The 144,179-nt window shown below is 42.7% G+C and overlaps 1 protein-coding gene across 2 annotated transcripts; it reads left to right on the top strand.

Moving 5' to 3' along the window:
• The first annotated feature begins 26,375 nt into the window (after positions 1–26,375).
• On the top strand, positions 26,376–72,297 carry LOC137429409 (BMP-binding endothelial regulator protein-like). Of its 2 annotated transcripts, none has more exons than XM_078780025.1 (15): positions 26,376–26,693; positions 30,169–30,254; positions 32,466–32,565; positions 32,931–33,016; positions 41,667–41,784; positions 42,524–42,606; positions 43,755–43,854; positions 51,814–51,923; positions 55,131–55,265; positions 56,811–56,915; positions 60,388–60,439; positions 67,827–68,153; positions 69,757–70,093; positions 70,203–70,333; positions 70,451–72,297. In XM_078780025.1, exons 1-15 carry the CDS (start codon positions 26,570–26,572, stop codon positions 70,459–70,461), a joined length of 1,905 nt encoding a protein of 634 aa, XP_078636151.1. In that variant the 5' UTR covers positions 26,376–26,569; the 3' UTR covers positions 70,462–72,297. The 2 variants fall into 2 exon arrangements, with proteins under 2 accessions (XP_078636151.1, XP_078636152.1); XM_078780026.1 differs by having other exon boundaries at positions 41,667–41,757.
• Positions 72,298–144,179: the final 71,882 nt, after the last annotated feature.

Here is a 144,179-nt window from a genome sequence, read left to right on the forward strand (position 1 = left end):
ACCCGAGAACACTCGAGGCTGGATTCGCTGCCAAATGTGCTTGAACTAAGTACTGAATTAAGGGTCTGAATACTTATGTCAATGTGATATTTCAGTTTTTTCTTTTTAATAAATTTGCAAAACTTTCTAAAATCCTGTTTTCTCTTTGTCATTATGGGGTATTGAGTGTAGATTGATGAGGGAAAAAATGAATTTAAACGATTTCATCATCAGGCTGCAACATAACAAAATGTGAAAAAGTGAAGGGGTCTGAATACTTTCTGAATGCACTGTATCTATAATAATAAAGGCAGTGTCCGTCCATCTGTCTCCTCCATAACTCCAAAACCATGAAATCTAAAGGCCCCAAACTTTCCTTGCATACACCTGGACCTCCAACAGATTGCAAAGATGAAAACTGGGTGTTTGGATGTATTATAACATCCTCTTTGAAGATAATTAACGAAGTGCTCATAAGAAAAGAACCCAAAAAAGCCTTACCAATATTGCGACCCACTATCTTTGTCAGCCCACTGCCACTCACTTGGTTCTTAAGCCGCCATTTTGTTTCAGCCTACTCAAACGTGCCTTGGCTTGGAAACACGATTGATTAATCATTGCATTAATTGAAGCATATCATAAAAATCTGTATTTAGATATGAGGATGGATGCTGTAAATTAAATAAATGTCTAAATCTGGAGTGAAATGTGACGAAATTTACCATATCTAGCGATTTTTATATCTAAGTGTATATATTCATTTATTTAACCGAGGCTGCCATTCTCCTTCTGGGGTTAGTTTTTTATTTAACTTGATAATAATTTTGACTTAATTCATACTTCCATGGGATAGGGTGTCACTCCACTGTACCTGCGATCTGTTTTAAAAATTCCTCGGCCATTTCAACCAGAATCAATCAGCTTGCTATCTCTTGCCAAGCTAGCCGTTCCTTATCATACATTTCGTTGGAGTGCTTGCTGGAGTGCTTAAGCTGCTTGGCGAGGGCTCTGCAAAATAAGTCAGAAATACCTGTGTACTTAATTAACTAGTCACAAGACCGGGGAAGTTTTGGTGTGTTATAACAACCTTTTTGAATATGATTAACCACCACATGGTGAACGCTATTCAGGCTGCTTTTGCAAGCCATGGCGTTACAGTAGACAGAGCTCCCTTTTTGCTTTTATTCAGGCTACTTTTGCAAGCCATGGCGTTACAGTAGACAGAGTCCCCTTTTTGTTTTATTGGCTAACATTTTTGTGTGATAAACTAACCCCCTCCCCTCCCCCCCTCCCCTTTCTATTTCACCTTCCACAGCTGTTGCTCGTTTTCCCGCACACGTGGAATCACAGGTTCCCAGGGTCTCTGTTGGTTCGTGTTGTGTTTGTGTGCTGCTTTCCCTTTCTTCCTGTTCTTTCTCTCTCCCTATCGTCTTGTCCTATATATTGAGAGAGAAAGAGAAAGAAGCATTCGGCAGTTTTGGGTACATTGTTGTTTTCCGCTCTGTGCGGCACCCCTATCGATCGATATACCGTTGTGCATAATTAGTTTATCGTGTTTATTTTTATGCCTCCACCTACGAAGCAGGAGGTTGCACACAAGTACAACAGTAGAGAACAGCAGCATCGGGAGATCTGTGGGAGGGAGAGGGCTTGGGGGGGGGGGGGAGGAGGCTTGGGAAGGGGGCGGGTGTGAGAGGTATAAAACACATGGACACTGCTCGGACTTTCAGGAAAGAAGTTGGTATTTAAAAAAAGTGGATCTGGGGTGAATTAACGGGGGTAGAAAAGAAACTGTAATGTGAAACGGTAATGTGAACTGTGTAAAGTAATCTGTAATCTCACCTTTTCATTTTAAAGGTGCACTTGTACCATTTTATTTTTAATCTTTTACCTTCCTTTTATGATTGTTGTTTCTTAGCTAAGTCAAACTGTTTTTTCTAAACTTGTTTAAATAAAGGTATACAAAAGTCAAAGTCTCTCTCTCTCCTCTCTTTCCCCTTCCCTTCCCCTCCCCTTCCCTTCCCCTCCCCTTCCCTTCCCTTCCCCCCCACCTCTCCTACCCCCCTCTTCATATTCCCATCTGGAAGCGACTCATTGTTACCCAGTAACACCAGGTACTTTTGCTTGTTAATACTATAACAAAGTACCGTGTTAAATCACGATTGTATTGAGATATTATCAAACCAGCCCATTATCGTCATCTGTTCACTTCCAGATTTGGGGCAGGTTCATATCGAGTCAATTTCAAAATCATAATTTAATTGAGGAATTTATGAAACCTCCTACCTACCTTACAACATCTGCTGGGACCCCAAAACGTTCCACAGAAGGTTTAGCGGGGCTAGCTCCAAAACTGAGGGAGTAGTTTGGGGACGGACGGACAGACAGACAGACAGATACTGCTGTTTTATAACAAATATATGTATATATATATATGAGGATTTTATAATTATATGAGATTTTCATAACATTGCGAATCTAACTCCGAATCGGATCAAATGCCTCAGCAAGGATTGTAAAGAATCAAATTGAGAAACTAAATGCTCGTTTTCAGTATTTATAAACATGTTCAATTTAATTATCGACTATCGGTAGTCATACTTTGGTAGTACAGTCATGTTATTTAAGGTTACATCAATAAGTGTGCTCTCCGAACAGCTTTGGCCTCTAATGCGGACTTTCCCTTGGTCTGCCGGTTTCGTTCCCGGGCCTGTCTCCAGACTACTTTGAAATCCGCACGGATGAGTTGGGTGCCAGAAATACGGGTCCGTGTGGTTAAAGGATTTTCAATGAAAATATAGCCGGTATGTCGGTGAGTGTCTGCGTATGGCGATTTGCCTTTGATATGATCCCTCATCTGAACATGATATCAAGTGATTGATTACACGAGACTACAAGAGCGATGGGGAATCGCTCAATTTGTTGGGAGTTATAAATACTGTAAGTAATACTTCCTCAATGTCAGTCGATTTCATTCATCGTATTAAACAACTTTCTGCATAGTTATAAAATTGATTAACGTGTAAATGTTATTGTACATTATACATGTTGTTTGGTTGATGTTAAGCTATATATTATTAACCCTCTGAAACGATTCATTTCTAATTACATCAGTTGAACTCGATTTTGAATTATAATAATTGATCTTCCTTGAAAATATGTTTCTTCAAAATATCTTAAAATTGAAAATGTGTGCAGTGGGAGAATCTAGCACGACATGACAGGGATCATTACCTCCACCACCTAAGTTATGGACGGCTTCGGACTAAATTTGGTGGAGAGCATACCTCTGCCAGACTCGACTGTTTACGTTTTGGTATCCGACTGATAGACAGGATCCGCATCCAGAACTTCACCAAAATCTAATCAATTGGTCCTTGTCATATACCCAACCTGTCCACCAAGTTTCGTCTGAATCCATCCATAACTTTTTAAGATAACGTGTTATATATCGTTTTTGGTCCTATCTCTCAATGGATGAAGAATCACTTAAAATATTCTTGTATTCAAAGTTGGATCCGGATCATCACCGAAATCTATTCAATTCGTGCTTTTCACACACCATTTTCATTCATTTTCATATTTCAAAGGCTTAAGATCTTCGGGTCCTGAGTTTGAGCTCCTATAATTCCGTTAACATAACTTTTTTTTTCCTTTTTTTATATACAAGATCGAGGCTCGTGTAAGAGCTAACATTGATCACAAAAAGACAAACTGACATAAAACATATGATAAAGGGAGCGGGAGACAAGATGGATAGCAGGGACATCAGGAGATCTGTGGGAGGGAGAGGGCTTGGGGGAGGAGGCATGGGAATGGGGGGGGAGAAATTATGGGTAATTGTGGGTCGACTCAGTTTATCATTTTTCTGAAGTTGGTAAAATGAGTGCCAGCTTATGGCGAATGAGCCGTTTGAGTGTCCTGCATCGGAGTGTTGATCCACCCAGGAAGATGACCCCAAGCCAAGTAAAAACTGCCTCAGCAGTCCGAAGTGTCTGAAGACATGAAAGGAGTGGTGCTTCTTCGAAAGTCCATGGAGGAGCTTGTACATAAATCACATGTGGGACAAAGACATTACTAAGCATGAATGTACTATTTTTACATTAATCTACAGTATACTATAAGAATTAAGAAAGAGGTCTGTCTGTGTGTGTGTGTGTCTGTGTGTGTGTGTTGCCATTTTTCGCAGAGATACCCAAACGGATCTTCGTCAAACTTCAGAGTTTCCTCAGTGAGTGCCAGGGAGTGTTTTAGGCAAAAGAAAAACCGTTTTGAAATTTTTGAAAGAAAGTTTCATTTATTTTGGGTTTTATAAATTGCTCTATAATGCCTAAACCTTTGTAGCGAATATTAAATGATCCCTACTCCATTCCTTAGTGGGTGTAGGGAAGTGTTGAGGCCCCTACAAAAAAAAATTGATTTTTTTTTTTTATTTCTTCAAATTGCCAACAGGATTGGAACAGTACAGGGCAACGCTAGGGTACCCACCCCTGCGAGTTACCAATAAATTAGTAGACACTAAATAAACACACATAGCATAAGATAATAGCTTTGAACACAGGTAATACCTGCGCCACGAGCCCATGGAGTTATGAATAAATTAGTACAACAACATGCATTTTAAGGCCATTTTCCCTGCTAGAGCGGGGGTTAGCCTTGCGGTCCCCATGACGATCTTCTCCATTTTGCCCTATTTTCTGCATCTCTCCTTGTTAACCCCCTTGCCTGCATTTCTTCTTCCACCATCTTTAGCCAAGTCTTTCTCGGTCTTCCCCGTCCTCTACTTCCTTCTACATTAACTTCCATCACTCTTCTCAACCAGTCACTTTCATCCTTCCTCAACACATGACCAAACCATCTCAACCTGTTCCTCTTCACAGCATCAATCACAGGCAATATTCCCAGCATCTTTCACAATTCATCATTTGTCTTTCTCTCTCTCAACGATACTCCGCACATCCATCGAACCATTCGCATTTCCACCCTTTCCAGCCTTCGTTGCTGCTCTACGTTCATTACCCATGTCTCGCTCCCATAAATCATAACACTTCTCACACATGCAGCATACACCTTTCCCTTCAGCTTCAGTGACACTCTCCTCCTCATCAGCATGCCACTCAGGTCCCGAAACTTCTTCCATGCACATCTCACTCGAGCAACCGTTGCCGAGTCTGATCCACCTTCTCCATTCAGCATGTCTCCGAGGTAGCAAAATGTTTTCACACCTTCCAGCTTCACGCCGTCTCCAAGATCCAACTCAACATTTCCTCCATCTGCAGCTCCCTCTGTGCACACCATACATTTGAATGTAGCTGCCACACTGGTAAATGACCCTCTCAGACCACTACATTTTTGATGAACCCACTCAGCGCACATTGTACATTGAATGGAGTTCACTCCGACACCCTTCCTGCACACAGCACATGACCACTTCCCAGTTCTTTCCACCTCACCACATGCTTTACCACTTGCCATCACCTTCGTCTTTCCGATATTCACCTTCAGACCTTTTGTCTCCATACATTCCTTCCACCTGTTCATCTTTTCCTTCAGTCCATCCATACTTTCCGCAATCAACACCAGATCATCTGCATACAATAACTTCCCCCGGTAAACCCTCCTTTACGTTCTGAGCCAGCACCTCCATCACAGCTACAAATAGTAGTGGACTTAGTACCGACCCCTGATGCACTCCCACCTTCACCTCAAACTCACCACTGTTCCCGTCCTTCGTCCTTACAGCTGTGCGCGCTCTTTTGTACATTGCCATCACTACTCTGATCAACCATTCCTCCACTCCTAACTTCCTACGAATAAATTAGTACATGCTAAATAAACACACATGCTATGGTATAGGTGATTTGAACACGGGTAATACCTGCCCATGAGCCCGGGGTTCAGATGGGAACACGAGCAGATCTTGACAAGTCGATCAGTCAGATGAGATGATTCGTTCTCCATCGTTCAATACAGAGTTTCACATCCATGGCTGTGACTTCCATGAAATGGACTTGGGATTATCAATGAATATCCTTTTCAACAAAATACTGCACATCATCAAATAATCGGAAGATGAATGACTATCTCATCAAAGGAGTAGGAAGAAGGGATGAAGGAAAGAGTCTAAAGAAACAAACATGGAGCTATTCCCAGAGTAGAACTCAAGTTTTCCTTCGATTTAAACCCACCATGTGTTGAACCATCGGCTATGACGTCACCGGTGTAAGACATTGTTTCTTGTTTGTTTTTCATTGTTTTTGTTTTTGGGTCATTGTATTTAGGTCTTTGTATGTACCCTTGTACGTTTTTCTTTCCTTTGTTACCTTCGGTGGATGGAGGTTATGTTATCACCCTTGTGTGTCTGTTTTACGAAGATTTGTTTTAAAAGTCGAAGATTTTTCAAGCATATTGGTTGGTCTTGTGCGTTGTTCTCTGTCTGTCTGTCTGTCTGTCTGTCCTTCACCTGCAGGTCACAATTTGAAACCGATCTTCACGAAACTTCACCAGATGGTGGAGTTGGACATAAGGAAGAAACCCATTGATTGTGAGGTCAAAAGGTCAAAGGTCAACTCAAGGCAAACTTCTAAAATCATCAATTTTCATCTGATTGACTTGAAAATTAAAAAGCAATGTCAGTGCCTCAATGAAATGGGAAGTGAAATATATTTAAGGCAACAGGTCAAATGTCAACTCAAGGTCAATCTTCTAAAATCATCAATTTTCATCTGAAAAATCATCAATTTTATCAGATTAACCTGAAAAAGAGCAGTTGCGTTGTACGTCACAGCAATCAAAAACCAACTATTTTGGGGGTCAAAAGGTCAAAGGTCAACTCAAGGTCAAACTGCTAAAAAACAATTTTCGTGTGAAAATTTGTCCATTTTCTTACCTATTAACTTGACAATTAAACAGCAATTTCCTAGTTCATCACTGAATTGGGAAACCAACATTTTTTGAGATTAAAAGCTTAAAGGTCAATTGAAGGTCAAACTTCTAATATCAATTTTCATGTGAAATTTTCATTTTCAATTTTAAGCTGATTGACCCGAGCTTTGATTAAAAAAAAATATATATATATTGATTTTTGAAATTGAAATTGATTTTGATATTGAAATAAAATTGATTTTGAATTTGAAATTGAAATTGAAATTTGAATTGTTTTGAAATTTGAATTTTTGAAATTTTGAATTTTTTTTTTGAAATTGAAGAAGAAATTGAAGAAGAAGAAGAAATTGAAGAAAAAAAATTTTGAAAATTTGAAATTTGAAAATTGAAATTGAAAAAAATTGAAAAAAAATGAAAATAAAAAAAAAATATTGAAAAAAAAAAAATTTGATTAAGATCTTCAATTTCATTCTTAATGAAATGGACAATTTGATGTATCCATGGCAACTTTATATTTTAGGGAGGGGTGGATTAATGCAAGTCTCGAGCTCTCTTCTTGCTTGTTACATGCTGGAAAGATTCCGGCAAGTATGTTGGTTGGTTGGTTTGTCTGTCTGTTTGTCTGTTTGTGTGCAGTACTATGTCTACATCGTTGCACATAGCATCGCCATACTTTACACACATATTTGCCTTGCCCTGGAATAGACTGTGCCCAATTTTTAACTCTCTAGGCCCAAGGTCAAGCTCAAGGTCACCCAAAATGTGAAATCAGGGGGGGTCGAGTTTTCATTTAAAATATATTTCAAACCACTATAATTCTAAAAGTATAAGAGATATGCATACACTTACTGTTACTGACATATAGGAAGTCACATACGACATTTCATTTGGCACCATGACCTTTGACCTTGAGTGGCCTTGAAAGGTCAAACTCAAGGTCGAAAATGTTTTTTTTTACTAATAACTCTGTCAAACTTCCCCCATCCAAAACCTTGATCTTTTCTACCCCCGCTAATTTCACCCCAAATCCACTTTTTTGAAATACCAACTTCTTTCCTGGAAGTCCTTGGTGTCCTTGTGTTTTATACTTCTCCCACCCCCCTCCCCTTCCCATGCCTCCTCCCCCCAAGCCCTCTCCCTCCCACACATCTCCCGATGTCCCTGCTCTCAAATGTTGTGTTTGTGTGCTTCCCCTTCTCTCCCCATCTTGTCTACCGCTCCCTCTTTTTATATATTTTGTTTGTCTGTTTGATTTTTTTTCCTTTTGTGATAAATGTTAGCTCTTTCACGAGCGTCGTTTCTGTATACAAAAAAAAAAAAAAAAATTCTCCGATTCCCTTCTAACCAACACCACTGAAAAAAAGTACATTCTGGCAAGTCCTCGGTCTCTGACCGATTTCTAGTTTTTTGTCTGTCTGTCTGTTTGTTAACAAGATATCTCAAAAAGTTGTGGACGGATTCAGACAAACTTTTGTGTAGCGGTTGGGTAATATGACAAGGATGAAATGATTAGATTTTGGTGAAGATCCGGATCTGTATCCGAAATTTTTTAATTGATTCATCATCATTGAGAAATACGGGCAAAACCGATATGTAGCACGATATCTCAAAAAGTTGTGAACGGATTCGGACGAAACGAATGGTGGATTAGTTGGTCAGGCAACCAGAACAAGCAATTCGATTTTGGTTCATGTCCGAATCCAGATCGTAACTTAAACTGTTCAGCCTGGCGGAGGTTTGCTCTCCACAGAGTGCCATTCTTGTTCTTTCTGTTGCATGGAATAAAGGATCAGATCTGGATCAGATTAACAGTTATATCGTTTTTAATCTGCTCTTTTGTTCATTATCTATACTCAGGATTATTATTATCGAAAGCTCATCGATTGCTAAATTGTGCCGTTTTCTTAGCCTTGATTAACTTAGGCTATCGTTCGCTTTCTACGTCTTTGTTACGTTAATACTACGCGTGTCCTTTCTGTTGTGGGTAATTATAATGAGAAGAATCAGCAACTGTGTTAAAATGGTCTCTGGAAGCTCATTGACTTCATGATTTTAAAACATGTAGTTTATTCATGTTCCCGGGAGGACGCCACTTAACGACATCCGTTATAATTTGACATTAAATAAGGAAATCCAGACTAGAACAAGTGAATTTCTGAGATGTTCTGCAGGATAAAAGAAGGTTGACGTTGGAGGTGCGACCCCAAAACACACACACACACACACACACACACACACACACACACACACACACACACACACACACACACACACACACACACACACACACACACACACACACACACATATATCTGTGCAGTGTCTGTCCTGTGTTGTGTTGTCTTGTCTTGTCACTGAACTGCTCTCTCAAACTTTTGTGAAATCGTACCAAACTTCTGGTATGCACAAATCTCTCCCGTCGGTATGTCCTAAGGGTATTTTTTAGAAAAAATTTCCAATTTTGTTTTTTTTTGGGGGGGGGGGGAATTTTTGGGGGAAATAATTTTTTTTCAACTTCAATTGTTTATAAAATGTGACATCACTTATATTACAAATACATTTGTGCAAAATAATTCTTTGAATTATGATTGGTTTAAACCATGACAAAACGGCACCTCGGCTACAGTCATTTATCTATATATCTACACATCTGGGCAGTGTCTGTGTTGTCACTTAATGACTCCCTCAAACTTTTGTTTCCGTGGTTGTGAAGGGTTTTTAATAACGTTGTGGTGGTTTTGAATCACGTGGTGGTGAGGTATTTTGAATTACGTGGTGGTGAGGTGTTTTTAAATGACGTGGTGATGAGGTGTTTTTAATTATGTGGTGGTGAGGTGTTTTGAATTAGTTGGTGATGTGTTTTGAATTACGTGGTGGTGAGGTGTTTTGAATTACCTGGTGGTGAGGTGTTTTTAAATGACGTGGTGGTGAGGTGTTTTTAATTTCATGGCTGTGAGGTGTTTTTATTATGTGTTTTATGGCTGTGAGGTGTTTTTAATTTTGTGGTGGTGAGGTGTTTTTATTACGTGTTTTATGGCTGTGAGGCGTTTTAAATTACTTGGTGGTGAGGTGTTTTGAATTACTTGGTGGTGAGGTGTTTTTATTACGTGGTGGTGAGGTGTTTTTATTACGTGTTTTATGGCTGTGAGGTGTTTTAAATTACTTGGTGGTGAGGTGTTTTGAATTACGTGGTGGTGAGGTGTTTTAAATTACTTGGTGGTGAGGTGTTTTGAATTACTTGGTGGTGAGGTGTTTTGAATTACGTGGTGGTGAGGTGTTTTGAATTACGTGGTGGTGAGGTATTTTGAATTATGTGGTGGTGAGGTGTTTTAAATTACTTGGTGGTGAGGTGTTTTGAATTTCTTGGTGGTGAGGTGTTTTGAATTACGTGGTGGTGCGGTGTTTTGAATTACGTGGTGGTGAGGTGTTTTGAATTACTTGGTGGTGAGGTGTTTTGAATTATGTGGTGGTGAGGTGTTTTGAATTACTTGGTGGTGAGGTGTTTTGAATTACTTGGTGGTGAGGTGTTTTGAATTACGTGGTGGTGAGGTGTTTTGAATTACATGGTGGTGAGGTATTTTGAATTACGTGGTGGTGAGGTATTTTGAATTACGTGGTGGTGAGGTATTTTGAATTACGTGGTGGTGAGGTATTTTGAATTACATGGTGGTGAGGTATTTTGAATTACGTGGTGGTGAGGTATTTTGAATTACGTGGTGGTGAGGTATTTTGAATTACATGGTGGTGAGGTATTTTGAATTACGTGGTGGTGAGGTATTTTGAATTACATGGTGGTGAGGTATTTTGAATTACGTGGTGGTGAGGTATTTTGAATTACATGGTGGTGAGGTATTTTGAATTACGTGGTGGTGAGGTATTTTGAATTACATGGTGGTGAGGTATTTTGAATTACGTGGTGGTGAGGTATTTTGAATTACATGGTGGTGAGGTATTTTGAATTACGTGGTGGTGAGGTATTTTGAATTACGTGGTGGTGAGGTATTTTGAATTACGTGGTGGTGAGGTGTTTTGAATTACGTGGTGGTGAGGTATTTTGAATTACGTGGTGGTGAGGTGTTTTAAATTACTTGGTGGTGAGGTGTTTTGAATTACTTGGTGGTGAGGTGTTTTGAATTACTTGGTGGTGCGGTGTTTTTAATTACGTGGTGGTGAGGTGTTTTGAATTGGTGGTGAGGTGTTTTGAATTACTTGGTGGTGAGGTGTTTTGAATTACGTGGTGGTGAGGTGTTTTGAATTACTTGGTGGTGAGGTGTTTTGAATTACGTGGTGGTGCGGTGTTTTGAATTACTTGGTGGTGCGGTGTTTTGAATTACGTGGTGGTGAGGCGTTTTGAATTACTTGGTGGTGCGGTGTTTTGAATTACTTGGTGGTGAGGTGTTTTGAATTACTTGGTGGTGCGGTGTTTTGAATTACTTGGTGGTGCGGTGTTTTGAATTACTTGGTGGTGCGGTGTTTTGAATTACTTGGTGGTGCGGTGTTTTGAATTACTTGGTGGTGAGGTGTTTTGAATTACTTGGTGGTGCGGTGTTTTGAATTACTTGGTGGTGCGGTGTTTTGAATTACGTGGTGGTGAGGTGTTTTGAATTACTTGGTGGTGCGGTGTTTTGAATTACGTGGTGGTGAGGTGTTTTGAATTACTTGGTGGTGCGGTGTTTTGAATTACTTGGTGGTGCGGTGTTTTGAATTACTTGGTGGTGCGGTGTTTTGAATTACTTGTGGTGAGGTGTTTTGAATTACGTGGTGGTGCGGTGTTTTGAATTACGTGGTGGTGAGGTGTAATCGTCCCAAACTTCGTCTGCACCTACCCCTCCCCTATGTATGTGCTGAGGGGTTCTTGCTTGAAAAAAAAAAAAAACATTCAACCTAAATCTTCAACCTAAATTGCCTATAAAAATGTAATATCACAAACACAACAAATACATTTGTGCAAAGTAATTGTTTGTATTATGATTGGTGTAATTCATGAAAACACAACAACTCAGGTACAGCCATTAGCCTCAGCTAAAATAAGCCCGTTCTTCAGTAACGACGCTTATATAGAAGCTAGCATATATATATATATATATATATATATATATATATATATATATATATATATATATACATACATACATACACACACACACACACACACACACACACACACACACACACACACACACACACACACACACACACACACACACACACACACACACACACACACACACACACACACACACACATACATACATACATACTGTTATGAATTTGGTAATGCAACATCTAGAGCTAGGTAGATCTGAATAGGTAGGTATTCGGCTGTCGTGACAGGGACTCTACATGTAATAAGTTATTGATGTTCAGGCGGTTGTCGGGGTAAGATGTATGAGTGTGGATCTACCTGGAGATTCGAGTGTTAAATAGTGAGGGATTAAAGGTAACGCCCCTGTGAGTATCACCTAGTAATCAAACCTTTGTCCTTTATGGCACTGCAAACCACATAAACATTAGTTAGGTCCTTAGTGCAACATTAAATAATTCCCTTTCCCTGACATTGACTTCGTAATAAATGGGCACCACCAGGCCAAGAACACCGCCACAATACACCGCCACCGTTTACACCTCCAAGGCCTACAAACCTCGCCTGCGCACCTCAAAGGCCTACAAACCTCGCCTGCGCACCTCAAAGGCCTACCAACCTCGCTGGCACGTGTTACACCAGGACCGCGGGGTCACGGACGGGAGATGTCAGGAGTCGCATGCCGCAGAGGGCGTGACCTGGGCGAGTTGGGAGGCTTTGATTGGCTGAGGAGTGCGCCAATGTGACGTCATCGGCCACCAATATAGGCGACGGTCGGACGCCATTTCAAAAAGACACGGACACACACGTCGATGAGCGATCAAGTCGGAAGTTCGAGTGGAGTCCAGAGTTGAGAGAGTTGAGTCGCAGAGTTCGTTGTTACAGTTCCGTACCAGAGTTCGTGGCAGTTGGCACAGGACACGGTTCGTTGCACAGTTCGTCGGAGTTGGCACAGGACACGGTTCGTTGAACATTCGTGACCACAGCTCGTTGCAGTTGGCAGTTGGCACTTGGTTTTGGTTGCTTCGTGCAGCCCTGCGGTGGACCGTTGGAGCAAAGGAGCTCGTGGTGTGTGTGGGCCGTTGGACCGACGAGGCCTGGTGGCGCTTGGAGGCGGACGCAGAGGGCCGTGGAACTTGGAGCGAGGTGTGCGATCGGGCCGAAAGGAGCGGTGTTGGACGGCAGCCACAAAGACGACGAAAGACCAGATAAGCCCGAATCCGCGTACATTTTGAACGACGTGACGTGTTCTTTTCGTAGTTACTCTCCCTCGTTTTGTGTTTGATATCAGTCGTGTGGGGACGTCCCGATTTAGTTATTAGTATTACCGGCGCGTGTTTTTTTCACTGTTATTACTTTTCAATAATAAATCCTTATATTATTTTCTGTACATATTTGAACGCAGTTTCCTGGGTGTTTCATTTTAATAGATAAGGCTGTGGAGCTCGTTGCGTCTGGCCTCCCGCGCGTTTAACTTTGTGTTGAGCTTGAATCCGCCATTGAGTTTTCGCCTCGGGAGTGTAAAGTCTCGCAATCGGTCATCCGTGTTACCCTACGGTGTTCACCAAGGGTAGTCACGCGACAAGTGGTGTCAGGAGTGTAGGATTTGAACCCGTCGGACAAATTTTTTTGTCCGCGGCGAGACATCGACACGGTCGGACAAATTTTTTTGTCCGCGGGGAGACATCGACACGGTCGGGCGTACATTGCGCCCGACGTTCGAACGCAAAATTTTTATAGTCGAGGCGGAGAAATTTAATAATCAATCGGGCAAACGGAGCGCGATATCGTGTCTTCGTCAAATTTAAATTGTTTCAGGAATTATTAAAATAAATACGCGCGCGGGAAACAATCTTCCGGAAAGCGGATGTCGGAAATTGATGAGATGGAAGTACGCAGCGAGGCCTCCGTCAGCGTCGGGAGTGAGCCGGAAATAGGGGAATTAGATGCAGAGGTGAGCCTTGGAACCTCCCTCGTCCCGAGCACCAACTTATCCCCCTCCCCCACCGGGGAGTCGGGAGTAGTAGGAACGGCCCCGACAACCGACCAGATGTTGGGTCAATTGCTTCGAAAAATGGAAGAAATGAAAAGTGGGATGGAAAATAAAATTGAAGGGATGGAAAATAAAATGGAGTCCCAGGGGAAGGAATGTAGGGAAGGAATGAAGGGAATGAGTGATCGATTGGAGGAACAAATGGGAGAAATGAAAAGTGGGTTGGAAAATAAAATGGAGTCCCAGGGGAAGGAATGGAGGAATGAAATAAAGGAAAGGAATGAACAATTGGAAGGAAAAATTGGGGAAATGGCACAGCAGCTGGGGGAACGAATTGATGGCATAGAAGGGAGAGTGCAAAACCAAATTACGGACAGACTGGGGAAATTTGAGGGTAAAGTAGAAACTCAAATGGGGGCACAGGAGAAGCCAAAGGTGGCAAAAATTGAATCGGAACGGGGGGAAGCTAAATTGGGAATGGGAGAGAGTACGGCCCATGCAGATGTGCACGGGGCTCAGGAGCCGGGAATGGCAAAATTGGGAATTGCACAGGGAATGGCAATTGAAGTAAATGGGGAGACCGCAGGTCCACAGGTGGATGGGGAATGTCCACAGGTGGATGGGGAATGTCCACAGGTGGATGGGGAATGTGTACAGGTAGAGGGGGAATGCCTGCAGGTAAACGTGGAGAGTCCACAGGTGAGCGGGGAAGGAAATTTGGAATGTGAGAGTTGTAATGGGGAATGTTTCCCACATTCTGGCCTGGTTGTTTATCGGGACCGTGTGGATGTCACAACACCCCAACCGGGGGATGAATTTGGAATTGTGCAGCACCAGGGCGGTGGTGCGGAGCAAGAGGGGGTAGAGTTTTTGGGGGTCCATGCGATAGAGCCGGACCGGGTATTTATTGGGGATATTGATCAAAGCCTGGCGGGGCCAGGAATGATTTCTAATGATGATGATGAGGATGATTTGATCCAGCGGCTGGAGACCTGTGACAGTCCCATGGAGGTAGAGCTTGTTCAGGCCCAAAGGAGTCTGGGGGAAGAGGTGAGTTGGTTCGAGGAGGTGGTTGGAATGACCGAGGGGACGCTCACTGTACACTGCTATTTGGAAACAGAGGCTCCAAAATTGGACAACCAGTTGGGGGAGTGTGTTGGCTCCGGGCTGGATTTGGATCTTGGAGGATCGGGAGATAGAGCTTCTGGAGATTTGGTCCCTGTAGGGAATTTGGATCAACTGCAGGGAGGGGCAGAACAACCGGTGGTAGAGGTTGTTCCCTGCAGCTGCGGGTTGGCAATGGGAATGAAAATTTGTAAAATAAAATGTAAAATAAAATTACAATGGGAAATTGATTTGGAGCAGCCATGGTGGGGATTGGTCCCCGGGCTGCGGGATTTGGACATGGAGAGGTCATGGGTCATGGCCTCGGGCAAAAGTTGCCCCTTTCAAAATTTGGGTATGCCAGCCAGCTGGGGGGCTGTGATGGCGAGATTTGGACGTGGGGTCCAGCCTTGGGTGTCGAGGTACGACCTGGGTCCCACGGGGGGTCTGGTGGAGTGTGGCGTCCCTTGTCCATCGGGGCGCCGTCCGAGCTGGTGGCTCGGGCCGGCAGGGTCACCGGACCCTGGTGGGGGTTAAGACCTCCAGGGAGGTCCGAGGTGGTTTCTCAAGCCTGGGATGGCAAATATTGAGGACCACTAGGGGGGGGTGTTGTGGGTCGCGCTTTGGTGGTGGCACCGCAGATGGCCAGCTTGGGCCTGATGTAGTGATCACCCGGGCATGCGACCTGACACCCTCTCCCTGAGACTCTGGGACAACCAGCATGTGGTGACCTGGCATGGTGGCTGGTCTATGGACGCGGGTCAAACCGAATGGACAGGGATGGAGATAGCCTGCCGGACAACCATTGGGGCATCTGTGGAACGTGATGGTGTGAGTGACCTTCCACAGATGCTCCGTTGTGATTTATGGACTCTCGGGTTGGGAAGAGAGCCATGGGGATGTGAATCGGGAGATGTGTAATGAGCCGAGCATATGGGCCATGCTCGGCTGGCATGTGTATGGCAAAGCATCCTTCTTTGGTGAGGTTAGTGAAATGTGATAAATGTTTAGCATGGGTAATCTGTGGGTTAGATGGAAATTTAAGGGTGGATTTTGAAATGCCATGGTGGACACTGTACAGTGACGCCATTATTGATCCAGGTGTGTAGACTAAAGTGTTGGAGGCTGTGATGAAATTAATAGGGTAGTAAGACACAGCTTTCAACTGGTTGCGGGGGCAACTGTGCTGATATTTGGGACGCGGGATCCTGGGGATGCAGTTGTGTAGCCTGAGGGTCAACGTGGTGCTGTGCATGTCCGAGGTGTGTGGACCATGTCTTCTGGGTGAGTCTCCTGGTGGAGCATGGCTGTTGACTGGACCTTGGTGTGGTCAAGTGTGGGTGAGCACTGGGGGGCTGCAGTTCTGTAGTCGGACTGGGGGATGATGGGGAGGTGCAGGGGACGTGGCTGTAGGGATGCCACGCACTGCGACCGTGCCCCCCAGGGCCGAGGTTGTGTGTGCGGTAGTGTGTGTTGTGGCAGCAAGTGCTCACCACATTGGCCAGCTGGGGCTGCTGCAGCTGTGTTCCTCGCAGGGGGGCTGAAGGATGGATGGTGGGTCGCACCCTTATGGACACTCATGGGCCATGTTGGCGTTTTGACTGCTCACCTTGTCCCGGTGACCCTTGCACGGTAGAGGTGCAGAGCTGTCGTGGCCACAGGTAGTTGTGTAGTGATGATCACCGTTGGATGCGGATCCACATACCTGCCAGTGTAGTGGGGACAAAAGAGAAATCTGGAAGGATTTGGTAGGCCCAATGTGAAATTTTGGGATTGTGAAGGGTGGATGACGCTCTTGGACCTGACCAACCTGCAACTACCTGCACTTGAGGTGAGTGTTTTGAGGAGTACTGTCCCAGGCTTCAGGACTTGCTTTGGAAATTGGGGACATGTAAATTGGAGTTGGGAGGCGGGTGAGAGTGATGACATGGCCGGTGAGGGGATGGAATGGGAGCCACAGTGTCTTGTGGGTGGCGTATGTTTTTGTATTGTGGTTATGTGTTTTGATGTGGTCGTGAGAGTGGAACCTGGAGAGTGTGTGATGATTATTGGAGATAATGAGGGGTGATAATTGTGCTTTTGGAAATGTGCTTTTGGGAAGATGTGATGGTTTAAATGTGAACTGGGGGAATTTCACATGTAGCAGGCCATGGCAAGCCTTGTAACACCTTTTACACCATCTATGGAATTGTACTGAATTGTGCTGAGTTGTGTGGAGAATTGAATGGCAGTGGGGGAGGAAGTGTGTTTTGGGGTCTTGTGGGTGGGGAAGGTGTGTGTGTCCGCAGGTACAGAGCAAGCTCTGAGGAGCGATGCCTGCGGGCCCCCCTCTGCGGCAATTACCCCTGGCAGCCGGTGGTAACTGGAAATTGGAGCTCGTCGGTGGAGGGTCTGGTTGGGCGCCGCGGGGTGAGAAAGTCCCCCGGTGACCCGTGTTGCTGCGCGAAAGCAGGAGGCAAAGGAGCCTGGTGTGTGTGGAGACCCTCACCGGCGAGGTAACGGCGGAAAGGGGCTGTTGGGCTGTCACGGGGCCAAGAGGTAAAGGGGGGGGGGGGGGCAATGAATTTGTAAGTCGGTTGACTTGTTTTTGGGACTGCGGGCACCACAGCCTGATGCGCCCCCACCATCTTTTTGTGCGGTACCTCCCCGCTGCCTAGTTGAGGAATGCACACACACGTGAATGACATCAATGCCATGGTCCTGCAGGGGGTGTATTGGGAATAAGTGCTTTGTTGATTTTTGCAATGCCTTGATGACCTATGGAATGAGAATGAGTGGTTAAGGGGTCTGTGTAGCATGAATGTGGGCGAAATCCACCGAGCCGTGTCACTCACCTGTAACATCTGGACAGGGCCCGAGGAAATTTAGGGGGATGCATTGGGGATGGCCCCGCAGGTAAGGTTGAGTCTTGTGGCATCCACCGGGGGACGCGGTCTGTAGACCGGGGTATGTACAAAGGTTAGAGTTTTGAGTTTTGGAAAGATGGTTAAGTTTTGTGGTTAAGTTAGTGTTGTGTGTTGTTGTTTCCTCCCTCCACAGGAACAACGAAGATGATGTACATACTTGCATGATGGTTAAGGGGTTCAGCATGTTAAGGAAGTGTAGGTAGGTAGTCCGACTCACTTCCCACAGCCCTTCCTGATTTATTTCATAGGTTAATTAAGTGTGTGACAGTAAGTGTTAAGGCTGGAATGGTAGCCCTGCGGTGAACCTTGCAGGAGCTACGGTTCCAGGGGGGGGGCTGTGTTATGAATTTGGTAATGCAACATCTAGAGCTAGGTAGATCTGAATAGGTAGGTATTCGGCTGTCGTGACAGGGACTCTACATGTAATAAGTTATTGATGTTCAGGCGGTTGTCGGGGTAAGATGTATGAGTGTGGATCTACCTGGAGATTCGAGTGTTAAATAGTGAGGGATTAAAGGTAACGCCCCTGTGAGTATCACCTAGTAATCAAACCTTTGTCCTTTATGGCACTGCAAACCACATAAACATTAGTTAGGTCCTTAGTGCAACATTAAATAATTCCCTTTCCCTGACATTGACTTCGTAATAAATGGGCACCACCAGGCCAAGAACACCGCCACAATACACCGCCACCGTTTACACCTCCAAGGCCTACAAACCTCGCCTGCGCACCTCAAAGGCCTACAAACCTCGCCTGCGCACCTCAAAGGCCTACCAACCTCGCTGGCACGTGTTACACCAGGACCGCGGGGTCACGGACGGGAGATGTCAGGAGTCGCATGCCGCAGAGGGCGTGACCTGGGCGAGTTGGGAGGCTTTGATTGGCTGAGGAGTGCGCCAATGTGACGTCATCGGCCACCAATATAGGCGACGGTCGGACGCCATTTCAAAAAGACACGGACACACACGTCGATGAGCGATCAAGTCGGAAGTTCGAGTGGAGTCCAGAGTTGAGAGAGTTGAGTCGCAGAGTTCGTTGTTACAGTTCCGTACCAGAGTTCGTGGCAGTTGGCACAGGACACGGTTCGTTGCACAGTTCGTCGGAGTTGGCACAGGACACGGTTCGTTGAACATTCGTGACCACAGCTCGTTGCAGTTGGCAGTTGGCACTTGGTTTTGGTTGCTTCGTGCAGCCCTGCGGTGGACCGTTGGAGCAAAGGAGCTCGTGGTGTGTGTGGGCCGTTGGACCGACGAGGCCTGGTGGCGCTTGGAGGCGGACGCAGAGGGCCGTGGAACTTGGAGCGAGGTGTGCGATCGGGCCGAAAGGAGCGGTGTTGGACGGCAGCCACAAAGACGACGAAAGACCAGATAAGCCCGAATCCGCGTACATTTTGAACGACGTGACGTGTTCTTTTCGTAGTTACTCTCCCTCGTTTTGTGTTTGATATCAGTCGTGTGGGGACGTCCCGATTTAGTTATTAGTATTACCGGCGCGTGTTTTTTTCACTGTTATTACTTTTCAATAATAAATCCTTATATTATTTTCTGTACATATTTGAACGCAGTTTCCTGGGTGTTTCATTTTAATAGATAAGGCTGTGGAGCTCGTTGCGTCTGGCCTCCCGCGCGTTTAACTTTGTGTTGAGCTTGAATCCGCCATTGAGTTTTCGCCTCGGGAGTGTAAAGTCTCGCAATCGGTCATCCGTGTTACCCTACGGTGTTCACCAAGGGTAGTCACGCGACAAGTGGTGTCAGGAGTGTAGGATTTGAACCCGTCGGACAAATTTTTTTGTCCGCGGCGAGACATCGACACGGTCGGACAAATTTTTTTGTCCGCGGGGAGACATCGACACGGTCGGGCGTACATTGCGCCCGACGTTCGAACGCAAAATTTTTATAGTCGAGGCGGAGAAATTTAATAATCAATCGGGCAAACGGAGCGCGATATCGTGTCTTCGTCAAATTTAAATTGTTTCAGGAATTATTAAAATAAATACGCGCGCGGGAAACAATCTTCCGGAAAGCGGATGTCGGAAATTGATGAGATGGAAGTACGCAGCGAGGCCTCCGTCAGCGTCGGGAGTGAGCCGGAAATAGGGGAATTAGATGCAGAGGTGAGCCTTGGAACCTCCCTCGTCCCGAGCACCAACTTATCCCCCTCCCCCACCGGGGAGTCGGGAGTAGTAGGAACGGCCCCGACAACCGACCAGATGTTGGGTCAATTGCTTCGAAAAATGGAAGAAATGAAAAGTGGGATGGAAAATAAAATTGAAGGGATGGAAAATAAAATGGAGTCCCAGGGGAAGGAATGTAGGGAAGGAATGAAGGGAATGAGTGATCGATTGGAGGAACAAATGGGAGAAATGAAAAGTGGGTTGGAAAATAAAATGGAGTCCCAGGGGAAGGAATGGAGGAATGAAATAAAGGAAAGGAATGAACAATTGGAAGGAAAAATTGGGGAAATGGCACAGCAGCTGGGGGAACGAATTGATGGCATAGAAGGGAGAGTGCAAAACCAAATTACGGACAGACTGGGGAAATTTGAGGGTAAAGTAGAAACTCAAATGGGGGCACAGGAGAAGCCAAAGGTGGCAAAAATTGAATCGGAACGGGGGGAAGCTAAATTGGGAATGGGAGAGAGTACGGCCCATGCAGATGTGCACGGGGCTCAGGAGCCGGGAATGGCAAAATTGGGAATTGCACAGGGAATGGCAATTGAAGTAAATGGGGAGACCGCAGGTCCACAGGTGGATGGGGAATGTCCACAGGTGGATGGGGAATGTCCACAGGTGGATGGGGAATGTGTACAGGTAGAGGGGGAATGCCTGCAGGTAAACGTGGAGAGTCCACAGGTGAGCGGGGAAGGAAATTTGGAATGTGAGAGTTGTAATGGGGAATGTTTCCCACATTCTGGCCTGGTTGTTTATCGGGACCGTGTGGATGTCACAACACCCCAACCGGGGGATGAATTTGGAATTGTGCAGCACCAGGGCGGTGGTGCGGAGCAAGAGGGGGTAGAGTTTTTGGGGGTCCATGCGATAGAGCCGGACCGGGTATTTATTGGGGATATTGATCAAAGCCTGGCGGGGCCAGGAATGATTTCTAATGATGATGATGAGGATGATTTGATCCAGCGGCTGGAGACCTGTGACAGTCCCATGGAGGTAGAGCTTGTTCAGGCCCAAAGGAGTCTGGGGGAAGAGGTGAGTTGGTTCGAGGAGGTGGTTGGAATGACCGAGGGGACGCTCACTGTACACTGCTATTTGGAAACAGAGGCTCCAAAATTGGACAACCAGTTGGGGGAGTGTGTTGGCTCCGGGCTGGATTTGGATCTTGGAGGATCGGGAGATAGAGCTTCTGGAGATTTGGTCCCTGTAGGGAATTTGGATCAACTGCAGGGAGGGGCAGAACAACCGGTGGTAGAGGTTGTTCCCTGCAGCTGCGGGTTGGCAATGGGAATGAAAATTTGTAAAATAAAATGTAAAATAAAATTACAATGGGAAATTGATTTGGAGCAGCCATGGTGGGGATTGGTCCCCGGGCTGCGGGATTTGGACATGGAGAGGTCATGGGTCATGGCCTCGGGCAAAAGTTGCCCCTTTCAAAATTTGGGTATGCCAGCCAGCTGGGGGGCTGTGATGGCGAGATTTGGACGTGGGGTCCAGCCTTGGGTGTCGAGGTACGACCTGGGTCCCACGGGGGGTCTGGTGGAGTGTGGCGTCCCTTGTCCATCGGGGCGCCGTCCGAGCTGGTGGCTCGGGCCGGCAGGGTCACCGGACCCTGGTGGGGGTTAAGACCTCCAGGGAGGTCCGAGGTGGTTTCTCAAGCCTGGGATGGCAAATATTGAGGACCACTAGGGGGGGGTGTTGTGGGTCGCGCTTTGGTGGTGGCACCGCAGATGGCCAGCTTGGGCCTGATGTAGTGATCACCCGGGCATGCGACCTGACACCCTCTCCCTGAGACTCTGGGACAACCAGCATGTGGTGACCTGGCATGGTGGCTGGTCTATGGACGCGGGTCAAACCGAATGGACAGGGATGGAGATAGCCTGCCGGACAACCATTGGGGCATCTGTGGAACGTGATGGTGTGAGTGACCTTCCACAGATGCTCCGTTGTGATTTATGGACTCTCGGGTTGGGAAGAGAGCCATGGGGATGTGAATCGGGAGATGTGTAATGAGCCGAGCATATGGGCCATGCTCGGCTGGCATGTGTATGGCAAAGCATCCTTCTTTGGTGAGGTTAGTGAAATGTGATAAATGTTTAGCATGGGTAATCTGTGGGTTAGATGGAAATTTAAGGGTGGATTTTGAAATGCCATGGTGGACACTGTACAGTGACGCCATTATTGATCCAGGTGTGTAGACTAAAGTGTTGGAGGCTGTGATGAAATTAATAGGGTAGTAAGACACAGCTTTCAACTGGTTGCGGGGGCAACTGTGCTGATATTTGGGACGCGGGATCCTGGGGATGCAGTTGTGTAGCCTGAGGGTCAACGTGGTGCTGTGCATGTCCGAGGTGTGTGGACCATGTCTTCTGGGTGAGTCTCCTGGTGGAGCATGGCTGTTGACTGGACCTTGGTGTGGTCAAGTGTGGGTGAGCACTGGGGGGCTGCAGTTCTGTAGTCGGACTGGGGGATGATGGGGAGGTGCAGGGGACGTGGCTGTAGGGATGCCACGCACTGCGACCGTGCCCCCCAGGGCCGAGGTTGTGTGTGCGGTAGTGTGTGTTGTGGCAGCAAGTGCTCACCACATTGGCCAGCTGGGGCTGCTGCAGCTGTGTTCCTCGCAGGGGGGCTGAAGGATGGATGGTGGGTCGCACCCTTATGGACACTCATGGGCCATGTTGGCGTTTTGACTGCTCACCTTGTCCCGGTGACCCTTGCACGGTAGAGGTGCAGAGCTGTCGTGGCCACAGGTAGTTGTGTAGTGATGATCACCGTTGGATGCGGATCCACATACCTGCCAGTGTAGTGGGGACAAAAGAGAAATCTGGAAGGATTTGGTAGGCCCAATGTGAAATTTTGGGATTGTGAAGGGTGGATGACGCTCTTGGACCTGACCAACCTGCAACTACCTGCACTTGAGGTGAGTGTTTTGAGGAGTACTGTCCCAGGCTTCAGGACTTGCTTTGGAAATTGGGGACATGTAAATTGGAGTTGGGAGGCGGGTGAGAGTGATGACATGGCCGGTGAGGGGATGGAATGGGAGCCACAGTGTCTTGTGGGTGGCGTATGTTTTTGTATTGTGGTTATGTGTTTTGATGTGGTCGTGAGAGTGGAACCTGGAGAGTGTGTGATGATTATTGGAGATAATGAGGGGTGATAATTGTGCTTTTGGAAATGTGCTTTTGGGAAGATGTGATGGTTTAAATGTGAACTGGGGGAATTTCACATGTAGCAGGCCATGGCAAGCCTTGTAACACCTTTTACACCATCTATGGAATTGTACTGAATTGTGCTGAGTTGTGTGGAGAATTGAATGGCAGTGGGGGAGGAAGTGTGTTTTGGGGTCTTGTGGGTGGGGAAGGTGTGTGTGTCCGCAGGTACAGAGCAAGCTCTGAGGAGCGATGCCTGCGGGCCCCCCTCTGCGGCAATTACCCCTGGCAGCCGGTGGTAACTGGAAATTGGAGCTCGTCGGTGGAGGGTCTGGTTGGGCGCCGCGGGGTGAGAAAGTCCCCCGGTGACCCGTGTTGCTGCGCGAAAGCAGGAGGCAAAGGAGCCTGGTGTGTGTGGAGACCCTCACCGGCGAGGTAACGGCGGAAAGGGGCTGTTGGGCTGTCACGGGGCCAAGAGGTAAAGGGGGGGGGGGGCAATGAATTTGTAAGTCGGTTGACTTGTTTTTGGGACTGCGGGCACCACAGCCTGATGCGCCCCCACCATCTTTTTGTGCGGTACCTCCCCGCTGCCTAGTTGAGGAATGCACACACACGTGAATGACATCAATGCCATGGTCCTGCAGGGGGTGTATTGGGAATAAGTGCTTTGTTGATTTTTGCAATGCCTTGATGACCTATGGAATGAGAATGAGTGGTTAAGGGGTCTGTGTAGCATGAATGTGGGCGAAATCCACCGAGCCGTGTCACTCACCTGTAACATCTGGACAGGGCCCGAGGAAATTTAGGGGGATGCATTGGGGATGGCCCCGCAGGTAAGGTTGAGTCTTGTGGCATCCACCGGGGGACGCGGTCTGTAGACCGGGGTATGTACAAAGGTTAGAGTTTTGAGTTTTGGAAAGATGGTTAAGTTTTGTGGTTAAGTTAGTGTTGTGTGTTGTTGTTTCCTCCCTCCACAGGAACAACGAAGATGATGTACATACTTGCATGATGGTTAAGGGGTTCAGCATGTTAAGGAAGTGTAGGTAGGTAGTCCGACTCACTTCCCACAGCCCTTCCTGATTTATTTCATAGGTTAATTAAGTGTGTGACAGTAAGTGTTAAGGCTGGAATGGTAGCCCTGCGGTGAACCTTGCAGGAGCTACGGTTCCAGGGGGGGGGCTGTGTTATGAATTTGGTAATGCAACATCTAGAGCTAGGTAGATCTGAATAGGTAGGTATTCGGCTGTCGTGACAGGGACTCTACATGTAATAAGTTATTGATGTTCAGGCGGTTGTCGGGGTAAGATGTATGAGTGTGGATCTACCTGGAGATTCGAGTGTTAAATAGTGAGGGATTAAAGGTAACGCCCCTGTGAGTATCACCTAGTAATCAAACCTTTGTCCTTTATGGCACTGCAAACCACATAAACATTAGTTAGGTCCTTAGTGCAACATTAAATAATTCCCTTTCCCTGACATTGACTTCGTAATAAATGGGCACCACCAGGCCAAGAACACCGCCACAATACACCGCCACCGTTTACACCTCCAAGGCCTACAAACCTCGCCTGCGCACCTCAAAGGCCTACAAACCTCGCCTGCGCACCTCAAAGGCCTACCAACCTCGCTGGCACGTGTTACACCAGGACCGCGGGGTCACGGACGGGAGATGTCAGGAGTCGCATGCCGCAGAGGGCGTGACCTGGGCGAGTTGGGAGGCTTTGATTGGCTGAGGAGTGCGCCAATGTGACGTCATCGGCCACCAATATAGGCGACGGTCGGACGCCATTTCAAAAAGACACGGACACACACGTCGATGAGCGATCAAGTCGGAAGTTCGAGTGGAGTCCAGAGTTGAGAGAGTTGAGTCGCAGAGTTCGTTGTTACAGTTCCGTACCAGAGTTCGTGGCAGTTGGCACAGGACACGGTTCGTTGCACAGTTCGTCGGAGTTGGCACAGGACACGGTTCGTTGAACATTCGTGACCACAGCTCGTTGCAGTTGGCAGTTGGCACTTGGTTTTGGTTGCTTCGTGCAGCCCTGCGGTGGACCGTTGGAGCAAAGGAGCTCGTGGTGTGTGTGGGCCGTTGGACCGACGAGGCCTGGTGGCGCTTGGAGGCGGACGCAGAGGGCCGTGGAACTTGGAGCGAGGTGTGCGATCGGGCCGAAAGGAGCGGTGTTGGACGGCAGCCACAAAGACGACGAAAGACCAGATAAGCCCGAATCCGCGTACATTTTGAACGACGTGACGTGTTCTTTTCGTAGTTACTCTCCCTCGTTTTGTGTTTGATATCAGTCGTGTGGGGACGTCCCGATTTAGTTATTAGTATTACCGGCGCGTGTTTTTTTCACTGTTATTACTTTTCAATAATAAATCCTTATATTATTTTCTGTACATATTTGAACGCAGTTTCCTGGGTGTTTCATTTTAATAGATAAGGCTGTGGAGCTCGTTGCGTCTGGCCTCCCGCGCGTTTAACTTTGTGTTGAGCTTGAATCCGCCATTGAGTTTTCGCCTCGGGAGTGTAAAGTCTCGCAATCGGTCATCCGTGTTACCCTACGGTGTTCACCAAGGGTAGTCACGCACGACGCTTATATAGAAGCTAGCATATATATATATATATATATATATATATATATATATATATATATATACATACACACACACACACACACACACACACACACACACACACACACACACACACACACACACATACATACATACATACATACATACATACATACATACATACATACACACACACATATACACACACACACACTTTCGTACTTTCAAGTAATTCTACACCGAACCATTCAGGATGTAACGAAGAGCCATTACAGGATGCCCCTACGGGACGACGTATGCTAATATCGGGGAACAGCGGGGGGAATCAAAATGGAGGGTTAGGGGTTGGGGGAAATACTTTGCCTCCGGGATAAATTCTCGGCACTCAGAGCCTTTGGCTCCCCGGAGTCGCTGGAATCCCCATCCCTCATCTTGGGCTCAAACTGGAAGCCAGCCCCTCGCTGTCGCATTAGCAAGCTTACGAAGGGGCGGGTTTGAATGGAGCTTTAAAACCGACATGACGATCTCCTCATCGCCAGTACAAGCGGCTTCAATCGCCATTATATCAATATACATGTAACGACTATAACCCGGCGGAGTGCGGGAACCATTACTGTTAATAAATCCGGGAGGTGTTCGAGCCGAAAGGTGCACTTGGAAATTTGGCAGCTCGTCGATTTATTACGTACGAACAGGTGCGCGTCATGAAACATGCGTAGCGCACGCCCGACATGAGACCCGAACTTTCCCTTCTCACTGGTGGACGGCCAAGGATGACGCTGATTACGGGGGATCTTCTCATTCTCTCCCTCTTCCAGCTTCTTCCAGCTCACGCCCTGGGATACATTTTAGCAGGTGTGTCTTAAAATGCGCGAATCTTCTTCATTCCGAACGTCGTACATCAAGTGAGTAATTGCGACGTGTTTTTTCGTCTCGTACTTTACTCTTCTTCTTCCCTATACCTTTTTGTGAAACAATTAGTACGATTCGGCAATTGTAGTTAATAATGATGATTATGGCAGAGATTATTGAATTGCGAAAAGTGAACTTGCCGAAATGACGTCATTAATGGGTGCAACGTAAGCGATGCATGCACGTGCACGAGGTCCGTTCAAAATGTTCTCAGAACGCGATACTCACGACAGTTATTATTCAATAAGTGAGCATTGTAATAACTACGGTATGTAGCTACATGTATACAGTACACCTATTGACAATTCCACAGGATGCGGCGGAGGTATCGCATTTACCTTTGAGCTTTCTGCTCTGGGTTCGATTCCCGACCCGACAAAACCGTCCCCATGGTGGACCTTAAACTGGGTGTCCCCGTTCTGCCATCATTAGTTTGTAGTCGTTAAATATCTCACGGTGTCTTTCTCCAAGACGAGTCGGCGAGTTATTACCGGTACCCTGAACAAATCGCGAATTCCCACTCAAATCGCCTTCAGCCGAACGACACACCTGGCCAGCCGGTTCATGGAATACTTGAGACAAAAAAAAATTCCCTGGCCGACCCCGCAATAAGTGGTGGATAATTAATTGGGGGCGTGAAGTAATCAGGGGCAGATCCAGGGGGGTTCACTTTGTGCACCGTGCCCGTTTATGCCCCCCACCCCCCACCCCCCACTCCCCCATCTGGATAGACAGAGGTTGTTTTCACCGCTGGCAGTTTGTTTGCGTGCAGGTGCAGGATATCTGAAAAAGTTATTGATGGATTTAGATGACATCTGGTGGGCAGGTTAAGTGTGTGACATGGACGAATTGATTTGAATTTTGTGAAAATCCGAGATACGAGAATTAGTAATTTTTAAAAAGTGATTCTTCACCATTATGAAATCGGGCAACAACGATATATAGAATGTTTCAATAAGTTGTGGATGAATTCGGACGAAACTTGGTGGACATGTTGGGTTTGTGACAAGGACAAATCGATTCGATTTTGGTGAAGATCCGGGTCAGGATCCAGACACGATAATTATTAAATTATATGATTGATTATTCACCATTGAGTGATTTATTTAAAAACGATACATAGCACGATATCTCAAAAAGTTGTGGACGTTTTATAACTAAACTTGGTGGACGAGTTGGTTGGGCGACAATAAGAAGCCGATTCGATTTTGGTTCAGGTCCGAATCCAGATCCGGGTTATCGGTGGAATAAAAATATAAACTGTTCTACCTGGCGGAGGTGTGCTCCCTTCTGAGTGCTGTTCTAGTCTGTCACATGATCGTTGTGCGAGATATCATTGGACAATGGACAATCGTCCGCATCCTTTTCTTTCAGGCAGGAATTCATCCAAGCCACGTTACTTTTCTCCTCTGGCTCTGTGTTAATTTCTGATACGCAGTGTTTAGATTTGATGTAAAATATTGACATTTTACATCTTTTAGCTAAATTTTGTCAAGTGAAAAAAATTTGAAGACGAATGCGTGGACTTGAATATGGCTTGGTGGAAGATTTTGCGATCTGTGAATATTTTAGCCTCAAGTGAATCCCCCATAAAAAAATTCTGGATCCGTCCCTGGTAATTGTAGTAGTAGTTCTGTGGTCGTATTGTAGTAATAATAGTAGTAGTATTGTAGTAGCAGTAATGGTAGTAGTAGTAGTAGTAGTAGTAGTAGTAGTAGTAGTAGTGATAGTACTGTCGTAGTATTGTAGTAATAGAAGTAGTAGTATTAGTACTGTAGTAGTATTGTAGTACTGTAGTAGTAGTAGTAGTAGTAGTAGTAGTAGTAGTAGTAATAGCATACTGTAGTAGTAGTAGTACTGTAGTAGTAGTAGTACTGTAGTAGTAGTAGTACTGTAGTAGTAGTAGTAGTAGTATACTGTAGTAGTATAATAGTAGTAGTAGTAGCAGTAGTAATAGTAGTAGTAATAGTAGTAGTAGTATACTGTAGTAGTATTGTAGTAGTAGTAGTGTAGTAGTAGTACTGTAGTAGTAGTAATAGTAGTATACTGTAGTAGTAGTAGTAGTAGTACTGTAGTAGTAGTAGTAGTAGTATACTGTAGTAGTAGTAGCAGTAGTAGTGATAGTACTGTCGTAGTATTGTAGTAATAGTAGTAGTAGTATTAGTACTGTAGTAGTATTGTAGTACTGTAGTAGTATTGTAGTACTGTAGTAGTATTGTAGTAGTAGTAGTAGTATTGTAGTAGTCGTAGTTGTAGTCGTACAACTAGTAATAGTAGCATACTGTAGTAGTAGTAGTACTGTTGTAGTAGTAGTATATTGTAGTATTATTGTAGTAGTAGTAGTAGTAGTAGTAGTGGTAGTAGCAGTACTAGTAGTAGACTGTAGTAGTATTGTAGTAGTGTAGTAGTAGTAATAGTAGTATACTGTAGTTGTAGTAGTAGTAGTAGTATACTGTAGTAGTATTGTAGTAGTAGTAGTGTAGTAGTAGTACTGTAGTAGTAGTAGTATACTGTAGTAGTAGTAGTATACTGTAGTAGTAGTAGTAGTGTATTAGTAGTACTGTATTAGTAGTGGTTGTACTGTAGTAGTACTGTAGTCGTACTGTAGTCGTACTGGAGTAGTACTGTAGTAGTTGTAGTAGTAGTTATAATACTGTAGTAGTAGTAGTAGTAGTAGTAGTAGTAGTACTAGTACTGTAGTAGTACTGTAGTAGTACTAGTACTAGTACTGTAGTAGTTGTAGTAGTAGTAGTAGTAGTAGTACTAGTACAGTAGTACTAGTACTGTAGTACTAGTACTGTAGTAGTAGTACTGTAGTAGTAGTACTGTAGTGGTAGTACTAGTACTGTAGTAGTAGTAGTAGTAGTAGTAGTACTGTAGTAGTAGTTGTTGTAGTAGTCGTAGTAGTAGTAGTAGTGTAGTTGTAGTAGTAGTAGTACTGTAGTAGTAGAATTAGTAGTACTGTAGTAGTAGTAGTAGTACTGTAGTTGTAGTTGTAGTAGTAGTAGTACTGTAGTAGTAGTATTATTAGTATTTTGTAGTAGTACTGTAGTAGTAGTAGTAGTACTGTAGTAGTACTGTAGTAGTATTACTGTAGTAGTAGTAATAGTAGTAGTATACTGTAGTAGTAGTAGTAGCATACTGTAGTAGTACTACTGTAGTTGTACTAGTAGTACTGTATTAGTACTGCAGTAGTAGTTGTAGTAGTATACTGTGGTTGTAGTAGTAGTAGTAGTACTGTCGTAGTAATCGTATAATTGTCGTAATATATGTGGAAATAGAATACAAAAAGTTTGAGTTTTCTGGATTTTCGTGAGTATCTCGTTCCGAGAACATTTTGAACCTCCCCCGTAATGGTGTTTTCAAAGCCATTCACAGCACTGTGAAAAATGTTTACCATCAAACTCGTCTCCTGCAGGTACTGTGGCGACTTGTGACAACGAGGGGGAGAAGGTAGACATTCCCTTCACTCTGGGAAATCCATGCCTGAATTGCGAATGCAAGGTAAACACACACACACACACACACACACACACACACACACACACACACACACACACACACACACACACACACACACACACCACACACACCACACACCACACACCACACACCACACACCACACACCACACACCACACACCACACACCACACACAGACACGCACACACACACAGTTTGATGGTTGGATTATTTATCACATAGTTCGTTATACATCATCGAGTGGGGTCGTCCATTCCTTACCATTATCGTTGTTAGAGAGACAGGTAAATATAAAGGTAGAACGAACTGCTCAAGGTATTCATGTTGGTAGTATCTTGAAGACACGATCAGATGTCACAAGTAATTTCTATCGATTGCTCCTTGAGTTAGTCGGTATCGGGCAATTTTATTCACTCCCGGTTAAGAGATAGCACACCTACCTCCTACCTACCTAAGTATTGCCTATCGATAGGCTGGGTTCAATTCCCAACCCTATTATAAACTGTCCGAATGCTGCTCCACGGGCACGGTGTTCCATCCCAAAGTGCAGACCGTCCCTCGGATGAACGTTAAGCCGGGTGTCCCATGTGCTGGCATGACTTGGTGGACGTTAAAGATCCCTCTGTGTCTTTTCCGAAGAGTGGGCGAGTTATCGCCGGCACCGTGAACAAATTACACAGTTCACACCCAAATCACCTCCTTTCGAACTCGACCAGCCGGTTCGTGAAAGACATGAGCCAAAAACGTACACAGTCCAACGCTACGAGACGGTGGGAATAAATGTGTCGTTAAAGAAATAGTGATGGATTCGTTACAGTAACGACTTCCCACAAGGATTCGGATCAATTGCTCCGAATCCTTGTGGGAATCGGAACCTTTACACAGCACCAGGTGGGATGTTCAAAGTCATCGGAACGAGATGCCCACAACATTCCAAGAAACGTCACACTTTTTTAAATTTCCCAATATATAATCACAAAAACATTACCTAAAATAATTTCCTTAATAATTCCTTTATTTTTTAACTTTGTTTAATTTCTGCTTCTTCCCAAGTTTTCCTTCCACTTTCTGTGATTGAGAGTTTGTGTATGTATCCACCCCCTGTGTCCTCCCATAGCCCTCATTCTTCCCATGTCCCTTATTTCTCCAAGTCTTCCTCTATTTTGTCCCTCTATTCCCATTTCTACTCTTACTTTCGTTACGTTACATCCTGGTCCGTTCTACATTCTAGCTCCTCCATGAGCCTCGACTCTGTCTCCAAAAAAAATGAAATAAAATTTTGAAATTTCTACGTATAGAAAAATCAATAAGGTGATAGTTGGTGTTTCTTCCACTACTTTGGGCATCTCGTTCCGATAACATTTTGAACACTCCTCATACCTGGGTTTATCATCACAGTGAACATAATTTTTATTTTTTAAATGACGTCATACGTCATTGAAGTTGATCGTGTTATTTTCCGTATTTTCGGTATATTCGGTATATTTTCGGTATATTCGGTATATTTTCGTTATATTCGGTATATTTTCGGTATATTCGGTATATTTTCGTTATATTCGGTATATTTTCGTTATATTCGGTATATTTTCGGTATATTCGGTATATTTTCGGTATATTCGGTATATTTTCGTTATATTCGGTATATTTTCGTTATATTCGGTATATTTTCGTTATATTCGGTATATTCGGTATATTTTCGGTATATTCGGCATATTTTCGGTATATTCAGTGTATTTTCGGTATATTTTCGGTATATTCGGCATATTTTCGGTATATTCAGTGTATTTTCGGTATATTTTCGGTATATTCGGCATATTTTCGGTATATTCGGTGTATTTTCGGTGTATTTTCGGTATATTTTCGGTATATATTCGGTGTATTTTCGGTGTATATTCGGTGTATTTTCGGTATATTTTCGGTATTTTAGCTTTTTAGTAGTCATACATATGCAAGGGTAGCGGCTCATGGGGGAATTAAAAGACGAAGGGGAGCAAGTTCACAAGCTACCAAAGGGTGGGGTACATAGGGGTGAGAATTGGGGGTTAGTGTCTAATGAAGTGGTTTTGATCATTTCCTGGTCGTTCAGGTTGAACCATTCGCCCTGGAGATTTGGGTCACGGCTTATCAAAGTGACGTCATTTATGTATGACCTAAGACCGTGTATATAAGGTCAGTAAATCCAATTAGGCTGTCAGTCACGTGACCGCCTGTTTTTCCTCTTCGCTCTTTCCAGAACAGGGAGGTGATTTGTATACAGAACAAATGTCCAGGCAAAATGAAGAACTGTGGACTGGTCGTGCGGAGTCCAGAAGAATGTTGCGGTCATTGCAGAGGTGCGGTGTCCATCTCACTATGTAATCAATTCAGAGATAGATTGATGAACCAGTATAATGACGAGCAAAATGATGTGAATATGAAAAGGTCCATTCTGGAATAGTTATTTACTATCCACCTCAACAGCATGATCCCCTACCCCCACCCAACCACTCAACCCTCCCCCCTCCCAAAAGTATATGCTGCCAGGAACCAACCATGGCCTCCTTATCGATAAATTTCCCTTAAACAGTCTCTGATATAAACTCATAGAATCATTACAGCAATATTTTACTTCCTCGTAGGGGTTAACGGTGAATCACATGATTTGAACGACGAGCATCATTCCCGTCACGTCTCTTTGATCCTGTGTTTTGTTCTTCAGAATGCCTTTTGGATGGAATCGTCTATCACACATCAACATCCAGCAATTCGATCAACTCATCCTCATGCACCTTGTACTCATGTCAGGTGAATCCACAGAAAATTTCCCATCGTTAGCTACGTCTGTTATATTTACGATCGATGATGCCATACGATGTTTGATAACTTCCCCAGATGGGTTAATATGTATATGTGCGCGCGCGCACACACACACACACACACACACACACACACACACACACACACACACACACACACACACACACACACACACACACACACACACTGGAGTGGGGGGAGGGGAAGAGGAAAGGGAGAGGAGGTGAATGGATATATATAGATATACCTTTCCTTTTCCTTTTCCTATCTATGACGATGATGTCGAGTCTCCTCGGGCAATGATTGCATTGCCCTTCTATGGCTGGTACACACAGGTAAGTGTGTGGTATAAACAGGGGGTCGCCACTCCTCTCCGTCTCTCTGCTGTCCGTTGGGGAATTCACCCTCTTTCGCCCGTGCTGTTGGAGTCGACTGGACTCTCATCCACCAGATGTGCAGAGCTATCTGCCACTTAAACCGCATGGCTGCGGACTGTTACCCTGGTAAAGAGGGCTGACAGGTACTATACCTTGCCCACAGGTGACCTTGGGTTACGCAAGGGAGGGGCATCCATCCCCCTGAGGTATCAGAAGACACCCACATACCCTGCATATATATATACCTTTTGCAATATACCTTTCAACCCTTTAGACTGCTGAGATCCCTTAGACCTTTGACGATCCTTAGACCCTTAAGACCACCAAGATCCTGAAAGACCACGAAGATCCAGAACTCCAAAAAGACCCCGAAGACCCAAAATACCCCGAAGACCCCGAAAGGCCCAAATACCAGAAGACCCCAAAAAACACACCAAAGACCCAAACGACCCCAAATACCCTTAAATACCAAAAAAGGACTACAAATATTCAAAAGACCATGATGGGCCAAAAGACAACAATGACCCTTAAAGACCCTGAAGACCCAAAAGACTCTGAAGATTCCAAAGACCCATTAGATCCCAAGATCCTGAAGACCCCCAAGACCCTTAAGACAACTTTTACCTTTCAGACCCTTTCAATACTTAAGACACCTTCAGACCCTTTTTTTTTCTTCTTTTTTTTGTATACAGGATCGAGGCTCGTGAAGGAGCGAACATTTATCACACAGAAAGACAAACCGACAAACCGACACATAACCGACAAACCGACACATAAAACAAAAAGCATCGGGAGCGGTAGACAAGATGGGGAGAGAGGGGGAAGGACACAAACACAACATTTGAGAGCAGGAACCGAGAGACATGGAGACATCGAGAGAACTGTGGGTGGGAGAGGGCTTTGGGGGGGGAGGCATGGGAAAGGGGGTGGGAGAGGCATAAAACATATGGACACTGCCAGGACTACCAGGAAAGAAGTTGGAATTACAAACAAGGTGGATCTGGGGTGAATTAGTGGGGGTAGAAAAGATCAAGGTTTTGGATGGGGGAAGATAAGAGATGGTGGTGAACAGCTGTTTTAAAGACCTGGAGGGAGGAGTGGGATTGAAGGGAGTGTGGGAGTTTGTTCCAAAGGCGGGAGAAAAGAGGAATGAAGGAGTGAAGGTGAGCAGAGAGCCGAGATTTTGGCAGTTTAACCATCAGAGGCTTGCTGGCAGATCTTGTGCGACCTGTAGGAATATTTGGGGGACAGAGCACAGAGAGAGCTGGGGGAGCAAGGCCGGAGAGGAGTCGGTAGAAGACAGAAAGACCACCTACCTGCCTGCGGTGAGTGAGTGAAAGGCCCTCAGAGATAGCTTCATCGCGGGAGATTCCAATGATTCTGAAAGCTTTGGTTTCAACAGCGTGAAGCCGAGCTAGGTGTGAGGCAGGAGCACCAGCCCATAGGGGAGAACAGTATTCCATTGAGCTGCGGATGAAAGCCTTGTATGTGGTGAGGAGCTCAGGTGTGCCTAGGAAGGACTTCGCACGACGGAGGATGCCCAGTCGGCGACTGGCTTTGCAGGCCAGCTTGGAAATGTGGTTTTCCCAAGAAAGATCATGGCAGATAGTGAGACCCAAAAGCTTGAGCGACAGAACTTCTTGGAGAGGATTGTTGAGAAAGTAGATGGGAGGGTTGTCCAGTCGATCTTTTCGGAGAGACATAGTAAGAGTGTGAGATTTGTCAGGATTGAAAGACATGTTCCACTTGTTTGACCAGTCTGTGATTTTGTCCAGGTCTTCAGAGAGTGAGGAGGCTGCAGACTGCCGATCTGAGGGAAGAGGAATGGAGCGGCAGAGAGTGGAGTCATCAGCAAAGAGATAGAGAGGATTTTCCAGAGAGTCAGGGAGATCATTGATAAAGACCAGAAAAAGCACAGGGCCCAGCACACTGCCTTGGGGAACTCCAGCCTGAACAGGAAGGGGAGATGAGAGAAATCCATTCAGGGCCACACGTTGACTACGACCAGAGAGGAAGTCCGCAAGCCATGCATGGAGATTTCCATGTATACCATAGGAGTAGAGTTTGGTGAGCAGAGCTGGGTGCCAGACCGTATAGAAGGCACGTGATATGTCGAGGGAGACAGCTCTGATTTCCTGTTTGGCATTGAGGACCTCCATCCATTGTTGAGACAGGAGAAGCAGCATGTCCAGAGTAGAGTGACCTGGTCTGAATCCAAATTGATGATCAGAGATCAAGACATTGGAGAAGAGGAAAGATTTCATATCCGAAGCAATGATGGATTCCATGACTTTGCTGATAATTGGGAGCAGGCTGATTGGTCTGTAGTTAAAAGGATCTGTTTTTGCACCTTTTTTGTGTAAAGCGGTAATGTTTGCTGATTTCCAGGATGCTGGCAGATGACCTTGAGCGAAAGATAGGGTGAAAAGAACAGAGAGAGGGTGAGACCCTTCTTCCGACCTTTTATAGGAGACCCTTCCGACCTTTTATACCCTTTAAGCCTTTACACCCCTTAAGTAACTTTTGACACCTTAGATCTTAACATCATTAAGACCACTTACACCCTTCAGACCAATTAGACAGCTTGGACCCTTGACCATTTAGAGTTTACAGCACTTGTACCTTTTTAGATTACAAATAAATTACAAATTACAAATAAATAATATCACCAATATTACAAATAAATAATATCACCAATATTACAAATAAAAATATCACAAATATTACAAATAAATAGTCACCAATATTTCAAAATAATATCACCAATATTACAAATAAATAATATCACCAATATTACAAATAAATAATATCACCAATATTACAAATAAATAATATCACCAATATTACAAATAAAAATATCACCAATATTACAAATAAAAATATCACCAATATTACAAATAAATAATATCACCAATATTACAAATAAATAATATCACCAATATTACAAATAAATAATATCACCAATATTACAAATAAATAATATCACCAATATTACAAATAAATAATATCAGCAATATTACAAATAAATAATATCACCAATATTACAAATAAATAATATCACCAATATTACAAATAAATAATATCACCAATATTACAAATAAATAATATCACCAATATTACAAATAAATAATATCACCAATATTACAAATAAATAATATCACCAATATTACAAATAAATAATATCACCAATATTACAAATAAATAATATCACCAATATTGCAAATAAATAATATCACCAATATTACAAATAAATAATATCACCAATATTACAAATAAATAATATCACCAATATTACAAATAAAAAATATCACCAATATTACAAATAAAAATATCACCAATATTACAAATAAAAAATATCACCAATATTACAAATAAATAATATCACCAATATTACAAATAAATAATATCACCAATATTACAAATAAATAATATCACCAATATTACAAATAAATAATATCACCAATATTACAAATAAATAATATCACCAATATTACAAATAAATAATATCACCAATATTACAAATAAATAATATCACCAATATTTCAAAGTAATATCACCAATATTACAAATAAATAATATCACCAACATTACAAATAAATAATATCACCAATATTACAAATAAAAACATCACCAATATTACAAATAAAAAATATCCCCAATATTACAAATAAATAATATCACCAATATTACAAATAAATAATATCACCAATATTACAAATAAATAATATCACCAATATTACAAATAAAAAATATCACCAATATTACAAATAAATAATATCACCAATATTACAAATAAATAATATCACCAATATTACAAATAAATAATATCACCAATATTACAAATAAATAATATCACCAATATTACAAATAAATAATATTACAAATATGTAATATCACCAAGATTACAAATAAATTATATCACCAATATTACAAATAAATAATATCACCAATATTACAAATAAATAATATCACCAATATTACAAATAAATAATATCACCAATATTACAAATTGCTGGGCCTGCCTTGGGGCCTACTCGTGGACCTGCCTACTCCTACCCTCTCGTGCTGGGTCTGCACTGGTGCCTGCCACAGGGCCTGCCCTGGGGCCTACTGCTGGGCCTGCCTTGGGGCCTACTCGTGGACTTGCCTAGACCTACCCTCTCGCGCTGGGCCTGCACTGGGGCCTACTGCTGGGCCTGCCTTGGTGGCCTACTCTTGGACCTGCCTACTCTTGGACCTGCCTACTCTTGGACCTGCCTACTCTTGGACCTGCCTACTCTTGGACCGGCCTACTCTTGGACTGGCCTACTCTGGTTTTTCCTTCTCTTCTCCCTTCTTTGTTTCATGTGTAGGAAGAGATTTTTCGTGTGATAATCCATAAATAAAGACAGTGTGATTGAAGGCTTGGCTTGGTGTGCTTCAGGCCGTAACATGTGGTATGGGCGCCATCTTGGAAAAACCGAAAAACTTTGCACCTCTATATCTCTGAAAGCCCTGTGTAGAAAAAATTGAAACATGGCTCATTGTAAAGAAATCTCCATGTGGAATAAAATATGTTAATGATGATGTCATATATGCCTCCATTATGACATCATAATTCGACAAGTACAAAACTTCATCTGATCAAGATGAAATTTATTGAGCGTCATCTATGGATAAATTGGTGGAGAAAAAAAAAAATGACGATGACGTCATCGGTCACGTGGTTAGGCAGCCATATTTATTTTTAACACAAAAGCCTTAAAAACTAGATGGTATTCGTAGAATACTTACACTGCGCAGTCAACTTGGTGTGAGCTAACTCTTCTGTTTTTGAACATTTCTTTTTTTTGATCCAATATGGCTACCAGACCACGTCAGTGATGACATCATAAATTTATATTCTCTAAATAATTGTTGCATAGATCATGCTCGATAAATTTCAAACTGGTCAGTCTAAGCGTTGTCCCTGTCGAATTATGACATCATAATTATGGCACCAATGACGTCATCGTTAACAACACCTATTCCCCATATAGAGTTATTTACAATGAGCCACATTTCAATTTTTCCATAGAGCGGTTTTGGAGATATAGAGGTGCAAATTTTTTCAGTTTTTCCAAGATGGCGCCTGTAACACATGACCAATGACATCGTGATTATCATTAAAATATTCTAAAGGAGGAGGCGCTCCTATGGTGAAAATGTTGTGTCCATCAGACCAACAGTTGCTGAAATTTTTAAAATAATGATCGGATGGATAAGTGTTGTATTTGTCGAATTATGATGTCATAACGAAGGCACCGATGACATCATCATTAACATATCTGATTCCCCATGGGGAGTCGGTGACAATGAGCCAGGTCTCAATTTTTTCCATGGAGTGGTTTCAGAGATACAGTCACGTGAAAAAGTAAGTACACCCCATGTAAAGTTTTGACTTTTTCAACATATTTCAACATATATATATTTGATCTTCATTTCAACAATATTGATAGATAAAGGTGATATAATATAACAAATATCATGAAACATTTTCATTTTGTAGTCCATTGTACAATTTAAATAGACATAAATGCAAATTTAGCATGTGGAAAAAGTAAGTACACCCCTACATTTATCACCACTTCAAATACCTAAAATTAGAATCAGGTGCACCAGCTCAGGTGCAAATGATTAGAACATCGTTAGAGAGGATCTTGAAGGAACCTGTCTTATTTAAACCTCAGACATTTAGTTTGGTTTGCTCTTTGTTGTTGAAGTGTGCGGCATCACCTTGCCTAGATCAAAAGAGCTCTCTGAGGCCTTCAGAAAGAAATTTTGTAGATGCCTACGGGTCTGGGAAGGGATTTTAAAAGATCTCCAAACAATTTGAAATCAATCATTCGACTGTCTGGAAGATCATCTACAAGTGGAGAAGATTCCAAACAACTGCCAACTTGTTCAGGCCAGGCCGCCCCAGCAAGTTCAGCCCGAGAGCAGACTGCAAGATGTTGAAAGAAGTCTCTAATAACCCCAGAATGTCATCACGGGACCTACAGGTAGCTCTTGCCACTGTTGATGTCAAAGTGCACGAGTCTACCATTAGAAAGAGGCTGCACAAATTTGATCTACATGGGAGATGTGCCAGGAGGAAACCTTTGCTGTCCAGAAAGCACATCAAGGCAAGACTAAAGTTTGCCAATGAACACCTCAGCAAAGACCAGCACTTCTGGAACAATGTGCTCTGGACAAATGAGTCAAAGGTAGAGCTATTTGGCCACAGTACCAGAAGATACGTTTGGCGAAAACCAAAGACATCATTTGACCACAAGAACCTGATACCAACTGTAAAGCATGGTGGTGGAAATATTATGGTTTGGGGCAGCTTTTCTGCATCAGGGCCTGGGCAGCTCACCATCATAGAATCCACTATGAATTCTTCATTGCACCAGAGGGTGCTTGAGGATAATGTGAGGCCATCTGTCGGAATGTTGAAGCTCAACCGAAGGTGGACCTTGCAACATGACAATGACCCTATACATACCAGTAAATCCACCAAGGAATGGCTGAAAAGAAAGAAATGGAGGGTTCTGGAATGGCCAAGTCAAAGCACGGATCTAAATCCCATCGAGATGTTGTGGGGGGATTTGAAACGAGCTGTGCATGCAAGAAACCCCTCAAACATCGCACAGCTGAAAGAATTCTGCATGGAGGAGTGGGCAAAAATTTCTCCCAGTCCATGTCAGAGACTGGTAGACAGTTATAAGAAACGCCTACTTGAGGTTGTTTCTGCCAAAGGGGGGCAATACCACCTATTAGAGCCAAGGGTGTACTTACTTTTTCCACATGCGAAATTTGCATTTATGTTTATTTAAATTATACAATGGACTACAAAATGTAAATGTTTCATGATATTTGTTATATGATATCACCTTTATCTATCAATATTGTTGAAATGAAGATCAAATAGCTGTATGTTGAAATATGTTGAAAAAGTCAAAACTTTACATGGGGTGTACTTACTTTTTCATGTGACTGTATCGAGGTGTGAAGTTTTTCCAAGATGGCGCCTGTACCACTGACCTGTGACGTCATAATAATCATTGAAAGATTCTACGGGAGGAGGCCCTCCTATGGTGAAAATTTCTTGTCAATCGGACCAAGAATTGCAGAGAAAAAAATTCATACTGATCGAATCAAGAGTTGTACTTGTCGAATTATTACGTCATAATTAAAGTACCGATGACATCATCATTAACATTTCTTATTCCCCAAGAGGAGTCCTTGACAATGAGCCATGTTTCAGTTTTTTCCCATGGAGCTGTTTCATAGATATAGAGGTGCAACCCTTTTTCGATTTTTCCAAGATGTCGCCTGTACCACGTGACCTATGACGTCATAATTATCGTTGTAAAACTTCCACGGTAGGAGCCGCTCATATTCTGAAAATTTCGTGCCAATCGGACTAACAGTTGCAGAGGAATTTTTTTTTTCATACTGATCAAATCAAGCGTTGTACTTGTCGAATTATGACGTCATAATTAAGGCACCGATGACATCATCATCAACATATCTTATTCCTCATGGTGATTACTTAACAATGAGCTATGTTTCCCTTTTTTCCATTGAGCGGTTTGGGAGATATAGAGGTGTAACCTTTTTTCCAAGATGGCGCCTGTACCACGTGACCTATGACGTCATAATATTCATTACAATATTCTACAGGAGGAGGCCCTCCTATGGTGAAAATTTTATGTCAAGCGGACCAACGGTTGCTGAGAAAATGAATTTTTAAAATGCAGACACACACGCACGTACGCACCCGAATGCTTAACCCTGAATTTCGTTTCGTGAGCGCAGGGTAACCACTAAAAACACGTCCTGGCGAGGGTCTGCAATCTCTGATTGCTCTTTCTTGTTTTCTTTGTTCTGTTTAAATTGAGACCAACCCAGAGCTTACAAATCGATGGCCGAGTTAAAATGTTATTGTTAAGTAGGGGAGACCGATCATGGACTGGAGCACTACTCATTATGGAGGATATGCAACAGTTATGTGAGTTTGCAAAAGTTTAAGGGGGGTGGGGGGGGGGGAGTGGGGAAGAGGAATTCTGCACGTGAATTGAATAAAGTCATTCTTAAAAAGAAAGTTCTTGGGGAATTAGTGCAAAATGCTTTTTTCATGAACATTCATTCATTGTGTGTATGTATGTGCAAAAAGATTCACATTGATTTGAAAGCAGAGTTTCCATTTAGGCAGTAAATTGCACTTACAGGTCGTGAGAAGTGTTTGTTTGTCGCAGGGTGATGTCCTTACGAAGTCTACACGGAGGTGTGTGGTACCTTGCACGAATCCTCTAAACGTGCAGGGCAGGTGCTGTCCACAGTGTCCCGGTACGTCAGCATCCAACATCAAATGTGGTGAACAATCACACCCAGAAGAGTGAAAGAACAAAACAGAAGACTGCTCCTGTTTAAACTCCCAAAATCCAGTGTGTGTGTCAATGTGTGTGTGTCACTGTGTGTGTCACTGTGTGTGTCACTGTGTGTGTGTCACTGTGTGTGTCACTGTGTGTGTTACTGTGTGTGTCACTGTGTGTGTGTGTGTGTGTGTGTGTGTGTGTGTGTGTGTGTGTGTGTGTGTGTGTGTGTGTGTGTGTGTGTGTGTGTGTGTGTGTGTGTGTCACTGTGTGGGTGTGTGTATGTGCCACTGTGTGTGTGAGTGCCACTGTGTGGGTGTGTCACTGTGTGTGTGTGTCACTGCATGAGTATGTGTCACTGTGTGTGTGTGTGTGTGTGTGTGTGTGTGTGTGTATGTGTGTGTGTGTGTGTGTGTGTGTGTGTGTGTGTGTGTGTGTGTGTGTGTGTGTCACTGTGTGTGTTGTGTGTGTGTGTGTGGGTGGGTGTGTCACTGTGTGTGTGTGTGTGTGTGTCTGTGTGTGTGTGTCACTGCATGAGTATGTCACTGTGTGTGTGTGTGTGTGTGTGTGTGTGTGTGTGTGTGTGTGTGTGTGTGTGTGTGTGTGTGTGTGTGTGTGTGTGTGTGTGTGTGAGACTTTGTTTCTTTAGAGTTTAGATAGTAATTATTGGCATTGTGAAAGTTTCGCCTTAACAGTAAAGAAATCATTTTTATTACCAACATGTTTTACTTTTTTTTTAGGATGTTCGTTCAATGGTCGGGAGTACAAGGATGGGCAACACTTCTCCCTACACAATGACCCTTGTATAAAGTGCCAATGTTCGGTAAGGTTTTGCGCTCGAACAACGACAACGAATAATCGATCATTTCTTATAACATCGATAAGAGTTCACTTTGGAAAGTATTTCTCAAAATGCTTATTTTATGGTCGGACATAGGTTTCTTAGGACGTTTTAATATATTTATTTGATCTCTCTTGTGTGTTCTGTCTGCATGGCAGGTTCAGAGATTGCGATCACACTGGATTGTTTGCCATTGCCTTTTCAGCAGTAGTCAGGGCAGGAATTTGTAATTTGTTCAGTGTCGGAGAGAACTGCCTTCTCTTTGCGAAAGACACCGTGAGATTTTTAACGTCCACCTAAGGGACGGACAGTACACGTTGTGATGCGAGTATCCTCGATAACAACCTATCAGGATTGTTTGAAGTGATAAGGAGACACCATTGGTAAATAATAAAAATTTGGGATTTATCTGTGGATAAAACGTTGATGAAAACAGCATTGCGCCTCTCCTCCTGCAAATTGCAGTCGCATGAAAATCAACTCCCCCCCCCCCCCTCCCCACCCCCAACCGCCCCCTCGATCCTCTGAAAGGTTTTTGAACATCGGTGCATTATGTCCTTCTGCATAGTCACCGATGAAGAGCGATCAGTGATCGATACTTCCAACCTGATCCTTTCCTTCAATTAGTTGCACCTACAATTAGCTGTAGCTTGTGATTATAACTACCGATACTAATTGGTGATTTATTCCGTTTCTAAGCTGTAACTAGTTTCATTATCTATTTAAGAGCTAGATTCATCTCGATGGGTGGTCAGGTGAGCACACTTCCCCATTTAATTACCTGGAGTCAATCTGTAATCACGTGATCCTTTAACCTACACGTGCAAAATCTTCAACATTTTCCTGCAGAAGCTGCAAACGTTCACCGAAGCTATTTTCGTGTAGTTTGTTCCACTTACGTTGTACTAACACTATCATTATCCAGGTTGTAGGTCTCACTAACAACAAAAATTCCAATCAAACAAGTTAATCTAGGCTCACGTTTTAAAATTTGTGTGATGTACCTGTGAATTAGAAGGTGTGTGCAGAACTCGTTTAAAATATCCAGTGAACATTTAATGAGGGATTGGAAGGAATATTATGATCGAATTATTATAGCACCTGATCGTTTGATTTATTTTCACTTACAGGACAGGATGGTGCAGTGTGAGCGAGACATGTGCCCATTACTGCCTTGTTTTCCGAATGCCACACACATACCTGTAGGAGAGTGCTGCCCACGCTGCAATGGTGAGAAACCACATTCGCAACGTCATTCGGTTCCTCCTTTGAGGACGGGCTGGAGCCCTGTGTCCCACGTTACACAGTGTAAATTTCTACATATTAGCACCATTACATCTTTTTTCTTTTTTTGTACACAACATCGAGGCTCGTGTAAGAGCTAACATCAATCACAAAAAAACAACAACAAACGGATACACAAAACATACAATAAAAGGAGCGGGAGACAAGATGGGGAGGGAGAGGGAAGCACACAAGCACAACAGCAGAGAACAGGGACATCGGGAGATCTGTGGGAGGGAGTGGGCTTGGGGGAGGAGGCATGGGAAGGGGGGAAAGGGAGGGTGGGAGAGGTATAAAACAAATGGACACTGCTAGGACTTCCAGGAAAGAAAGAAGTCGGTATTTCAAAAAAAGTGGATCTGGGGTGAAATAACGGGGGTAGAAAAGATCAAGGTTTTGGATGGGGGAAGATAAGAGATGGTGGTGAGCAGCTGTTTTAAAGACCTGGGGGGGGGGGGGGGGGGAGTGGGATTGAAGAGAGTGAGGGGGTTTGTTCCAACGGCGGGAGAAAAGAGGAATGAAGGAGTGAAGGTGAGTAGAGAAATTGGTGTGCTATGTTTGGTGCTATCTAGTGTGCTATCTATTTATTAGTGCTGTGTTTGGGCTCATGGACGAGCTAAATGATAGAGGGCATCAGATTCACAGACTGGCAGAGGATCGATTGCAAATGGAGATAAAGATGTCGCAGAGGAGTTGATGAGTGGCAGAAAGGAAAGGCAAGTAAAACTAGAAAGCATCTGAAAATGCAAAGCCCATCCACATCCGTTTGTATTTAGATGTCTTCTTTTTCTTCCTTATGCTCAAAATAACAAAAACATTTTTAAAATCACAAAATGAAAATGTTTGATTTTATGTAACCTTGATATTTGAGATTTTGATGTAAAAAACAACAACAACATTAGACACCTACCTTTTGATTTGAACCAATTCAGTGACTTGATATGCAAATTCTTCAAATTTCAGGTCAATCGGGTGAACATTGGTGATTTTACACATCCTTGACCTTTGACCCTTTGATCTAAAAAAAAAAAAACAATCACCTAGTAGCTTTTGATTGGTGAACCAATTCAGTGACCCAGTATGTAAATTCAAAAAATTAAGGTCAATTAGATGAAAATTTATGATTTTATGTGACACTGACATTTGACCTTTTGACCTTTTGACAAAATTATTAATGTCCTTTCTCCATATTCTCATAATAAAGCTTTGTTGAAAATTTGATAAAACCCGTAAAGCTAAATTTAAATTTCAGGACAAATGGATGAAAATTGATGATTTTATGTGACACTGACATTTGTCCTTTTCAGCTTTTGACCAAATTATTAATTTCCTTTCTCCATAGTCTCAAAATAAAGCTTTGTTGAAAATTTGATAAAACTCAAATGCTAAATTTAAATTCCAGGTCAAATGGATGAAAATTTATGATTTTAGGTGAGGCTGACCTTTAACCTTTTGACCTTTTGACAAAATTATTAATTTGTCTTCTTCGTATTATCATGATAAAACTTTGATGAAAATTTGAAGACAAAACTCAGATGGTAAAACAGTTACGGCCTGGACAGACACACACAGACAGACAGACACACAGACAGACAGACACACAGACACACAGAAGAGATTACAAAACCCTGTATCCTGCTGTGCAAGGGACGGGCTAACTTGTTGTTGTTCTTTCATATGCAGCCTGTTGCTGCTGGTTGCATCATTTCTCTGGAAGCGCGTTTGTGCCACTTGATGCAGTGCCCCAATTACCAGCAAGCTGGTACTCATTTTGCCGACCTCAGAAGGATGACAGGCTGAGTCAACCCCCCTGGCATCAATTCAATGATCGACCGGGATTATAACTCAGGATCCTAGGACCCCAAGCCGGCGCCCTAACCGCTAAGCCAACACCAGGCTCGACGGGCTAACTAAGAGATAGAAAAACCAGGACAATAAGGTGGTGGTGGACAGTGGACTTTAAATCCTTAAGGAATAATCACATCATCCACAAGTGGAACACACACACACTCACACCCCCAACCCCCCCCCCCCCCCCCCCACACACACAACACACACACACACACACACACACAGTTGTATGCTTGCACACACACACATATGCGTACAAATACACAACTCCATGCCACCTTGAGAGGAGCAAACATCCCAATCCTTGGGAGGAGCATGCTTGGGAAGCAATGTCGAGACCATTTATCCTTGCTACGTAAAAGACCCTACAACCCATGACTGCAGTAATTGGATTTTTTTGGAACATCGGCTGCATTTTCCATCCAATCAACAAGAAACTTTGTTAGAAAGAAATCTCCAAGGGTAGGCGCTTCTATATTGAAAGTTTCATGTCAATCCATCAAGAGTTGCGGAGAAAACAAATTTAAAAGCGAATAAAGGTGAAAAAGTGAGGGCCTTTGCCGAAGTTCCACTACATGGTCAAGGTTGGTTGTGGACACCTATTACTTGTTGGAACTTCTGTGTAATCAGAAACTTTTTTTGTTGTTGTTGTTGTTGTTGTTGTTGTTGTTGTATACTGAATCGAGGCTCGTGAAAGAGCTAACATTTACTTCACAAACAAATCAACCAGACAAACAAAATACCCCAAAAAGAGGGAGCGGAAGACAAGATGGGGAGAGAAGGGGAAGCACACAAACACAACATCCGAGAGCAGGGAGATGTGTGGAAGGGAGAGGGTCCGGGGGGAGGAGGCATGGGAAGGGGGAGGGGGGGGGGAGAAGTATAAAACACAAGGACACCAAGGACTTCCTGGACCGAAGTTGGTATTTCAAAAAAGTGGAATTGGGGTGAAATTAGCGGGGGTAGAAAAGATCAAGGTTTTGGATGGGGGAAGATAAGAGATGGTGGTGAACAGCTGTTTTAAAGACTTGGAGGGTGGAGAGGGATTGAAGAGAGTGAGGGAGTTTGTTCCAGAGGCGGGAGAAAAGAGGAATTAAGGAGTGAAGGTGACCAGAGAGTCTTGATTTTGGCAGTTTAACCATAAGAGGGTTGCAGGCAGATCTTGTTACCAATTGATAACAAGCTGTTACCAATTTACCAATTGATACGTTCCCAACATTCTCCAATGTTATTTATATATTTGACCAGATTTGATATCCCCTCCCCCACCCCCATTTCCCATCCCCCAGTACAAGCAAATTGCATACGTCATTGCTTGTTTTGAATTATATTGACTAGCTGAAATCTCTGCCTATGTTCTATGAAACGTCTATGTTCTATGTTCTATGTTCTATGAAACGTCTATGACATGGCCCTGTAAATACCATAAATATTCTCTTTCAGCTCATATTACCATATTCTGTGATAGTTGCATTATTTAATTAGTTTCAAAGTAAATTATTTTCTGTGCACATATATCTTCACAATTAAATTCCAGCTTCAATTTCCCCAAAAAAGTCATGCCCTCGTTTTAATTGAGCTTTTCGCGCGAGTGAAGCCACCAGAAATTTTCCGGTGGGCACCTTACCATGCCAATCTTCATGATGCAGTAAATTAAAGTTACAAAGCAACAGACGGATCATACCAGATCATACCAACAGACCAAACGCAAGTTATTTTTTCTGAAAACCATTGAAAATCATTAATAACGGTCTAATTTTAAAGGGGAAAAATTTGAAGGTAAATCTTTTGCCAATCAGTGTTGAAAATAGTCCTAGAGTGTTGATTTTCAATTTTGCCAGTGACGTCACACTATGAACTCACCCCATTCCATTTATTTTGAGCTTGAATTCCGATATTGATTCCACCATCATTAGCAACTCTGAAGAGGTTTCATTATGTTGAAACAGATCAGTGGGATTTTGAAGAAGCTATTGGAGGCAAAATTAGTGATGGAAATTCTTTCGGGGGAATTATGGAGCAGTATCGTTTCGAGCCTTATGCGAGCGATTCAGACGAAGATAATGTTCGTGAAGATGGTAGTGTTAGTAATGCAGATGAAAACGACGATCACATGTTCACTACAAATTGGTAGGTTTATGTTTTTCCATTCGATTGACCGCTTATCAGGGATTTTTTATTAATTGATAAACCAGTTATTTTACGCCAGAAGAAATACGGCACGGCACTGCATGGACATGACACAGGCACTGCAGAGACACAACATGGACATGATACGGGCACTGCATAGACACAACATGGACATGATACGAGCACTGCATAGACACAACATGGACATGATACGGGCACTGCATAGACACAACATGGACATGACATGGCACAGACACAGCACGGACACCACCCAGGCACACTTGTACACCGCCCCACCAAATGGGCAACAAATGCTTTGTCCCACTATAGCAGGCCGACCCGGTGTCCTGTATGTTACAGAATCGTCCCGTTTCATACTTTCTTGGGACACCATTTGTGTCTGTGGTCATGCTGTGTTGTGTCCGTGCCGTGTTCCACCATTGTGTCCATGTACATGCTGTGTCGTGCCCAGGGGTGTCGAAAAGATGGGTGGGGGGGGGGGGGGGGGGTGGGAGGGTTTGGGGGGGCCCTGGGTCCATTGAGGGGCCCGAGCTTCTGTAATTGTTTTTAAACAGTACAGTAAAACCCCTTCATCGGTTCGTCCTCATGGCTCATTTTTTCCAATCTTATTGAGAAAGTGAAAGGAGAATTTGTTCCATGCCCATATGCTGGTAGGGTGCGAATTGAATCGATCGGTCCAAACGTCCCGCTATCCTCTTTATTTTTGATCATACGGCTAAATAAAAGTGACCATTTGTTTTTCTCAGTGAAATATTCAGGTAAATGACACGATTAAATAATAATTTTGTCTTTGTGTGCATTTTATTACCTCCGCCACCAAAGGTGGATGGAGGTTATGTTTTCACCCCTGTCTGTCAGTTTGTCTGTCAGTTTGTCTGTGAACAAAATATCTCAAAAAGTTGTGGACGGATTCGGACGAAATTTGGCAGAGATGTAGCGTATGCTACAAGGACGAAAGGATTATATTTTGGTGAAGATCCGGATTCTGATCCGGCTACAATAATTTTTTAAGTGATTCTTCACCATTGGGAGATAGGGCCATAAATGATGCATAGCAGGATATCTCAAACAGTTGTGGACGGATTTGGACGAAACGTTGTGGACTGGTTGGGTGTCTGACAAGTAAGAATCGATTCGATTTTGGTGAAGATCTGAATATGGATTCGGATATGAGTATTATTTAATTTTCTGAGTGATTCTTTACCATTGGAAGATCGGGCTGAAAACGATACATAGCAGGATATCTCAAAAAGTTATGGATGGATTTGGACGAAACTTGTTGGACAGGTTGTGTGTGACAAGGAAGAATCGATTCCATTTTGGTGAAGATCCGGATCTGGATCCGGCTAGTAGAATTTTAAAGTGATTCTTCACCATTGAGTGATATGGAGCATTCTATGATGCTTTGGACAATTGGACTATACTGTATGTTCCGTAATCTGCAATACGTACGAGGTGCAACAACTTCAACTTGTATAATATATTTGTTAATACTTTATTCATTTACTTTTCAACACTTGTAGTGTGAGTTTAAAAGGTTGCTGCTGCGATTTTGCTTTATTTATGAGCTCGTTGCTACTCAAATTTAGGATCTTGATTAAAGAAAGTTCCTTAAAAAGTTATATAAGAGAGAAAGGGTGGGGTGTTGGCCCCAGGTTGTTTGTCTCGGGTCCTGTGCTGGCTCTCGACGCCCTGGTCGTTCCAAATCCGTGCTGTGTCATGTCCGTAATGTGTCGTGCTATGTTCGTGCTGTGTTGTTTCCCACCGTCCTGTCCGTGCCGTGTCGATGTCCCGCCCAAGTGGAGGGGGAAGGGAGGGGCGGTGGCGAGGTGAGATCAGTAACCAGCAGGCCAACCTGTTGTGCCCATATGCTGGTCATAACACGGCAGGTCAACCTGTTGTGCCCATATGCTGGTCATAACACGGCAGGCCAACCTGTTGTGCCCATATGCTGGTCATAACACGGCAGGCCATGCCCATATGCTGGTAGCTCGGTAGAGATGGTGTTGCAGTTTTGAGTGGCGGGTGTTTCTTCCACTTAATCGTGATGATGGCATCCTCTCTCAATCATAGCAGATAACCATAATATATATATAGCCATGTCTGTTGTTTCATAACAGTGCTCTGTAAAATGTTCTGAGCAGAAAAGTGAACATTTTGTAGGCCCGTTCCACACTTGGGTATTTCGGACAAAACTGGTCCGATTTCTGAAACTTGTCCAAAACTGGTCCTCGGATCTTTATTCCATTGGTGTAGCATGAAACCATCTCGGTTTGTATTACTACAACCATCAAGGATGCATTGACCCGGAATAGTTGAAGAAATTTGAAAATTATTCACCTATCAGTTAAATTGTACTGCAATATAACCCGTATAAAGTACGGATATGGCGGTCGCCTTCCTGGTGCGACATCAGGACTAATCATGAGGAAGAAGAAGATTTGGCCATTTATTTGCAAAATTACCCACTTTATAAATCGACAATTGGAAAAAGACACATCATATCTATTTTGTAGGCTATCAAGGGATAGGTTAGCATTGAGGTGGTCTGAGTGTTTGGGTTCCCTTTTAAAGTTAAAAAAAGCAACAGACGGTTGTACAGAGACGGAGAGGATTAGAGGATAAAAGAGGAGTCAATGCAAAGTTTGGTTGCACTGGTTCCTGCAGGGTCAAAATGCATCAACCAACAAACAAACACACAAACAAACTTTCTTCTTTATATATTAGATGATAGTGTTCGTAGTTTTCACAAACCATGGCTTGTACCATTACACAAAGGATGCATGTCTGATCTCCATGGCTTCTACAACAAGAAATAGAGCAATCAGAGATTTCAAACCCTCGCCAGGATGTATTTTCAGTGGTTTTTGAGGCTTTTATGTTGAAATAAATATGACGGTGGAATCACGTAACCAATGACGTCATCATTATTTTTTCCCTCCACTAATTTAGTCCTAGATTATGCTCCAGAAATTTCATCTTGATCGGATGACGTTTTGTACTTGTCAAATGATGACGTCAAATGGAGGCACCTATGACATAATCAATAACATATTTTATTCCTCATGGAGAGTTCTTTACAATGAGCCATGTCATAATTATCATTAAAAAATTATACCAGTGGAGTTGCACCTATGGTGAAAATTTCCTGTCAATCGGACCAACGTTTGCAGAGAAAATCATATTTATTCTGTGCGGACAAACAGACAAATAAAAAATCGGTCAGAGCCCATATGCTCTGACCGATTCCGGCAAGTCCGGAAAGTACATTCCGGACTTGCCGGAATGTACTTTTTTATCGGCCATTTTGGACAAATATGGCGGTTGAACCACGTGACCGATGACGTCATCATTAACATATTTTATTCCTCATGGAGAGTTCTTTACAATGAGCCATGTCTCAATTTTTTCTATTCAGCACTTTCAGAGATATAGAGGTGCAAAGTTTTTCGGTTTTTCCAAGATGGCGACCGAACCACGAGACTGATGACGACATCATTAACATATTTTATTCCACATGGAGAGTTCTTTACAATAAGCCATGTCTCAATTTTTTGTATTCAGCACTTTGGGAGATATCGAGGTGCAAAGTTTTTCCAAGATGGCGGCCGAACCACGTGACCGATGACGTCATCAATTGGGCACAGTATATTAGAGGGCAAGACAAATATGTGTGCAAAGTTTGGCGATTCTACGTGCAACGGTGTAGACGTAGTGCCGCAGACAGACAAACAAACAGATCAACATACTTGCCGGAATCTTTTCTGGCAAGTAACAAACCGACTCAAATGCAATACCCTCTCCTCATGTGAGGGTAACTAGATAAAGTATGCATAACTGATCTCCATGGCATATACCATTACATCAAGTACACATATCTGATCTCCATGCTTGTATCATCAGATCAAGTACACATATCTGACCTGCAAGATGGAACCTGTTTGCTGCACAACAAGGTTTACAGAGATGGTGAAAGTATCAACATTGACAACTGTACTTCCTGTATTTGCAAGGTGAGATGGTTCACTCCTTGAATCTATCTGTAATAATTTATGGGCAAGGTATCCAGAACCAACTTGTGAAACTGGAATCGTTGTCCTGCCTTATATGATCTTTAAATAAGGGCAAATACATTCATTACATATGCACAGAGGACGAAATGAGGGAATTAAAATTAGAAAAGCAGGAAAAGATAGGATGATGGGATTAGGGTTGTGTCGTTGGTTGTTGTCTCCATATGCGGGTTTCAGAAAGTGGAACAGATTCCTCCCGGGTCTCGAAGTATCCACCGCTGTTTCACTAAGGGATCATGATTCATGGGTCAATTTGTAAAGTTTTCTTATTCTCAAAGTTTTCTTGCGGAGGTTTTTTTGAGGATCGTCACTGAGCCTCGGCCAGCTTCCAACTGCAGTTTCTTTGTCATAATATTCCCAGTGATGTTTTTTTAAAGATATCTGTGAGGTTCCTTTTTATCATTCCCATTGCTCCAATAATCACTAGTACAATTTCGGCACTCTTCAGAAACCACGATCTTTGTACTTCATTTTTGAGGTCCTGATATTTGGTAATTTTCTTGATTTCTGCGTTGTTTCGACCAAAATCGCTGGATACTGCCATCTCAATTAGAAATACCTTCTTTTCTTTTTTGTGCCTCAGTACTATATCCATTCGCAATGCTTTGTTTTCTATGTTCACGATTGATGGGATCATTTCGTCATATGTGAAAATTACTTCCTTGTTTTCAGTGATTGCTTTTGGTTCATGTTTCCATGAGTTTTCTGGAACTGGGATATTGAGACTTTTGCAGGTGTGCCAGTGGATTACTCAACATACTTTGTTGTGCCTTTGGGTGCACAGCTGCTCTAACATGAGTTTTTTACATCCCGATAGGAGGTAGCTCATACTTTGTTTCTACCTTGCAGAACCTACACTTGTCCGATTGACTCAGTCACACCATTTTCTTAAAGCCATTGGTGTAGTGTCCTTGGTTTTGTACATTTATAATGATTCATTCCCTATCCCAGTTTAGTTGACCTCATCTTAGCCATTCCAAAGAGCCTTCTTTGTCTACTTCCAATCTGTCCAACTCTTTTTTTTTTTTTTACCATCCTGCCGTTTTATTAATTTTGCAGTTGCCGGTGTATATCTTTTGATATTTCATTTTATACATTATTTTGTTTTAGATTTCTGTGTGTGTGTGTGTGTGTGTGTGTGTTTGTGTGTGAGTGTCGTTGGTTGTTGTTGTTGTTGTGTGTGTGTGTGTGTGTGTGTGTGTGTGTGTGTGTGTGTGTGTGTGTGTGTGTGTGTGTGTGTGCAGGCATGCGTGCGTGCATGCGCGCGCATGCAATTTGCGGTTTTTGGCTGCTATCTCCACACATGGGTGGGTGTCAGGAGATGGAACGGAGACCTACCAGTTCTCAAAGTATCCACCTCTGTGTGTGGGTGTGTGTGTGTGTGTGTGTGTGTGTGTGTGTGTGTGTGTGTGTGTGTGTGTGTGTGTGTGTGTGTGTGTGTGTGTGTGTGTGTGTGATTTAATAGAGGAGAAAGAAGTTTGAAAGAAGACAGGAGTGTAGGGATGGAAGAGAATGGGCATGTAATCTGCAAACATGGATGAGGGATCAAAAATCACACTAAATTTGCTTAAATAATAAATATTTGCTCCCCAGAAGAGAAATTGAATTTTCCTTCTAAGTGTGGAGATATGAACTTAACGAGACTTTAATTTCTAGTGATGGAAATATCGATATACAAAAGAAGCATCTCAAGGGTACTGGGGAGGATGATTTCAGTGTATCAAAGTATTGCTTAATATACTCTAACCAAGTTCCTCAAATAATTTGTTCTGCTGGCCTGGAGACAATCCTCTGTGGATGAAATTGCGATGGAAAAGCACAAATTATACAATTGGCTTTTCACGTATAAGCATTTCTCAAACAGAGTGGCTGCAGATGTGTCCATGCATGTTTTCTATTAAGTCTCCATTCTTGCCTAGATTTGTGTTGTCTGTAATTTACAAGAGTTCCAATAATGATGGACATTTCATGGTTAATCAAGTAATGAATGGGCTGATGACTTTGTCTATTTCTCTCATCAATTCCTTTTTAAAACTTATCTTGTCAATTTCAATTTAGTATCCACTTCAGGTATGGAATAGAGCCGGTAGGATGGCCTAGAGGTGTTCTCACTCTCCTCTTGAGTGGTCTAGCCTGGGTTGTATGCCCAGGCGTATGTGCCATCCATCGAAGGCCTGGCCAGCCAGTTCATGAACGGCTTTGGCGAAAAAGTTGGGATTACCCCAGAAAAAAATGGCAATAATTGGGGCCATTTGTACAGCTTACAAATGATACTGGGTGCCTGGTTAACGAACTACCTAATGCCATGAGTGACAGAGATGAATGGAAGAAACGTGTCATGGAATGCCGAGCAAGCTCGACGCAGTAAGTAGTAAGTAAGTAGTAAGTAAGTAGTAGTAGTAGTAGTAGTAGTAGTAGTAGTAGTAGTAGTAGTAGTAGTAGTAGTAGTAGTAGTAATAATAACAATCAGGTACCAAACCTCACAGTAATATAGTTACCTGAAGGGTTAAAATATGTGGATAAGCCAGACACAACCTTTTGCAATAGAGCTCTTGATTTGATCGAACGAGCTGCACACAAAATCCAGGAAGATGATTTTCTTGGAAAACTTGGAACACAATGGATCTTTATCCTGAAAAACCTCCATCTTGTCGACACCTGAAAATGTCAAATTCTCAGGCCTTTTGGTAACAAAAGAGACATTTATAGAGCATAAACTCTGAGGTGGGAACATGAAGAAAATTGTTTCCAAACCCCGAGTTAAAAGTGATTAATATTTGGGTCAGACCCGACATTTTAAATCAACCATTTCCTCAGTTGTAACTATCTGCCATTTCATGGGTTCTGGTTTTTGGAAAATCCTGACTGGTGGTTTGGCAACGAGTAAAGGTCACGGCCTTGGTTTAAATCTTTAATTAGATTTGGTATTGTTTTTGCAAAAAATATGGACTATAGGCATCTCCTGTTTTATTTTTCCCCAACTCACAGTTTGTATAAACAGGAAAATAAAAGTTTGCAATATTGAGTTGGAAGTTAAAGTTCTATCAAATACTTCGCTCCTTACTCTCACTTGCAACAAATGCACCGTTCCAGGGAAATTATAGGCCATTAATAGTTCCAATAAAGGTTGTACAATTTATTTTCCAGGGATCTACGATGGTGTGCTTCCAGCACTGCCGGAAGACCGGGCCTTGTCGTGCTCCAGAGAATTGCTGCCACATGTGTGTGTCCTACGTGCAGCCCCTGGAAACTCACTGCCGGGTTAACAATTCCATATACCAGGTACATGGATCCCTGGCTAGATGATGAACAGGAATTTGAAAAGGTGTATTCCTTTGACCATTTGGAAATGTAATCCACAGATGGAGATAGACAGACAGAAAAAAAGGATTTTTGAATTGTTCTAATTCTACTCCAGTAAATTAATTTTTGTAAACCTCTTTGCATTTCCCAACCGATACACAGTTCCACAACTACTTCTCTAAAGGCCCAATTATTCCCTCCTTCCTGTGTGTTTGGCAGTGAAACGTTATTACTTCCACGACCGAAGGTGGGAGGATTTTATGTCTTCACCCCTGTCTGTTTGTTTTTTGTTTGTCTCTGAACCGGATATCTCAAAAAATTGTGCACGGGTTCGGACAAAATTTGGTGGACTGGTTGGGTGTGTAAAAAGGACAAAATTTGGTGGACTGGTTGGGTGTGTAAAAAGGACAAAATTTGGTGGACTGGTTGGGTGTGTAAAAAGGACAAAATTTGGTGGACTGGTTGGGTGTGTAAAAAGGACAAAATTTGGTGGACTGGTTGGGTGTGTAAAAAGGACAAAATTTGGTGGACTGGTTGGGTGTGTAAAAAGGACAAAATTATTAGATTTCGGTGAATCCGGATACAATAATTTCGAAGTGATTCTTCATTATTGAGAGATTGGGCCGAAACTGATAAATAACACGATATCTCAAAAAGTTATGGCCGGATTTGGACAAAACTTGGTGGACACATGAGTGTGACAAGGACGAAATGATTCGATTTTGGTGATCCGAATACTGATCTGGATACGGGAATTGTATTTCATTTCTTCAGTGATTATTCACCATAGGGTCAAAATGATATTTCAAAAAGTTTAATATTTGATATATAACGATGATATTTCATTAACAATGATAATTAAAGATGATTAACAATTATTTAAAGATAATGATATTTAATTTAACAATATTTCAAAAAGTTGTGGATGGATTATGACTAAACCAGGTGGATGAGTTGGTTAGGTGACAGGAACAAGTCAATTCTATTTTTGTTCAGGTCTGGATCCAGATCCGGCCTATAAGTGGGATACAAAACGTAAACTGTTCACCTGGTGGAGGTATTAGCTCTAACGAGTGGCATTGTAGTTGTACCAAGTTTTTTTTTTTTTTTTTTTTTTACGAACCAGCTGGCCAGGCCTGACGTTCAAATGGAGATGATTTGAGCAGGAAAAAAATTATAATTTGTTCAGCGTTCTGATGATAACTCACATACTCCACAAACTACACTAAACTGCACTGTGGGATGTTTAACATCCACCAACGACCAGTGCGGTCAGATGGGACACTCAGTTTAATGTCCACTCATTGTAAGTTTCACACATTGAGCCCTCACCCTGCATGGAAACACCAGGGTGAGAGTTCATAGCTCGGTCAGGATTCCAACCCATGCTATGACAGCTCAAAGGTGAGTATGCATGCCTCTAGGCTTTCCTCTAAGCACATCTGTGTACTCCTGCTAACTGCACACATCAGGTGAGCGATGTGTTTCGAGACATTTTTTTTATTTTCTGTCACCTCATTCTAGGATGGTGATCAATGGTCCTCGTCTCCATGCATGACATGCATCTGCAGAACTGGAAAGACCAAATGCCACAAAATAAAATGTCCAGCCAGAAAGGTTTGTCCTCATGTAAGTACCACATGGTGACCTTTTATCACGAAGTAAGTTTTCAAGGACTCTAGTAATGTAATGTACATTCAAGTACACTGACGTCTATCAATACCTTTGTCTTGCATGTGGTTTATATACAAACTCCTCCATAAGTCTAAAATCAATGTAAACACTGTTCATGTATTTACATCTAAAGCTCATTATAACATTTTGGTTAAAAAAGAAAAAAGAGTTGTTCAATGGAACATTGCTGGAGGAAGCTATTAGGCCCATAAAAGCCTGCACTATGATTGATTGTTTGTACATGTTCTATCCTTTTAAATGCTGAGGGTCAAGCAAGTACATACAGTCACGTGAAAAAGTAAGTACACCCCATGTAAAGTTTTGACTTTTCAACATTTTTCAACATACAGCTATTTGATCTTCATTTCAACAATATTGATAGGATAAGGTGATATAATATAACAAATATCATGAAACATTTACATTTTGTAGTCCATTGTATAATTTAAATAAACATAAATGCAAATTTCGCATGTGGAAAAAGTAAGTACACCCTACATTTATCACTACTTCAAATACCTAAAATTAGAATCAGGTGCACCAGCTCAGGTGCAAATGATTAGAACATCGTTAGAGAGGATCTTGGAGGAACCTGTCTTATTTAAACCTCAGACATTTAGTTTGGTTTGCTCTTTGTTGTTGAAGTGTGTGGCGTCACCATGCCTAGATCAAAATAGCTCTCTGAGGCCTTCAGAAAGAAGGTTATAGATGCCAACGAGTCTGGGAAGGGATTTAAAAAGATCTCCAAACAATTTGAAATCAATCATTCGACTGTCCGGAAGATCATCTACAAGTGGAGAAGATTCCAAACAACTGCCAACTTGTCCAGGCCAGGCCGCCCCAGCAAGTTCAGCCCGAGAGCAGACCCAAGATGCTGAAAGAAGTCTCTAATAACCCCAGAATGTCATCACGGGACCTACAGGTAGCTCTTGCCACTGTTGATGTCAAAGTGCACAAGTCTACCATGAGAAAGAGGTTGCACAAATTTGATCTACATGGGAGGTGTGGTGTGTCAGGAGGAAACCTTTGCTGTCCAGAAAGAACATCAGGGCAAGATTAAAGTTTGCAAATGAACACCTAGGCAAAGACCAGCACTTCTGGAACAATGTTCTCTGGACAGATGAGTCAAAGGTGGAGCTATTTCGCCACAGTACCAGAAGACATGTTTGGTGAAAACCAAAGACAGCATTTGACCACAAGAACCTGATACCAACTGCAAAGCATGGTGGTGGAAATATTATGCCTAAGTCACACATAGACGGATATTTTGGCGACTACCGGCGACTGCCGGCGATCAAGATTTTTCGGCGACCACTGGCGATTTCGGGCGGTCAAATATGGTCAGGCGGCAGTATGGCGACTGCAGGCGGCCACATTGCGACTGCATTGCGACGACGCCCCGAGTGGGATGGCGACTGTTGAAGATCGACGACGACTGCATTGCGGATGCACGGCGGCAGCGTGGCGACAGTCTGGCGGCTAGATTACGACCGATGGCGGATCACGGCGACTGCATTGGGGCCGGGTGGCGGTTTACTCCGACGTCCGCAAGACTGCAATAAGACCGCCGGCGATTGGAGCCGATTCACACAGCTTTTAAAATCTTTATTTCTCTATTTTACATTTCACTTTATTCATTTCAATGATGTATGACATGAAGCATAAAGATATGTGATGTACAATAAGAAAGTTAATAAAGATGTATCATTGTAATGTAATAATTAAACTTTTCTGCAGGGAGAGAGAATGGAAATAAAGTCCAACAAATTATTTCCACTGGTCCCAAGTCCCATAAATAAAGTTTCCAAAGGACCAAAGTCCCAAAAATAAAGTTCCCAAAAGTCCCAAGTCCAAACAATAAAGCCATATCCTTGTCGGCACCACAGGACCTCACACCACGGAGACCCTCACACCATCCTGTCTTGCCATGGAATCGTGGTATGTCGTAATGCAGTCGCCAGGCAGTCGTATCTCTGTCGCCAATGGCGGTAACTCGGCCGCCACTAGTCCTACTGCTGTCGTCGTCAGTCTCCCATAGCCGCAGGGGAGACGTGGCAGTTCTTCTGTAGTCGATATGCAGCCGCAACAGTGTCGGCCCGTAGTCGGGAAGATGCCGCAGGAAGGCCGTATGGCATTCGCATCTCTGTCGTGCTAGCTGGTGGGGCGATTGCGGAAGACTATGAGCGACTGGGTTGTGGCCGCTTTACGCTCTTATTACGGATACCGATGACAGCATGGCTGTTCCATCACGACAGCATGGCGGATTTTTTTCGAGTGCGACTGAGCGCGCCGTTTTTAAACATTAAAAAAAATATTTGGCCCCTTTGCGGCTCTTGCCGACTGCAGCCGACCTGGGGAGGATAACCACGACTACAGGCGACCGTCCATTACGGTTTCATTACGATTGTCGGTGGGTGGTGGTGATTTTTCCAGTCGCCAGTAGTCGCCGACAAATCCGCCTATGTGTGACTTAGGCATTAGGGTTTGGGGCAGCTTTGCTGCATCAGGGCCTGGGCAGCTCATCATAGAATCCACTATGAATTCTTCATTATACCAGAGGGTGCTTGAGGATAATGTGAGGCAATCTGTAGGAAAGTTGAAGCTCAACCGAAGGTGGACCTTGCAACGTGACAATGACCCTAAACATACCAGTAAATCCACCGAGGAATGGCTAAAAAGAAAGAAATGGAGGGTTCTGGAATGGCCAAGTCAAAGCCCAGATCTAAATCCCATCGAGATGTTGTGGGGGGATTTGAAATGAGCTGTGCATGCAAGAAACCCCTCAAACATCTCACAGCTGAAAGAATTCTGCATGGAGGAGTGGGCAAAAATTTCTGCCAGTCGATGTCAGAGACTGGTAGACAGTTATAAGAAACGCCTACTTGAGGTTGTTTCTGCCAAAGTGGGCAACACCACCTATTAGAGCCAAGGGTGTACTTACTTTTTCCACATTTGAAATTTGCATTTATGTTTATTTAAATTATACAATGGACTACAAAATGTAAATGTTTCATGATATTTGTTATATTATACCACCTTTATCCATCAATATTGTTGAAATGAAGATCAAATAGCTGTATGTTGAAATATGTTGAAAAAGTCAAAACTTTACATGGGGTGTACTTACTTTTTCACGTGACTGTATGCACATACTGTTTTCAAAATCTTCCAAAAAAAAAAAAAAAAACACGAAAGGACTTTGGTATGACTCGGCCGGGGTTCGAACCACTGACCTCCCAGACTCAGAGGGAATAGCTCGGAGCATTATGTCACCAAGTCTGGTTACGATTGTGAATATCTCATCCAAGACAAACCAATGTTATATAAATATCTCATCTGCAGAACAATTTGAATGCACAATCTCCTCTGTGAACCTTAGTTTCACTGTAGAGAAATAGACATTTGTGTATTTTATTGTCTGTTTCAGGGTCAGCATCTGGAGCAGACACAACTCGAGTGCTGTCCAAAGTGTGTGAACAGTACGTAAACTCGTTACACTACACACCGCTATCTCTTATGAATCCCAGCGATTGCTTTCTGAGGTTTTTCCTCATATGGTTCAATGTGCGATTGAGCGCATGAAGACCGTATGCATGTAAACAAGAACCAATCCGACATACACCATGTTAGCACATCAGGGGCGGTATATTGGAGGTGGCATTCCCGTGTTTGAAGTAAAACAATGACTGATACAAACATCATATTGTGATTGCAGTTTATCCCCTGGAGGCAGATAGTTTATGAAACGTTTATGAATGGAGACTTTCCAAGCCTCAGGCCTGCAGCTTGCTGCAAAGCCACATGGGTAATCGCTCTCTGAAGCCGTTAGCTGTGTCTCGTTTTCCTCGTCCCTTATTGGCTCTGATATATAAATTGTAATTATCATTCAGTGATTGTGCGAAATATGAAACAACCGTACGTATTCATTGTCGCTGAATCCTACAAAAGTCGATGCTCATGATCGGTGTATTATTAAACAATCCTGGTGTATGTTGTTGGTATATAACCGCAAGCGATAGTTTATGAAAGGAGGAATTGGGTTACAAAGGACACAGAAGGTCAAGTATGGCAGGACAGCTTGCACTGCCCCGAGGATCTAACCGAAGCAGGCAAAAGGTTGAGAATAATCTTTCATTACTATTGTAGTTTTTGCAACTACAATAAAATATCAATTGTCTTCATGCAATCAATTATATATATATATATATATATATATATATATATATATATATACAGTCGTTGCCAAAACTATTGGCACTTTTGCACTTTTTTCAAATAATGCCCATTTCTTCCAGAAAATTGTTGAAATAAAAATATATCTTGGTATCCACAAATGTATTTCTATGGTTTGCAGTGGAACAAAACAAAAAAAGCTGAAAAAATTACTAAATCTTAGCTTATTCCACACACCAATCCTAAAATGGCCCGGACAATATTATTGGTACCTTTTAGAAGTTGTTAGAAATAATTAGATTTCAAGCAGGTGATTCTCCTTTACTTTGGAATTGAACTCATATTTAAAAGGCTTTTTTCAATTTCCTCTTCAATTCAAATCCACTTCCAAAAAAAATAATCAATCTATGACAGTTACTCCTCCCTACGTTCTCTAAACTCACCTTCATTCCACCTTTCCTCTATCGTTTTTAAACGGATCTCTGACTTTAAATTCACAATAAACCCAGTTTGTAATAAATGTTCGATTTTCATTAATCATCCACTTTCTAAACTCCCCCCTCACACCTCCCCTCCTAAACTCCCACCTCATCCCTCCCTTTCAATTCTCACCCTTCGCCCTTCCCCTCCAAATCTCTCCTCTTGCCCCCCCCCCCCTTAAAATCTCCCCGCTCTCCCCTCCGCCTCAAAACGCCCCCTCACCCCTCCCCTTCAAAACTCCCCCCCAACCCCTCCCCTTCAAAATCTACCCCACCTACCATCTTTCTCCAATTTTCCCTCCCCCCTCCTCCTCAAAGCTACCTCCTCCTCACTTTGTCTCCCTTCTATCTCATACTTCCACCTCCTCAATTCTTGGCGGGAAAGTGCGCTCGTTCATTGGCGCGAGTAGGCCTCAGTCCGCCCTCGTTTCACTAGGCTGCACCCGTTGGTGCGAAGTAGGCCTCCCGCGTGAAGCGAACAGCAGGTGTGCAGCCCGCTCTTCCACACCGTCCTTGTCCACCCATCCTCCACACGGAAAACCACAGTTCCTGGGCTGCGGTTGTGCCTCTGCATGACCACCAGCAAGATCTCCAAAACGCGGCCATTCACAATCACTTCCTTGAGCCTGAGAGAAAAATGCTACCATTCGTACGAGGTCCAGGCGAGAAAAAGCGCAAGAGGGAATCGCGACCATTCGCTATTGTCCTCAGAACGACAAGGCACACGAGAGGGAAATGTCGGTCAGAGCGAGGAGCCCAGGAGAAGTGCCGACAATGTCTGCTCGATCGAGATTCCAAGAAGAAGAGAAGAGAAGAAGAGCGAAAATGTCCGCTAGCGCGGTCTTTTATCACCCAGGCTCTGACGTCACCTGGGGTGCTTCACTAATCAGCGAGTCGCTCCCTACTGGTCCTTCCCTGCAATCAAAACCCTGCCCAATCACGGCTCCTCGGGGCGTGGCCAAGGCCTGCCCGACCTGTGTGCTTCCCAAGTCAATGTAATTAGCGGCAGCGCTCAATGTCCTTGCTTCCGGTAGGTTTTTAATTATGGTGTTTAAATGTGGGATTCTGGCTAGTGTCTATGGTGAGGTGCCAAAAGGGACATAGGAAATAAATTACAGAGGTAACGACATACAAGGGATAAATTACCCATAATCCCTGGGCTAATTAACATACCCCACCCCTCGTAATGGGGACGAAGATACACTTAATCCGAACACACGGTCTACCGGATCCCTACTTATAGTACATCGAGGTGGTTCTTCTGCTTTGCGACAGTTGGAGCACATTAATTTATGCAAATCTACCTGGACTAAGGTATCCTTACCCCCACAAACGTAATACAGCTGCCGCCCTGGAACCATAGCTCCTGCAAGGTTCATTGCAGGCGCTATCCCCTGAGGTCATCACATTCTGGCTGTCCCAGAGTCTCAGGGAGAGGCTGTCAGGCCACATGCCTGGGCGGGCACCACATCAGGCCCGTGTTGGCCGTCCGTGGTGCCGCCACCAAAGCGTGGCCTACAACTCCTCCCCCTAGTGGTCCTCATAATACACCATCCCAGGTACCTGTGAGAGACCACCTCGGACCCCCGGAGGTCTTAACCCCCACCCGGGTCCAGTGACCCTGCCAACCCTAGACACACGCTCGGGCTGCGCCCCAATGGAGAAGAGATGCCACACTCAACCAGACCCCCTGTGGGGCCCAGGTCATACCATGACACCCATGGCCAGACCCCACGTCCAAATCCTGCCAGCCCAGCCCCCCAGCTCGATGGCATACCCCAATTTCCAAAGGGGCAACTTTTGCACGAGGCCGACCCCAATGACCTCTCCTGGTCCAAATTCCACAGCCCGGGGACCAAATCCCTCCACGGCTGCTCCAAATTATACTCCCATTTAAATTTAATTTTCCTTTTAAAAATTTTGGCCTCGCGTGGCAAACCGCAGCTGCAGGTGACAAACCCTTCCTGTGGATCTTCTGGCCCTCCCGCAGCTGTTCCAAATTAATTTCGGGGACCAGTTTTCCAGAGGCTCTATCTCACGACTCTTCCATGTCCAAATTCAGCTCGGAGCCAAAACACCCCCCCCCCCCCCCCCCGGGTTCCATGCTGGGTATCCCATTTCGGAGCCTCCTGTGCCAATTTGTTGTTTGTGGTGAGGGTCCCCTCAGTCACTTTAATCTTATCAACCAACGGAATGTCCATACGGTTCGACCGACTCATCTCATCTTCCAACGAACCGACTCACCTCATCTACCAGGCTCTGTTGGACCTAAGCAACCTCTTCCTCAATGGTATTGTCACAGGTGTCCAGCCGCTCCAGTCCAAATTCATTCACGTTATAATCATTATTAACCAATTGCGGCCCGGACAGGTCTTCATTTACACACACCCGGTCCGATTCCGTTACACGGACATCCAGTATTGTTACCCCCTGTTGCTCCGCACAACCTCCCTGGTGCTGCACAAATCCAAATTCCTCTCCCTGTTGGTGCATTGCAGCATCCATACCAGCCCGATAACCTTCCAGGTCTTCCTCAGCCAAACATTCCCTCTGGGCATCCATTTTATTATTAATTCCCTTAATTTCACACAATAATGATTCAAACATGGCCTGGAAAGTGTTCGGGTCTGTTCCCATTGTCTCTGACTCCCTCATAGGAGAGGAGGGTGAGCTGATACTCGGGACGGGGGAGGTTTCACTCCTAACCTCTAATCCCCCTATCTCCCACTCACTTCCAAATTCTTCGAACTCCCCAATCCGCTCGGCTATCTCACTCGCTTCCTCCATCTGCAGTGAGAAAGCAGTTTTCCCGCCCGCGTATGTTTACCTCAGAGAGAGAGAAAAAAATCAATTTAAATTTCTCGAGAACGTGATGTTGCGCCTCGTATACCCCAATTGACTATAAAATTTGGACCTCGGTAATACAATCGATCCTCCCCCCAAGAGGGAGAGAGAGACAATTATTAAAATTTTATATCCAAATGCTGAGCGCAATTTGCTCTCAGCGAGTGTCGAACTCACAAACCTCAAACACCGAGGGTCCGCTTGGTTCGAATCCCAAACTCCTGACAGCAGTTGTCGCATGACTCCCCTTGGTGAACACCTTAAGGTAGCCCGGATGACCAAACGAGCTGTTACTCTGAGGCGTTCAGTTAAAAAAAAATTACAGTGGAGTTAATACGCATGGGGGAGCAAGAGGGTGGGGGAAACCTGAGTCTTACCATCTCGGACCCTAATGGCAGTCTTCACCCTGTAATAAATAAACTCACACGAAACGGAATTAAACCTCGTCCACCTGCGGCTCTTCGTCCTCATACCAGAAAGATATCGGCGCACGACCGACCGCGATGAGATCCAAATCAGAGAAAGGTCAGAAGGGCGTTGATGCGGAGAGAGATAAAAATGCGATCGTTCACCAACAACGTTCAAAACGAGCAGGTGCAAGAGGGAATCGATCAGAGCGAGGAGCCAAGGAGAAGAGAACAGAGAATGTCTGCTAGCGCGTAAAGCCAAAAGAAGAGCGAAGAGAGGAGCGAAGAACGAAGAGAAGCACAGACAAAAAATGACCGCTAGGGTCGTGAAGTCAAGGAAAAGAGAGGGAACAATATCCGCTCGATCGAGAAGCCATAAAGAAGAGAAGGGAAGAAAAGCGAAAATGCCCGCCAGCATGTTCTTTTATCACCCAGGCTCTGACGTTATTTGGGGTGCTTCGCCAATCAGCAAGTCGCGTCTTACCCGTCCTTCCCGTCAATCAAAACTTCGCCCATTAACCCTTTGAGTACGGGATTTTTTTTTGGATTAAAAATACCCCAGGTACGGGATTAATTTGGCATTTTGGTACGGGAATGCAACCATGTAATGACGATCTATTTATAGGTATAGTCGATGACATGTAGCAACGTCATCCGCACACAAAACTTTTTCGCGGGTTGTGGCACTGGACGTCATCCGTACTCAAAGGGTTAAACCGCTCACTATTAATAAAATAGCTAACCAGATGTCATGCATCAAGCCCTACCGCTGACAACCCCGACTTGGGAGCTCACAGGTCGGGCAGGCCGAGGCCACGCCCCGAGGAGCCGTGATTAGGCAGGGTTTTGAGCATAATTTCCTTGCAAGGTATGGAACGAAGCCGCCATCAAGTACTAGTATCAGAGAGTGGTACAAAAGGTTTAAGGAGACTGGAAGTTGTCAGAAACAGAGAAGTACCGGTGAGACCAAGCACAAGGGCAGCAGACATTGAAATAGTGCATGAATCATTTCAACAAAGTCCCAGAAAATCAATCCAACATGCATCCAGAGAACTGGGACTACAAACCACCACTGTACACAGGATTTTGCATAAAAGATTGAAGCTTTATGCCATAAAGTGCAGATTTTGCAGGAACTCAAACCAAATGATGGACCCAAACACAAGGTGTTTGCCTTGGAAACGCCCAGTCGCATAGAGGATGATGATGATGATTACCTGAAAAAGGTAATATTCACAGACGAAGCTTGCTTTCATGTATCGGGGAAGGTCAACCAGCACAATGTGAGATTCTGGGGCTCTGATAACCCCCCACGTGGTCATTGAACAAATACACAACAGTCTGAAGGTCAATCTGTGGTCTGGCCTTCTCCATGACTGCTTGGTGGGTCCATTTTTTTTTATGGAGGATACAGTGACCTCAACAATTTACAAGTACATGTTGGAAGGATTCACCTTCCCACAGATGGAAGACCTGCAACCCTATATCATTTTTCAACGGGATGGCGCTCCCCCTCATTGAGCCTTAGTCGTTTGAACCGTCCTGAATGAAACATTTCCAGGTCGCTGGACGCAACAAACACAGCTGACATTGAAGTGTAGTGATGGTGTCCACAAAACTTTTTGAGTTTCTGTAACATATAAACCAAATATTATTATTGTTTCATTTGTGGTTCTAAATATATTAACAACCAAAGTTGTCTGGGTATTTTTGGAACATGCTGTATGTACTGTATGTATGTATGCTGTATATGTATGTATGTATAGAACATATATGACGCTTACCTGATCTGAGCATTTCTATGGGGTATGGCTGTGCCACTGATGGTTAGAGCAGGAATTTGGAACTTGGCCAGGATTGCCGCCGACACACCTACGTAATGTGTATATGACCATGGTGTTGAAATGTAAGCAGGAGGGTGGTTTTTATTTCACCTGGACATTTGGTAATGAACGGTGGAGTAATTGAATCTAAGTGGATTAAAACTTTGATGCAATTTATCTTTATGGTGAGGAAAACCAATACCTATAATCACACCTTTTCCACTTAAACACACCTGCTGAAAATCAATATGGTGGCGAATGAGATCCCCAAAGATGGTTGATGGGAGAATAACTATAAGACTTCTGGTTCAATTGAAGCATCTGCCATATTTATCCCTGCGCTTTAAAAAAAATAAAAAACTGGGTGTGGGGAATATTGTTATCGGCCCCGTCTGTCTGTCTGTCTGTCCATCCATCCATCAGTCAAGCTATCCCCGAAACAGTTGTGCAACCAAACTTGGTAGTCTTGGTATTTTTGACCCCGCCCCTTGGGGCCATGGGATGAGGTTGAAAGGTCAAAACCCAAAATAATGTAATTATGGGCACATTTTAAAAAAAAATCATGAAACTTTGGATATGTATTCAACATTCGGGGATGCATGAAATATGTAACGATTTGTTTTTTAATTCGACCCCCCAGTTCATGCTCCAGGGTGTGGGTACTTTGGGTCACAGGGGTCAAAACAACATCTTTCAACTTTTTGTGCCATCTTTCAACTTTGCTTTAATTGGGAAGCGTGAGGATTTTCAATTTGCATCGACTTCGCTCAAGCTTAAATTATTAAGGGGAAATTATTGGGAAATTGGGGCGAATTACTGCTCATGAACCCCGCTTTCTTGTGCTCATCATTATTGTTTAAATTTACAGCTGATTGGCTGCACAGTATGGTGATGATCTCCGGTGAAGGTTCCATACAGACATAATTATACACGAAAGTGCAGGACACCCAGCAGACTCAAGCTTTTCAATTTGATTACAACACCAACTCATTATCTTTGTTCACAATAATTAATTTCACTTTATTTCAAATTACTTTGTGCAGATGGCGTAGATTTGTGAACTATAATTCTTGCAAATCATCGTTATTTTTAAATGTGTCATTATTTATGACCTGTGTCATTATCGTTATTTAACCTCAGAGCCAGGTGTGTGCACCGTCTTTGGTGATCCTCATTATCGAACCTTTGATGGCAAGACCTTCAACTTCCAAGGCCCGTGTCGCTACACTCTGGTGCGGGATTGCACTCGTGCGGAGCTCTTTTCTGTCATTGTGCAGAACGATGCACGAAATACACATTACTTTGCCTGGACCAAAGCCGTAGAGTTGTGGTTGGGATCTACCATTATCGAGCTACTACCACGTTTGCGGCTGCGGTTTAACGGCTCTCACGCAGTGCTCCCTCTTGTCACACCTTCTTTCAACATTAGCACCTCGGGTTTCCTGCTGAAGGTTTCTACCTCGATTGGTGAGACTCATGAGGTGCAATTCCCAGTGTATAATTTTATGTGCTGGTTATGGCTCATTTAAATGATCAATTTTGGTAATTTTCATAAATCTTCCTATCAACATCATTCCCTGAAACGATGTCGATCATCACAATTATGTCGTTCCTATATTCATCGAAACAATTTATGAGACGGGGTTTTGCATTGACGTGTGTGTGTGTGTGTGTGTGTGTGTGTGTGTGTGTGTGTGTGTGTGTGTGTGTGTGTGTGTGTGTGTGTGTGTGTGTGTGTGTGTGTGTGTGTGTGTGTGTGTGTGTGTGTGTGTGTGTGTGTGTCTGTCTGTCTATCTGGGCCGTAACTTTTTTTCCATTTGAGTTTTGTCATCAAATTTTCACCAAAGCTTTATTATGATAATACGGAGAAGGCAAATTCATAATTTTTCAAAAGGTTAAAGGTCAACGTCACATAAAATCATCAATTATCATCCAATTGACCTGAAATTTCAATTTACCATTTGAGTTTTGTCATCAAATTTTCAACAAAGCGTTTATTATGAGAATATGGGGAAATTAATAATTTGGTCAAAAGGACAAAGATCAGTCACATAAATAGTCAATTTTCATCCCATTGACCTGAAATGTAAAGAATTTGTATATCTGGTCACTGAATTGATTCACTAATCAAAAGGTAGAAGTCGTTGTTGTTGTTTTTTAGATCAAAAGGTCAAAGGTCAAGGTTGCATAAAATCATCAATTTTTGTCCGATTTACCTGAAATTTTAAGAATTTGCATGTTCGGTCATATAATTTGTTCACCAATCAAATTGCTAGAACCTGATTTTTCTTTTTAGATCTAAAGCTCAAAGGTCAAGGCTGCATGAAATCATAATATTTCATTTTGCATTTTTTAAAACCGTTTTCGTTATTTTGAGAATAGAGAAGAAGGAGAAGAAGAAGACGTCTGAATACAAATCGATGCGGACGGGCTGATGATTTTGCATTTTCAGATGATTTCTAGTTCATATTACCTTTATTCCTACATGGAGTGCACACCTTAGCAGATATAAAAACAATTTAGGAAGCAGATTAGATCCTGTTTAAGTGACGTCACAAGCCCAGTTGGATCACATGTTTCGAGTTTTGGGGAATCGAACCAGTAATAATCAACAGTATTCTCACAGATGTTCCCTTCACCAAATGTTATTTTGTCAAAGTCACAGCAAATCAAGCCATTTATTGATGAATGAATTAATAATTTAATGTACCGTATTAATGTGCACACCCATCATCCATTTTGGAAAGACTATATTTATACTAGGGTTTTATATTTTCCACTTTTTTTAAACAGTAGCCTATTATGTTTCATTACTTTAGCAAAGTTCAAAATTCCTGCCCTGACTACACTAGGAAGGAAATGGCAAACCACCCAGTGCTCTTTTCCCAAGAAACTGCTTCACAGCATCAATTCCACTGTAATTGAGAATGGTGCACTCGTGAGATGATGGATAAATATATTTTTCATACATCCTCCCCACCAACCCTTAGGGCCTCGACCCTCACCACCATCATTCACTCCCTGGGCCCTTGTTTCCTTTCCCTCCCAATTCCTCCACTTCTCCTGAAAGGTTTGACTGTGACCTGGGATGGAAAGAGTTATGCTGAGGTCGCGATGACTTCAAAGTGGCGGAGTCGTGTGTGTGGCCTTTGCGGTAATTACAACGGGCATGGCCGCGATGAACTCCTCGGCCAAAATGGTCATTTCCATGCCGACGTCGAGTCTTTTGCTGAATCCTGGCGAGTAGATGACAACGAGGTTTGTGCGAGGCCAACTCGCTCTCGTCTACCCAACGTGTGCGCCAGTTCAGGCAAGAAAAGGAGACGAGCGAGGCGTCTGTGCCGCAAACTCATCTCCTGGGGCTTCCACAAATGTCACGCCATCGTGGACCTTCTGCCCTTCTATAAGTCAGTCTCAAAGACCTCCACATTGCCATAGCAACAGCCAAAGAGAGCCTTGGGCTCTTCAATATCCCAGAATCCAATGTGACCTCATGCGGTAACGTTTTTCTTACAGGTCTTGCATGATGGACATGTGTGAATGCCCCAAGAAGCAGCGCTGTTACTGTGAGGCCTTTCTGGCCTACACTCGGGCATGCGAGCGGGAGGGAGTGCGGATACGTTGGGATGCGAAGCAACGTTGCCATGGTTTGTCTCTTCGTTAAGCAATTTATTTAAACCTCAAATGACTTTTTTTTTCTTATTGCATACCTTGAGCATTCCTGAGAATTCCCTCCCACTTTTGCACGTGTTTCTTGGACCAAGGTTGGCTGTGACAGCGCCATGTGGATTCCGATGAATCAATAACATCTTTCTCGAATCGTCAAGTACGAAGAAGAAGAGTGTTTCAAGTTGTGAGAAATCTCCAAGATTTTGTGGGACAAACCCTCCACAAAGCTTGTCATCATTGTTTTTTCTCAATTTTTGTGACGTAATGACCCAGGTACACGTACTTTAAACAGGTGCAAATATCAATGCATTGTAGCAATAAATTTGTTCCTCCAATTGCTAAAATTATGACGAAATTCAAGAATGGAAGAGTTCATGTGGTCCATCTGTTGTCGGTACCTTCATATCCACCATTTGTTAGTTCAGCCTGTTCAGGCCAAATTACATTCCTCAAGGTCTCTTCCTGGAACTGCTTGAGTTGCCACATCAACAAAAAATATTTATTCAGCATCCATAATTTGATTTTTACATATTTTATTATTTATTTCCATCACAGGATGAATAGTTAAGCTAGCCTTCAAATAATTATCCACCCGATCCACAAAATTTGGCCCATGACTAGATGAGACCTATATCTCCCCATTACTAGATAATGGTACCACCTGAAATGATACAATACTTCCCCCATTGTACGTGTTATTGAAATATCATTTTGAGGTGTTTTTTCTTATTTTTCAGTTTTACTTTTTCATTTGGTCTAGGGTTGACAGGAAGCTTTATTGAGCTACATAGCACGCTTATAGAGCACGGATTACTTTGGGAACATTGCACTTTTTGGGAACATTTGGGAACATTCATTGGGGACATTTTGGGAACATTGCATTTGGGAACATTCTCATTGGGCATCCAATCACATCTAGATCTTTACCTCCACCACCGAAGGTACGTGGAGGTTATGTTTTTACACCTGTCTGTATGTTTGTCTGTCTGTTTGTTTGTGAAACTTGGTGGACAGGTTGGGTGTGTGACGAGGACGAATTGATTCGATTTTGGGGAAGATCCGAATATGATTCCAGATACGAGAATGTTTTAAAATTTCAAGTGATTCTTCACTATTGACAGGGCCAAAAATGATATGTAGTATGATGTTTCAAAAGGTTGTGGATGACTTATGCCGAAACTATGTGGATGAGTTCATTGGGCGACAAGAACAAGCTAATTCGATTTTAGTTCAGGTCCGGATCCAGATCTGGCCCATCAGTGGGATACAAAACGTAAACTGTTCGGTCTGGCGGAGGTTTGCTCTCTACCGAGTGCCGTTCTAGTTTTCCCTGTAGCTATACAGATTGTGGCCAGCCTTTAACCTGTGTACCTTACACTTACAATTGCATGTACATTCAGAATTCTCCATGATTCATGATCAGTGAAGAATCAGTGTTTGGACCTGTTTTCTTCACTGCCACTGCTAGAACCACAAACCTTTGTATTGGAATGGAATGTATTGGAAAAAAATTAAATTCCACTTTCATATTCCTTTTTAAATCCTCCAGTGTTCAGTTTCTTTCTCCTTTTATAAATGTTGAATTCCCCATGTGGCTGGTGACTAGCTTCAATAATGTAATCATCAGGTGACATGAGTTACTTAGAGGGGCGTTTCTCATTACTTTGGAAACCAGGAGAGGATTTCTTGAGTCATTTCAAAACAATTCTGTGTACATAATAGCATGCAATAAGGGGATTCAGGACCTTTTCTTGGACCCACTGGAACAGATGGGATCACGTGGTGTGCCTATGAAGTGCCCTCGGGCCCCAGGGCCTCTTTTCAGCCTCAGGAGCAGGTGGGATACCACCTGCGGCCCCCAAGACGTCTTCACGGATCCCAAGGTCTGATGTTGTGCTTTGAGAAGAGTCCGTCTGGTTCAATAAAGTTGTTATAAGCCCCACCAGATTGCGAAATATTTTTGCACATTGGTTTGAAAAAACATTCACACCCTAACAATAATGCCACAGTTAGATAAATTATGCAGAAATATATTTTTCCAAATGAACTTTCTTATTCATAACGAAATGATCAAACTAAACACTTATAGTTGAAGGAGGTTACATGTCAGGAATACTTGAAAAAACATGTACAAATCAGCATTCACTGGTTGCAAAAGTATTCAGCCCCTTCGGTCAGTACTTTATGGAAGCACTTTTTGCAACAATGACTGCTACGAGACTTTTTGGGTCGATCCCTACTAGCTTTGCACAGTGAGATGGTGAAATCTTTGCCCATTCTTCATGTGGAATTTGCTCTAGTTCTGCCAAGTTTGAAGGGATCGTCGCTGGATTGCAATCTTCAAATCTCGCCGTAAATGTTCAATTGGGTTCTCATCAGGATTTTGACTGGGCCACTCAAGAACATTTATTATTTTCTTATTCAGCCACTCCAGTGTGGCTTTTACTTTGAGCTTCGGATCATTGTCCTGCTGAAATGTGAATCTCCTACCCAGTTTCAGATTCATGGGTGACTCAAGCAGATTTTCATCAAGGATTCCCCTGTACTTTGCACCATCTATCATCCCTTGTATCCTGACAAACTTGCAGTCCCTGCTGATGAAAAGCAGCCCCATAACATGATGCAGCCACTACCATGCTGGCAGTAGGGATGGTGTTAGCTCGGTTATGAGAAGTTTTTTGCTTGTGCCAGGTGTAACACTTTGAATTTAGGCCAAAAAATTCAATTTGTGTCTCGTCTAACACAAAACATTTCTCCACATTCCTGCAATATTAATTATTATTTTTGTTTCACAAACTCCACACAAGCATTTAGATGAGTCTTTTCAAGTAATGGCTTATTCCTTGCCACCTGTCCATGGAGGCCAGCTTTGTGAAGGGAATGGGATATTGTTGATTGATGAACACTGACCCCATCTCAGACATAGAGCCTTGCAGATTTTTCAAAGTCATTGTTGGATTTAGAGTGGCATCCCGAACCAGTGTCCTGCTTTCCCAGCTGCTGAGTTTGGATGGGCGACCTGATCTGGGTAAAGTCTGGATGGTATGGTATGTCTTCCACTTGTTCATGCTGGATTTCATCGTACTCAAAGGGATAATGAGAGACTTTGAAATCTTCTTATAATCCTCTAATGAACGGTGCTTCTCCACCACTTTGTGTCTGACTTATTTGGAAAGCTCCTTGGTCTTCATGTTTGCGTTGTTGGTTGACCAAGTGAGTTGCACCTTGAACTCCTTAGATAAGTGTTAAGCTTAATTTTTAAGTTAAACCATTGATTACATACAGTTGCAACCTATTACACATTGTGTAACCTTTCAAACAAATAATTTGCTTCTGAAGTAATTTTGGGTTAATTGGACAAAAGGTTTGAATACCTGTCTAACTGAGAATCATCTGATTTTCTCTGTTAATTGAACTTATTCACATTTATCTGCATTTTTTTTAGTGTTATCACTTTGGAGTAGTTTGTGAAGACATATGTTAAGTTTTATTTGAAAGCATCATGAAATAAGCTCAGGCGACATCAAAATGTGAAAACTTTGGAGGGGGTGAATACTTTTGCAGGCCACTGTATTTGTTGGAGTATCTATTTCAGGACACCTTGCCATGTTCTAATCAAAATTTATCTCATTGCTCTCTGTGACTATCACAACCACATTTAACAACATGTTTCCCAGTGGAACATCATAACCAGTAATGCTGAGATGTTATAAAAGCTTAACGAGAATTGTGTTTTTGTTTTAGTCAATCTTGCAATACTTCATCGTGATGGCAATGTTGTTACATTCCTTCTAGGTTTCATCGGCTACCTCTATATGCAGTAGTGGTAGCTATCGTTATATATCGAATAAAATGTAAACTTTTATTGTTGCTTTTCAAATCTTGAAGTTCAGTGTCCAAATCTTTCAAAGTTGCCACGATATTTTTATGTAGTGAATTATAGTTTTAAACATGAATACGTTCTCATTTAAAATGCAAGATAAACCAGTGTATTTGATGTTATATAATCTAATTTATTTATCGCTGAAGATCAACAGAATTGCATGAGAACAAGTTTGTTAAACAGGAATCACTCATCATTCAAAGATGTATTTCTTGGTGAATCATTTATGGGGTAATTGTTTCTTGTTTATCTGGTTATTCACATTGTATGTGAGACAATGCCTTGCCAACAAAGTTATAAATACTGTTCAGAACTTGCTTCCAGCATTAAGAGTATATATTTTGAGCATGTCGTTTTAATAAAATTCAAAACAAACAATGCAAAGTGATAATGTGTACATCATTTCTGTTGTCTATTGTGTATCTTTCAAGACTGTAGTTTGCACTCGTCATTAATTGAGACATTTTAAAGTAGTGTACTATAAATCAATGAAAAATAATGAAACTGTAATACCAAGTTATTAGCAATTCTCAATTGTTAAACTTATAAATTTAATTGCTGGAACAATTAATGCACTACAACACAAACCATTACACACACACACACACACACACACACACACACACACACACACACACACACACACACACACACACTCTCTCTCAATTTTTAAATAGCTCAGATCAGAGCTATTTTGTTTTTAAAAGTAGAGAGAAAAAAGTCGCTCCTTAGAGAGAAAAAATATGTAAAGTAAAAGTTACTTCAAATTTATCCAAACCTACAGGGAAAGTATAATTTTTTTCCATCAGACCAGAAGTTGAACCCGGGCAGTGTATAGGCAACAGACCGCTGGGTTCAATCATTCCCGAAAATTTTTATTTTCTTTGCTGTTAAGAAATGCATATACAGTCACATGAAAAAGTAAGTACACCCCATGTAAAGTTTTGACTTTTTCTACATATTTCAACATACAGCTATTTGATCTTCATTTCAACAATATTGATAGATAAAGGTGATTTAATATAACAAATATCATGAAACATTTACATTTTGTAGTCTGTTGTATAATTGAAATAAACATAAATGCAAATTTCGCATGTGGAAAAAGTAAGTACACCCCTACATTTATCACTACTTCAAATACCTAAAATTAGAATCAGGTGCACCAGCTGAGGTGCAAATGATTAGAACATCGTCAGAGAGGATCTTGGAGGAACCTGTCCTATTTTAACCTCAGACATTTCGTTTGGTTTGCTCTTTGTTGTTGAAGTGTGCGGCGTCACCATGCCGATATCAAAATAGCTCTGAGGCCTTCAGAAAGAAGGTTATAGATGCCTACGAGTCTGGGAAGGGATTTTAAAAGATCTCCAAACAATTTGAAATCAATCATTCGACTGTCCAGAAGATCATCGACAAGTGCAGAAGATTCCAAACAACTGCCAACTTGTTCAGGCCAGGCTGCCCCAGCAAGTTCAGCTCGAGAGCAGACAGCAAGATGCTGAAAGAAGTCTCTAAGAACCCCAGAATGTCATAACAGGACCTACAGGTAGCTCTTGCCAATGTTGATGTCAAAGTGCACGAGTCTACCATTAGAAAGAGGCTGCACAAATTTGATCTACATGGGAGGTGTGCCAGGAGGAAACCTTTGCTGTCCAGAAAGAACATCAGGGCAAGACTAAAGTTTGCCAATGAACACCGAGGCAAAGACCAGCACTTCTGGAACAATGTGCCCTGGACAGATGAGTCAAAGGTAGAGCTATTTGGCCACAGTACCAGAAGACATGTTTGATGAAAACCAAAGACTGCATTTGACCACAAGAACCTGATACCAACTGTAAAGCATGATGGTGGGAATATTATGGTTTGGGGCAGCTTTGCTGCATCAGGGCCTGGGCAGCTCACCATTATAGAATCCACTATGAATTATTCATTGTAACAGAGGGTGCTTGAGGATAATATGAGGCCATCTTGTGGAAAGTTGAAGCTCAACCGAAGGTGGACCTTGCAACATGACAATGACCCTAAACATACCAGTAAATCCACCAAGGAATGGCTGAAAAGAAAGAAATGGAGGGTTCTGGAATGGCCAAGTCAAAGCCCGGATCTAAATCCCATCGAGATGTTGTGGGGGGATTTGAAACGAGCTGTGCATGCAAGAAACCCCTCAAACATCGCACAGCTGAAAGAATTCTGCATAGACGAGTGAGCAAAATTTCTCCCAGTCGATGTGAGAGACTGGTAGATAGTTATAAGAAACGCCTACTTGAGGTTGTTTCTGCCAAAGGGGGCAATGGCACCTATTGGAGCCAAGGGTGTACTTACTTTTTCCACATGCGAAATTTGCATTTATGTTTATTTAAATTATACAATGGACTACAAAATGTAAATGTTTCATGATGTTTGTTATATTATATCACCTTAATCTATCAACATTGTTGAAATGAAGATCAAATAGCTGTATGTTGAAAAAGTCAAAACTTTACATGGGGTGTACTTACTTTTTCACGTCACTGTAACCTCCCATTTACGAGCTCTCTCAACAGGCACAATAATAAATGCCTTCCTTTTTATTTTTATATTTCGTATTTTTACGGGCTTCTGCTGGTATGTACTTATACAAACAAGATGATTCACAAACAATGATTACTTGTTTATATACACTACTCACAATAAGTTAGGGATATTGTGGGAGTGAGTTTATTTTTTTTATAGGGGTTAGGGTTAGGGTATTGAAATCAAGAATGCTGTGTTTTGTCACACTCATTAATAACCATAGAATTAGGACCAACAACTTTTTTCAACACAATAATTAATACACAAAATCAACCACACCGAAGAACCTGCCAATATCCCTAACTTATTGTGAGTAGTGTATTTGGCAATCAGTTAAAGGTACTGTACCAACCTGCTGTAATTATGAACCCAATCTTCACGTTTCCCTTCAGGGCCAAACCAATTTAACAGCCTCCGGACAGAAATAGGAATGGCAAACAAAGCAGGTGTTATTTCTTGCATATTTCTGTATGTATATTTAATGCCTCAATTGAGAAATAATACGATTTTCCCATAATGATCCCATAATGACATCTCCTTTGACATGGTAATGCAATTTTCCCACATGGCACCACCATTGTATAACGTTTTTTTTTGGTTCATCGCAATGCAACCTGCATTATGTCACAAAAACAAACAAGCAAAGCTTGTGAAATTGACACTATTAGGGATAGGAACCTATTTTGAGCTGGGTTTACATATATTACAATGTTACTTGTTCAGTTTTAATAAAAACCGAATAACTTCATGCTCCATCTTGATTTTATTGTGATGGTGCTGAAACTCTTTATAAAAGTTTTAGTTAAAATTGCACAGTGGTGTGTGACGATGGTGTGTGACGTCACCTTGTTGAAGATCAGTATGTATTTTTATCTGTGACATGTCGCAGGTCTACAAGAGCCTCTCGTTGCTGTTGCTGTTGTAGGTGGGGTAGATTTTTGAAATATGCAGCCATTGGTCAGACAGATGTCGGATCACACCCACATCTGTCGCGTGACTCCACCCACCATAGCACCGAGACAAAATGATATGGCCACCATCTTTTTTTCTCGTAGGCCTAACACATTAGGCCTGTACACCTTTGCTCATTAAACACAGCCCAGGTTTGTTGCGTCAGATTTAAATTGGCTTTGTTTGGGTCAAGTGTTATTCATGGTCAAGGACCTCAAGAAATCAAATCAAATGTCGATTAATACTAAGCTAGTTTAATCAAGCCCGTCAGAATGCAGTGGGTACGTCAGAACACATGGTAATCAAGCATTATGTTATGTAATCAGGTGTTCAAAGCTTGTTGTAAGGACCAGGCAGAGCTGGTCAGAAGAATCCATTGTTCAGCTCTCAGTGTGTTTCGAGATTACGGACTGGAACGTATTTAAGGACTCATCTGTTGATTTGGATGAATACACGGACACTTTACGTGAAGTTTTGTATCAAAACCTGTGTTCCAACTAAATCAGTCCAGAGGCAGAGAGTTTGGATAGTAAGGCAGGATGCCAGTCTATCAAAAGCACCAGTCTACCAGAGATGCCAATCTAGCAGAGAGACGGCCCTAAACTCATGCCTGACATTTATGGCCTCCATCCATTGTTGGGTGAGAAGAAGCAGCATGTCAAAGGTGGAGTGACCTGGTCTGAAACCAAATTGGTGATCTGAGATGAGGTTGGTGGAGAAAAGGAAGGATTTCACATCAACTGTGATTATGGATTTCATGACCTTGCTGATGATTCGAAGTAAGCTGATATATATGTTGTTGAGCGGTCTGTTTTGCACCTTTTTCTGTAGTGCAGTGATCCTGGTGGATTTTCAAGCAGATGGGAGATGACCTAGAGCAAGTGACAGGGTGAAAAGGGCAGGGAGAGGATGTGCATGACCAGCAGAGCAGGTTTTTAGGACACGTGAAGCCGTCTGGTCCAGTAACAGAGTCAGAGTTGAGGGTTGAAAGAACTTTCTCCACCTTCTCAGGTGCAAAAGAGAAATAGTCCATGAGCAGTTGGGTATGACAGGGAAGTATGGATACGGAGAGTGAGGGGTTAGGGACACAGCCTTTGGAGGTAAACACAGAATTCAGCCATTCAGCCTTCTCACGAGTGGAATCTGCTACGGTGCAATTTGAAGAGAGGTAAGGGATGGAGGGGGATCATACTCCAGAGACAAACAAATGCACCCACGTTGTACATATCATAGAGGATGCGAAGGAAAGGGTTAAATATCGAAAGGAGTTCTCGACAGCAAAGTCCAGCTCTAATGTTAAAAGTATCTTCCAGTAATTTTTTTCGGTCATCTCATCTCAATTCTCGAAGGGATGAACTTATAAAATGGATCGTGTTATCCTGTTATCCGGATGTCTGTCCTTCCCTCTGGTTGTTCAACACCCGTTAACCTTTTGCTATTTTTGCTACCGCTCCCATATCACCTGGCTGATTGTTCTGAAACTTGACATATGAATACAATACAGTATCCCACATAATCGTCCAGGCTTCGATTTTTCGGTTTCCGATCACGTGGCTCCCAAGGAGGACCCTCAATCCCCCAATCTTTGGATTAATCCCCAATTGCTGATTGGGACACGTTGGCACGTTGGAACACGAATTGGGAATTGGTGATTGGGTTAACCCCCAAACTTTGGATCCCCACTCGTCCCTTATTTACCAACTGATTGCCCTAACACCCAGATACAGTCCTTATACTCGATGGTTCACATGAACCTTCAGTCTTAGATTTTTTTATTTCGGATCAGGGAGCACCCAGGGGGAGTTCTCCCAAATCAGCAGTGGTCTGAACAACAACCTCAAGAATATCATGGAACATCAAACCACCAGCATAACCGGCCCTGGCTTCACGGAGGAAAAACACAATATCTTGGATGTAAGGGATCTCTGGGTTGCTCCTGTTATTGATCGATCGGTCATCTCTGTTCAACCAGAACTGACCAGGGCAACACAACAACAACAACAACAACAACAACCTCACTATATAAACCTTCAGCACACTCGGGGAGGGGGGGGGGGGGCAGAGGGTGTTTACTCTTACATTCAATTTCACCTTTACAATTTTACTATCTCATAAACATCCTTCATTTCATTTTATACAACCTACTGCAATTTGAAAAAAACAGTTGCTAATTATACTCTTTCAAACAAGATCACTTAAAACAATTGGGTTTACAAGGTTGCAAGTGTAATGGGACCAACGAGTGTTTCGAAAGTTTGGCCCAAATTGGTGTCAGCCATTTTTGCCACACCACTGCAGAGATGAACTATGTGAACAGTTTGTTTTTTGAATCAGGACACCATGGACTAGAGGTGGAAAGAATCAAGAAGCTCAATGTGACTTCAACTCTGCTAATGCCCCTACCCTCATTTAAATGTCCCATTACTCACATCTGAACTTTCAAGGATGTAGGTTAGAATCTCGACCTAGCTAGCTTTCATCCTTGTGTTTCGCAGGTAGGGCAATACATCAATGTGTGCTCCCTCCCTCCGATTGACTTTAAACTGCAGGAGGACAAATCTGACAACAGTGGTCATTGATGGACATCAAGGAAAACCCCTCATCCCCTCACCCCACCCACCCCCTCCACTTGTCATTCGTGAACAGCAGGCGAGTTATACCAGCATCCAGGGCAAATTACAAATTCTTGCCATGAATGACTTCTAGAAAGGCAATGAATGGAAAACCACCCAGCATAACCAAACCACCCAGCATAACCAAACCACCCAGCATAACCAAACCACCCAGCATAACCAAACCACCCAGCATAACCAAACCACCCAGCATAAGCAAACCACCCAGCATAACCAAACCACCCAGCAAAACCAAACCACCCAGCATAACCAAACCACCCAGCATAACCAAACCACCCAGCATAACCAAACCACCCATCATAACCAAACCACCCAGCATAACCAAACCACCCAGCATAACCAAACCACCCAGCAAAACCAAACCACCCAGCATAACAAAACCAACCATGAGTATAACCGAACCTCCGAGCATAACCAAACCACCCAGCATAACCAAACCACCCAGCATAACCAAACCTCCGAGCATAACCAAACCACCCAGCATAACAAAACCACCCAGCTTAACCAAACCATCCAGCATAACCAAACCAACCAAGAATATAACCAAACCATCCAGCATAACCAAACCAACCAAGAATATAACCAAACTACCCAGCATAACCTTTGCCACGTTGACGCTGACGCTTTGTAAAGAGTGTGGTATACAACTATACATTGATGTTAATATGGCGCATTCACTGAGGGGCAGATTTTCAGGTCGGCGACTTTCCAGTTAAGTGTCCATGTCCTCATTCAGGGAAACCATCTCGACCTCCAAAACCTTTCTTCCAATGAATTACCCTTGAAAGCAGAAACGTTAAACACATCGTTAGTATGATATTCCGAGAACCTTTATCCAAACACCTGCTGCAGCGGTGTGGGTTTCCGAAGCTCAAATCGAGTGACTTTGATGCGTTTTTCTGACCACGTGCAAATGTCCAACTCCCTTTTGGATGTGCACGCGCCCATTGGCATTGTGCTTGTACTCCTGTAAAGTTTCCCATTCCGATGAGACTCGTACACAATGCGTCTTACACAGAGCCACAGAGGCAGGACTTCACACACTCTCTCCTTTACACATCGCAACGGCTTTCTTGGCTACACATTGCTGGACAACGTTTATGATAGAGTTTGTCCCATTGTGCCCCAACCTCCAGCGGTTATTTCCTTTTATCACTGTTTCCCGCTCTTTTTGGATGTCCAGAGTGGCGGCGTGCGTACTCTCTCCGCTCCCAAAACAAACTCAAGAGCCTCGAATATTTGACAACCTTGCCTCGGAATGATTCCTGGTGTATTTGGTTTGTAATTAAAAATTAATTGCCTTCAACTTGCATGAAATTCTATGTCAGACCCCAGAGGACCAGGCAGTTTCCCTGAATTACAAGGCAGCCTTTAGCCCTGGAGGAAATAGAACCAGATGTGTCGATGAAGTATGGCATTGAGTGCTCTTTCGACCGTTCTACACTTAAACAGTGAAGGTTCTACTTCCTCTTTTTCCCGCACTTTTCACTTTTTCCGAAGTTGCCAAAACAGAAAAAAAAAATCCATTGCTTTTGCTAATTAAGATCATAGACGCAGACACGTGGAGACAAAATCCCTATGTAAACACAATTAGCACTGTGTGTTTTGGCGCTTTTTCTGGGAGCGGACTGAAAGCATTCCCTTTTGCTTCCATGTGTCGCAAACTCCAGCTAGTGTTGCCTACCTGTGCTCCCCAATGCTTCATAATTAATATTGTAATACAGATGGGAGAAAGGTCAAAGTGTACGAAGCGTCGGACACGTTCATTCCTGGGAACTTGTTGGATAGCAGGACAGAGGTCATCTGTTTGTCATATATCCAAATATGGGGGAAATTTACTACCTCTCCCACCCCCCTCTCCCCGACCAACACATTCATTGCACTCTGCACATGCTCCTTCCCAACCCTCACTCCATTACCTTCTGATTCTGCATCCTGGAGAGGGGTCGATTTCAGTCCTTTTAAAGCTCACATCACATGCGCCACTGTTAACCCACAATCTCTTACTTGAAACGAACATTTCCATCATACATGTAAGATTGTTCCAGCAATTGAACTCTCACAAGATAGCCAGGTCTGCTCATCTTCCCTGCCATCATACAAAATAATTGAGAAAACGTGTAAAAAAAAACAACAGATGATGGGAAATATTTATGTAAACAGCATGGTGCTATCAAACAGATCATGGGTTCAAATCCTGCTGATAGCAATAGTAATAATTGAAACTAGGACTGCACTAGGTAGAGTGCAAACCTACGCCAGGCTGAACAGTTTACTTACATTTTGTATCCCACTGAGAGTCCGAATCAGCATCCAGACCTTAACCAAAATCGAATTGGCTTCTTGTCAGCTACCCTAATCATCCACCAAGTTTTGTCATAATGAATCCGTCCGCAACTTTTTGAGATATCATGCTATGTATCATGTTTGGCACCATCTCACATTGGTGAAGAATCACTTAAAATTAGAGTATCTGGATCCTGATCTTCAAAAAAATCTAAACATGAAAGAACAATCAGAGATTGCAGACCCTCGCCAGGACGTGTATTTAGTCGTTTCTAAGGCTTTTGTGTTAAAACAAATATGGGGGCAGAACCACGTGACCGATGACGTCGTTATTATTATTTTTTCTCCACCAATTTAACCCTAAATGACGCTCAAGAAATTTCATCTTGATCGGATGAAGTTTTGTACTTGTCGAATTATGACGTCATAATGGAGTGAATTGAATTATGACATCAGCACTATGACATCATGAACTATGACTATCACATCAGCATTAACATATCTTATTCCTTATGGAGAGTTCTTTACAATTAGCCGTGTCAAATTTTCTATGCAGTGCTTTCGGAGATATTGTTGGAACCCATCTGTGGATCGGTCCCATCGGCCGATGGGTCTGACCCATCTGTGGATGCACGAGAAATGACAATGCAGACCCATCGGCATATAAAGGTGCAGTTTTTTTTTTTCGAAGATGGCGCCAGTACCACGTAACCTATGACGTCATAATTATCATTAACAAATTATACAGGAGGAGGCGCATCTATGGTGAAAATTTTGTGTCAATCGGACCAACAGTTGCAGGGAAAATAATATTTATTCTGTGCGACAAACAAACAGACAAACAAACAGACAAACAGACAGACAAAAAAAAAAAAAAAAACACCTTTAGAGGCCATTTTTCCCCGCAAAGCAGGGGTTGGCCTTTTTCGGGAACCGTGGTTTGTTGTTGTTTTTCGGTCCCCGATTTGAAGCAATGTTTTACGGCCGGATGCCCTTCCTGACGCCAACCCTTTTTGCCGCCTTTAACGACAAACAGGGAATTACCAGTGAACTGGTACTCAATTAGCCGACCTCGGAAGGAATGACAGGCTGAGTCAACCCCCCTGGCGTTAATTCAGCGATCGACCGGGATTCGAACCCAGGATCCTTGGTATATCCTAAGCCGGCACCCTAGCCGCTAGCCCAACACCAGGGATGCGTTTCCCTGGTGCGTTTGAGACAAACGGACTCAAATGCAATACCCTCTCCACAGGCAAGGGTAATAAACAATTCGTCCTTGTCACACACCCAACCTGTCCACCACGTTTCGTCTGAATTTGTCCATAACTTTTTGAGATATCCTGTTCACAGACACACAAAGAGACAAAGTGGCAGGGCGCATACTGGTAGGTAGAGCGCATACCTCCACCAGACTGAACAGTTTACATTTTGTATCCCATTGATAGGCCGGATCTGAATCCGGACTTTAACCAAAATCTAATCAGCTTGTTCGTGTCACCTCATCCACTAAGTTTTGTCATAATCCAGTACATGTATCGTTTTGGCCCCAAATTTCAATGGTGAAAAAACACTTTTAAAATCCTCACATCCAGATCCGGGTATTTGCTGATGGCCCCACCTTCTGCCGTGACATCTCTCAACCTTCAGATAGACAGGCAGCAGCCTCTTCCCTCTCTTCAGCGCTGGACAAAATCACAAGATAGTCAAACACTTGGAATATGTATTTCAAACCTGACAAATGTCACACTCTCACTCACTCACCATCTCTCTCTAAAAGGACCATCGGGAAAACACTCCCATCTACTTTCTTAACAATCCTCTTGAGAAAATTCATTCACTCAAGCTCCCAGGTCTCACTGGGTGTCTGCAGGTTGCAACGTCCTTATGATGAAACTCTCAAAATCCAGAATCACTGCTCAGTTCCACTCATTCGTCCCTCTTAATTTTTCCCACTTGGGGAACCAACTTCCACATCCTCTTCCATCTCATCCTTCCCTCCAAGTCTTCAAGACAGCTGTTCACCACCACATCTCAGATCATCCATCCCCCATCCAAATCATCTACCATCTTTTATACCCTGCTAACCTCCCACCCACCTCCTTCCAACTTTCCGGTTTTTCCTTCCTGACAGTTTGCTTCTGTATCCACCCTATGCTTCCTGGTCCTCCCCTATCCTGGACTTCATCCCTCCCCACAAACGTTATTTGTCCAAATGCCCCTCTATTTTGCTGTTCAACCATCTTGGTGTTGTTTCCCCTTCTCTCTAGTGTTTGTTTTGTTCTGTTGTGTCCTGATCCGGCCTGAGTTTGTGCAGGCGGAAGGAACATTGCAAGAGGAACCAACTTGGCGGTGAGGAACCAGAAATGATGCTGGAAGGCACAGACCAACCTAACATTTGGCCAAAGAGGAAATTTGCGGGTGTACCCGATTTTTACCCGATCCTGAATCAGATTTGGGTCCAACCAAAATAAAAAATCAGAAATATTTTACAGAAATGCTATATGGGGCTATAGTCCTTGAGCCAGACCAAAAGTAATGCTCCGGCGGGGGGAGTAATTCTCATTATGATTTTCCATTAGACCAATGTCTCAAGTGTCAGAAAAGGTGTGATGGACATCTGAGAACGGTAGCTTAGTGCCCGGATGGACGCCATCTTTGAAACCACCCAGCTCGAAAATGCCCATTTGGTGGGGTACATTGTTGCACGTGTATCTGGACTTCTATACTAGCTATCGATGTGCGGTTGACGACTAGATATACGTCCGATGTGTACCGTCTAAATAAAAAATAATATGAAGCATTTTGTTTTAGATTAATTATTATAAAAATCAATTATCGAAAAAAAATCATATATTTTTCAATATTTTATTATTAGACTTGTACTTTTTTTAGTGAAACAACACTGGTATGATTTTCCAAATTATGCATTGTGCTACACCGTTTATCTGTCTATAAAAATAACTCAAAAACTAAAACATATCATCCACCACGAGTTTACAACAAATAAATGTAAAGAGGCATAAAATGACTTAGGCCGCCGCTGGCATTATCTATTCTGACGATAACGCAAGTTAGGAATGTCGTACGGAGAGGATTTTAACACCATACGATATCTAATAAGCAGGTGGAAATTGTTACATAGGAAATCTGCACTTTGGTGGCCATCTTGGATTTCAAAATGGCCGCCAATTATATTAATTATTCATTACTAGAGTTTGGAAAGACGTATGGAGCTGATTTTAACACCATACGATGTATATTCCTAATAAGCAAGCGGAGGTATCATTGAACATGTCATGTTTTAGTCAAATAACACCGGTATGATCTTCCAAATTATACATTTTGCTAAACCGTTTATCTGTCTATAAAGATTTTCAGGCAATTTGGCCTGCATTATAATAGAGAACAACATATGCTATACAATATACAGTGCACACAAAGTTAATCATCAGAGTCGCCATCAGAGTCATTGGCATCCTGAGCCACGATAGCATCATCCTGCACCATGTTGGAGCATCCCTGCAGCTTACACACAACAGTGCACTTCAACCCATTCAGTATGCAGGAGCAATCTGACGGTCGACACGTCCTTCTGCATGTGCATGAGATGAGATTCAAGACGACATCTGGAGCTGGTAGACCCGCCATCCATCGGATTGTGAGCGAACCGCCATCATCGAGTTCCCAACCATGTCCTGCTGATGGTGTTGGGACGTCTGGTAGGTTTTCAAGGCTGCGTCGCCAGATAGCCGCCTGATAGTTGGCCCTAAGCGTATGCTGCATCAAGGAGTCTTCACAAGGCGGCAATTGTCCAGATTCGATCTGGCCCTTCTTTGCACAGAACATGTGATAACGGAGCGAATTAACACCGACGATCTTCGTGTTCTTGGCGTACAGCTGACACGTGAAGGCCTGAATGCTATTGAAGACGTCTGTTGGTACATTCCACGAAGATCCCAGATCTGTGAATGCTTGAAGATACAGCTCATTCGCTTGCACAAGCTTCAAAGCCTTTATCTTTCCTTGGCTAGCCAGAGCACTCACAGTGTCACACCTGCTCCATGCATGAAGCCCTGGCAATGCACTGCAAACTCCAGACCCCAATACCGCAGCCAACTTTCCAACGTCGATCATTCTGACTCGAACCTTTGTTCCTCGTCTGATGAAGAGCTGACTATCGATGGTTCTGCTGAGATGAAGACTGATGATCAGAACGTCGGTGTCATCTGCCACTAAGATGATCGTCTTGTAGTGGGTAGCGGCGTGCTTTGCGTGGAGAAACATACGCGTGTCTGCTTCCTCGTGGCTACATTCGAGTGCTTGCACCAACTTCCACCTATCGCGGGTCAGTACCAGACATTTTTCACCACAGGTGACATACAGTGTTCTGTTGCCTAGCTTTTCGCGATTTGTTTCATGTTTCCACGACTCCGCCAGAAACACAACCAGTTTCTCCTTTGTCTGGCTGCAAGCAAGGAGACGCCGCCAGTTCATGATTTTGTGTGCGGGTCTGATCTCGCTGAAACTGATGCCTTCATTTGAACCGCGGTTCACACGCTCAGCTGCTTTCATGGATTCTTCTGTGTATGTGTCAAAGACAACATCGATGCGCTCACTGCCTTTACCAGCGTGAAGCGCTGCAGCAAGGATGCGGTCAGATAGTTCTTCGAACGTGTCGTTCTCGCCATGCATCTTTTGTATGAGAGCCATCGCATCAATTATTGTTGCACTTCGCTTGTCAACGTTCTCGGCTGGTTCCACAAGACCTTCCATGTGTTTCGCAAGTGCAGCTTAGTTCGTTTTTTTCATTGACCCATCAACGTTTGCCAAAGACCATGGTAACGGCCCTAGTGGGTGACAAAGGACAAGTTGCATGTCGAGGTTCCTTGTCTTGGCGATGAGTATCATGGTGGCAAACAGTTGTCTGTCAGCTCTCAGGACGATCTCCTTGTTTGTGCCCTTCACAACTTTCTGCTTGATCTTACCAAAGGTCTTCAAGTTTAGCTTGTTCAATGTGTCATGAAAGCCTGTTCCCTCTTCAAGACGTTTCTGGAAGCTTTGATACGCCGCTTCCCCCTTTTGCAGGGTGTTGAGTAGGTCATTAGAAACGTCCTCCCTCGCAGCCGCTCCGGTAGATATACTGAGAAGACATGACGGATCATCGGCGAATGGATTGGTCCAGTCATTTTCCAGTAGATCACAGATAGCTGTGACGCCAGACTCATCACGTTTGATGCGAGAAGTAGACAAGTCAGGGTGCTTGGCGTGAGATGTGTCGCTGCCATTCACAAGGATAGTTTCTCGTAGTTGCCTCAGTGCAGTAGCCCGATTTTCTGCAGTCGTGACACAGCCCCTTGTCGAAGACTAAAACCTCGTGTTCCTCCAGCTGTTTGCGTATCTTTGTTTACTGTTTCTTCTGTTGTCTGATCAACAGAAGTAGCTGCACGCACAATGTTACTTTCACCGTCCGTTCGTTCAAATGCTTTCACTTCTGCTTTCAGGTTTACGCACTCTGCAGCAATCTCTCGCTTTGTCAGATTATCGGGCATCAAGTATACACGGTGTTTCACATTGAAGAAGATGAGCGATTCTCCAAACTCTCTTTGTAATGTGCGCTGCAGATTCTTCTTGATGGAGTCACGAACATCAACTGAAAATGTATCTGAAGACAGGATATCTGTTGCAACATCAACTATTGGAACAATCCTCGGGTTCAAGAACAAGTCAGTGCGAATGAAATTGAATATACATCGTATCATTTCTTTTTTCTCGATATTATCTTCAATGTCAGTTTCTACTTGAGGTTTTTGGGGCCGTGTGTAGTTTCTATAGCAGGAGAAGTGGTAGTGAGCCTCAGCTGCAACCATATCTCGTGTAGTCAATGCCAAAACTCTCTCATCATTGCGAGCTGTCGCAGCATCTCTTATTGTCTTATCTGCTCGAAGTTCAACAGCCAAGACAACTGTTTCACGGGTACGACTGCCTTTTATGAATTTTGAAGCACGCTGGCAAAAAATGCATTTATCATCGTAGACCGTTGAAGTTGATCCTGTCTCTTCCCGTGATGATCGCCGTCGCACCGCATCGCCAGTATCAACTGAAGAACTTCTAGCTGCATTGGTCAAAGTAGCTAGGTGGTTTTTGTGAGTGAAGTCTGATCTACAAGCCCTATGGTATAATATTGGAATATTAGGAAGTTCAACTGCGCCTTCTTGGACTAGCTTTAGAATTGGATAAAAGTTTCTAACTGCGGCTGCGTCACACAATGTCTTCCAAGAACTGTTGCCCGCTGCCTTGCTTAGTTCAGAGAGTGGCGACTTCTTGCTGCACAGGATGCACGTTCCGGACTCAGGTTCAATCTTCGCCCGTTTCGCCTCGACACCGGCCATCTCAGCTGAAAGAACAAAAAGACTGACGTTAGATTACTCCGATATCCGAAAAGCTCGCCAGCTTACATAGACATACTCATCCAAGTCAGTGAACATGTTAGATGGCGCCACAATACAACTCTATAATAGAGTTGTATGTGGCGCCATCTAACATGTTCACTTTTAGTTCTTAAGCCACCCCCCCCCCCCCCCCCCCTCAGAAATTAATCAGGTCACCGCAACAAATCTCAGACTGAGATATAGAATATAGAATATAGATATAGAATAGACTGACGTCACTTTCGGCACTGGGTTCTGTGGGTTGATTATCGGCGGGAAATTCCAACTGACATAGTTTCGGTTTGTGGAAAGTGCATGCCTTTTCATATATTTTTTGTGTACACTCGTGGTGGATGATATGTTTTAGTTTTTGAGTTATTTTTATAGACAGATAAACGGTGTAGCACAATGCATAATTTGGAAAATCATACCAGTGTTGTTTCACTAAAAAAAGTACAAGTCTAATAATAAAATATTGAAAAATATATGATTTTTTTTCGATAATTGATTTTTATAATAATTAATCTAAAACAAAATGCTTCATATTATTTTTTATTTAGACGGTACACATCGGACGTATATTTAGTCGTCAACCGCACATCGATAGCTAGTATAGAAGTCCAGATACACGTGCAACAATGTACCCCACCAAATGGGCATTTTCGAGCTGGGTGGTTTCAAAGATGGCGTCCATCCGGGCACTAAGCTACCGTTCTCAGATGTCCATCACACCTTTTCTGACACTTGAGACATTGGTCTAATGGAAAATCATAATGAGAATTACTCCCCCCGCCGGAGCATTCACTTCAAAATATGGCCGGTTGGCTCAAGGACTACTAGTGCAACAAAAAAAAGTATGACTAGATCAAAATGGGAATACTTTTCATAAACAGGGTGTTTGATGCACCCTACTAGGCAGCTTGAAGGCAATTCACCATGGAGGTGAGTCTGTACCTGAAAGCTCTAGGTCGAGACCATCCTGCCAACACGTTGTATCATGAATAGTGTAGTTCTCACCAGTGATTACATCACAGCTAGTGAAATGTACTCTGCTGTGACGGGCCAACGCATATCCTTATATCAACATGCACTCACCATACTCACGGTCATTGAGTATCTTCCAAAGAATGCCATAAAAAGTTTTATGGAGCTCACTTTAAATGCCGAGTTTTATGGAGCTCTCGGTGACGACAGTGACCCTGCATAATGTTTATTGGCTGAGAGTTTGCGTATAAGCACCTAACTTGTATTATCTATAAAGTATTACAATTACGGTATGTTCACATGTAGCCTCGAGTGAGCTGGCACGGTCTGTCACTCACAAACATGGACCTGGCCCTATGACTTATTCAGGTTTTAAATACCAGACTTGGTGGTGTAATGGTTGGAGCATCCGCTCGGTGTCTGGGAGGGCAATGGTTTGACCCCAACCAAGTCATCCCAAAGACTTGATAGCCCATGTCCTCCTGCATTGAAGTTCCTCGTACAAGGGAACTCATAGTTCATTGTACAGGAGTTCCTGATCCCAGTGGAATCAAGGTTAATTGATAAAAGGCTTTTACATCAACTTCGTTCGACCAATGGTCACCAACTTTGTTTCCATTCGCTATTACATTTGCTATTATTCCATTCGAGTAACTATTTTAGTAGCACGAGAGGTGGATTAGATCATTGGAAGATCAGTCTGACCGGAAGTTCCCGACTCTGAGATCTGTCTGCCATCTGCTGGGCTAAGAGGTTTCGTTCTCGTCCCATAAGTCACCTGTATTCCTTCTGTTCATTGTGGAAATTGTTACTTCATTTGCCCGACCCTGGTATATTCTGTTACTGGTAACCCCAAACAATTTGCAAAACTTTTTGTATATGATGAGTTGCATATTTTTGAAAAAAAACGCGAGTTTAAAACGCTCACTTAACCCTTAACCCAAGTGCGCTTTACGTTGACAAGATCTTGACATGTCTTATACCTTGCTGTGGTTCAGATATACAGCCACCAACAAAGTGGCCTCTGTTCTTTTATGGGATTTAATCCATCAGGATATCTATACAACGCCTCTCAGATTACGTGCTGGGTTTTTCAGGTTACATGACCACCACCGGTGGCTGCACATTGGCATTTCCTTGAGGTTTTCCCCATATGGTTATACAGGCTTGTGAGAACACCTGGACCTGGTGCACCACGGATAAAAAAAACATCATGAGCCATATTTTCCATCCAAATTATTGAACATCTATAGCGTACTAAAAAATCAGAGAAACTCCCCTTTACTAAAGGGTGTAAGACAGTATCTGTGGAATTATTACAGTTCATCGAGGTTATTTTAGTGCATAATAAATGTTGACAATGCTTATAGAAATTACAGCCAAGTTCATTACTTCACTAAAACTGCAGAATATTATCTGATTTGATCCACGGTCAATGTGGTAAATGTGGTAAATCCCTAGTTCCATTTGAGGAAATTGGGATGGATTATTGGTCAGGGTACCAGCCTGGCCAATTTGTGAATACCTCATTGGCAACTTTTACTATTACCTGATTTTCTGAAAGCATTTCTACCTTGGCACTGTGGTTATCATCTGGGAATGTTTCATGGAATGAGCAATTCTGTCTCTCACAGACTGTAACTAAGCTGGGGGTATGTATATATATATACATTGTGGCTGCAGAGAGGGTAACAACTGTGAAGGAAGTCCCATTCAAGAGACTAGGGAGGTGGTACTCCATACCGCACACAGAGAGATAACAGGTAGTTTAAGTCCAGAGGCATTGACAGCTGGTCTTCGAGCCATTGACAAATGTGGGCTGCCGAGCATATTCCATGCATGGTACTTCCAGTTTGACATTCTACCTACGGTCATTCCAGATGTACGAGATTGCTTTGATAAGAACCGATGCCACGGAGAGAGCAATTAGTCAGGTTCACTATGTTTTTTCGTTCAAAGATTTTGGAGATTAGCAAAACTATACATTTTTGGAATATTCAGAGCATGAGGAATCCAAAAATTAATGTTGGCATTTGCGTCGACACCTTTGCGAAAATGACACTCAGGACAGTGATGAAGATCTGTAAAAGCATATTCCTGAAGGGTATAGACCGAGTAGATCCTGTGTATAGGACTTATAGTTCAATCTGATACTAACTAGCCTGCTTTCTTGCTTTATAAACCCATACCTATAACTTCAAAGGACTTGCAATATCATGTATTATGTAATACAGTTATATCACAAATATAAAGACAATGGTTTTCAATCACCTTTGTTTGTTGCTTTTCTATAATCCTGAGCACTATTTTGAGGCCTTTATTGGATTCCTTGACCCAGAAAACATAGGATTAACATGTTTAATTAAGTTTCTAGGTTGACCAGAAGCCGAGATAGCGCAAAATATGTATTTTATGGCGGCCATTTTGAAAATCTAAAATGGCGGCCATGCAGGTGTCTGTGCAAATGCCAACATTGATTTTCGGATTCTCCATGCTATGATGATTCCAAAAATGTACAGGTTTGCTAATCTCCCAAAATTTTGAACGAAATTACATTTCTTAACATAGTGAACCTGACTAATGACTATCTTCATCACTGTCCTGAGGGTCATTTTCGCAACAGTGTCTACGCAAATGCCAACATTAATATTTGGATTCCTCATGCTCTGAATATTCCAAAAATGTATAGTTTTGCTAATCTCCAAAAATTTTGAACGAAATTACATTTCTTAACATAGTGAACCTGACTAATGACTATCTTCATCACTGTCCTGAGGGTCATTTTCGTAAAGGTGTCTACGCAAATGCCAACATTAATTTTTGGATTCCTCATGCTCTGAATATTCCAAAAATGTATAGTTTTGCTAATCTCCAAAAATTTTGAACGAAATTACATTTCTTAACATAGTGAACCTGACTAATGACTATCTTCATCACTGTCCTGAGGGTCATTTTCGTAAAGGTGTCTACGCAAATGCCAACATTAATTTTTGGATTCCTCATGCTCTGAATATTCCAAAAATGTATAGTTTTGCTAATCTCCAAAAATTTTGAACAAAATTTTATTTGTTAACATAGTGAACCTGACTAAATTATCCGACACCTGTGAAAATGGCTTGGGGTACCAAAGACGATTTTGAACATCGGACTGCATATACACATCGCCTAATCCAGACGGAAGCTTTTCACATCACTGGTTGAGAAGTTCAAGGTTATGAAAGTTTGGGTCCACCTCATGTTGAGAGACTCGTGGGACAGAGCCATCGGGGAGGTGCAACCAGATGTGCACATGGAGTAGAAGCAGAATCCAGCGGGTGAAAGGATGATGCTGAGACTATGCTTCAAATGAATGATATTGTTGGTGCGATGCAGCATGATCAAAAAGGTGTAGACTGGAGAAAGAGCGGAAGATGATGCAAGGGAGCACTCATCGTAAGCACGAGTTTTTCATTTGGGAGTTGAGGAGAATGGAGGAAGAGAAGCAAGTGCCAATTGCTGTCACCCAATGAGAAGTGCATTGGAGGATTACAATGAGAAGAGTAGACCATATAGGAAGTGCATTGCAGGATCCAGGAATAACTTACTGTTTTGCGAGTTGAATCTTGTCAAGTGGAAGGCCAGCGATTCCAATAAGAGTGAGCTATGCGGCAAGAGAGAAACCCTCAAACACATCCACTTAAATTGTGGTCAGGCTCGGTAAAGCTACACTTGGCACGACAACCCAATGTTGAAGATCAAAACAGAATCAGTCTCTTGCAAAGAAAGCGAATGAAAGGAAAGGAATGGCATTTGTAAAGCAAGGATAGAAGGTGAAGCCATGCAAGACACAGACCAATGTACCTCTTTTGAGTCATCCTCTAATTAGTGGAAGGACATAGTATATGCTGCCAAGACCCTAATAATTCCTGTCCAAATTGCAGTCGCTAAAGGAGCAGTCACACTATGACGTTTTAGAGAAACTTATATCTAGCGTATGAAAAATCATAAAATGATGTCACACGTCGGCATACGCCCAAAAAAGCATCGAAAATTCTACAGCATGAATAAATTGGGCGTATGCATAACGTATTGAACGTATACATAGCGTATGTCTAACCTATTAGTAACCTATCACTAACTTATATATAACTTAAGACAGCGTATCACAGCGTATCACAGCGTTTGGCCAGCGTATGGCCAGCGTATGTCCAGTGTTCTCGACTTATGCCCAACGTATGAGTAACTTATGAGAAACCTATGCGCAGTGCACTCGGCGTGTTGCCGACGATCACGTGACGTTCTGCATAAATACGGTGCCGATCTCTACAGTACCGCGAGCTATCAACATCAACATGGCACCCAAGAAAACGAAGAAGACAGCAACCGAGACGTCTGCCAGGGGCCGAGGTACAGGCAAGAAGAACACATCTACACCATCATCAGACTTCTCGGATGAGGAGTGACTTGGTGTTGTGAGGGACCCTCCAAGCGAACTTCATTGAGGCATTCTTGCTCCCAGAGGCAAGGTGACGCAAAGTCAGGGCAAGCTTCATGCCAGGCTCCAGGGGCTCCCTGTACCAGGTTTGTTGCGTGGTGATCCTGGGACCCACTCTGGCTAGCAGCTCGTCGAACATCTCGGGGGACATCCGCATGAAGTTCTTGAAAGATGCTTGGTCCTCGTTTCGGAGTTCCACCAGAAGCTGGTCGTACAGGCCAAACTGCCGTCGCCTCCCGATCCATGGTCTGACCCAGACCTTCCCCCGTCGTTGACCTCTTCTCCTCCTCATCCTATTGGCACGGATCTGGTGAAGTGCCAATTCGATGATGTCATACTGATGTTGGAGAACGACGAGTTGGTATTCTTGTCGAAGCCTCTCAGGATCCTCCATCTTCTCTGATGACGGGTGGAGAAGTGATGGTGAGCTACTCACAGGCCCCCATATATACAGTGACCGCAAAACGCTGGCAAAACGCCAATAATACGCTAGTTGTACAGTAGAAACACGTTCAATAAGTTACTCCATCGTCAGACATATGTCTAATACGTCAATCTGCGTTGCAGATACGTCAGATATAGGTTAGATATAGGTTAGAAGTAAGTTACTCATAGGCTATCAATAAGTTAGCTGTACGGTACACCTTCATGCCAACGTATCTCGACGTATCTCGACGTATGAGTAACCTACCTCTAACGTATTTAACGTATGTCTAGCGTATGTCTAGCGTATGCCTAACGTATGCCTAACCTATGAAGAGGACGTCGGCATACGCCCAAAATTTTTGTGCATGCACAAAAATTTATTTCGGCCTCTGCGTACAACAACGTATGCCAGCTTATACCAGCGTGCTTTTAACGTATACAACTTAGACCAAACCTACCCCTAACTTATGTCAACGTACATCAGCGTGTTGGTGAAAATTCACATACGTCGGCATAAGTTACTGCTATACGTTATAGTGTGACTGCACCTTAAGCAGCACCCTGACCTAGTCCTCTCATCGGATAGGCAACAAATTGGGATGTTTAGGGGGTTCAGCGTCCCATGGGTCATGGAATACTGAGCAGAGGCACATCACTCTTTATGGCATAACTAATTTATAGACACAACTAAAAAAACAATCTGGGTCAGTTGCAGTCTGCAACGAGATGGTATTCATAGAATACTTACCTCGCAGTCAACTTGGTGCGAGCCGTCTCTTCTGTTTTTGAACATTTTTTTTCTTTGATCCAATATGGCTGCCAGACCACATAAGCAATGACATCATAAATTTATATTCTCTAATATAATTGTTGCATAGATCACGCTCAATACATTTCAAACTGATCAGACTAAGCATTGTCCCTGTCGAATTATGACGTCATAATTATGGCACCAATGAAGTCATCGTCGACAACACCTATTCCCCATGTGGAGATATTTACAATGAGCCACGTTTCAATTTTTAAAATGCTGACACGACACACACTTTACTTTACTTAAATGCAGACACAAATGTTATATTTTCATCAAAGATCGTCGGAATTTCGCCATATCTGTTTTGCTCGTGTGTTAATATACCTCAGCGATTGACAAATCTGAAATCAGAATTTTATTTGATGTCAAAATGACCCCGTGAGGTCGCTCCGTACTTTGCCTGCTCGTCATGTGCAGTGTGATAATTAATTCCATGCCCACTCTAGAAGACTCTTCTTCTTCACGCAATAACAACTTCTAGCTTCCAGACCATACATCCAATTATCTTGAAATTTTCCACAGTTGTTACAGTTCATTATCTCTACTATAATATAAAGTTTCACATTGATCAATGAAGTGGTTTAAGAGTTATAAATTTTTTAATATTTTCATTTTATTATTTATAGCCACCAAACCACGTTACTTATCGCAAATTCCAAAAGGTCATTTTACTAGAATGAAATGCTGAACACATCTGTGATGTTTCCCCTCGATAGGATCAAAAATGAGGGAGGAGCTAGGTTTTAATAGTTTATGCTTAAAAACGTCATAACTCTGAAACAATGTGATGCACGACGTCATGCCGGGTGACTTTTTTGTTCGTTTCGTCATGGGTATGCGATCCTGCCTGCAAAGTTTGGCCTCAATCTGTTCAGTCGTTTTGGAGAAAATTGGATTTTAGATGTTTTTCAGGCTTTTCACGCAAAACAATATGGCGGCCGAACCACGTGACCTACGACGTCATTATAATTTTATTTCTGCATCAATTTATACCGAGAATATGCTCAAGAAATTTCATCCTGATCGGATAAAGTTTTTTACTTGTCGAATTATGACGTCATAACGGCGGCACCTATGTCTTCATCATTCACATATGTTATTCCGCATGGAGAGTTATTTGCAATGAGACCTGTCTCAATTATTTCTGTGCAGCGGTGTTTGAGATATAGAGGTGCAAATTTTTTTGGTTTTTCAAAGATGGCGCCCGTACCACGTTACCTGTGGCGTCATAATATTCACTAAAATATTCTACAAGAGGCCCTACTATGGTGAACATTTCATGTCAATCGGACCAACGGTTGCCGAGAAAATGAATTTTTAAAATGCTAACACGGCACACACTTTACTTTACTGAAATGCAGACACACACGTACGTACATACGTACCCGAATGCTTAACCCTGCCTTTCGCTTCGCGAGCGCAGGGTAATAAACACAAAAACACCCACTGTATAAAGTAGTACCAGCTGCTACAATTCTAACTACAGCATCATTGAGCCTACATTGGCTTTTGCCAGCTCAACCCCCAATGAAGGGAATCAATCCACGGTCACGTTTCTGGCTTCATTTGTTGGGTTGACGATTTGATATTGCTGAATTTTTTTAAAATTTAATCAGAAGTCATAGTTGGTGCACTCCCACAATTACAAACACTGTGAATTGACAAAGACCATTTATCAATTTTTTATATATATTATAAAAGAGGAGTGTCTGTCCATCTGTCTGTCCATCCCAAAACGACTCCCTTAGTTTTGGGGGTAGCCCCACCAAACCTTCTGTGGAACATTTTGGGTGTCCCAGTGGGTGTCATGATGTTGGTAGGAGGTTTCATAAATTCCTCAATTAAATTATAATTTTGAGTTTTGATCCTAAGGTGATTTTTGATCCTCAATTCTCCTAAGGTGATCCCAAAGTAAACACATGATCATGAACATTTACTGGTTTGATAATAGATCAATACAATTATTATGATTTTGATTTTCCACCTGTATGAAGTTTTTTATATCCGCCCTTTCTTGCAGGCAGATTCATCTGTATTAGTTATCACTTCAGATCTGTCAATATTCGTTTACCTCTCGAGTGTTTGTAACATTGTATTTTGTTATATTAATGCTATAGTATGAATTTGTGATTGGAATGATGTTGTTTGGAATGAAAATATGGTGAGATTGTGTTTAAAGCAGAAGGAGGAAATGACGCGAGGATTTCCACCTGTGTCATTTGTGGATTCAGCATTTGTAGTTTCGCCATTGACCACGTGTAGAAACATTCAGCTGCAGTATGGTTTTTGGCCAAGTCCTTCACGAACCAGCTGTCAATGCCTGACATTCGAATGAAGATGGCACAGGAATGTTGAATTAATTTGTTCATGACTTGCGCCATTTGCCATTTCTGCATTGTTTGCTCCCGGCCTCACACCGATGCGAAGCGTGGGTACCTCCGTAGTACTTATATATACCTAACCCTAACCTTAATCCTGCCCTTCAAAAGTGTGTTTGTGTGTTATTTGTGTTTGCTTGGTCTCATATAAACCTCGTGTTTCCTTTTCTAAAGTGTAGAACAAGCTATTAGTGCACTATTACGTTTTCAGTACCCGCTGCTGTACAAACACAGGAGCTGAGTTTGTTCTGGAAGGAGAGAGTGAACAAAATGTGCCCCTCTCCCCTTCCCTGCACAATCCTTAATTAATTATTTCGGGAGGAAGTTTAACCTGTGCCGGAATATCTTCTTACCTCAGTTGCCTTTCTTTTGTGGGTCTCCCCGTGGAGTTTCCTGCTTCAGTAATACTTTATGAGTGGACTGCTTCACAGACAACTGCTGTTTTGTCAATATACCTCAGGATCTGAAATGCTCTGTCTTTACAGGTGTCCAAGTTCCAGGGCATGAATCCATTTCCTGAAAAAATTACCACTGAATCCATCACTGTTCGTTCATTTTGTCCCTGTGATCTCACCCCGGGATCACATTGCATTCCAAGATTTATTCACAATTGTGACACATCGCTCACAATTTGCTCCCAGCATCTGTGTCTAACGGCGTGTCTGTGACGTCATTGCTTGGAATAAAATAAATAAAACATCTGTTGAACGTTCTTGACACTTTGGAGGGTTTTGTGTGTTCCATTGAAACATGCACCTGACACTAACTCAGCCCAGATCTGTGCACGATAAAAATAAACTTCACTTCAAACGAAATCGTTAAGGCTCACAATACATTACAGACATTAGCTACTGTATATAACAGTTTGTTCTGCCTGCTGCTCCCATCTGAGCACTTCGGTCACAATTCTGGGATCCCAGTTTCAAATACCATGCCCTGCATTTATTTGTACATTGTCTACTGTCCTTGTACTTTACACAAAAGTAAACTCAGTTCTCAAAATGTTTTTGTCCGACCTTTGATTTATGTACAATCTCTTATATGATCACAACCTCGCAAGTGCTGGCTCTCCGACGCATCATTGAGGTAAGTGGAAAGGAAAGATCTACCCACCGTAACGACGTGCTTGACTTCAAGAAGGCATTCGACTCAATTCACCGTGGAAAACTCATGCGGATACTCAGAGCCAATGGCAGTCCAGAATGCATTGTCCAGTCCATCAGCGATGTGTACACCAACAGCTCAGCCAGTGTCTTGTCTCCTGACGGTGAGACGGAAGCCTTTCCTATTCTAGCGGGCGCCCTACAGGGGGACAATCTAGCACCATACCTCTTCATAATCGTCCTGGATTATGCTCTACGTCAGACGATCACAGGAAGAGAGGAAGTGTATAGCTTCACAATCACCCCCAGGAAGAGCAGACCAATTTTGACTTCGCTGACGACATTGCCGTCTTGTCCAACCACGTACAACTAGTGCAGGAACTGCTCCTGAATGTAGCGCGTGAGTGTAAGCAGGTGTGACTCGGTCCGAATGTGAAGAAGACCGAGGTGATGGCTTTCAACATCACAGATGAGTTCAGGATCTTGACACTCAATGGTTCCACTCTGGCAGTCAAGAACGACTTCAAGTACCTTGGGTTCTACATCAGCTCGACCGAGGAAGACATCCAAGTGAGGAAAGCACAAGCATGGCGATCCCTTCACGACCTCAAGAAGATGTGGCAATCAGGCATGCCAGACGACCTCAAGAGAAAACTATTCGTTGCAACTATCGAATTGATCCTCCTGCATGGCTCTGAGGCATGGGCCGTCACTTCTGAACAGGAGGCAAGGCTTGACGGCTGCTACCCGCACATGCTACGGATGGCCCTGAATGTGACATGGAGAGATCATGTCAGAAATAACATACTGTATAGAGGACTACCACGTCTTCTCAAAAGATCAGGACTCGGAGGCTACGAATAGCAGGACACTGCACACGGCATAAGGACCCAGCAGTTAGTAAGACTAGGGCATGCCCGTACGTGGGTGCCCGTTCCTTGCCAAAAAAAAAAAAAAACGCTACCCGTACGCTCTACCCCGCCCGTACGCCCGTAAACAAAAAAAACAACGCTCTTCGCTTCCGCCCTTCGCTCTGACTGAATTGGGAGAAATAATGCGCATAAGAAATCGAGAAATTATTATTTTCTCCGGAAGAAATCGAATTACGAACCGTAATGGCGCACGCGCTCGGCTCGGCTCGCTCTCACAACCGCAACAACGCGTTCTGTGATTGGCTGCCGGAAGTGCAGTCTTCACTGTCCGGAAGGTCGCAAATCGCAGTTACGATGAATCGCAAATTAGTTTTAATTAGTTTTAAAACATAGTTTAACGGCAACATAGTTTTCCAACGTGAAATAAATGAATACGCTCTCAAATGTGCCGTCCGAGGCAGAGTCTGTTCGCCACGTTCGGCACACGTGATAGCTCACTGCTCTCTGATTGGTTGAATCGTTTTTAGGACATAGCTCGGTAACTACTTCTCCGATTAATATGAAACCTTGAAAAGGCACATCCTCGGGTCCCCAGCAATATACCTGGCAAGTTTCAAGTATATCGGACCGGTAGTTGTCGAGAAACAGCGGTCACAGACAAACATACATACATACATACATACATACATACAAACATACAAACATACAAACATACAAACATACACACAGAGATTACTGGAATTATAGATAGATGATGCTCTGGGGACCTGTGCATGGGCAGGCCTCGAGAGGGGGGCGTCACTTGACATACGTCAACCACCTGAGATGGAACACAGGACTTGCGACCACTGCAGAAATCAGGTCATGTATGGAAGATCGTGGAGTCTAGCACACCATCATAGCCCAAAGAGACTCCACATGATTGATTGATTGAATCATTCGTGAATCAAACTAACTTTGAGTTATGAATCAAACTTGAATTCAGGAATGAATCAATGAATAAAAAAAAAGATTAAAAAAAAAAAAGGTGTGGTTGGATTGTTGTTGCTGTAATTGGATTTCCGGTGACAACATTTGATAAATGCATTTGGGTGGTGCTTTTCTCGCGGTAGTTGAGTGACGTGCAGCATTCCCATCCGGTGTTGTTCATGGTCGCTACAGTGTGTTTTTGCAAAATCTACTAAGCTGCGAACTCAACTTATTTTGTGGTAGGTGAGATGGCCACTACGGTAATCCAATACTTTGTTCGTGTTAGTAGGTTTGCGGTACACCTACGTACGTGTGTAGCTCGCCGTTTCCGTCCCTGGAAAGATGTACATCCAGGAATGGCAGAGACCCAGCGTGTTCTACTTCACATGTGAATTGTATTGCTGGCCATGTTGAATTTATCTTTTTGTGGAAACGGTCAACATCCGCCTTCTTTATGATCACGAATGTGTCATACATGTACCGCAGCCACAACCTCGGAGAAGGCTCACCATGCAGTGTTAGATCTTCAAAGCGATCACCAATTTGGCGATGAGCCATGAGATGGGTGAGCCCATCGGGGTTCCTTCATGTTGATGATATATGGTGCTGTCGAATAGAAAGTACGTTGATTTGAGGCAGAGTTGAATGAGTGTCATGAGATGACCAGAGCTGATGTCTTGTTTGGTGATGTATTGTTTGGTGATGTATTGTTTGGTGATGTATTGTTTGGTGATGTATTGTTTGGTGATGTATTGTTTGGTGATGTATTGTTTGGTGATGTCTTGTTTGGTGATGTATTGTTTGGTGATGTATTGTTTGGTGATGTATTGTTTGGTGATGTCTTGTTTGGTGATTTATTGTTTGGTGATGTATTGTTTGGTGATGTATTGTTTGGTGATGTATTGTTTGGTGATGTATTGTTTGGTGATGTAGTGTTTGGTGATGTAGTGTTTGGTGATGTATTGTTTGGTGATGTATTGTTTGGTGATGTATTATTCTAAGGTCTGTGTTGCTAATTCGATGGGTATGGATGTAAATAATGAAACCATGTGGAATGGAATCATTATTTCATCACTCTCGATGCGGACATTTCTGATTTGGTTGATAAAATATTTAGCGTTCTTTACCTTGTGTGTTGAATGGGTTATTAAGTACTAGCTGAGGTACCCGGCTTCGCCCGGGTTGAATAAGAATAATACAAATATATGATGAAAAGAACATGTATATTTTAGAGCAATATCACAGTACATTTCCTACATGAGGTTTTTTCAATTTTCAATTTCTCAAAACCTCTGGGTATACAACATTTCTGGTTTTCTTACTTGGTGCCAAGACATAAAGATTGCTTGGTTTTCCAACCCTCGAGCAGCCCACGTACAGCTGGCCATGGGCAAACACTTGTTCTGTGAAGTTCAGGCCTACAACCTTCATTGATTGCCCCTGCGCCAGAAATATGTCTTGAAATATTCCTGAAATAAGTTGTTGACCTTTTGGCCTATGTTAACCTCAAAAATAATTGGTGGTTTAATTCAGTGATCTGATATGCAAATCCTCTTCAAATTTCAAGTCAATTAGATGAAAATTGACGATTTTAGAAATTTGGCCCATATTGATATTTTCACCTTTAGACCTCAAAAATAATTGGTGGTTGAATTAGGTGACCCGATATGCAAATCCTATCCAAATTTCAAGTCAATTGGATGAAAATGTAGGATTTTAAAAACTTCACCTTAAGTTGTTGACCTTTGGCCTATGTTTACTTTTTGGCCTATGCTGACCTCAAAAAGAATTGGTGGTTCAATTTCAGTGACCTGATATGCAAATCCTCTTCACATTTCAAGTCAATCAGATGAAAGTTAAGGATTTTAGAAATTTTAAATTGTTGTTGACTTTTGGCCTATGTTGCTCTTTTGGCCTATGGTGATCTCAAAAATAGTTGGTGGTTTAATTCAGTAAGCCGATATGTAAATCCTATTCAAAGTTCAAGTCAATAGGATGAAAAATTGATGTTGATTGATTGATAAATTGATTTGATCATCACCAAACACTAAAATTGATTGATAAATTGATCGTCTGTTTGCCGTGTCGCGAGCAAGGCCTTTGCCGCGTCGCGAACGATTTGAAATCGAAGTTAAGTGATTGTTCCCATTTGTATTTTCGTTAAAACTGTATTTATTTATGGTGTTGTACGTATATTGTGTCCCGACGAAGATTTTTCGGTGCAAATCTTTCATACCTGTATTGAAAATCGTGTTAATTTGTGTCGTGTCTTGAGGCCTTGTACAGTGTGCACTGTACAACCTTGAGGCTTTGTTTTTCTCTCAGCGGTCCGTCGTTTGTGATCCAATAACTTTCGTTCTCTGTATTCCCAGTCTTTTCACCCATAGCCTACTTCCTTGTGTAAATCTCAACTCAAAAAAAAAAAAAAAGAAAAAAAAAAAAATTTCCTTCTCAGTTCTCATTCGTTTATTCATTCTTATTCGTTCGTTCGTTCTTCGACCACGTGTTTCTCCCCCATTTCCCCAGATAGTTTTCACTCATTAACCTTCAATGTTTACACTTTCCCCTCAAGTTATGTATTCCGTCATATTTTATAACACCTTTTTCTTCTTCTTCTTTAAAAGGCTGCTCTCGACTTGCTCACCAAATCAATTCATCCCCAAAAAAATATCCATCTCCTATAGTGCCTTTTTTCTACATTCCCTAAACTCTCCTGCACTCCATCCTCCATCCAGCGTCCTTAAACGTATTTTTAACTCGAAGGTCACAAGAAACTCATTTTGCAATAAATGTTCGTTTCCCATAAATCGTACACTTTCAAAAATCCAATCTCACCCCTCCCCTCCAAATCTTCCCCATAACCCCTCCCCTCCAAATCTTCCCCATCACCCCTCCCCTCCAAATCTTCCCCATCACCCATCCCTTTCAAATCTCCCCCCTTGCCCCCTCCCTCCTAAACTACCCCCTCACCCCTCCCCGCCAAGACGCCCCCTCGCCCCTCCCCTCCTAGACTCCTGCCTCACCCCTCCCCTCAAAATCTCCCCCATATCCCATCCCTTTCAAATCCCTCCCCTTGTCCCTTCCCTCCCAAACTCCCCCCTCACCCCTCCCCTTCAAATCTCCCCACCCTCATTGCTTCTCAATTTCCCCCCTCTCACTCCCCCTCCTCAAAGCGTCCTCCCCGCTTCTTCCCCCTTCAAACTCTCACCTCCATCTCCCCCAACCTTCTGCCTCGCTCTTCCCCCTCCTCAAATAACACCTCATTGTGGCTCACCCAATCACCATCAAACCTTTTGTCCGCCCCATCCTTCCCTTTCTCCGAGCTATTCTGAAATCTCTGACACACCTTCAACAGCTCTCCCTACCTCTTCCACCTCTTCCACATCTTACCCTACCCCTCCTCCCCCCTGTTCTGTATCTGATGCTCCCCCTTCCTCTTCATTAACGGTATGGACCTCAAACATCCGGGGCCTTCGTTCAAACTTAACTGATCTCTCCATACAGGTTGCTTCTGTCAAACCAGACGTGATCTGCTTAACAGAAACTTTCCTCCTTTATGATGTCTCTGATTCCATAGTATCTCTCCCGGGCTACTCCCTCCTCCGGTATGATAGACCTGAGCCTCGTCCTGGAGGCGGGGTTGCTATCTTTATCAAAAACTCTCTTCCTCACTCGCCCTGCACTGCACTCTCTCCACCTCACCCCCAGGAATACCTCTGGCTACGGCTTCCCCTTCGCTCCCACCTCTTGTTCATATGTGTGTTGTACCGTCCACCAAACAGTGATGACTCCATCTACATCTCGCTGTCTGATGATATGGACCAACTTCTATCTACTCATCCCAACTCTCTCTTCCTCATATGTGGTGATTTCAACTGTCATCATGCCAGTTGGCTGGGTGTGGGTACCTCTCTCACCAGCCATGGCTCCTCAGCAAAGGACTTCTGCGACTCACTGGGACTGACACAATCTGTCAATTTCCCGACCCAGATCTCAGTCAACGGAACATCTTCTCTTCTGGACTTGGTTATGACTAACTTCCCTGAAAATGTCTGTTGCTCTTCTTCTGCTCCGATCGGATCATCTGATCATGTCCTTGTTAAAGTGGACATCTCTCTGACCATCCTCAGGGAGCCTGCTCAGCGTCGACGAGTCTGGCATTTCACTCAGGCCAACTGGCACGGTCTTCAAGCAGCCATCAATCATCTGGACTGGTCTCCCATCTCTACCACCTCTGACATCAACTCATCCTGGGAATTCTTCCAAAGTAAATTGCTCTCTCTCATGCACAGATTTATCCCATCTCGTCTTCAGTTGTCATACCCTTCCTCCCGTCCATGGTACACGGTATCTTGTGGTGAGGCTGTTGCCCAGAAACAACTTGCCTTCGTCTCCTGGAAAGCAAATCCAACGGAAGGAAATCTCATTTCCTTTCACAAAGCCCGAAACAAGTGTGTGTCCACCCTCAGGAGAGCCAGGAAACAATATCTCTCCGTTCTCAAGACCGAACTCTCTTATCTGTCTCCCTCTTCCAAATCCTGGTGGCGTCTGGTCAAATCCGTTTCTGGTGTTTGTTCCCCCTCCATCCCCTCCCTTACCTCAAACGGCTACACAGCTGACTCCGCACGTGAAAAAGCTGAATGCCTCAACTCTGTGTTTGCCTCTAAATCTTGTGTCCCAAACCCATCCCTCTCTGTACCCACCATACCCAGTCGTACCCTGCTGCTCCTGGACTCCGTGTCCTTTCCTCCTGACAAGGTGGAAAAGTTTCTGTCAACCCTCGACTCTGATTCTGCAACTGGACCCGACGGCATCAGCCCACGGGTCCTAAAATCCTGCTCTGCTGCTCTATCTCACCCTCTCTCTGTTCTCTTCACCCTCTCTTTTGCTCAAGGTCAACTGCCATCTGCTTGGAAATCAGCCAACATCACCGCTTTGCACAAAAAAGGTTCAAAAACAGATCCTAGCAACTACAGACCAATCAGCCTTCTCCCAATTATCAGCAAAGTCATGGAATCCATCATTGCTTCGGATATGAAATCTTTCCTCTTCTCCAATGGCTTGATCTCCGATCATCAATTTGGTTTCAGACCAGGTCACTCTACTCTGGACATGCTGCTTCTGCTGTCTCAACAATGGATGGAGGTCCTCAATGCCAAACAGGAAATTAGAGCTGTCTCCCTCGACATATCACGTGCCTTTGACACGGTCTGGCACCCCGCTCTGCTCACCAAACTCTCCTCCTTTGGTATCCATGGAAATCTCCACGCATGGCTGGCGGACTTCCTCTCTAGTCGTCGTCAACGTGTGGCCCTGAATGGGTTTCTCTCATCTCCTCTTCCTGTTCAGGCTGGAGTTCCCCAAGGCAGTGTTCTGGGCCCCGTGCTTTTTCTGGTCTTCATCAATGATCTCTCTGACTCTCTCGAAAATCCTCTCTATCTCTTTGCTGATGACTCCACTCTCTGCCGCTCCATTCCTCTTCCCTCAGATCGGCAGTCTGCTGCCTCCTCACTCTCTGAAGACCTGGACAAAATCACAGACTGGTCAAACAAGTGGAACATGTCTTTCAATCCTGACAAATCTCACACTCTTACTATGTCTCTCCGAAAAGATCGACTGGACAACCCTCCCATCTACTTTCTCAACAATCCTCTCCAAGAAGTTCTGTCGCTCAAGATTTTGGGTCTCACTATCTGCCATGATCTTTCTTGGGAAAACCACATTTCCAAGCTGGCCTCCAAAGCCAGTCGCCGACTGGGCATCCTCCGCCGTGCGAAGTCCTTCCTCGGCACACCTGAGCTCCTCACCACATACAAGGCTTTCATCCGCAGCTCAATGGAATACTGTTCTCCCCTATGGGCCGGTGCTCCTGCCTCACACCTAGCTCGGCTTCACGCTGTTGAAACCAAAGCTTTCAGAATTATTGGAATCTCCCGCGATGAAGCTATCTCTGAGGGCCTTTCACTCACTCACCACAGGCAGGTAGGTGGTCTTTCTGTCTTCTACCGACTCCTCTCCGGCCTTGCACCCCCAGCTCTCTCTGTGCTCTGTCCCCCAAATATTCCTACAGGTCGCACAAGATCTGCCAGCAACCCTCTGATGGTTAAACTGCCGAAATCTCGGCTCTCTGCTCACCTTCACTCTTTCATTCCTCTTTTCTCCCGCCTCTGGAACAAACTCCCTCACTCCCTTCAATCCCACTCCTCCCTCCAGGTCTTTAAAACAGCTGTTCACCACCATCTCTTATCTTCCCCCATCCAAAACCTTGATCTTTTCTACCCCCGCTAATTCACCCCAGATCCACCTTGTTTGAAATTCCAACTTCTTTCCTGGAAGTCCTGGCAGTGTCCATATGTTTTATACCTCTCCCACTGCCCCCTTCCCATGCCCCCCCCCCCCAAAGCCCTCGCCCTCTCTCAGATCTCTCGATGTCTCCATGTCTCTCGGTCCCTGCTCTCAAATGTTGCGTTTGTGTCCTTCCCCCTCTCTCCCCATCTTGTCTACCGCTCCCGATGTTATATGTTTTATGTGTCGGTTTGTCTTTCTGTGTGATTAATGTTCGCTCTTTCACGAGCCTCGATCTTGTATACAAAAAAAAAAAAAAAAAAAAATTAAGGATTTTAGAATTGAGGCTGACGACTGTTGAGAAACTCAGTTGGGAGGTTTACTGCCTGATCTTCATGTCACTTTGTCAAGAGAATCATAATTTCTTTCATGACCGGGCAGCGAACGTCATTATGTGCGACTTTACATCACTCCTATGGACGTGAAAACATTTGTTTTCCTTAAAAATAGATTTAAAATAAAACAATAGTACATAAATTAACAATAAAAGAAGCTAAAAAACAATTTAAAATACAATAAAAAGCACATTAAAAATATATAAATATGTACGTACAGTACACTGTACGTACGCGCAACCGCTGATTCTCATTCAAAACAGAGGCGACGTACAGTATTCCTTTACTGTGTCTGTGTTAGCCATGGGTCCGAAGAAGGATAATGCTAGTGTTTCCAAGCGTAATGTGGTTACGATGGACGATAAGGTAAATCTGATTAAAAGGTATGGAAAAGGTGGAAAAGTGTCGGTGATAGCGCATAGACCTTATCGCGAATCGGAACCGCACTGCGTCATGGGATCGGAAAGGGGCAATAGCGCCGCCACAAACTACACCATGGAATTGCAGCTGGCCCGGTTTTTTAAACCATTGATATTAAAATAAAAAGTAGCTTTAACCACTGGAATTTTATGCTGATTCCGAATCTGTGTCTAAAACTTTTCTCCGATGTGTAGTTCTTGAATTATAAGCGGACATCCAGACAGACACACAGACACTCCTCCTCTATATATAGAGATTTGAATCGTTGGAAAAGCCACTTAGCGAGATTGTAAGTGGGTGCTCCTCGGAGGGCCACGATGGGTCGTAGTGTGACATCGATCTTGTGAATCTTTGGTAACCTGTAGAAGCGTGGAATGACGGAGTCGTTTGTTCTCATCGCGTCCCATTCTTGTTTTGTGATGAGGTTTACATCTCGTAGTTTCTGGCGCACGCACTCGAGCGAATCGTTCACAATGGCGCACTCGATGAAGCGCTTGGCGCCCGTATTGTATACGTACATGTCGAAAACTTGTACACACACGGTGGCACTTCCATACATACAACACACTTCTGAAACCACAATCCGCATACTATGTGAGTACAACATCAACATCACCCACAAACCACAAACATCCTTACATGCACAGGTGTCAAAGCCAAAGGACCAGGTGAACAAATTTTGACAGAAAGAATGTCATCTACAACATACAATGTGAAGATTGTAAAGATAATTATGTGGGCCAAACATCCAAACGCTTAACCACAAGGCTAACTGAACATTAACGTGCTGTAAGACGACAAGACAGGTTGTCATTGGTTGCGACACACACACACACACACACACACACACACACACACACACACACACACACACACACACACACACACACACACACACATATTCTCATGGAATCAGACCACGATCCTTGGCACAGGATCTTTGAGAGTGAACCGCGAGATTATCGAGGCCTGGTACTCTGAACTCCATCAACAGACACATTGACTTACACCCCACATACATAGCACTACGCAATCAATCCAACGTCAAAAACGGCAGTCATTTGAATACAGGGAAGCCCTGTGATTGGCAAGGACTTGGACCAATCCATCACATGAACCGCCCCCAACGGAACTTAACGGTTAACACCACACTCAACGCCTCTGAGGAAGAGAACTAGTTTGTTCTTGAAACGTCAGGCTATTAATAAAGAATTTTAAATTATTTTTATTGCTCAGTGTGCTATCATTTATAATATGAATCCTGAGCTGCAAATGTTTCGACATGTGCATTATATATATATATATATATATATATATATATATATATATATATATATATATATATATATATATATACATACATACATACAGGGTGAGCCAGAAATATGGTAATTTTTAAAATTTGTGTGAAGAAAATAAAAAATTGTATTTCAAAATAAATTCATTCATGATATAGAAGTACATAACATGCATTTCTATTCTTTTTAGTGATTTAGTTTTAATTTTTTCAGGCAGAACACTTGAGTGACCATGTGGATCTGGTCGGGTGAAGAACGCTCTTTCGCTGTCAAAGCTTTTTACAAGAATAATGATAGTGCAACTGCTGCACAACGTCAATTCAAACTCCATTTCAATGTTCCATGTCATGGAAATGTGCCGTCTGTTCGTGCTATCAAGTTATGGGCTCAGAGGTTTGAGAGGACCGGTTCCACTTTAAAAGAGAAACCACCGGGAGCACCCAAATCAGTATTAACGGCACAAAACATTAGGCGTGTAAGGGAGTCAGTTTTGAGAAGTCTGCATCGCTCCAGCAAAAAGCATGCATCAGCATAAAGAATATCTCACACATCACTATGCAGCATGTTGAATAAGGATTGAAACTTTTATACCTATAAAATTCAAACTGTCCAGGAATTAAGCCAAGATGATGAGATTGCCCGCAATAACTTTTGTGAGGGAATGCTTTAATTTATTGACGGAAATGAAAACCAAAACATTGCTAACAATTTGTTCATGTCTGATGAAGCACATTTTCATCTGTGTGATTATGTCAACAAGCAAAATATTCGTTTTTTGGCAGCCAAAAACCCAAGAGAAATGCACGCGACCCCGTTACACAGTCCCAAAGTCACAGTGTGGTGTGCACTTTCGTCGTTCGGCATCATAGGGCCTTACTTCTTTGAGAATGACAACGGAAATGCCATCACTGTTACTGCAGCTCGATATACCGATATGGTTTCTGACTTCCTCCCCAGAGAATTAAACAGATTTGCAGAGGTGAGCCCAATGACGTGGTTTCAGCAAGATGGTGCAACGTCCCACACCGCCAGAGTGTCCATGACTACTGTAAGGGTGCTCTTTCCAAAGCATGTCATTTCCAGAAACGGCGATATTCCATGCCAGCTAGGTCACCCGATTTGACTACATGTGATTATTTATTGTAGTCCTATCTAAGGGACAAAGTGTATGTTAACCGTCCACAAGCTCTTCATGACTTAAGGAAAACATCAGACGTGAAATCAATGATATTGACGTGGCCGTGTTGCAGAACGTCATGAATAATTGGCGTCCAAGATTGGAGGAATGTGTCAGACGAAATGGTGCGTATCTCCTAGATATTATTTTCCATAAATAAATGGCATGTTATGTACTTCACTTTTCTGTAAGAATTTGTTTTGAAATACAACTTTTTATTACCTTTACATGAGTGTTAAAAATAACCATATTTCTGGCTCACCCTGTATATATAGATATATAGATTGTATATATAGATATATATATATATATAAAAGTAGCAGCAGTTTTCTGTCCGTCTGTTTCTCTCATTCTTCCCATTGGTTGGACAGCTGGCCTGACTCCACCCACAACGACGACATTAGTAGGAAGGCTGACTCCAACCACTGGCATTTTGATTTTCATGCAGATCAGAAGGAACACATCGTCGAACCTGTCATATTCATGATTGCCATTCCCTACCCGTACATTGATAAAACAAACTTCTGGGAGCCTACTAGGCAGCGCTTCTTTGCCTATACACCACCCAAAAAGGCGAGGGTTTTCCATGGAACTCTGTTCTTTGGGTCTCAGCTAGTAGCTATTGAAAATGGGGGAGTGGAGAGGAGGTGGCAGGTGAAAACTCTTCATTCTACATCCATTATAATGATGATTATCCATTATAATCTGCATCCATTATGGCTTAATGAGGCAACTGCTTAGATGGGAAGACAAGATGATCCAAAATGATGTATTAATCTGTGACAACCTTGGAATTGAACTTACTCATGTTAAAAGATGATGAAATTATTTAAATATTTCGTCACAATGGAGCCCCTCATAATGTGTTATCTGAATGAATGACTTTCTTTTCTTTCATTATATTTCTGCGGCAGGTGAATATAATTTTAAGAAATGCTGTCATCGTGATCCCAGAGTTTACATTAGGCAAGTAAAATAGTCTTGCATTATATTCCAAAGCTTATTTTAAACCAGAGGGATCGCTGATGATCGCTGATGGTTCCTGGTATAGCGAACTCAAATCGGGCTTTTATTTGAATTACATACATGAAGGGAAGCCCTTCTGTATTTTTAAACGACTAGAAACACAATCTCCCTATGAGAGCGACCAGAGGGGTTGTGCATATCCACATTATTATCTCTGCCACCAAAGGTGGGAGGAGGTTGTGTTTTCACCCCTGTCTGTTTGGCTGTCTGTCTGTCTGTCTGTGAAAAGGATATCTCAAAAAGTTGTGGATGGATTTAGACGAAACTTGGTGCACGAGTTGGTTAGGCGACAAGAACAAGCCAATTAGATTTTGGTTCATGTGCGATTCCAGATCCCGCCTATCACTGGGATAGAAACCATAAACTATCCAGCCTGGTGGAGGTCTATGTTCTCTACGGAATGCCCTTCTCGTTATCAAAACAATAATCTATTTGCTGTTAAACCTTCCACTATTAAGAATTACACCTTCAATTACATGAATTACTTCCACTGCCAATCGTCTCAATGTACCTTCCTAAATGCCATAGCAAGGGTTCAGCAAAGAGGTTTTTGCACTTTGCGGGGAAATACTGCACCATTGCTGTTTGCCCCTGAAATAGAAAAACCAGAGTACACTCTAAAGATAGGCAAGAAATGCTCCACTGAACGCTTTTCTGTTCGTACGACAATAACTAGCCTCAGATGACCAGCTAGAATAATGATAATACGCATTCCCAAGACATATTTGTACCCTATTATGGACCAATTTGCATTTGAAACTTGATGCTTGGTTTCCCAGCACGCCACGGAGACTTTTGGATCAGCTCGTGGATGAATGATCCAGCAAGGCAGACTTTATACGGAGGCTGGATATGGCCGAGCATGGCTCCCACAGCTGTGCGATCTTGGAAATGTCACTTCCAACAAGGACTCCGAGTACCGCGTGCGGGACCACCAGAGAGGCGAGAGGGCGGAAAGGGAATATCACCGCGTAAGCTTAAGCAGATGTCCAGCAACGTGATATGGAGGATTGGAAAAAGTTCAGCAATTTCTCGAACTCTCTTACTGCCTTGAGAAGTTGGGTTTTTTAATACTCCATTTTCTTGTACTTTTGTATGTTTACTTCCTAGCATTTAAAATGGTATGTCATCATGGGATGTCTCAGCAGAGCACACTTCGCAGAGAAAAATTCAATGGAAACCAATGCCATTAAACTTGGAATAAGTCAAAATCTTGGAAAGCTTTCAAAAGCGTCAGTTGCCGATTGAGTTCATCAACATAAACTTTTAATGAAAAGAGGAAGAGAGCACAGAGAGATCATGCTGTCAAAGCTGCAGTGAACCCGCCTGTTCCAGTTCACTGCGGGCCAAAGGATTTCCTCAGTTCAAGTTGAAAGGTGTTTGGCATACTTGCCGTGCACGGGGTTTGGAAGGGCGAAGTAGCCCCTGGAATCGAACCCACACCATCTGGTGGAGAAAGAAACAAGTGTTTGACCACTTGACCAAACAGCCAGCTCCAGAGGGATCATCATCATCATTCATCGGCTTGTTTTCGGTCCACCGCAGGACAAAGGCCTCCTTCAATTGCTATGTTCACTAAGCTTGCCAAGAGTAGGTTGGCAAGAAGGTTTGGGCAGATATTTGTGATTTATTCAAGGTGCAGCGCGATAAGTTGCCTATTCTTTGTAAAAGACTTAATGATGGCACTTTTAACATTTTGCGCATGGTAAACGGGTCCTCTGGCTTAACGTGCATCTGATGGATGGAGCAAACTTTGATGGCTCGCCCTGCATGTGAAACACCAGGACGAGAACATATGGCTGGATCAAGATTTTGAATGTAAATACATCTAATCTAATCTGTCCTGTCAACCTTTCCAGAGACGCACTCATTTACTCCTCCAGCTCCAACATAGTCAATACTAACGCAGCTTTTCGAGTTTGTTTGTAAACACCACGACTCTTGTTGAATATTGACCATCAATCTTTGTTAACGAATTTACCTGTTCGGCTACATTAAAATAATCTCATGTTTCTCTTCAGTCGAGATTCTAAGATTTGAGTTTGGATTGAATTTATACATTATCTTTTATATTCATGTCAATATTCTTAACAAAACTTTTCGAAGACAATTCCACGTTATTTATCCCGACACTCGATAAGAGTTAACAAAGAGGAAATTCTGCAAAGATTAACTAGAAACCATATCGAAATGCAAAGCACATCAAAGTCCACTTTGTACTTGAATTAAAACTTGAGGAAAACAAGAGATAATAAAAAGCCCCGAGGGGGCTGACAGTGGTAACCTGTTGAGGTTGTAGTTCAGACCTCTGCTGATTTGGGGGAACATACCTGGGAACTCCCAGATCTGAAATTGAAAAATCTTAGACCGAGCGATCCTGTGGACCATCAAGTAGAAGGGCTGTATCGGGTTTCTGAGCAATCCGTTGGTAAATAACGTACAAGCAGGAATCCAAAGTTTTGGGGGTAACCTCCCCTGGTAGCCCCCATGATCTGGAATCGAAAGATTTTAAGCCTGAGCGATTGCGCGGGATACTGTCTTGTATTCATGTGTCAAGTTTCAGAACAATCAGCCAGGTGATAATGGAGAGCAGCAAAAATAGAAAAAGTTAACAGACTGACGGACATCGAGACATCACGACCCATTTTTAGAAGTTCATCTCTTGGAGAATCGAGATGAGATGACGTAATAATTGTAAATCTTATCCGTTTGTGTTTTCCATCTACCATATAAAACACAATGTGTCTGTGTCTGTGTGTGTGTGTGTGTGTGTGTGTGTGTGTGTGTGTGTGTGTGTGTGTGTGTGTGTATATGTGTCCTTCATAAGGGTAGGTTTTAAAGGCTTTGAGTAGTGCTTTAGGAGGGATTTGAGTGGGGAAGGGGGGGGGGGGTGGGGGGGAGGGGTTAAATGGGAAATCTTTAAACATGACTGTGTGTCCACCAGTTAAAAGACCTAAAAGACTCTGAGGACCCAAAAAGACCCCAATGACCCAGAAGACCCCAAAGAGCCAATGGACACCAAACACCCAAAATACCCAAATACCCAAAATACCCTTTAGACTGTTAAAGACACAAAATATCATGAAGACCCAGAATAATCCAAGGACCCAGAAGACCCTAAGGACTCTGAAGACCCGAAATACACCGAAAACCCAAAATACCCCAAATACCCAAAAAACTGAAAAGACTCTGAAGACCCAACGGACCCCAAATACCCAAAAGACCCTGAAGACCCAAAAGACCCCGAGGATCCAAAAGACCCAAGCAACCCTAAGTACCCAAATGACAAAGAGGATCCAAAAGACCCCAAAGACTCAGAAGACCTCAAAGGACTCTGAAGATCCAAAATACCCCAAAGATCAAAAATATCCCAAGTATGCAAAAGAGCTTGAACACCCAAAAGCCCTAAATTAACCAGAAGACCCAAAAGGCCCTGAGGAATCTGAAGACCCAAAAGAAGAGTAATTATGTCTCTTACATTGGAATTGTAGACCGTGGCTTGCAAACAGAGCCTCAAGGTTGGTGTAAGGAAGGGGTTTAAAAAAAAAATCACCATAAATACAAGGCACAGGGAGGTGACATTCGCTGAACGTGACGTGCAAAGTGCGCAGAGTAAACAGTGTCCATTTACGTCTGTAAGATATCTAATAAATAAAAAAGATATAAGCACATCTGACACTAGGCCCAGGCTTCAGACTTTGGCACGCTCACAGGCTGCACTGTCAAATGAACTGTTCCAACCCGTCATTTTTGATGGGCTTTATACTAGTGTCCTCATAATAAAGATACAAAAGCTCAATTGGTAAAAAAAACGTTATGGCCTGGATGGACACGCTGAAGCTCATTGGTACAGTACACGCATATACTTTAACTTTGCTTGCATTGTTAACGGTTTTTAAAGTGACTATTTCAACGTCCATTTCACTTGAGGGGAAGCACTGCAGTCGCTGTAGATGAGAAACACCTGTTTGTGCTACGAGTTTTACAACTGTTAATAGAAACGATTTCTAAAGTTGGTTTATAATTTCGAAAGAAATAATATTCTCCCAAATGAGCAAATGAACGCACACATTCTCATGTGTCCTGATATGAATTTCCATTCCTGATGCACATATTATCACAAAGTGAATTATCAGCAATCTGCTTGATTACAACCAAAAGTTTAACTTTAAAACGAGGAATCAATTTTCACGAATATCTACTCTGCTTGCTCCTGCATTACTTCAGAGCGATTTAATAAGGTCGAAGTTAACTTGTCACAAAAGGTCCTTCATGTTCTGACGTGTGGCCTGCCCATCGTGCTGGTTTCTGTCGATATGGTCAAAGACATTTGTTTTGAATAAAAAGTCAAGGCTCGTGGAAGAGCTAGAACACTGAACGGATCAGGATGTAACATATCAAAAGGTATAAAGATAGGGGAAACATCAACAGCAGGATTGAAAGACAAAATAGACGGGACTTGGACAAATAAGGGACGTGGGAGGTAGGGGAGGATGTACAGGGTGGACAAAATGGATACAGGAACAAACTTTCAGGAAGGAAAAACTGGAACTTTGGAAGAAGGTGGGCTTGGGGTGGTGGAGAGGGGAAACGAGGGTACAAAAGATCGTGGTTTTCCATGGGGGGGAGGGGGGTGATCTGAGATGGTGGTGAACAGCGGTCTTGAAGACCTTGAGGGAATAGTGAGTGAGAATCTTATTATAATAGAGCAAACGTATATGGTTATGTCGCTATGTATGTCGCTATATATGCGACGAAAACGTCTTCTTCTTCTTCAAATAAAATTACCACCCTCTTAATTAACCCTCTTAATTGCGTTAAGACTGCTGAGACCCCTCAGACCTTTGATGACCCTTTAATTCCCCCAAGACCCTTCAGACCACCAATACCCCTGAAGACCCAAAATACCCTGAAGACACCCAAAGACCCCAAAGACCCCAAAGACCCAAAATACCCTTCAAGGCCATGAGGCTCAAAAAGACCCTGAATACCCAAAGACCCTGAATACACGAAGACCCAAAACACCCCAAAGACCCAAAAGACCCCGAAGACCATAAAGACCCTGAAGACCCCCAAAAGACCCCGGAGACCCAAAAGACCCCGAAGACCAAAATACCCCGAAAACCCAAAATACCCCGAAGACCCAAAAGACCCTGAAGACCCAAAAAGAGACAAAGACCCTTAAAGACCAAGAAGAACCAAAAGAACCTTAAGACCGAAAATACCCAAAAGACACCGAAGACACTTAAGACCCAAAAGCCTCTGAAGACACCAAAGACCCAAAAGACCCTTAAAGGCCCAGAGGATCCAAAAGATCCTGAAGACCCAAATGGCCCTGAAGACCCAAAACACCATGAAACCCAAAAGACACCGTAATGGTCAAAGATGCCTCCCCCTCTGAAACGACGTGTGGTGAGGCGCGCAGAGCGCGTCGAGTCACGCTAGTAAACAGAATGTGGAAGTTGGTTCCACAGGTGGGGGAAAAGAGGAACAATTGAGTGGAGATGAGCAGTGGTTCTGGGTTTTGAGAGTTTCACCAGAACAAGCAGGGTACCCGTCTCGGAAGAGTTCGTAGATGTCGCATCTCAAATGAGCAATTTTTTGGAGTGTGTATTGGTAGAAACGGGAAATAAATGTAAAGTGATGACGTGGAATATGACACCTTATAGATTACCTTATAGACGATGATGGTCCGATCAGAAGCAGAACTATCATTGGTGATTCAAAATATATATATATGTCGTGCTTAGAATGATACTCGTGAAATCTAAATAAACAATAGTTGCCATGGAAACAGAAATTTGGTGATTTGCAAAATTTGACCTATCAAGTGTTTTACATGATGGAATGTTGTGTATAACAAATTTGGTTGATACATTTTGTAATTGTTGTCTAATGGGTGTTTTACATGTTTAGGATGGCTATGATCTTTGACTTATAGGGGAGCCAGGTGGAATAAGATCGGAACCCCCTTGTGACCTGGGTTTCATTTTTGGTCTGGAGTGTAATTTTCCCACGTCAATTAAATAAATCATAGGTCACATGGTCTGGAAGCCATGTTGGAGCAAAGGAAAAAATAAATAATTATTCCTCTGAAAAAGCTAAACCTATTGAAGCAAAACTTTCCAAATATCATCTCGCACCATTGCTGCACGCATATAGTGTGAAAATTATGATGTCATAGGCCATTTGGTTTGGCAACCATCTTGGATAGAAAAACGAACTTTATCCGATCAACACTAAACTTCACACACCTTATCCCCTACCCAATTGGAGACACAGTGTGAATTTATGATGTCATATGTCACGTGGTTGGGCATCCATATTTGATCTAAGTGAAAAACTTTGAAACTCTTCTGCTCTGAAACCACTTAACCGATCATTGCGAAACTAACTAATTGATCAACTTCCCATGGGAAATATAGTTTAATAAAAAGTGACGTCATCGGTCACTGGTCTGGCATCCATATTGGATCAAATTTAAAAAACCTTAAAAAACAGATGAGTTGGCATGCACCAAGTCCTTCTCAAGGCTGCGCAGGGTAAGAATTCTATAAATACCAATGTGTTAATTGCAAAATCGAAGATTTTTCAAGTATATTGGTCGGTTGCGTTTGTCTGTTTGTTTGTCTGTTTGTTTGTTTTTCACCGGCCTACAGGTCACAATTCTAAACCGATCGTCACAAAACTTCACCAAGTTGTAGAGGTCGTCCCAATTGAGAAGGCTATTGATTTTGAGGTCAAAGGTTATCTAGAGGTCAAATTTCTAAAATCGCCATTTTAAATCCGATTGACTTGGAAATTGAACAGCATTTGTATATTGAGTCACTAATTGGAAAACCAACTATTTTTGAGGTCAAAAGGTCAAAGGTCAACTCAAGGTCAAACTTCCAAAATCATGAATTTTCATCTGAAACCCCATCAATTATTCATCCGATTGACTTGGAAATTGAACAGCATTTGTATAGTGCCTCACTGAATTGAGAAACCAACTATTTTTTAAGATCAAAAGGTCAAATGTCAACTCAAGGTCAAACTTATAAAATCATAATTTTTCATCTGAAAAATCGTCACTTTTCATCCTAGTGACCAGAGCTTTGATCAAGATCGTCAATTTTAATATTGATGAAATGGACAATTTGCTGTATTCATGGAAACCTTTTTTGGGGGAGAGGGGGGGGAGGATTTTGCAAGTATTGTGCTCTGCATGACGTCTTCTTGTTTATTTATTTATTTGTGTACACTGTTGCCTGGAATTTCTTTGAGTCTAAACCTGTGCATACAAAGTTCCACCATGGGTGTTTTGAGTTGTAAAATAAAGCTTAAAGCAAGATTACAATTAATTAGTAGCATATTATAAAAAAATATATCCTTGTGTTTTAATCAAATTCAATTTGAAATTACTATTTGAGTTCAATCTTGCATGTTGTCAACAGTTTAGTCCCAGTTTAATGTTGGTTTAAGAGTTATGTTTATGACACCATTCCTTCACCCATATACCTGAAAGTTAGGTCCATTCAAAGGGTCTTCGGGGGCCCTTCAAATTCAACCCTAGTTTGCTTTGTTAAATAACGATTTCCTTCCATTACAACAGTATGTCGTACTCAATGTACATCCAGTGCCTCTTACTGGATTATCCTGCCAGTCCATTGATTGCAAATCCTTATATCATGTGGACCCTCGAGCTATCTCAATTCCAGGTGTGTTCACTCCATTATACACACATCTGTATGAGTGCCTTGCAATGATCAGGTGAAGAGCTGTATCGACAGACATGTGACTTTAGATCAGTTGATTATATTTGATCCGTATTTCTTTCTGGGTTTTTCAAAAGACATAAGAACTTTCAAAGGTAGGGTGGGCAGTGGGACAAAAAGGGGGAGGGGGGTGGAGTCATCTGAGGGGGAGGTTTTGAAAGGAAACTTTACAGGTAAAGGGAGAAAAAGAAATCCCACTTCCATAAGCCTACATATTGTCTACAAAAGGAGTGATTTTACAAGTTTTTCTTTAAATTATAATCGTTATGTTAACTTATTAATGATGTCAACTTTCATAAGATCTTGTATACTACCTTTAGATCTGGTGTCATGAGGTACAACACTCCAGCTTCTACCAGGACAGGTCCTCTGGTCAATACAGTTGGAAAGAAGAATAAATTTGACAATGAATGAAGGAATAAATTAATGCATAACAAATAAATAATGAACTATAATGAACAATGTGACATGGATTTCAAATTTGCTAGCATCAATATCCTTCTTCAAGGATCAACAAACCGAGATCCAGACTGATCAAAAGACCATTGAGGTTGTTGCAAAGAAATCACTCCATATTCCGATTTTTCTACGAAGCCACGCCTTTAATTAGGCAATTCAGATGATTCCACCATGTTTGTTCTACTCAAATAGAGTGGCATGTGACATGTGCTTGTATTTTGATTGGACAGTTCCCAAGAGCGCTTGCCAAAAGGAAACAGCCCTAGTGAAATTTGAAAAAACTGAAAAAAGTACAGATGCATTCCAAGTACACGTACCTCCATACCAAATAAATGAATAATATCCTCCAGCGCACAGCAATGCTGGGGCACCTCTGGTGCCCGGCAATGCCACCGTGCAGCACATAGAGATGGTATTGGGAGGGATAGGTGTGCAATAATTGATTTATTAATTGCATAATTAAAATCAATAAATAATATTCATAAAATTATTTTTCTTAATCAATTGGCTAATAGCATATCTCAACCACCAGTGTTTAATCCGAAGCTGTAACTATTTGAAAATTAATGAAACAAGTCATTAATCGAAAAAGAAATTGACTAATCAATAAATAATTAATCAATTAAATGATTATTCAATAAATAAAAAATATCCTTTATAGCCACATCACGTGGTCACTGTTGTCTCCAAATATCAGCTTCCTAGCTCCAAGGTTGCCTGAGTTATTGCCCAGGTGAGAAAGAAAATAAATAAGTGATTAATAACAAAAATAAATCAATAATAATCGTGAAATAATTAAATTATTAATCAACTATTGGCTATAGAATACCTAAACCACCACCCTTTCATCAGAATCTGTAACTTTAAAAAAAATAATTAATCAAGTCACTAATCAATGAATCAAATAATTAATCGATTAATTGATTAATCAAGAAATCAAAAATAGCCTTTACAGCTAAATCACTTGGTCATTGTCATGTCCAAATATCAGCTTCCTCACTCAAAAGGTGCCTGAGATATTGCCCAGATGAGAAAGAAAATAAATAAATACTTAATAAATCGATAATAATTAAGTAACTAATCAATTAATTGATTATTCAAAAAGAAAAAAATAATTATTTTGCCAAAGCATGTGCTCACTATTGTGCTCAAATTTCAGCTTCCTTGTTCAAAGGATGGCTGAGATATCGCCCCGGTCAAACAAACAAGAAAACAAGAAAAGAAGAAAGAAAGAAAGAAAACAAGAAACTGGAGTGAAAACTGAGTAACTTACTCCCTTTCAGCGCGCGTCATTGCCGGGCTCTCTTCGGTGTCCGGTGATGACGTCATGCAGCACCTGGAGATGAAATAGGAAAGGAGCGGTGTACAACATTTCAAGGATCGATTTAAGCTTTTTAAAAATTAAACTCTGAAATAGAACCATGCAATTTATTGGAATAAACGGTTAGTGAATATGCAACAGGTCATGGGTCAAGCTGACTGATTTTGATTCATATCACAAAGCATTGATGCCATCATACTCTCATCAGTCACAGTTCACCACTGATGGAATGAATAGTCAGTGTATATGTTATGCGCAATGGGTAGATTTGTGCTATCGACCGATCGCGCTGCGCTATCAATGGATCCATCGGGCGTGCATGCATTGGTAGATGGCACAGGCATCGTTTTGCGCTATCAATGGATGCGTATCATCAGTAGATAGCGCAGCGCCGTCGATCGATTTGCGTCAGGAGGAGAGGGAGAAACGGTAACGATTGTTTGTAGGAAATATTTTGAAATATTTAGAAAAACCTCCTTTTTTCTAATTGTTTCTTGCTTTTTAGTGCCGTGTCTTCGTATCAGTGTAATGTTTGTCTGGTGTCGGATGTAACCCTACCTACCACTATAGTCTCTAGGGCTAGAGCGGGATCAATCAATGCCTGCACCATCTACCGATGCCTGCACAAACGATGGATCCATTGATAGTGCAGCGAGATCGGTCGATAGCGCAAATCTGCCGATGGCGCATAACATATACATTCACACCAGTATGACCAGAGGTCTCAACCTTTCTTCAGCATCTCTTCATTATATTTCTGTGGCAGGTGAATTTAATTTTAAGAAATGCTGTCATCGTGATCCCAGAGTTTCCATTAGGCAAGTAAAATATTCTTGCATTATATTCCAAAGCTTATTTAAAACCAGAGGGCTACATCACAGAGATCGCTGATGGTTCCTGGTATAGCCAACTCAAATCGGGCGTTTATTTGAATAATATACATGAAGGGAAATCCTTCTGTATTTTTAAACTACTAGAAACACAAATTCCCTATGGGAGCGGCTGGGGAGGGAGGAGGGACGACGACGGGGGTCTTCTGTGCTTTTATCTTTTACCTTAAAATTTCACCTTAATTTTACCTTTACCCTTTAAAAAACACGAAAAACACGTCCCGGCGAGGTTCTGCAATCTCTGATTGATCTTTCTTGTTACTTTTGTTATTAGAAGCGGCCTTGGAAAAAAGCAACAATGAGCTATTTACCTTAACAAAGTATGTTTTTAAGGAAAACAAAAAAACCCCTTGTGGAGTGAGGGATATTATTAGTATTAATATTGTTTTATAATAACACTAGCTGAAAGCACCCGGCGTTGCCCGGGTTATTTTTGAATGAATTTACTACTATAATTCAGCTTTTACTCGTGGCCGAAGACGATTGACTACTATAATTCATCTCAGCTTTTAATTGTGAAATGGGCCCAGCTCGGCCAAGGTGGGCCTCGACCGGCCTCATCACCTAGCCTATAACCTTCCCGGGGCCTGTCCCGACATTTTTGGTTCTTTTTGAATGAATTTACTACCATAATTCAGCTTTTACTCATGGCCGTAGAAGATTGACAACTATAATTCAGCTCAGCTTTTAATTGCAAAATGGGCCCGGCCCGGCCACGCCACTTAGCCTAAAACCTTCCCGGGGCCCGTCCCGACATTTTTTGTATTAGAGGTTTCCTCCTATCTTTCACCGTTCAGGAGATTAGCTTGCGCAGACAAACAAACAAAAACTTTCTTTTATAATATAGAGAGATTAATATTACGCTTTTATCATTACTGTTGTTATTACTTTTGTTGTTAGAAATGGCCTTGGAAAAATGCCACGATTAGCCATCTGAATACCGCTATACACCTTAACATGGATTTCACCCAAGATGGAAATTCCCCTTGGTGAGTATGGTTGGGGGAATAAAGTAACTACAACCTCCATCCTGTGATCCTTGGTCCTCCTGTAAAGTTTGTTTGAGACTTAATAGACCATGGGCCGAGCCCCAAAATTATGCTTAGTTTTTGAGTTCCGTGATCTACACCTGAGAAGTACTTACAAGTGTGTTAGGTATGTTAAATAGGTGTGTATTAAACATAAATTACATGTTCCCACGTTTGAAAGTTGCACATTAAAGTAGAAATGTTAAAAACAAAGGAAAAGTTAAATCCCGTTGTTAAGGACGTTCCTTTCCCAAGCAACGGCGATATTCATACTTCTTTATCGTTTTCTTGAGAACTAAAATTAAATGGTCAAGCAAACTGGTAATTGTGCAGTTCACCAAATGATAGAAGATTTAATTCTGTGAATTTTTTATATTAAAAAATCAGTGATGGTCGTTGCTATGGGAAAAATGTCCCTAGCAACCATTTCTGGTGAAACACGTAAATTGAATCAGTAAGTTAAGTAAATATTTAGACTCGAGATAGAACTTTTGAATGGACAAGTAATCCTAGTACCCTACCAACCATACATATTCTTGTATTTATAATGAACAAAAGATATTGTGTACTAATCACCCAAATATTGCATTATGTCTGTTCAGTCCCCTCCCTCTTTTTGATAAAATGCATAACTATATATACACAGTCCAACACACACAGATCTTGTTCTTTCATTTTTAAGATCACCATTTACTTGTTACTGTAACATTATGCTCAATTTAACACACACAAACCCCCCTCCCACACACACACACATATCAATCATACAAAGAACCCAGATATTGTTGGTTTTATTTTCCATGGTCATAACAATCAAACGTGATGAAATGTTTAACAGAAAAGGGATACATTCTTTCAAAAACTACAAGCTTTTCACCTCTATTGAAAAGAGATCAAGGTATCAGCTGATACAAAATTGCAATGCAATCATATTTGTGCATTCTGTAGGAAAAGATAAGAAGCGATGAATAAATGATATGTGGAGTCAAGAAAACAGAAAAAAATAAGTACATGTAATTAAGTATCGTCATCATCGTCACTTTCTTCCCCATCCTGGGACAGGTCAGGAACAATGCCACGTTTGCACAGTCTGCACATGAACACAAATCCGTACATGGAAGCTTGTTGAGAAAGCATGAGCATCTACCTTGAGTACACTGTGTCTTCTTGCAAGAACAGTGGGCAAGTTCCATTACACTGAGTGGTGCTGGGGGAAGGCCCATCCAGTCTATGGTTAGCAAGCCCTTTTCAATCTTCCAACCATTGTTCTTTGGTGATGGTATTTCTGGTTTGCTGATTAGGCACATCTTGTGAATGGCAGCCTTGTAGTTGGCCCATAATATGTGCTTGTGCAGAGCATCTCTGTTTGGAGGCAAACTTTTCTCTCCACAGTGCCCTGTCTTGAACATTCTGTATCTTGCCTCATTAACATCTCGACAGCCCTTCTGCCCATAGAGTTCACAGGTGTATGCTTCAATGTCTTCATACAAATATGGTGGGACCCGTAAACGTCATCCCTAGCTTTTAAATGTGGAGCAGTGGTCTTTACTTGATGTCAAGATTTTTGCAGATTTGATTTTACCATTGCCATACAAAGCACTCACAGTGTCACAACCAGTAAAGCAATGGAACCCTACCAATGCCGAACACACTTCTTTACCGAAGTGCTCAAATATACGTCGGACAACAATTGTACGTTTATTACTTCCTCTGCCTGTGTGGAAGTAGATCTGTGCATCTATGTCATCGCAGAAAGCCACACAAATTACCAACACATCCGTATCTGGACTATTGATGATGACATTATCATTGCTTCCTGCAGCATGTGCACAGTGAAGTAGTAGTCTTGTATCGGCTTCTTCTTGTGTCGAGAACAGAGCTGAGATTGGTACAACTTCCACATCCTGTTTGCTGTCATTCATTCGAATAGCATGACACTCAACACCATGCCCAATGATAATTGTCATGTCACCAATTAGATCTCTCCCACTCTTGCACCACCTCTCAAACAAAAATTGAAGGAGATTTTCCTTGTTTTCACCACCAGAAAGAAACTTAGACCACTGGGTTGGAGTCTTCTGATCTGCAGAAAATATTTTGGTGATCTGTGTACCTCCCTCTGCTCATCTTCCTCGTTCAGCATTCTTTATGCTGCAAGACATGTATCTATCTGGAACGAAGTGAACAACTCTGGACTTGTTCATCCTTGCCCGATTTACAAGGACTTTCAATACTTCATCAGCAAACTGTCCAAACGTTGGTTGTGATTTGACAACTCTGATGAGAGCCATCGAGTCCCATACCCATGTTGCGCCCATTGGGATCTCTTGAACAGTGGGTGGTGGATGAACTGATTTTTCAAAGAAGTGCAAGAGTTTCGCTTTGTTGGTTTTGACAAGCGAGCCATCATGGTTTGCGAGTGGTGCAGGCATTGGCCCCAATGAATGAATCAGCATTTCTTTGATGTCAACCTCTCTCACGGAGCCAACAACAATTAGTCTCGCGAACAGATTCCGATCAGCTTTCAAGACAATTTCTTTATCCTTTACCTTTGTAATGGTTGACTTGCCGGTATCCTTGAACGTCTTCAGCTTCATCTTCTTCACAGTGTCATGATAACCAATGTCATTTGATTGTAGTCTCTTCTGGCAGAACGTTGTGAATTGAGCTTCACCTTTTCCCTTTGCCTCACGGAGGTCTCCAGCAACCGGTTCTGATGCAACTTGACCTGATGTAATGTGTAATAACTTGTCACCTTCGAGTGAAGGATCAAATGGGTTGATCATATGTTGAACTGTATCCATAATGTTCTGAATGTCCTTCTCATCTCGCTCTATCCTTGTTCTGTCCAGATCAACACGGGACCTAGATGAGGTGTCACGATTAGCCATTTCCATACACTCTCGTGTAATAGCAGCTCTTTCATGTTGTGATAATGTCCATCTTTGTACTGCACCCTTCTTCAGTGTGAATCCCGTCAGGCCTCCTTTTGTCTTGGAGTCTCGATTTGCAGTTTGCTCAATGACTTGGTCACAAGCTATGTGGGAAAATCCATGATTCTGTTGACGTTGGGCAACAAAATTCCCAGCTTGAAACTCTGCATAGATGTCAGGGTGACTCTCTCTCAAGCAGCACATTTCTAGCCAATATGATGTCAAATATCTTGCATAATTGATTCTGTCATATGCAAAGAACCAAGGTAGCATAGAACGGATGCTCGACAGATGAAGGTTCCAATTCGCTTGTCTTGTTGCCCTGAGGAAAAGAAGCAATTCTTGCACCATCTGAATATATGTGCTCCAAAAGTGGATTTGTCATTATTCAAGTTGTCCATGATAAAGTTTTCATACCCAATGGCAAGTTCCTGGTATTTCTTAGAGTTGATGTGGTCGTCAAAGTCTTCAGATGGGAATGCCTTCTGCATGTCGATCGCAAGCTGAGAAGCAACATTTCTCTGATCTTCTGATAGGGATGCAAGATATGCATGCCATCGAAGTCGCTGCAGTGCTTCACAAAGTAGTTTGTGAGATCTGATACTTCTATTATAATGATGGCCACTTGTCATGCCTCCCACAGAGCCAGTGGCGACAATTTCAGACTCAATGATAACGTCCTGGAAGCCAGCATCTGAGTATCGCTTTCCAATACATGCCAGAAAAGCCATAGCTGCATGAAATTCTCCCATACGCAAAACAATTCGTTGCATGAAGACGTCATTCTTCCATCGGATTTCTTGGGCCTTTGAATAAATGGCCTGATCCATGATGACAACAATATTACTGAGACCCAACTTATCCGCTATGGCAAGGCAGTGGCAAAGGATGGTGTACACAGTGTTTAGCTCAGTTGGACTAGCATCTATGATGGGTAAGTAGCCAATATTTGATTTGGGTGGTAAACAAGAATGTATCAATTGAATGCAGGTTTATTAGCAACAACGATGAACAATCAATCTGCAAGACAAAGAAAGCGATGGTAGATATTAGAATAAGATAATAGATACAGAATATGCAAATAACAATGCGCAGTATTACACAAGATGAGAACGCAATAGAGAACAGCACCATACAAGAGTTGTCTATCTCCCTTTCCCAAAAACGTTCAATTGTGACACAGAATAAAACGAAACTGGAGACCGAGAAAAAGGATCACATGAGTTTATAATTGATATTCTTCTGAATTGAATCGGGCTGGTGGTTTGATAATTCGCTTCGGGCGGCCCGTCACCACCCGATCAATCGTCGGAGTCCTCTGAGGGCAGTTCGTAATTTCCTGGTCCATTGTGGGAGTCTCCGGTGGGTGGTTCACTATCGCCCTGTCCGACGCCGGAGTCCCCTCCAGCTGGTCCATCATCACCCGAACCGTCAAGGGGGCAGAAATAGGCAGTGACCGTGGAGGTGTGGCGGTGGTCTGCACATGTGGTTGGTTAGCGACTCTCGCGGGTGGTGTCATCGCGGTGGTGGAGCGGAGTGTCTGTGATGGTAAGCCCGGCGCAATGACATGTTGGGGTTCACCCTTCTGGGGAGTGGTAACAGGATTGAGACAGACTCTTGGAGCGGCGATGGGTTGGGTACCAGACATTAAGTATTTCGGTACGATTGGCATAACACTTGGCATAACGGTTGGCAGCATGCCACTTTTGCCAGTCGTAGTGGGAGTTGTCATGCTGAAAGGCGTAAAACGTCGCAGGAACTTACGATTCCGGAGAGTGATTCTTCCGGAGCCATCCACCTTGACAACGTATTGATCGAATTGTTTTACCTCAATCACGGTTCCGGTCCGTTCCCATTTTCGTGGTTCCAGGCCGGTCTGGTTCTGGATCCGGACATGGTCCCCGACGGCCAGTGGAGGTAGTTTTGTCGTGTGTTCAGAGAGTCTTTCGATCTCCCTGGCATGCCGAATGCGCAAAGCTTCCTCACGATTGTTGCGTGTTTCCCCGCCAGGTGTCCGATGGCAAGTATCTGCCTGGGATGATGGGTATGAAGTCCTTGACTGGCCTCTTGAAGATGATCATGGCTGGAGACAACCTAGTGTCCTGATCCGGTGCATTCCGGTACTGGAGTATTGCACATTGGAACCGATCAGTGTCTAGTTCACCATTGGAACCAGTGTTATCGGTGATCATTCTTTTCGATGTTTTGACTGCGATCTCGGCACGACAGTTGCTGTGTGGGAAGGCAGTGGCTGACAACCGATGGTTAACGCCCCACCGACGCAAGAAGTCTTGGGTGTCATGTGCCGTGAATTCTGGCCCACAGTCAGATGCCAATTCGTCGGGGATACCATAAGTGGCGAAGTTCGACCGCAGACATTTCACTAGGCCTTGTGCCCCGCCAGTAGTTAGCTGAATGATTGGCCAATTAGAGTAACGATCAACGGTGACCAAATAACTCCGACCCTTGTGATGAAAGTAATCTGAACAAACGTACTGGAAAGGGTAGGCAGGTTCAGCTGAGGCTGTAGGTGGAGCACTTGGGTGCGATGGGGCCATCCGATTGCAGTGTGAGCAGCGATTGCGCATCTCATGAATCTGGGGAGTGATTCCAGGCCAAAAGATCGAGCTGCTGGCCCGGGTGGTCATAGCCGTGACTCCTTGGTGAGCAGCATGAAGATTCTCAAGGACAAGCTTCCGTAGCTTCGGTGGGATGATAATCCTCCCCTTGTAGACCACTATGCCATCAATAGTGTAGAGGTGTTCACGGAAGGGAAAGTATTCCAAAATGGACACAGGGAAATCGTCCCGACTGGCAGGTAGACCCTGCTCAATAGAATTGAGTAACTGCAGCATCTGAGTGTCACTTGCTGTTTCGTCCCGAACATCGTCCCAAGTGACGGACCGCACAGAATCGAGTGTCTTGATGGCTGCCATAGAAATAGCCATTTCCATGCCAGAGTCGTCATCTGTGGTCCACAGCCCAGTCAAGGTGTGCTGTCTTAGTGTAGTCGATGTGGCCACATCCATAATGGAGGAAATGTCATCCACCAGTGGCAGTCGTTCCGATGGTCTGGCACCCGACGGATGTCGTGAAATCGCATCTGGTACGCAGTGTCGTTTTCCCGGGATGTGGATAATTCGGAAACGATATGCTAGGGTCCTTTCTTTCAAGTTGGCAAGCCGCGTGTTATGGATGTCCTCTAATCGTCTGTCACCAAGAAGCTTGATTAAGGGCTTGTGATCGACGGCAATAATCAGGTTCTTGCATCCCAACACAAAATACTTTACTTTTTCCAGGCTGTCCGCCACTGCTAGAGCTTCACCCTCTATCGGAGCATAGCGCGACTCCGCTGCATGGGTGAAGCGGCCTCCAGCAAGGGTGATTTTCCAGCCATCGGGGCAGCACTGTGGGGTTTCACCAGGGCATCTGCAGTGTTTTTGGAGGAGCCAGAAGCCAATCCCATCCTTCGACCAGTCAGTTGCGAGACATGTTGTCCGTTCCTTGTCAAAGATCCGGACCCCATTTGCGACTTCAGATATGATGAGTCGTTTTGATTCTTCGAATAGGGATTGTAGTGTTGCATCCCAGTAGAAGGGGGTGCATGGTTTTAGGAGGTCCCGAAAAGGTCGCATCCTCTCGGTCATGCTGAAGCAGTATGTTACCTGATTGACTAGCCCAAACCAGGAGCGAATGTCAGTAATTGTTTTTGGTGTGGGGAAGTCCTGTATCGCTTGGAGATACCTTTGGCATGGTCGTACACTGTCCATGGTGATCTCGAATCCAGCGAATTCGACCGTGTCCTGACCAAAATGGAATTTCGTCGGATTTTGCGTAATCCCATTACGGCCGCACAGGTCGAGCCAGTTGCATGTCTGAAAAAAGCTCTCTTCCAATGTGTCGCTCCACATGATGGTATCATCAATGCATTTGGACTTGTTTTTGAAGTCCGATACGATTTCGTTAAATCGTCTGGAGTATCCATCACCTGAAGCGATGTAACCTTGGGGAGTGGTGCAGTAACGGTATCGGCCCCATGGTGTGATGAACGTTGTCAGATGGCGGTCACATTCTCTGATTGGAACGCTGTGATAGCCATTCCAGGCGTCTGTTACCGTCTTTTTGGTGTTATGTGGCACCGCCATTGCTTGATGGAAGGGTGACTGGGTGTGGTGGGTCTCACGTGTGCAGTGCGCATTCAGTGGTTGCAGATCAACTGTCCTCCGTGGGGTCCCATCCTTCTTTGGACAGACGACCATTCTGCTGCACCATGTCACTGGTTCACCAATTGGCACCGGTTCCAGAACCCCTAACCTGATGTCGCGATCGATACCAGCCTTGACTTCTGCCTGCCAGTGTAAGGGGCAGGCACTGGGGTGTGCACCGCTTTTGGTGTTGCCTCGGGGTCAACCATCAGTGTGAGAGGCGGACCTTCCATGTGGGGTAGTGGCTGGTGTTCGCAGACATTGAATGTGCTGCTTTTGTAGTACTCCAGTAGCCATTTCTCCAGCCTCTCTCGGTTCTCGTCAGTGGCCGGAAATGGGATAGATGTAGGCAGTGTAGGGGGAAGCGATCTTACCGGGCAGTTACAATTTGCATCGATAACTGCTGCCACTGCAGCACCAACTGTGTTGGATTCGCCAATGGTTGGGAAGCTACTAGACACGAGGCCTAGATCGACGCATGCTTCACGACTGAGATACATGTTCCGTGTGTCAGGTGAGATGTAGCAGATTTGTCGGGTTTCAATAATGTCGCCATTGGTTGTGCGACCAGACAGGTGTAGGAGCATGGCGCCGATAATCCGGACCCTTCCACTGTTAACAGCATTCATCTTCAGGTTGACAGGTAACAGGTCTTCATTACGCAGCCCGAGTTTGTGGAAAATATTAAGTCCTGTGAGGCAGCTTTGACAGCCAGTGTCGGCCATGGCCTGGAGCCTGGCCGATTTTGGTCGGGATGACAGTGGCTGGCCGAAATGGTCATAAGATTCCTTATCGATCCGTGCTATGAGTTTTATGTACGGCTGTGGTTGAGACTTCTTCTTGGTCCAGCCAGAGAGGTGGTCAAATATATGGTGGTCGAGGTGTAGTGGAGTTGACAAGGTGGCCATGGCCCTTTTAATTTGCGGCTTCCAAATGGCCGTTTCTCGTTCCGTGACAGAGCAGAGGAGATCGTGGACCTGGCTGCTTTCTTCCACATCATGAGCATCCATTGATTTGTCCGTAGGTTTGTTGTCCGCCTTTTTCGTGCCTCCCCGGCAGACATGTGCAAAATGGCCGCGAGTGGCGCATTTACTGCATGTTTTCCCGTAGGCATTGCAGAATTGACGCCTTTGGTCGATGTTCGGCTGTTTGCCATGACCAGTTTTGCCGCAATAACTACAAATGGCCGCCTGCTTGTCGGTAGTGATCAGGGCTCTTTTGTTCTTCCAGTTTTTGTATTGGCTTGCGCCATGAGCGCCTTCACTATCGAGCAAGGCATTCTGGGAACGTTTCCCTGCTTCCTTGGCCTCTACGAAAGTGAGAACTTCCTCCAAGCTCATGTTCTGATTTTGATCGCCGAGAATGTCCTGTTGTATATCTTGATCGGCGAGTCCCCGACATAGGACATCGCGAACCATGTCCTTGGTGTAGTTGACATCAGTAGGGGGATTGCATGAGCATACAACAGAAAACTTGCAGATCTCAGCTTGACCAGCCAGACGGGCTGCGTAGGTACGAATTGGTTCTTCTCGGTCCTGTCGCATGTTGTGGAGGTTTACGCGGGACACCATGGTATTCTCCTCTCGGACAGCAAGGGACCGAATGGCTTGTAGTATAGCTGCCTCGTCCTTGATTTCAATGCGTGGGTTGCTGCGGTGGAGGTCACGTCGTAGGTTATCATCACAACATTCAAGGAGTTGAACGCGAACATCATTGCCGATTATCTGGGTCGCTGCCTTGTAACCATCCCATCTTCTGGTGAAATATTGCCAATCTTCGCTGGTACCGCCGGTTTGGATACGAGGACGGCTGACTTTGTCCGGTTTGGCTGGTGCAATGGACGTGTGGGTCATGGCGTGGCTGGAGAGCTGGATAGCAGCAACGGCATTGTCAGTGCTGTCAGTAACGTAGACACAGCTCGGGAAGGGGCAGACTGCAGCAGGCATCTTCAGATGAGTTGATTGTTCATAAACAAGAATGTATCAATTGAATGCAGGTTTATTAGCAACAACGATGAACAATCAATCTGCAAGACAAAGAAAGCGATGGTAGATATTAGAATAAGATAATAGATACAGAATATGCAAATAACAATGCGCAGTATTACACAAGATGAGAACGCAATAGAGAACAGCACCATACAAGAGTTGTCTAGGTGGAATGGCATCTCTTTCTAGCAATGTGTTGAAACCAGTCCATTCAGGTAAAATTCTTTCATCTGTGTGTGCAATCTTTGTGAAAAAGTATGCCTCATCAATTCTTCGTGCAGTATTTTGTATATGCACATGGTTCTCCAAGTCCAGCTGGACATTCTCAGCAAATCGCCTTGGCCCTTTCCTTTGCCCACCTTGATAAAATTCAATGTTTGCTGAGGGTGGCTGCAAGGATCTTTTGCGTGTTCTCTGCAAAGATCTTGACTCGTCGTGTGAGTCACTGGTGGATAGCTGCCTCTGTATAATAATACCATTGGTATTGTGTGTGGTTCCTTTACCAGATCGAGTCTCCTCCCCGAAATCGTTGTTATCCCACACAACTGTTGCATGGGTATTTGTATGGATGTGTGGAGGTATGAAGTGTTCTCCTCTCTCTATCTGAAGTTGAGCCAGTGCTGTGTCATGCTCAAGAACTTGGGAATTTGAGGTGCAATGACCAAGGCCATTTAATAAACTGATGAGTTGGGCAGATCCAGTTATATGTCTCACTGACATCGCCAATGCGGAATGCTTGGGCATGACTCTTCTTCCATTAAATGCTAGGTTTAATACATCCTGGCAAGTTGAAATAATCTTCTTGCGTCTTTCGTCGCTAACCTCGACGCGTACATTTTCTTGGGGAATTTCATTTGATATTCCAGCTGTCCATGCCATGAAGTTGCATAACTCATGAGGCACAACACTGTTAGCAGCATCCATGTTGAGGTTATCCTGCTGTGGGTGGCCAGATCTGCTGAAGATTATCATTAGTTGCACTGATAATGTTCTTCAAGGATTGCGCAACATGGTAGAGAACTCTATAATTATGGGCTGCACTCCCACAGGTGGTGGTTTCATCTGAATCTGTGTTCGTGTCTGTCTGATCTGTGCTTACTTCAGAGGAAAGTGGCTCTGCAACATCTTCCACCAACTCTTCAGTTGACAAATCATCTACAAACACAAAATCACTCTCATTGCTGTGAGATGATCTCAAAATTTTCAGGAAGGGATAGGTCTTTTGAAGTCTCTTCTTGAGATAGTTGGATTTCTACCCAACATTTACACCCTCTACTTTCGATACACATTTCTTAAATGAAGATAGTAATTTCTTCAAGCGCAAGACTTCACGTTTCTTGATTATTCTTTCTTCTACAACTGATGTGCAAAATAATTTGTACCCTGCTTCATATGATTTTGTTTCTACACTCTCCTCCTTTTCTGTCTTACTAAGGAATCTAGTATAGCTTTGGTAACAACTTAAGTGATACCTAACTTCTAATGCTACAAGATCATGTCCACGTATATGCAATAAAATGCTCTCATCTTTGTGCAATTCGGCAGCATTCAGCAGCTTACCCGCTGTTACAGTTTCACACTGGATAAGTTTTTCTTTTGTTCTCTTTCTACTGAAGTGTTCGACGGCGTACATTTCTTTCCTGCAAATGACGCATTGAATAGGCAAGAGATGGGAAGCCCTTGATGATTCACTATGACGGCTCGGTCCTTTATCTCGGAGAAGTCGAAACTTGTGCGGTACTTCTTCCCTCTGTTCAGTTTCCTGGGTCTGGATTTCACTCCTAGTGAAATGTGCGGCAGCTGTATTTGGAAGAAATTAGAAGGAAGAGAAATGGCTTTTAGATTTAATGCATCAATAACAATTTAATCTTTTAATTTCAACTGTAATATTGACATGTATGAGATATATAACTCATTAGTCATTACAATGTTTCATTATGAACCATAATATACCGGTAAGTAAACATAAGTCTGAAACATTTGCATAAATTTTTTAATAAATTTAAAATCACATTTTAGGCCTGTATGCAGTCACCGAAGATGAAAGGGCCGAATCATTTAATTAAAAAAAGGTAAACAAAATAGGATTCTCGTTCTCAATAAACAGTACTTACACTCTTTAGCTTGATTTTCTCGTTCTTGTCTTTTCTTGGCTCTCTCGATCTTTGTTTTGTCAGTAAATCGCATATAACATGCACGATGATATCCAACGGAGTGGTCAGGGCCAGCAGGGACAACATCGAGTTGTTCTTCCGCCAACACGAGCTCTAAATGGAATCTTTGGATAGCTTTGGTAGCAATGGCACCTTCTCTGGTATTCAAGTCCTTCCACTGATGGACACATTCGCGAAATTTTCTCCAGCTAACATCCGAAAAACTAATAAGTTTGTCTGCAGATTGGTCCACCAAATGCATGCAGCACTCCATGTGGCGTCGTACTACGCGTAGATTTACTCGCTCTTTGTTACATTGCGTTACAACGTCACCCACTGTACGATGACTGTGATTGGCTGGTTTTGGTGGAGCCCCTGTTAAAAGCCCTATGATTGGCCAATTAAGAACTAAGCTTACGTCATCACTTCCCTGAGATCGTCGGCTGCAAGAGTAATTTTTGCGGGCCTTTCTTCGGATTTCTGTCAAATACACGTATGTTTTGAAGATGGGAACATTAATAGACATACTTATAAATATACTCTAGGATCATTAAAGGTCAAATTAAGTACTTCTCTCTTGCAGATCACGGAAAGTAGGAATTTTGGGGCTCGGCCCGTGGTCTATAATGACTAATGAGTAACAACTGAATGTATTGTGGTAAACAAATGCAGACAGACAGACAGACACCAAATTGCACATTTTAGTATTGATTTAGCATTGAAAGTCAGGCTAAAACTGAAATAATGCACAAAAAATCCTTTATTTATTACACAAAAAATTGCTCATCCCTTTATTTGGGTGATGTATAGACAATAGACTGCTGCAACCTGGATTACATACATGAAGCAAAAACATGTCTATAATGCTTATGACAGACGACCCTTCGGTATTTTCACACTATTCAGCCTTGAAAACTCAGGCTAAAACCGAAATGACGTCCAAAAACTTTCATTTATTATACAATTTGCTCATCCCTTTATTTGGGTGGTGTATAAAGCTGACGATCCACTGCCGTGATAGCTCAAAAAAAAAAATATATATAACCCAGGGTACATACATGAAGCAAAAACATACCGTACGGTACTGCTTATGTGCTTTATAATCACGGCCGATGAGGAGGAGGGTCAGGGAGAGTCGCTGCCTTGGGACCCATCTCAAGGGTCTTATGGGTCTTCGTGATATTTTAGATATTTGGCGTCTTTAAGTATCTTCGGGGTCTTTTTGGTATTTTGGGTCTTTGTGGTCTTTTTGGTCTTTAAGGGTCTTTTGGGTCTTCAGTGTGTTTTGGGTATTTGGGATATTTTGGGCCTTTTGGGATCTTTGGGATATTTTGGGTATTTTGGGTCTTCTGGTTATTTTGAGTCCTCTGGGTCTTTTGATTCTTTAAGGATCTTCTGGGTCTTCGTGTTTTGGGGTCTTGGTGGTCTTAAGGGTATTGAGGGACTTGGGGGACATAAAGCGTCTTCAAAGGTGTAAGGGATCTCAGCAGTCTAAAGGGTGGAAAGGTATATTGCAACATTATGTAATTAATGGACATACATAATTAATTAATAGACAGGATGCAACCAGCATTCAAACAGTACGTAATTAATAGACACATATTCACACAGTTTCAGACGGATGGCTTCACGGACCTTGTTTTTGGGTTATATATATATATATATATATATATATATATATATATATATATATATATATATATATATATATATGTTAATACTTTATTTATTTGCTTTTTGACACTGAAACTGTGATCTAAAAAGGTTGTAGCTGTGGTTTTGCTTTGTTTATGAGCTTCTTGCTGTTATAATTTAGGATCTTCATAAAAAAAGAGTTGTTTTTAAAGCTACAAAAGAGAGAAAATTTGTGGGGGAGGGGAAGGGAGGTCTGCGAGGTTGTTTGCCTTGGGGCCCGTGCTGGCTCTCGACACCCTTATATATAATACATAGTGGTTATATACAGTCATGTGAAAAAGTAAGTACACCCCATGTAAAGTTTTGACTTTTTCAACATATTTCAACAAACAGCTATTTGATCTTCATTTCAACAATATTGATAGATAAATGTGATACAATATAACAAATATGATGAAACATTTACATTTTGTAGTCCATTGTATAATTTCAATAAACATAAATGCAAATTTCGCATGTGGAAAAAGTAAGTCCACCCTTGGCTCTAATAGGTGGTATTGCCCCCTGTGGCAGAAACAACCTCAAGTAGGCGTTTCTTATAACTGTCTACCAGTCTCTGACATCGACTGGGAGAAATTTTTGCCCACTCCTCCATGCAGAATTCTTTCAGCTGTGCGATATTTGAGGGGTTTCTTGCATGCACAGCTCGCTTCAAATCCCCCCACAACATCACGATGGGATTTAGATCTGGGCTTTGACTTGGCCATTCCAGAACCCTCCATTTCTTTCTTTTCAGCCATTCCTTGGTGGATTTACTGGAATGTTTAGGGTCATTGTCATGTTGCAAGGTCCACCTTCGGTTGAGCTTCAACTTTCCGACAGAGGGCCTCACATTATCCTCAAGCACCCTCTGGTACAATGAAGAATTCATAGTGGATTCTATGATGGTGAGCTGCCCAGGCCCTGATGCAGCAAAGCTGCCCCAAACCATAATATTTCCACCACCATGCTTTACAGTTGGTATCAGGTTCTTGTGGTCAAATGCTGTCTTTGGTTTTCGCCAAACATGTCTTCTGGTACTGTGGCCAAATAGCTCCATCTTTGACTCATCTGTCCAGAGCACATTTTTCCAGAAATGCTGGTCTTTGCCTAGGTGTTCATTGGCAAACTTTAGTCTTGCCCTGATGTTCTTTCTGGACAGCAAAGGTTTCCTCCTGGCACACCTCCCATGTAGATCAAATTTGTGCATTCTCTTTCTAATGGTAGACTCGTGCACTTTGACATCAACAGTGGCAAGAGCTACCTGTAGGTCCCGTGATGGCATTCTGGGGTTCTTAGAGACTTCTTTCGGCATCTTGCGGTCTGCTCTCGGGCTGAACTTGCTGGGGCGGCCTGGCCTGAACAAGTTGGCAGTTGTTTGGAATCTTCTCCACTTGTAGATGATCTTCTGGACAGTTGAATGATTGATTTCAAATTGTTTGGAGATCTTTTTAAATCCCTTCCCAGACTCGTAGGCATCTATAACCTTCTTTCTGAAGGCCTCAGAGAGCTCTTTTGATCTAGGCATGGTGACGCCGCACACTTCAACAACAAAGAGCCAACCAAACTAAATGTCTGAGGTTTAAATAAGACAGGTTCCTCCAAGATCCTCTCTAACGATGTTCTAATCATTTGCACCTGAGCTGGTGCACCTGATTCTAATTTTCGGTATTTGAAGTAGTGATAAATGTCGGGGTGTACTTACTTTTTCCACATGCGAAATTTGCATTTATGTTTATTTAAATTATACGATGGACTACAAAATATAAATGTTTCATGATATTTGTAATATTATATCACCTTTATCTGTCAATATTGTTGAAATGAAGATCAAATAGCTGTATGTTGAAATATGTTGAAAAAGTCAAAACTTTACATGGGGTGTACTTACTTTTTCACATGACTGTACCCAGGATAATTCCAATTACACTAGGCCATTGACTGACACTCAAGGCCTAAGGCTTTGGGCCTGTGGCCGATGATGCTTCACCAAATGGCAGCTGTATCGTTCTTTTTTTAAGTTTTAATTGTGGGTGGAGTCGAGGGAGCTGTCGAACTCAAAAAAAATAATGACATCACAAACACCAAGACCAAACACTTAATGCCTCCCTTCGGGAACCATTGTCTCTTTTTCTAGAAAATTAACCATTAAGTGTGCGTTATCTCCATAAAACATATCACAAATGCTTCACACCCATCTGTATCATATGAAAAATGCGTTTGCAGTGTTTGTGAACATGCATCATGTTCTGATAAATATTCAAAACGTGGGGTCCGATTTCCGGTTTCTTCGTGAGTGCATGCAGTTTTCCCAGCTACGAGAAAACATCTTCATATGGTAAGACTACCAGCCAGGGTATGTCTTGTCTCACTATTGTTGTTTGTTCCCTATGTTGTCTATTTTTTTTATTTACAAGATCGAGGCTCATGTAAGAGCTAACATGAATGACAAAAAAAAAAACGGACACATAAGATGAAACTAGCGTTACGCCGAGGTCCCCTGTCGGTGAAGTGATGTGAGTTGACAAAGTGGAAGACGCAAGGCGGCCATCTTGGATTTTGACGTGGCGACGCAATTTTCAATAGCGTTCTTCCTTATGCGTAGATACACCCACACACCAGATTAGAAGTTAGTAGTTCGTTTATTTTTCAAGATATTTCGCTCACAAGGTTCAGACATGCATGGTGGCGGCCATCTTGGAGTTTGACCTGGCGACCCAATTTTCAACAGAGTTCTTCCTTATGCCTAGATACACCCACACACCAGATTAGAAGTTGGTACTTCGCTTATTTTTCAAGATATTCCGCTCACAAGGTTCAGACATACATGGCGGCGGCCATCTTGGATTTTGACGTGGCGACCCAATTTTCAACAACTTTCTTCCTTATGCGTAGATACACCCACACACCAGATTAGAAGTTAATAGTTCGTTTATTTTTCAAGATATTTCGCTCACAAGGTTCAGACATACATGGTGGCGGCCATCTTGGAGATGACCAAGTTCTTGATGACCAAAATGACCAAAATCCAAGGCGGCCATCTTGACCTGGCGACCCAATTTTCAACAGAGTTCTTCCTTATGCCTAGATACACCCACACACCAGATTAGAAGTTGGTACTTCGCTTATTTTTCAAGATATTCCGCTCACAAGATTCAGACATACATGGTGGTGGCCATCTTGGATTTTGACGTGGCGACCCAATTTTGAATAGGGTTCTTCCTTATTCGTAGATACACCCACACACCCGATTAGAAGTTAGTAGTTCGCTTATTTTTCAAGATATTCTGCTCACAAATTTCAGACATACATGGCGTCAGACATACATGGTGGCGGCCATCTTGGATTTTGACCTGGGTTGCACCCACGCACCAAATTCGAATATGGTCCTTCGCTTACGCATGCACGCACGCACGTACGCACGCACGCACGCACGCCCGCACGCACAGGCGGACGGACGGACGGACGGAGGGGAAAACCATAGTCCCCATTTCGCTCCGCGGTGCGACGGGGGACAATAAAGGGAGCGGGAGACAAGATGGGGAGAGAGGGGGGAAGCACACAAGTACAACATTTGAGAGCAGGGACATCATGAGATCCGTGGAGAATGCGAGTACGTTTTTCTCTGAAACTGTTGTGGTTTGATTGACAATAAATATTCACCATAGGAGCGACTCCTCCTGTATATTTTTTTAAATTATAATTATGACGTCGTAAATCACGTGGTACGGGTGCCATCTTGAAAAACCGAAAAAATTGCACCACTATATCTCCGAAAACGCTCCATGGAAAAAATGAAACATGGCTCAGTGTCAAGTACTCCTCATGAGGAACAACATATATTCATGATGATATCATCAGTGCCTTCATTATGACGTCATAATTAAACAAGTGGAACGCTTGATCCGATCAGTTTGAAATTTCTTGAGCATGATCTACAGAAAGATTGTACAGGACAATTAAATTGACGACGTCATTTGTCACGTGCTTCGGCAGCCATATTGAATTGAAGATAAATCTACGTCGTCAATAAACTACACAAACATAGTAGCTAATAAACACCACACAAAATACTCCACACAAACACGTCCTGGCGAGGGTCTGCAATCTCTGATTGCCCTTTCTTGTTTGTAATTGCAATGCCTTTTTCCTTGACATTTAATGATATTGTGAGCTGCATCATAATGCAATGTCATTCACAAATACTACTGATACACACACACACACACACACACACACACACACACACACACACACACACACACACACACACACACACACACACACACACACACACACAGAAGCCTTACTCCCAAGAGAGCTCATAATATGTGTTTTCTCAAATGCTTCAATCATCGAGAGCACTGTTCACCGAGATTTCATTCGAACCAGTTCAGCCTTTTGGGGGTTGTATCAGTGGCAATGCCAATCACATTTGAAGCGACTGCAGGTGGATTCAGCAACCTGGAAAAGGCTAGACTCGGGGAAAGCAGATCGAATGTCGGTTCGCCGTCTGATCCGAAACCGCAGAGACATGTGACACTCGCCGCGAACAGGGGCTAAACTTATGAACATTAAAGAAATGGTCACGCAAGTGCTTTCCAGTTTCGTGGTTCAAACTCAAAACAAGCCAAGAAACAGGAATTTAAACACAGCGATCTGGAAACATGACCCTAATGATATCTTGGAAAAAGTTTCACCCAGCGTTTTGAAGAAATTTTATATCAAGCTATTTTTAAGGTTTCTATTTTTTCATGAAGTTTTATGTACAAGACGCCAGTTGTTCTTGTCGGAATGGTTAAAAATACTCAATAATTGTTTGATCTCCATTCTACATGGCTGCAAAGTGCAATGGCCATACATGAAGCCCTCTTCTCGAGACATGACAGCAACGAGAGTTGACGTCGAACATGTCGGAGTGTCTGGTTTCTTTGTGATTACAGAGGCGGTTTGGAATTGCTACCTCCAGACAAGTCGAATATGTCCCATCAGCAAAGGAAGCACAAGATCTATGGCCACAATACATGGTGCTAAAAAGGTCATTGCTTTACCTGTGTTATGTGAATGCCTCAAGTTCAGCACAAGGTACAATCGGGATCAATTAACAGGCCAGAAGATATGTTGACTTATTTGTAAACGAAGCCTCCATGTAATCGTCATCATGATGCAAGTCATTAATAGGAATGAGAGGAAAAAAATATTTCCCCTTTTGTTATCTTTACCTCTGCCACGGAAAGTTAATGGAGATTACCTTTTCAGAACTGTTTATCAGTCTGTCTGTGTTTGTCTGTCTGTTTGTCTATGAGCAGGATAACTCAAAAGGTTATGGGCAAATTCGGCCGAAACTTGGTGGACAGGTAAATTTATTCCGTTTTGGTGAAGATTCGGATTCGGATCCCAATACTAAAACATTTTAAAGTGATTCTTCACCATTGAGCTATAGCAGGATATCTAAAAAATGGATAAACCAAAAATGAAATATAGCAGGATATCTAAAAAATGGATAAACCAAAAATGAAATATAGCAGGATATCTCAAAAATGATATATAGCAGGATATCTCAAAAAATGGATAAACCAAAAATGAAATATAGCAGGATATCTAAAAAATGGATAAACCAAAAATGAAATATAGCAGGATATCTCAAAAATGATATATAGCAGGATATCTCAAAAAATGGATATACCAAAAATGAAATATAGCAGGATATCTCAAAAAATAATTTCACTCCAAATCCACTTTTTTGAGGTGACTTTTGTCTTCTTTCCTGGAAGTCCTTGGTGTCCTTGCGTTTTATACATATCCTGCCTCCCCCAGGCCCTCTCCCTCCCACATATCTCCCGATGTCCCTGCTCTCAAATGTTGTGTTTGTGTGCTTCCTCCCCTCCTCTCCCCATCTTGTCGACCGCTCCCCTTTTTATATACTTTGTGTGCTTGTTTGTTTGATTTGTTTGTTTGATAAATGTTAGCTCTTTCATGAGCCTCGACTCTGTATACAAAAAAGAAAAGAAAAAAAAAGGATATATAGCAGGATATCTAAAAAATGGATATACCAAAAATGATATATAGCAGGATATCTCAAAAATGGATATACCAAAAATGAAATATAGCAGGATATCTCAAAAATGATATATAGCAGAATATCTAAAAAAAATGGATATACCAAAAATGAAATATAGCAGGATATCTCAAAATGGATATCTCAAAAATGATATATAGCAGGATATCTCAAAAATGGATATACCAATAATGATAGATAGCAGGATATCTCAAAAATGGATATACCATAAATGAAATATAGCAGGATATCTCAAAAATGATATATAGCAGGATATCTAAAAAATGGATATACCAAAAATGAAATATAGCAGGATATCTCAAAATGGATATCTCAAAAATGATATATAGCAGGATATCTCAAAAATGGATATACCGATAATGATAGATAGCAGGATATCTCAAAAATGGATATACCATAAATGAAATATAGCAGGATATCTTAAAAATGATATATAGCAGGATATCTCAAAAATGGATATACCAAAAATGATATATAGCAAGATATCTCAAAAATGGATATACCAAAAATGATATATCGCAGGATATCTCAAAAATGATATATAGCAGGATATCTCAAAAATGGATATACCAAAAATGATATATAGCAAGATATCTCAAAAATGGATATACCAAAAATGAAATATAGCAGGATATCTCAAAATGGATATCTCAAAAATGATATATAGCAGGATATCTCAAAAATGGATATACCAATAATGATAGATAGCAGGATATCTCAAAAATGGATATACCATAAATGAAATATAGCAGGATATCTCAAAAATGATATATAGCAGGATATCTAAAAAATGGATATACCAAAAATGAAATATAGCAGGATATCTCAAAATGGATATCTCAAAAATGATATATAGCAGGATATCTCAAAAATGGATATACCAAAAATGATATATAGCAGGATATCTCAAAAACGGATATACCAAAAATGATATATAGCAGGATATCTCAAAAAGGGATCTACCAAAAATGATAAATAGCAGAATATTCCAAAAATGGATATAGCAAAAATGATATATAGCAGGATATCTCAAAAATGGATATACCAAAAATGATATATAGCAAGATATCTCAAAAATGGATATACCAAAAATGATATATAGCAGGATATCTCAAAAATGGATATACCAAAAATGATAAATAGCATAGCAGAATATCAAAAATGATAAATAGCAGAATATCTCAAAAATGGATATACCAAAAGTGATATATAGCATGATATCTCAAAAATGGATATACCAAAAATGATATAAAGGAGGATATCTCAAATCTGGATATACCAAAAATGATATATAGCAGGATATCTCAAAAATGGATATACCAAAAATGATATATAGTGGGATATCTCAAAAATGGATATACCAAAAATTATATATAGTGGGATATCTCAAAAATGGATATACCAAAAATGATATATAGCAGGATATCTCAAAAATGGATATACCAAAAATGATATATAGCAGGATATCTCAAAAATGATATTTAGCAGGACATCTCAAAAAGTTATATACGGATTCGGCCAAAACTTGGTGGACAGGTTGAGTGTGAGACCAGGACAAAATGGTTCAATTTCGATGAAGATCCGGATTGGGGAGGGGGGATATCTGGATTTGGGAGGGGGAATATCTGACCACGGGATAATACCGAAACGTTAAATTCATTTCTCCTTGCGTCCCACGGTGGTTGATTCAATCCATTGTCCTGTTGACTCCATCCATTGTTCTACCTGTTCACCGATGCAGAATGTTTTCATTTTAAAAATGATTCTTCAAAATTAAGAGATGGTGCCAAAAACGATATACAGTGGCCTGCAAAAGTATTCACCCCATACCAATATTGCCATGTTTAGAAGAATTACAAATTATGTAGAAACAATTTTTCCAAATGAACTTTAACTAAACAATATTATAATTAAAGGAGGTTACATGGCAAGAATACCCACAAAAAACATGTACAAATCGTTTGCAGCAATGACAGCTACGA

The sequence above is a fragment of the Myxine glutinosa genome, chromosome 6 (assembly GCF_964187855.1).
Source record: "Myxine glutinosa chromosome 6, kmMyxGlut1.1, whole genome shotgun sequence".
NCBI lineage: Eukaryota > Metazoa > Chordata > Myxini > Myxiniformes > Myxinidae > Myxine > Myxine glutinosa.

Bases quoted from the DNA above. Each gene is read 5' to 3' on its own strand.
- LOC137429409 (XM_078780025.1), top strand. From the start codon at position 26,570: ATGAGACCCGAACTTTCCCTTCTCACTGGTGGACGGCCAAGGATGACG. The intron at 32,566-32,930 runs GTGCGGTGTCCA...TTTGTTCTTCAG, and splicing joins ATGTTGCGGTCATTGCAGAG to AATGCCTTTTGGATGGAATC. The intron at 68,154-69,756 runs GTGAGACTCATG...TTCTCCTGAAAG, and splicing joins GAAGGTTTCTACCTCGATTG to GTTTGACTGTGACCTGGGAT.